The 123986-nt window shown below is 45.2% G+C and overlaps 6 protein-coding genes and 3 pseudogenes across 7 annotated transcripts; 5 read left to right on the top strand and 4 right to left on the bottom strand.

Annotated features, from left to right (window-relative positions):
* Nucleotides 1–2410: 2410 nt before the first annotated feature.
* Nucleotides 2411–22144, bottom strand: LOC115332506. 2 transcript variants are annotated; one of them, XM_040503162.2, is made up of 3 exons: nucleotides 21806–21932; nucleotides 13644–13961; nucleotides 2411–4100 (listed from the first exon to the last, which is right to left on the bottom strand). In XM_040503162.2, exons 2-3 carry the CDS (start codon nucleotides 13953–13955, stop codon nucleotides 3147–3149), a joined length of 1266 nt encoding a protein of 421 aa, XP_040359096.1. In that variant the 5' UTR covers nucleotides 13956–13961; nucleotides 21806–21932; the 3' UTR covers nucleotides 2411–3146. The 2 variants fall into 2 exon arrangements, with proteins under 2 accessions (XP_040359096.1, XP_040072391.1); XM_040216457.3 differs by having other exon boundaries at nucleotides 2412–4100; nucleotides 21802–22144.
* Nucleotides 22145–27048: 4904 nt separating this feature from the next.
* LOC115332505 lies at nucleotides 27049–29364 on the bottom strand (annotated as a pseudogene).
* A 6116-nt stretch (nucleotides 29365–35480) lies between these two features.
* On the top strand, nucleotides 35481–38096 carry LOC115332504 (annotated as a pseudogene).
* A 1453-nt stretch (nucleotides 38097–39549) lies between these two features.
* On the top strand, nucleotides 39550–41711 carry LOC115332519 (annotated as a pseudogene).
* A 3719-nt stretch (nucleotides 41712–45430) lies between these two features.
* LOC8029095 (geranylgeranyl transferase type-1 subunit beta) lies at nucleotides 45431–60460 on the bottom strand. The gene is made up of 9 exons (XM_029994902.3): nucleotides 60251–60460; nucleotides 59611–59732; nucleotides 58069–58139; nucleotides 55933–56081; nucleotides 53293–53425; nucleotides 50481–50526; nucleotides 49310–49494; nucleotides 49112–49220; nucleotides 45431–48523 (listed from the first exon to the last, which is right to left on the bottom strand). The coding sequence occupies exons 1-9, from the start codon at nucleotides 60337–60339 to the stop codon at nucleotides 48285–48287; spliced, it is 1143 nt and encodes a 380-aa protein (XP_029850762.2). The 5' UTR covers nucleotides 60340–60460; the 3' UTR covers nucleotides 45431–48284.
* Nucleotides 60461–60541: 81 nt separating this feature from the next.
* On the top strand, nucleotides 60542–78193 carry LOC8029096 (katanin p60 ATPase-containing subunit A-like 2). The gene is made up of 16 exons (XM_040503160.2): nucleotides 60542–60639; nucleotides 61099–61156; nucleotides 61430–61500; nucleotides 61606–61766; nucleotides 62658–62706; nucleotides 65662–65797; nucleotides 66907–66969; nucleotides 68460–68555; nucleotides 70178–70276; nucleotides 70382–70445; nucleotides 71036–71154; nucleotides 71939–72033; nucleotides 72756–72863; nucleotides 74316–74490; nucleotides 75512–75614; nucleotides 75749–78193. Exons 2-16 carry the CDS (start codon nucleotides 61103–61105, stop codon nucleotides 75892–75894), a joined length of 1539 nt encoding a protein of 512 aa, XP_040359094.1. The 5' UTR covers nucleotides 60542–60639; nucleotides 61099–61102; the 3' UTR covers nucleotides 75895–78193.
* Nucleotides 78194–81077: 2884 nt separating this feature from the next.
* On the bottom strand, nucleotides 81078–85354 carry LOC8029097 (probable 39S ribosomal protein L24, mitochondrial). Its single transcript, XM_029994914.3, has 5 exons — nucleotides 84955–85354; nucleotides 84149–84244; nucleotides 82595–82695; nucleotides 81953–82089; nucleotides 81078–81279 (listed from the first exon to the last, which is right to left on the bottom strand). The coding sequence occupies exons 1-5, from the start codon at nucleotides 85225–85227 to the stop codon at nucleotides 81143–81145; spliced, it is 744 nt and encodes a 247-aa protein (XP_029850774.2). The 5' UTR covers nucleotides 85228–85354; the 3' UTR covers nucleotides 81078–81142.
* An 11-nt stretch (nucleotides 85355–85365) lies between these two features.
* LOC8029098 (probable isocitrate dehydrogenase [NAD] subunit alpha, mitochondrial) lies at nucleotides 85366–96692 on the top strand. The gene is made up of 10 exons (XM_029994899.4): nucleotides 85366–85668; nucleotides 87086–87226; nucleotides 87977–88149; nucleotides 88913–89042; nucleotides 89757–89890; nucleotides 91246–91348; nucleotides 92075–92139; nucleotides 93032–93113; nucleotides 94923–95075; nucleotides 95947–96692. The coding sequence occupies exons 1-10, from the start codon at nucleotides 85642–85644 to the stop codon at nucleotides 96034–96036; spliced, it is 1098 nt and encodes a 365-aa protein (XP_029850759.1). The 5' UTR covers nucleotides 85366–85641; the 3' UTR covers nucleotides 96037–96692.
* A 2066-nt stretch (nucleotides 96693–98758) lies between these two features.
* Nucleotides 98759–117267, top strand: LOC8029100 (Krueppel-like factor 13). The gene is made up of 2 exons (XM_002403227.5): nucleotides 98759–99387; nucleotides 114230–117267. Exons 1-2 carry the CDS (start codon nucleotides 98934–98936, stop codon nucleotides 114499–114501), a joined length of 726 nt encoding a protein of 241 aa, XP_002403271.2. The 5' UTR covers nucleotides 98759–98933; the 3' UTR covers nucleotides 114502–117267.
* The last annotated feature ends 6719 nt before the right edge of the window (nucleotides 117268–123986 follow it).

Consider the following 123986-nt stretch of genomic DNA (forward strand, 5'->3'; position numbering starts at 1 on the left):
GCATCAGTAAAAGCTCGTCCAAAAAGGCTTAGTGAGGAGTAGAGGACACTTGTTAGGGCCCCTATCGTAGCTAGCCGATCTCAGCGTTTGCGAAAACTTAATCTTCTATCAGCATAAAATTTGAGTGGGAGATATATGATGACACGAGGAAGACATCATGGTAACTTTTGTGCAGTAGTGAGGTCAAATTTATTAAGTTTCCTTAAAAGTTTGTGCATCAAAGCTGGACTCAACTTCGATACTCCTGTGAGGATGCGGCTTGCTTTTTGCCCCATTAAGTAACAAGAAGCGGACGTTTAGCAAACAAAATACGTGTAAGGCTCAAGGTGACCGAATTTCAGTTGTAGTTCACTAATACTAGACGGGATTATTGAAACTGAGCTCAAAGAAGCACTCAAGGGGAGAGGTGACTAAGCCACGTCTTACTACGTTGGCATACGCTCGCACAATATCCGGTGTTTCGGGAACCAAAGAAAGTGCCCCGGTCTTCGTTTTGTATTGCTCGAGAATGAGTGTATTATATTGTACATTCGTGAAAAGTCAGATAATCAAAGCAAGGAGCGCGTTCGGTCGCGGCGTGAAAGCATGAGATGGAAGCTGCTCAATCGGCTCAATCGCAACCAAAACTGAGGGGCCAACTAGTTCCCCGAGTGCACTGCGTGGTATTTCGCCGCGATGGGGCGCCTCGGTTTCGGAAGAATTCTATTGGTTACAAAATAAACCCCTGAAACAAAACAACTCTCAAAGCTATCACTGTCACTTTTGAACAGCACATGCATCGTATACTGCACATCAGTGGACACTTAAAAACCTGTGAATTTCAGGACTCATCAACAGGGTTGCCAGGTAGGTTCTACCTCAAACCGCCAAATGCCAGACGGGGTAGCCCAAATGTAGCCAAATGGAAGAAATTTATATAGCCCGAAAATAGCCATAATTAACACATCTGCAGAATCCAAAATATTGTGGGCGAAAATGTACGAGCTCAAGGCGAAGGCACTGCGTCTGCGTATCTAGGGTTTAGGAGCAGCTTGCAAGATTTACGACATCTTGAAGTGTATTCAAAACACTTTATTTCCAACGCAAAAAAAAAAAATGTTTTACGTGCGCTTTTACGGTTACATAGTTATGAAGCCCTTGCCCGTGCTCGGCTGACTCGCCTCACGTGATTTCCGTGTTAAAACAGGTAAAAAATTCATCAGTGGGGTTGATGTCCTTACAGCACTCGTTCCCCCCAAGGAAAGGAAACTGTACATAGATGATGTTTCGAAGAGTTGGATGGGACATCTGACTTTGTAAGGAACATGTGGCTGAACACTCTCTCCACAGCGGCATTTGACATGCAGCGTCAAGAGTGCGATGGCAAGCTCGGATAGCAACGGAAACATGGCTCTTGCGCTTCAAACTTGGCCTTGTTCATATTATTCATTGCTGTAAATCTGTTGTCCAATGTTATCGCTCATTGTTCTTTAAGAAACTTTCATGTTTCGCGGAAAAGCCTCCTTCGTTATATACAATACAGCACGAGTTATCGGACGACACCAAATTCTGCTAGATGTTTTGAGTTGCTTTAATGTCATTTTTCCTCGGAAAATGTGCCTCCTGAGGAGGATGGTGGGAAGCTCGAAGAAATAAAAGACGCCAGTAGGAAGGAGAAAGGATTTGGGAGCATAGGCCACAATGAATACAAAAATGACATTCAGAGCTGAATCTAGGTCACTCTAGCTCGCTGGAGCTAATAGGAGCTTGCGTCACGACCACGCATCTTCACAAAAAAAGTTCCTGAGAGCGGGAATCCAGAAAAAGTGGACTGCGCTTTGTGTCCATGCTGAAGTGTATTTTGCAAATCTACTCTAAACCAAGCAAAAAAAGAAACAAAAAAGAGAATTGCCGTTTTAGAATTTTAAATATAGTCGGTTACAAGTCAAGAAGGTAGGAGAAGCTCCTCCCACAAGCGTGATGCGCCCGTTTCAAATTTCTCCGCAGTCGAAAGAAGAGTTCGCTGGAAACGCTCCTTGTTCCGCTTCAATGGATTCCCACTTGTCTCCGATCCCACTTTTTTAAGAAAGCGACCTTTGTATTCATCGGAGAGGGAACCGAGCCCCTGAAAGCAGCCTTTGTATCCATCGGGGGGAAGCTAATCCCCGAAAGTCGTATTTGTTTCCGTCGGTGGGGGAAAACTCTAATCTCCCTCTCGTGGCTTCCACAATGCTAAGTCGAAGTCGAAAGATAAAGCAAATATGTACAGAAAGGCAAGACCCTCCTCGCGCGTTGGCCGCGACGTCACGGAAACGGTGGGACGCTATTGGATGCGGAGGTGGCGGAGGGATATGGCATTCCCTTTGAGGGGCATTTGCCGCTACCTTCTTAACCTGTAACCGACTATAGCACAAAAATAGTCACATAGCCAACCGCCAAATTTCGACGCCAAATGAAGTACCAAGTAGCTCAATTTGACTATTAATAACCCAACCTGGCAACCCTGTTCATCAATTGGCTTGCAATAAGCGGTGCAAGTTTTGTTCCTTTTGGCATTTTTTTAATAATTCAAACATGTCAAGTTGTCATTTTTCAGAAAATGAGGTAGTGTCATGGACGACAGAAAAAGGTGTACAGAGTAGTAATGATACTCTGACAGAGGAAAAGTAACCCTTATAGCTACAAACAGCACAATTTTATGATCATGCATCTGAAACAGCATACAACACAAAGCTGAATAACTAAACAATTTCTCGACAAGACACAATCAGTGTAAAAGCTAAATAAAACAAAAAAAAAAGATGAAGCATAACTAAGCAAAGCTTTATAACTAAGACGTCGCTCTTGACTGCTTACATTCTTAATTAGGTCTGAACTGCAAAACCAAATTACTGTGCAATCCAAATTAAAACTGAAAAAAAGATGGGTTCAAGCTTTCTTAGCTAGCTAAAAAAAAAAAAAAAACAGATTAGAGTACTTTTCACCAACAGAAGGGAAACAATTTCACCAAATTCACCAACAGAGGGCAAACAATTATTCCAACATCGCATCCAAGGAAAAAATATAGCAATCAGGATCCTTTTTCTGTATAAAGCTGTCGAAAAAGATACAAAGCACTTTCTGCAAAGCTATACAAACCAGTACTTGCTTCATCCTAATTAGACAAATTACGGCTGCACCTCCAAAAACAAGTGGAGTGTATCGCTTTCAATAAACCCGCCTGTTTCAAGCTTTTCTGCTGTTGTCAGGATTGTTGCTCCATATGGATGATTTCCCTTTCCTTTGGGCCTCAGAAAGCAACATTCGCGTTCTTCATCAGTAGAGTCACCAGGATTTAACGTTTCTGAAATCATGTTTGATTGGTCTTTGGGGTGAATGACACCAACCGTGTAAACCTTGCGAAAGGGCCACTCCAGCTGCAGGTCTTGTTTCCCGGGGTATATCTTTATGTAGCACCCAATGGGGCCCTTACCCTTCTTTAGGTCTAGTTCAAAAACTTGGGAGACACTATAACCATAAATAACCCTTGGGGGACTCTCCGTCAACTGCAACCCTGCCTCAAGTGCTTTCTTCTTCATGTCTGCCCACCCCTCAACGTACCAGTGGACCCTCACAGGCTTACAACAGCCTAGCAAACGGAGCTCCTTGCTCACATGGTCTTTGTAGTCCGCCATCGCTGCCTGAAGAACTCGCCGTTTTTCGGCGAAACCAGTGGTGCAGACCGTGTTAAGGTTGTTGAGCTGTTCAGCAAGCTTGGAAGCCTCAGCCTCCAATTGGCCCTTGCACCTTGCACCCTCTGCCCTGACGTCTTCGCTGCACCGGTTCAGGCTGGTCTGCAGTGACATGAGGTCCTCGGAGATCTTTCCCGTGGCTCTCTTTATCTCGAGACAAGCACTGTCGACGTCCTTGAGGTGTTCTGTTGCAAGGTTGTCGGTAGGTGCAAACTTTGCTTCGTGAATGCGGCAGTCAGTGTTGAAGTGCTCCAAAATGTTCCACTGCAACACTGAAGAGTGGCACAGGCAACAAGGCACGACGCTGAAGCCACACTCCTTGTAGTGGTCCAAGAGGCTGGCTGCGGTGCCAATGAAGCTGCAGCCTTTAGGTGCATTCCAGCAGGCAACCTGGGAAGGATGAAAAAATACATGAAATATGCGTAAAAATGTGTGTCATCACACAATGTAGATGCCAGGAATGTATGAGCATGGTTCAGTTTCTACATTATAGATTAACAGTATTAACGCTGTGCAGATGCTGTTGACATCAGACGTGTTCGTAACAACCAGGCCTACTTCAAGTGTCGTCACTGTCGTTGTGTACTGTTCCTCTCTCTCCCCTCACTAAGTTGTTAACTCAAGCGGTGGGCACAACCTGTCACATAAGGACAGTGATGGAAGCCGCATTTGACCTTCCATAGAAGGTTTCGTAGCAGACAAAATATTGGCTTGGAACAGCCAGTGACGCTTTTGGAGCAGATGCTTGGTGCCAACATCTGTTTGCACATTGTGGAAAAGACGTCCGAGCTCCACAGTTTTATGGCTTGAACTGTTTGTTTTTATTTCTTGCGCATCAGGAAGCTCGCGCAGCGAGGTTAGAAAAAAAAATAAAAAATCTTTCATCTCTCAAAGCTGGATCCCTGGCAGCATGGATCACGGAAATATAAATAAAATTGTAGTTGATCCATTGGTGGCAATAGAAGGAGGAAAGGGTGTGGGGAGTTATGGTGGCCCATGAAACACTTCTTGGTTTCTTGGTTTTCTGGATTGTTGAAAGTTGCTCAGAGTATGAAGGATGAGAATTTGAGTCCTGAAATGCGGGTTTGATTCGGTCCATAGCAACGATTTCTTGGTGTCTGTTAATGTCAAGAGTCATGGTCTTCTTGGTGCGCTCGAGTATCTTAACCCCTTGACTACTCATTTTTTTTTTCTTTAAAGATCGTACAGAAAGCTTTATTTAAATCAAGCAATTTGCATCAAAATAAAGAAAAACGTTTCCTTGGCTTTCAGGCGTAGTCTCGTGCTCTATACCAGGACTTCTGGTCGTCTCCTCTTCTTCAGTAGTTCTTCACAGTATGATAGAAATCGAGAGATTAGCAGAAACCTCACATAGGACATCATTTTGCCGAAAATTGGGGTCTCCCCTATGGACCTCTTGGACCAGTTCATTTTTTCACTTGCGTCATAATGATGCACAAGGCAAAGTATGCCTTTATCTCATCCGGAGTGGTGTCAAACCATTGCTCCTCATAGCATTTCTTGGGACGATCCTCATCGCCCATCTCTTGTTCGGCGTAGCGATTTGTCTCAGCAGAGACAGACGCCCAAAAATCATGACTTGCAAACACGGAAAAGGTCGACAAGGCGCTTGTCTTCTCACCAAGACTGCGTTGAACCCTTGCTGACACACCTGGGGTTTCTACAAAGGTGAACTGAGCAGGCTGGTTGTCCCTCTTCTCCCAGTTCCACTGACGTGCAGACGCCGAAGTCGATGAAATGCTTTCAGGATTCGCATCGTTTTCAACACTTTTCTCACAGTCCGTTGAACTCTCATCGGATTCCGAGTAATCGGAAAGGCAGCAGGATTCGTCGTCAGAAATACTGGCGCATTCATCACTTTCAAAAAGAAGTCTTTGTATATCTTCGTCCGCCAAAGCAGACCTCCGCGCCGAAGACATATTTTTGGCGCGCTTGCTTACAATAGTGCGCTTATTTTTTGTCAATGGAGCGCCCTCTCTCTGTCAAAAGGCAAAGCAAACAAGAAAAGAACCCAAGGTAAACAGGAGCAACAGGGGTAGTGCTGCCATCTGCCGCAGAGCTCACAAAACAAGCTCTGAAACTGAAACACGAGTCACACTCGTGGTCGGGTTTCATGGTCCGTGAATGGCGGCACGAGTGACAATCGTTATTAGTAGGCAAGGGGTTAAAAGGTCCATCATATGGTGGCGTGAGACTTTTCTTTTTAACTTCTTTCCGGACGAATGCGTGCTGGAAGTTTTCAGATCTTGACTTACGAAGACCTTCTGAGAATGGGGCATTTGAGGTTGTGTGGGCTGCAGTTCTTGAATGAAATGCCTCAAGTTGTCTAACTATGCATGTTGTGGAACTGGTGGAGTGCTCTTGTAATGTCAAAAAATTCTCCAGGGAGCTTTAGTGGCGATCCATAGACCAGTTCAGCCGAGGTGCATTCCAGGTCTCGTCTGAAGACGGAATGAAGGCTGAGAATGACGAATGGGAGATGGTTGACCCTGCCAAGTCGTTCATCTCGTGCAGTGATTGCTGCCTTGAGCTGTCGGTGTAACCTTTCCACCATGCTGTTGGCTGACGGGTCGTATGAGGTAGCACGCACGTGGTGCATGTCGAGGATCTGGGCTAAGGCAACAAACAACGAGCATTCAAATTGTCATCCCCGGTCCGTAGTGACGGTGGATGGACATCCGAAGCGGGATATCCAAACCTCGATAAAGGTCTTGGCGATTGTCTCGGCGGTGATGTCAGCCAGGGGAGTAGTTTCAGACCACCTCGTGTAGCAGTCGACGCAAGTCAGGATGTACGTGAAGCCTTGGCATGATAGCAGGGGGCCCACGAGATCGAGGTGAGCATGGTCGAACCGTGCTGAGGGCGCACGAAATGGTCTCAAGGGTGTGACGGTGTGTCGGCTCACCTTAGAGCGCTGACATTGAAGGCAGCTCGTGGCCCAACCTCGTACATCCACGTTCATTGTAGGTCACACATAGCGAGCTGTCACCAGTCGCTGCGTGGCTCGGATACCCGAGTGGCTGATGTTGTGGAGGTGGTCGAAGACCTGCCAACGAAGTGCCAATGGGACGAAAGGTCGAGGATTTCCCATGGTCATGTCGCTGAGGGTGGTACCAATGCAAGTAGGGAGAGGAATCCGCTTCAACACGAAAGACCTCAGCGTCTCAGGGTGGTTATTCAGCTCAGGGTCGTCTCGTTGCACGGTAGCGATGTGCTCGAAGTCCACTCCTCCAGGTAGCACCAAAAGGGATTCGACGCGAGAAAGAGCGTCCGCTTCTGAGTTGTCTTGTCCTTTGATTTGACGGAGATCTACCGTGAACTCTGAGACGCAGGGGAGTTGTCGAATTTTCCGGGAGCAGGATGCTGTGTGATTTCCATGAAACACTTAGGTCACGCAAGGGCTTGTGGTCTGTTAGGACATGGAACTCGTGGCCTTCCAGGATGTACCTAAAGTGCCTTAGGGCAAGGCAGATGGCAAGGAGTTCACGTCTGAACGTACTATATCGCGCTTCCGCAGGTTTCGGTTTCTGAGAGAAGAAACCTCGTGTCCTCCACTTGCCGTCGAGAAGCTGCTGTAGTGCAGCACCTGCAGCTGTACTAGACGCGTCGGTCATGAGACGGGTAGCAGCCTCAGTTCGTGGATGGACAAGCAGGGTTGCGCTGACCAAGGCTTCCTTCACGGCGAAAAAAGCTGATGCAACTTCATTGGTCCATTTAAGTGATGATGATGGCGCTTTCTTGGTCTTCAGCAAGTCCGTCATAGGCTGTAGAATTTCGGCACAGTCAGGAATAAATTTACAGTGGACTTTTACTAGTCCGAGAAACTCGTGAAGCTAGGTAGGTTGAGAGAACTCACGGATTGCCCGGACTTTTTCTTTGAGTGGTAGGATGCCCGACCATGTTATGCTTTGGCCTAGAAAGTCCAGCACGTCGACATTGAAAACGCACTTCTTCGTGTTGAAGACGAGCCCGTACTCCTGCAGCCGGTCGAACAAAAGTTGCAGATGTCGCTCGTGTTCTTCCGGAGAGGAACTGGCCACGAGAATATCATCAACAAAAGCAAAGATGAAGTGAAGGCCTCTGGTGACTTCGTTTATAAGGCGTTGGTAAGCCTATGTGGAGTTTCGGAGGCCGAAGGACATCCGAACATGCTCAAAGAGTCTGAACAGAGTTGTGATGGCGGTTTTGGGCACATCCGCTGGCTCGACTGGGATCAGGTGGTAGGCCTTAATAAGGTCTACCTTGCTGTAGATGCTGGTATCGGCGAGGCCAGCGGAGGAATCGTGAATGCAGGGGTGTGACATTGGCACCAATTGCGCCATTTTGATACAAACCTAATTTTCTGCGCCTAGTTACGCCAAAAACGCAAAACCGGTCGAAATTGCGCCACATTGCTCCGAAACAACTAAAAAAAAAAAAGTTTGCAGCCACGCTAGACTTTGCGGGAAACAAGAGCTTGGTTGGCAACATTCAATCTCCTCGTAGTAAAGTACACGACACCGGTACAGGGTGGCGCAAGGAACCGCCGGATTCGAAGGTTTCAGCTTCTATACCTATAATACGTGGTCTTTTCCCGATTTTCCTACTACTTTCCACTGTCATTTGCTGCATGCTAATGGTGCGCTGTCACGCGGTCTTGCTGTCTGGCTGAGGGAGGTAGGATGCACAGGCTATTAAGATGAGCAAACCTAAGTATCTCTCGTTGTGAGAGTAAACCTTTTCTTAAAAGTGCTAATGAGCGCCTCCATTGTGCAATTGTTCATTCGTGTCTGTAATCTCGTCGAAATGGACGTCGCCGTCGCCGTGAGTACTTTCGGTTATCACGCACGTGCTTCCAGTGCGTGAGCATTCGAATGAATCGGTCACACACCCATATTTAGCGTCCATGTGGTGCTCATAGTTTTTCTACCAATTTACTATTTACCTTGTGACTCACTTTTGTGGGGAGTGTTCTTCTATCTGCACTGCTTTCTACGAGCGTCCGATCGCTGTCTGGTTGTAGTAAACTGTGCTTCCCTGCTTATGCTCTGGAATCACCGCTTTAAAAAGTTTTGCACTACAATTGCACTTTGGCACCAGTTCGTATAAGCTTGAGGTACCTGGTGCCCACCTAACTTTGCGGCAAGCCTGTGTTTCCTGTCCTCATCTATGCGCATAAAACTCGGTGTTTGGCTTTTCTGTTTTTCTTTCTTTTATATTTTATCTCAGTGCGTATCGGCGCGGATGACTTATTGGAACCAGGGTAAACAAAAATACCAATTAAAAAAGAAAAATTTTATTTATGTGATTTATATCTTTCTACGCTTCTACGATTTATGCAAGATGTTTTATGATTTAAGTTGCTGATAAGCTGCTCTAACATTTTCTGCTCCTAATCTGCTCCAAACTGTAGACTTTTGTGCTTCTAAGTTGCTCCAAAATGCATAAACTGCTGATCGAAAACAAGAATTTTGTGCTCCTGAGCTGCTCCAAACTCCAGATTTTTCTGCTCCAAATATTGCTCTAAAACCTCTTTCATCTATCTCACCCCTGTGAATGTGGCAAGGGGTACCGGTCGGGTACCATGCACGCATTCAAGGCTCGATAATTTCCGCATGGCCTCCGGTCATTTGGATCTTTCTTAGGGACCACGTGAAGGCGCCACACTCTTTTGCTGGAAGAGGGGCGGATGATGCCAAGCTCCAGCATAAGTTTGTATTCTCTTTGCGCGATGTTAAGTCGCTCGACGAGGAGTCGAAGAGGTCTCTCAGACTGGAGGGCTGTTGATAATGACGTGATGTGTCATGGCGTGCTTGGCTGGTATCTCTGTGTTGCACGGTCGGGTTATGGCAGGCTATTCTGCAAAGATGGCTTCATATCTTGAAGATGCCGCCAAAAGGCGCATCGGAGAAGCTTCAAATGGTGACAATACCCTGAATGGTGAACAATGTCGTAGCATGCATGAGGCTTCTGCCACGCATGTTAACGGCCAGGCCAAAGTTCGCCAAGTAGTCCGCTCCCAGTATGGCCTCGCAAAGAACTGCAACAATGAAGACCCAGTGGAATAGTCGCCGCAGTCCAAAGTTGATGGTGAGGGATCTCTGGCCATAGGTGGCGATGCCAGAGCTGTTGACTGCTCGTAGGAGCCTGGTGTGCTGTGCCTGCTGACAGGACGCTAACCTCGGCCCCTATGTCCACCGAAAAACGTTGGCAAGAGATCTTATATATGACATAAAACAAGCGGCTCGGGTGTTGGCCATAGTCACTTGTCGCCATTAGTGACGAGCCGTGAGGTTTCCCGACCAGGAACATGGTTGTTGGCAGCGCGTGGCACGTTCTGCATACCACCTGTGGTACCAGCACAGCGATCTCTCGGCTGACCGTGAGGTGCGTCCCGAGGATGAACTGGTTTAAGAGATATCTCGCCTCGTTCGTTGGGAAGGTGCCTCCTGCGACGGCCTCACAACGGCAAGAGCGCAGGACAGCTGTTCCATGCGCGCCTCGAGTGTTGTAAGGGCAGCTTTCTAGGCAGGTGGCGTGATTGTCGCGATGAACGGTGAAGCGTACCCAGCGGTGCGGTCCGCAAGCATCACCAGACCGTCAAGTGGCATGTCGTCCGCAGTTGCCAGAACCATGCCTATTCCTTGTGGGAGTTTCTGGAGAAATAGCTCTCGCAGCGTAGGGTACTAGGAGCCGGAGACTTGGGGACCGAGCAATTACCACATCTGGTCAAGAAGTTGAGATGGGCGGCAGTCTCTAAGCCCCTGGGCTGGGAGCAGCTGCTGGATCCTCATGCGCTCCAAAGCTGTCGTCCGCTCGAGGAGGAATCCCTTCAGGTGGTCATAGGCGTCGTCAGGGGGAGGCCGGGACAGAATGTCGTCTGGGCCCTTGGCGACTGGCGGAGGGAGGGAGGCGATGACATAGTAGAACCGAGACAGCTGGGATGTTATACGGTGGAGGTGAAACTGAGCCTCGACTTGCATTATCCAGATTTCGGCCAAAAGGGCAGAAGCCGGAGCTGGATGGCCGTGTGGGGAACGAAAAGGCACGCCGTCGTTGGTAGTAGCACCATACCCGCCAACCTGTGGACTTTCAAATTCGTAAAACTCCCGTGACCGCAACCGCACGCATGCACAGGGGCGGGGGGTGTTTACGCGAAGCAATGTGCAGCTTAATCAGCCTCAACATCGTGCGAAACGCTTACATCACACGTGCACGTGCTAAAGAATCCAAACTTCTCTCCCTTTTTGGACGGCACGAAGCACGGGAATTCCGACGTGTAGGACTTTAGGAACACCTGAAAGCACCTCTCTTGAGGTTTGGAGTTCGCCATTGCGCCGCGAAGCCACCGCGACCAGGGCAATGCTACGATTACACGTGCAACAGACACACAGACGCCGCATTGCTCGCCTCGAAACTGGCCCAAACAGAGGCCCAAACACGTCTGGACGTGCCGAACCATTGTGCGCCGCCGAACACACGAACAAAGGCTTTGGGCTTTGGTTTGGGTTTGGATCCGTGGCCACCAAATAGACGGATAGTAAAAACCACGGCGCTGCCGTGGACGGTACCTATCGCCCTCTTGTGGCTGTGTAAGACACTGCCAGCAACGGTTTTACAAAAAAAAAAAAAAATTTATATTTTTTTTTGTAAAATTTGAAGCAAGATTCGTAAAATCAAAAAATTAGTCCCAATTCGTACATTTTATGAAAAATTCGGAAGAGTTGGCAGGTATGTAGCACTGTCTTGTGCCAGGCTCTGCATGCCGGTCGTGGTCATGGCACGAGGCAGCAGGGGGCCTCCGGATTCCGGGTTACCAGTTTGTGGAAAAGGCGCCCAAGCTCCATGGTGTTCTGGCCCAAACTGTCCGTTTTTATTTCTCGCGCATCAAGAAGCTCGCACAGCAAGCTTAAAAAAACAAGAAAAAATTCTTCACTTCTCGGAGCTAAATTCTGTACACATCGCTTGAAAAAAAAAAAGTTACGGCATCACTGTACAAGTTTATCCTTGATAATGATTGAGGATTCCTCTTTTATACTGGAGCATATTACTTATCACCTTTTGTAATAAGAATATATAGAGCACAAAGGGAACACAGAGCCTGCTTTTTTACGAATCAGCCTCTGGTCAGGGCAGGTTCCATATACAATAGGTATTAAATAAAACGGTTGAAAATTAATTAAACTGCAACACTTCAGTTGAGATAAAGTCGCCCCCCCCTCCCTCTTTTGCATTTAATAATTTATTTAGCCCGTAAATGGATTTTTTGTAATGCCTGCAAAAACTGGCTAATTCGTTAAGATGTCTAAAAAGAAATATGTCTCTCTAACATCATGAACTGCAGAAACAATGACTCACCAATACCATGGGAACCTACACTCGCTTCCTATAAGTGACACTGCTAGTTTTCGACGTTGGAACCGAAGTGCAGTCAAGTTTGCTGCTCTTTGGATAGAATGGTGGACGGGAACTAGCTAGACTACCTTTTTTATTCAAACAAGACCGCCATGTTTGTTTCTCTTCCTCGGAAGAGCATTTTAAAATTAGAGGTTAACCTAGAATCGAGACCGAAAGAATTTGAGTAGTAGAGAGAACAATTTCCGAGCTGAACGCGCGAAACCAGGTGCTCCACTGTGTCAGCCACTTCACTGCCTCTCACAACCGTGCGCTGGAAAGAGGCAGTGGAGGCTTTCGCGAGGTGGCGCAAGCCGCTGCCCGATTAAAAGGGTTTAACCGAATCCATCCATCCATTCATCCGAAGATTGGCACGGGCAGCTCAACTGCCACGGTGCACTGTAGCCATAGAATGGAGATATGTGGTTGACACGATAATCAAGTGATACCACCGAGGTAAAAAATCCTTCTTCTGCCTTATCACAGTACCCATTGTCCCACTATTTTATTAATTTTTCTTGCGGCTTTTAGCTCCTAATACTGCCGACATCATCTGAAAATTCAGACGATGATGAGGCCAGCAATGAGCAACGTATGCTCCCTTTCACTTTAAGTCAAAGCGCAGCCGACACAACAAGCCAATGGGAGGGGCCAATCAAACAGCATTAAAAGCACGCCATCATGCCATTCAATATTCCTCTGCAATTCAAAAAGCCGCAAGAAAAAAAAAGGGGGGGTTACTCTTTTCAACATAAGACAAGTGCAATTGTCAACTACAAAAAATAACACGCAGCCGAAGGTTTCTTCAACCGCTAAGCAAAAATGAATGCACGGTTCTCTCGCCAGCCACTGCCCCTAACACCCGTCATGCATAAATGGTTCAAAATTCTGTCTAGAACAATAAACAAAACAGGGTCACTAAGCACATCTATGTGTCAAAGGCAGTCCAGCTGTACGTACGTAATGTAGTACAAGGCTGTTAAGACTCTGAGCTTTTTTTTCAACTTTTAGAACTCTTTTCGTCTTGGGGACACAGGAGGGGAAAGGGGACATGCTCACCAGGGAGCCATGGGCTGTACATTGACCCGCGAAAAGCCGCATGCAATTCGCGAGCCGCAGTTAATTTGACCACCCTTGGGCTCGACCAATCAAGCGCAGCGACTTCCCTATAACTTGAACTTTTTAGTATGTGTGTTTGTGGATGTATGTGTCTGAGCCTTCGACTGTGCTCTGACCTAAGATAAAATGAATCTATATGGTGAGTAGATACTAGAGAGTGCCGAATAATACCAATTTCCTTTCCTTTTACATTTCTAAAAATTAAAACCAACCAATAATAAAGCTTTTATATTTTGCTTTGCTTAAGGCTATCATTGCAGGTGTGGCACAATTTTCAGCTTTTTTGGTGCAAGATGCAACACACTTTTGTTTGTGGCACTTCCATCACTGCAGAGTGATTCCGGTTGTATTGAGATCAGGCAAATGAAAATGAGGAGACCTTTCAATTACGACAACCGCAGAGACATTATATCTACTTACCGTACGGTTCAAGATGTACTTGAGAGAGACGTCCAGCTGTTCAACGTCATCTTCGCAGAACGGCTTCTGGTCGACGGGACAAGAGCTTCCTGTGTTGACGCACCGAGCGTGGCACTTTGTGCACAGTGTGTGTACGCAGGGAAGCCTGACTGCTTTCTTGTACACGACGCCGCACAGGGCACAGGCTCTCTGCGCAATGATGGGCTCTTGGAACAGTGTGGGCCTCCAATCAAGGGCGTCAGAGAACTCAGCAACCCTGAAGTATGTCATTTCCAGTTTCAAACCGTAGCACACTCCGTTGTCGGCAGACATCGAATGCTGCAAAATGAATAACACCTCATTGGAAGATTGTACATCATTGTTCAATACATTTTGGTGAGCACATCGCAACCTGATGTTCTTGGTGATACCCACTCTGCTTGTTTACGAAACCAATAATAAATTTCTTTGCTTTACTGATTTCTTTAATATCAAATTGTTTCTTTTGAAATCTCTTATAGCTTCACTTTTCCCCAGGGGCATTTTTAAGGAAGGTGGGGCGAGAGGTTGAAAGGGAAACTAATAAAGTAGGTTCTAAAATAAAGTAGGACTCGAGAAGATTAATAGAATCGCAATCAGTAAATGATAGATACATTAAAAAGATCAAATAAATCAAAATATTCTTTTATATTTTATGATTTTGCATTTGTACCTTTTTTATAAAAACGTACAAAGGGTTCAACAAGGGTATTCGGCAAGCTAGGCAACCATCGCTGAGCCAGAAACCGAGGCAATGTGCACAGAAAGGCGTTCGACGAAACGTCACAAAGTGTGTTGATGAAAGGAACTGTCCATGAAAGGTTGCAGTGTTGACGAAACAGTCTATAGATGAAAGGTCGCAGTGTTGATGAAACGGTCTGTAGATGAAATGTCAGTGGACGAACGTAGTGCAAACGCCGGTGCGTGTCAGAATCAAAAGAGGCAGGAATCGAACCCCTGATCTCTTTGTTCTGTAGCGCAATCAGACCTTGGTGCGTAACTGGAACAATCCAAACTGGCTGTTAACACAAGATTGTAAACAGAATACAAATATGGCCAGTCAAAGTGCACCCGTGAATAACAATCTTTTGAAGCCACAGTACCAACTCTTAACTACGGGCGGCAACGCTTTCAACTGAACGTTTCAAGGAGAAGTCAGGCTCTTTAAATCAACCGCAAAATTCTGTTTCTTAACCTATCGCGCTACAACATTGTACAGTGTTGCCCACAGATGGTGCTTTATTTTTTTTGTAAAATTTTCAAAGAGTGAATTTATTTGAGGAAAAGGTAAAGAAAGAAAAAGGCTTAGCTCCTATGGAAATGCAGCGAAGCCACCGGTCTTCTAACAATACGGCGCCGTTTCGCACGGGAGACCTGAGATGGCACAAGCGGTCGCGACGCCAACTGCCGTCAACGAACGCACATACAGCGCCGAGAGCCGGCGTCTTTAACAGACAATCTTTTCGACTCAAAGCGGAGTGCGTCCCTCAGCGGCGATAGGCGCAGAAGAAAAAACAGGCGCGGTAATAACAAAGAACTGCAAAGCAGACGACATCAGCGGCGGCGTAGACTTTCCATTTTCCCGAGGGGGACAGGCTGAGAAGTTCTCCAGGGGGGGGAAGGGGTCCAGCTGCGCTTTACCTTCTCGCCAGAACTGGAGATTGAAGCTAACGAAAGCACGCTGGGATTCCATTTCCCATGTATTTTGTCAATAAAGGCAATGTGGGCGTTATTTTGTTTACATGCCACTACCATACTCTGTTTCACACTTGGCATATAACGCTTTCAAAGCTACTGGTGCGAGCATGAGGCCCGATCTCGTTGATCATTTGCATACGTGCTCGAGCAAACAAAACCATAGACAAAGCCACGTGCTCGCGCCAGTAGCTTTGGCAGCGTTGCATATACTAAGTATGAAACGAAGTATAGAAGCTCGTTACATGGCGCGTAAACAGCGTCTCGGTAAGGATCATGGCCTGGGCCCGGGGGGGGGCACGAGCCTTGATGGCCTCCCGTAGTCTACGTCTATGGACACCAGTACCCCGAAAAAAACAGTTAGATATCCCGACAAACCATTATTTTAATTGATTATGTGTCCATTCAATATGTTTTATTAGTAAGGATGATAAAATAATGCATTGGCAATTAATATCAGAAAAGCTCACGCCGCTTTTGACTCGAAAAGATAGTCTGCTAAAGACGTCGGCTCTCGGCGCTGTATGCTCGTTCGTTGGCGCCAGTTGGCGTCACGACCGCTTGTGCTATCTTGCCTCCCATGCGAAAACTTCCTCGAGACGTCGAGCAGTGGGGATGCGTCTCCCTTGCGCTCCTGGATTTTCGGCGTTTCGCCGCGGAACCTGGCCCCTTGGGAACGAGTCTTAACTCTTTTCTATCAGTGGACGACATAGCGAAGCCACGAAATCGTCGTTTTACACAAAAATTCCGCAAGAAAAGCCTATTTCGGACGGAATTTCAAGTCGGGCGGCTAGGCCTAACGCTTTGTCCCTCACGAGGCGCCATGGCGGTCGCAACGAGGGAGTAGCGGAACTTAGCCACACTCATGAACTACATCAAGCGCGATGAAGAAAAGGAGAAGCAAGCCAGCTCCCCAGAAACAGATGCAGCGAAAGAGAAGTCGCAATGGAAGACTGTGGGTGGAAAGAAGATTTGAGTCAAATTATCGAGGAAGTTCCAGACCACCATAAAGGACGAGGACAGAGCCATACGGAGTCATTATTCGTACGAAAGGACTGGACCTGAAGACTATCGTCGTCGGTGAAATCACAGCTGCGATGCCACCGCGACCGGAGTATCACCTCGAGACATGATCGGTACGGACCTCGTGATGAAGAACACCATGAACACGATCACCATCAGGACAAACGACAAGCAAAGGGCGCAGAAGTACCTGGGTATCACCACACTCAAGTACCAGGGAGCTGAAGTCGAAACCCAAGCGTACACGGCCAACCAAAAGGAGTCCGTAAAGATAGTGGTCTTCAAATGCCTCCCAATTTCTATCCCATTCACGGACCAGGAGATCTACAAGCAAACTCAAAACCCCAAGATACCTATATCCGACGCGAAGAGGATGGGCCGGACCACTTCGATTCTCGTCACCTTCGACACCACAGAACTTCCTGGATTTATAGTATTCTACTGCTGTGCCAATAGGTACCACCCATACCAAGAAAAAAAAGCAAGCGTGCACAACGCGCCGGGAAATGGGACACCAAGCAGACTCCTGCCCGTACGAACTCAGACAAATTTGTCCCAACTGCGGCGAGGAGCACGAATTCCCCAGGAAAATTCCAGGCATGCGCACGGAGTTACGTGCACACCCAGATGCGTCATCTGCGGCGGCAGCCACTTCACCGGAGGAAAGGAATGTAAGGACAGATACAAGCCTTTGCCCGAGCCGAGGTCTCCGAAGAAGAGCACTCCAGAACAAGATCTGGAGACGGCGAAAATAGACATGGGAAAGAAGAATTTTCCAGAACTGAGTAACGTCACTATTGCGGGAGAAAACTCGGAAGAGGAGCTGAGCTACGCTCAAACCCTCCGCAAGAGGAAAGGCGCAAGCAAGAAGCAAGACTCCAATCCTAGAATTAAGGAGCTCGAAAAGAAATAAGACCTCAAACGCAAGCACGAGGAGAGTCTGCGAAAACGGGAAGAGCTCAGAAGACTCAACCAGCAACTCTTACGGGAGCTACGGAAGGAGAGGCACGGCCCAAACCTACTGGTTATGGAACCGCCTAATGAACAGACGACAGTCCAAGAAGTGGAAATGGCACCGCCTCCATCTCCGCCCAGTGTACGTCCGCGCAAGTGCACAGACTCGGAGGGCACCGTCAATTCTGTACAGACAGGCGACGAAACCAAGACCAGCAGGCCTGGGAAGGTTAGAAGAAAAGAGCAGCCTAATCAGAACGCCATCCTGGCGGGTCTAGCTAGGCTTGAGACTATGCTCAACAAAATGAAACAGAGAATGGATAACCACGACAAGGCATTCCAGAACGTATTCAAACGGCTCGAACAGCGTGCCAATGGACAACAGTAATAACATTGTCGTGTGGCAGTGGAAAACCGGAGGACTTTGCGCCCGGATTAACTCGCTCAAGATGTTGATCATAGACACGGAAACTCCTTCGGACATTATAGCGGTACAAGAATCTGGAGACAAATGTAACCTGCCAGGGTACGCAGGATTCGATGCAGAAGTTCAGCCAATCGGAAAAACGATTCATACTTTCGTCAGACGACATCTCTCAGTCAAGCAACACGAAGTAGACCTGAATGAATCGGTGAAAGCAATAGTCGCAGAAATTATACCGAAGAAAAAGAAGCACAGAAGCTTATTCATCTGCAACGTTTACTCGAACCTCAAAGACACCATAAGCGCAAGCGCCAAGGTTTTTGCGGAGACGAGCCGCGTAGCGGGTGATTCCGACACTGGTGCTGGGCGATTTCAATGCGCACAACACCATATCGGGCTACGACAGAGACACACCCAACGGGGAGGGAAATCGCCAACCAAGCCGAGTTGCACGAAGATTTTCTCCTAAACGAAGTTACAGACTATACCAGGATCGGAAACAGTGCTCAGAAAGACACAAACCCGGACCTCACGTTTGGTATCAACATCGATGACTACACGTGGCTGAACATGCGTGAAAATCTCGGCAGCGATCACTACGTCATCGAGACGAGGGTCCCCCTGGCCGGATACAAGAGCGCAAAATTCCCAACGCAGAAATGCATGGACTGGGACAAGTTCAGGCAGAAGCAGAAAGACAGGCCGTTGCACACGATCGAAGAATGGTGCGCACAGCTAGTCGAAGATCACGAGTCTGTTACGACCGAAGTAGAAAATCCCACCCAAGCCCGGACTATGGACAGTAGACTCCAGCATATGCTAGATGCTTATCGCTCCATATACAGACGACAGAGGAACACCGGAAAGCGGTACCGTAAATTGAAACAATATGCTGCGCTCAGAAATTAAATCAACAACAGTGGCAGCGAATGTGTAACGAACTGCAGGGAAGGCTTCACACCAACAGTTCATGGACCCTATTCAGGCACATGTTGGCGCCGGAAGATACCAAACTTGAGAAGCGCAAACTCCTAGCGAAACTCGTCAGAGACCTCAAGGATGAAGAAATCTACAACAAACTCAGGACGCAATACTTAGAATCTCTGCCATCTACTACTGAGATTCCAGCGGAATACGAAGGGGCCATAAACGACAAGTTGGAGCGCCCATCACCGAAAACGGAGTCAGAAAGGCCATGGCTGGAGTCAAAACGACTTCCGCACCAGGCCAAGACAAGATTACGAACCGCATGCTACGAAACCTCGACGACAATTCCATGGAGCGAATCACGGAATACTTTAACAAGCTATGGACGAGTGGAAACCTTTAAAGCCCTTTCCGACACGCCACAGTCTGCTTTATACCAAAACAGGGCAAGCCACTCATTTTGGAGAACTTGCGCCCGATTTCCCTCACATCTTGCGTGGGCAAGCTGCTGGAACACATTGTTCAAGTATGTGCTCAAGAGTACATGCAGGAGAACAACCTGTTTACGCACCAAATATTCAGGTTTCGGAGACACCTGTCGACACAAGACGTGTTTATACAGCTCAGAGAGGAAGAAGACAATAGGGAATGGACCGCTCTAGCAGCACTCGATCTGAAGAAAGCCTTTGATCGCATATCACACGCGGCTATACTCAGGCAAATCTCGGAGCTGGGACTAGGGAAGCAAACGTATAACTATGTTCGCTCGTTCCTATCAGGTAGGATGGCAAACATTCAGCTAGGAGGAGACACGTCCAAAACCTTCCCAGTAAATGTTGGCAGCGGAACTCTTCAAGGAGCAGTAGTATCTCTCTTCAACATCGCCATGCTGCCAATGTCGTGGAAACTTGACCAAGTCGCGGGGCTGCAGCATGCAATCTACGCTGACGACATCACGATTTGGACAGTGCATCACTCACCATACATGGTGAAAGTGATGGAAACCGGCGTAGAAATTGTCAAGGAAGAAGCTGCAAAGATGGGTGTGGAGCTTGCAACTGAAACATCGGCGCTTCTAGTCAGACCACCGTCGCAGAGAGCTCTAAGAGAAGAAATGGAATTCTACCTCAACCTGCAAAAAATTGACTTACTGAGAGCCAAAAAAGGTTGAATTCTCAGCATAACGGTAACCATCAAGAGGGAGCAGAGCAGTCTCATCGCGGACATCAAGAGAAACGCCGACAACGTAGCGACACTCGTGAGAAGAGCATCACGAAAGAGCTACGGATTGAAAGAGAATGGAACATGCCGACTGGTCCAAGCCTCCGTCCTCGGCAGGATAATGTACGCGGCGCCGTACATGGACCTGACCGAGGCTGCAAACAAGTAACTCAACGGAATTGTGAGAAAAGCTTTCAAGATAGCACTGGGCATACCAGTATCCACGTCTACAGAAGCGATGGAACAACTAGAAATATACAACAGCTTAGAGGAAATAAGATCTGCACAGAAGCAATCGCAAGTCCTACGGCTCTCTAGAACAGAAACGGGACGCAGGACTCTCCAGAGAATCAAGGAATGTGAACAAGTCTTCACAACCAGAAATGCAATATCCCAAGAATGGAAAGATTCGGTACAAGTCCCGCCCCTACCGAAAAACAAGGACAGGAGAGAGGCCAGAGCAAAAGCGCTGGACAAGCTCCACGGCAACCGGGAACATGTTTACCATGCGGACGCAGGCCCGTGCCCAGGAACATGGAACAAGTATGTGATGGCAGTCTGCAGCACCAACGACAAGACTACAGCCTCCGTCTCTGCGGAGAATATTGACGAGGCAGAAGAAGTAGCCGTCACCTTGGCCTTAACCATAGCGGCATCCAGAACCCAAGTCACAGTCACCTCAGACTCGAGAACGGCCATCTCGAACTTTGGTGATGGAAAGGTTGGCAAGGCAGCCCGCAAGATCCTTCAGAAGAAGACATCGCAGACAGGATCCAGATTCTCGTTAACCTGGGCGCCCGGACACTCTGGACACTCGGGGAACAAAGAGGCCCACGCACTCGTAACCCGTGCCCAACAAATCCGGGCGACGAGCTGCCAAGCCACAATGGACGGAGACCACTGCTACGGGGCCTTGCCATACGACAGAGGCCCTCGAGCGTACGATATTCTAAGAAGTACCCGAATGCAGCACAAGTTCATGGGTGCCCCTCATAAGCAGCTCTCGCGAACCCAAGAATCGACATAAAGAAGATTTCAGCTGCATAACACCCTAACTCCCCGCATGCTGAGCAGAATATGGCCGGATCTCTTCAGCGACGAGTGCAAGGAATGTGGTAGTGTCGAAGGTGGCTGGGCGCACACGTATTGGATGTGCCCGAGCAACCCGATACCAGCCACGCTCCAAAGGAGACTGGACGATCAAGACGAAGATCTCCCCTGGTGTGTGCTCCTGGCCGCAGAGGACTACGAAACATGGTTGGCAGTGATTCTAAGGACACTAGGAATAGAGCATCCGTTAAAGACCCAATTGTCGGAAAAGAGATCCCCCCCCCCCTTATTCCCCTCCCTAAGGAACTCTCGTTTTGGGTATAAGCCCATTTAATAAGGTTCAATAAAGTTGCTGACTGACTGACTACTCTCCCGTGCGAAACGGCGCCGTATTGTTTGAAGACCGGTGGCTTCGCTGCGTTTCCATAGGAGCTAAGCCTTTTTTTTTTTCTTTATTTTTTCGGGTCCATATCACATGAGCGAATGATGTTTTAGCGAACGGCGACATTTGAGCGAATCTACGTTTTAGAGAATAACGGGGGCGCGCGTTAAGCCATCCGCCGCGCTGCGCTTTGCGCCGCTTCGCGGCGACAGTCTGCGGCGGCTCATTACAAAAATGTGAACCCATTCGGCCCACCCGAAAACGCCGCTTCGCGGCGTCCTACTATTCGCTAAAGTGTCATTCGGTGAAACGTGGGCGTTCGCTAAAACGTCATTCGATCAAGTGAGTGCCTCCCTGTTTTGTATTGTCCGTTACAAACATTCCTCATGGTGCAGATGGTGTCAATCGAATGCTGAAAGTTCCAACCGCTTCGTGAACGAGTGGGAGGAAGGAAATCGGCTTACCAACCTACAAAGCTCGCTTTCTGTGAAGTGAACAGTCTTATACCAGCATTACCGACGTCAAACTTGTGCGAACGATGCAACCAACAACCGTCCACTTAACTCAAAAATGCTGCAAAACGCGCTTCGGCCTACGGATAGGCTTGGAAGAAGCCATATCAGCTGACACAATCCAAGCCAATCCAAGCTCAGGAAAAAAAATGGCGCGGGTTTTGTGACGCTGCAGTTGCTGCAGTACTCATCTTCTCACGAGCTTCGCAAGAACATCGTTGCTGGTACTTATTCTAAAGTCAGAGGAGCCATGTCCGCCATGTCCTGCTGCAACATTAACGCGGACAGCGCGGGCGCACTGACCCATCGGCCGCTGCACCACAAGAAGTAGGTACCAGGGGGGCCTATGCTCGGACAAATGTTTCATTTCTCCAAAAAAGAAACGGGAGTGACGATATCGCGTCTGATTTGTTAGAGGCTCAAATGACAAAAGTTGCCTCTTTCGTCATTTGAGTTTCTAGCTAATCAGACGCGATATCCTCACTTCTGTCACTTCTGTTTCTTTTTTAGGAGAAACGAAACATTGGTCGAACATAGCCCCCCAGTTGTAGCCAGCGGCCCCGGAATAGGGGGGAGGGGGGGGGGGGGGGAGGAGGAGGAGGAGCAATGGGGGCTTCAGCACCTGCTGACAGTTTTCAGGGGTGTGCTGGGCAATATGCTGAGCCCCCGTGCATTTGGCTCAAGGCCTCCCTCTCCCCCAGGGCCAAGGTACGGGCTAAGGGGGCTGCAGCCCATGGCCCCAGGGGGCCCCGTTCTAATCCCCAGAAATATGCAGAAAAAAATAAAAGAAAATGTTAGTTGGTTTTAGTTCAGAACAGCTCAGACCTGAAGGAGGAACAAAACTCAGAGGAGCCTCTGGGGCCTGACTTCCTGACGTTGTGCCACTTTTTTTTTTTTTTTTTCTTCAACGGGGAAACAGGGGTGGCACAAAGTTACCTTATCTAGACGAGCTGGTGTTTCTGGGCCCGTTGTAAAACTGTGCTAGAGCAACGAAATGTAACTGTTGCCTCCCACGCTCCTTGACAGAGGGAGCAAAGCTGTTGACGCTGGCAGTCCCTTTGAGGTCTCTTCTAATTGAAATCAGACTGAAGGAAGGCCACGGAGTTCTCTGTTGTACTGGGGCCCCCTCGACGCGTTTGACGGACAACAGTGTGTTGGAAAGCAAGTGTTGCCGAAGGCTACACGAACAACATGCTACACATCATTTTTTGTATATTTTTGCTCTTTTAACGTAGTTCCATATGGAAAGTTTCCTCCAAAACGATAAGTTTAAAACAAGCAAAAATAAATATTGCTGAACCTTCCAAAGCATTCCTTTTTAACCACTAACAGGCGTTTCAAAGAGCCAACTCTTGAGATGTCCCCCAAAAGTTTTCGAGAGTGACTGCAAACAACTGCTCTGGAGCCCGTGTCTGATCTGCTAGTGCGAGACACCTTTTCTGCCATCGAGCGACATGATCGCTGCAATTTTTTTACGAGCCTCTGAGGTATGACCTTTCATTCTTAGCTTAGAGCAGGGGTGGCCAAGCTGCAGCTCTTTGTGTGTTAAAGTGCGGGCCTTGGCTCCCTAGTATACCTAACCCCCCCTCCTCCTTTCCCACCTCCCTCGCAGTCAAATGATCACTTCCCCAAGAAAAGGAATGAGCTTTAAATTGAGAGAGGTTTCAGTTTGGTCCTGTGCTACCACTACCATAAGTATGTACAGTTGGACTGCTTTTGACTCAGATAGATCTAAAGTAGTTCAAATTTCATTTATTGGTTTACAAAAATGTTTTACCCCTTTTTTTTTTTGTACCTTTTCTTTTTCAGGCAGTCCTTGGAAGTTTAGTGGTTTTGTTTGCGGCTCTTAGGCCAGGTCAGCCTGGCCACCCCTAGCTTAGAGTAATATGTCTGAACGGCTGCGAAGTTCTGTTACTGAACTTAGAAGAAACAAGACCATTTCCAAAACTAATTGAAACATTTTACTTTGAAAACAGACAGCATGTAGGAGAAAAGTATGAAAATACCTCCTTTTGATCTTCATAAGGTACCCGTGAATGTGCCCAAAAGGTTTTCCAGAGTCGCAATCTTCAGTGTCAGGACTCTGATTTCGGTACAACTGTTTTACTTAGCATTAATGTGACAGCAGTAAATACCTGGGTGGTGTCTCCATAACTTAATACATAGAACACTTTCAGTAAAAACAATATTGTTTGCTTCAGTGATAAGAGGCCTCCTAAGGAGGGCACTCGCCTTGCGTTAGCACGTCGGTAAAATCTGTACAGCCAACCACTTTGAGATGCTTGCTCCCAGACTCCTGAGAGTGGCGGGAGGAAGAAGCCTTGAAGCTTTTCTGACATTTCAAAAATAGTTAAACTTGTCCAGATGGCAGCTCAATAAATTTCTTCAACACACAAATTAGGTTAGGTTGCTTATTTCGGAATACAAACCTTGTGCGATAAGGAAAGGTATGTCACGAGACGGAACGCTAAAAACCTTTGAAACCCTGACACTCCCCAAAATTTTTGTTTTATTTTGTGCCAGGCAATTTATTATGGTGTCAAAAGAATACCCAATCAATATTTTGCTACAGCGTCACATATATTTTTAACAAAGTCAAAAAACGCAACTGCTCGAAATCGAAACTGGACTGGAAACTGGAAGAAAAAATAGAGAGGAGAGAGTTGGAGGAAGTCACGTGGCTGTGCAACATTTTGTTTCTTCAATCAACATATTTGCGGCATTTTAGAAGACACGAAAAATGGGTATCATATTTCTTTTCTATTTTTAATATTGAGTGTGTGCCTTTGATGACCCACGACTTCGATTATATTTGGTGGTCGTGTCTAAAGCATGGAAAACGGCACGTGAGCATAGAGAAGAGAGTGAGCGCTACTCGAACCGGCCATTTCTCAAACGGCAATTTTGAAGCAGAAAGAAAACAAATTTCAAGGCGCAAATTGTGTTCTGGGTAGTTGGACTCTCATATGTCATGTACAAATAAAAACCTTGGCGAGCATAAATACCCTGTCGGTGTCCCTTTAAGAAATAGGCCCCTAAAATCTCTAAGTTATCACTGTCAATTTCTTTTGAGCAGCACATCCACTGCATGTTAGAGAACCTACCTACTTTTTGAGACCCAGCCTGGCCCGAGCCCGCTAACTCTTAGTTTTGCCCGATCTGGACCCGGCCCGAAGGGAGCCTACCTGATCAGGCCTGGCCCGGTGAGAGGCTACTGCGTGCCTGAACTCTTAAGTTCAAAGCTGCCCTGGGAAGGTGTTGGTGCATTTGATTCATTTGCTAATTTGCACGAAAGACGCCGTCATATTGCAGTTACGTGGTGAACATACGAAGGCTTACACAGATATAGAAAACATAGCTTATCTTCAGTAGCCAGAGGCATTCTTTTTTTTATTCGGGAGTTCGAAAGGGAAAGGGAAAGACAATCGCACTGTCCTGTGACCTGCCGGCAGCTGTCCCACTATGCTGATGGAATACCCAGAATTCTCTGTATCTTGTGAGTATTCTTAGACCAAGATAGCTTTCTTTATTTCTAATATATATATATATATATATATATATATATATATATATATATATATATATATATATATATATATATATATCAGGGTGTCGAACCGGAACCGAACCGAACCGAAAACCGGAACTGAACCCGAACCGTTATATTGCTATCGCGATGAACCCGAACCGGAACTGAACCGGAAAAAAAATAACGGTTACCGGCTCATGTCAAAACGGTTCGGCCACGCGCTGTTGACAATGAATGTGCTATCAATGCCATTTGTTTTTTAAGTGCCGTCAACTGACACACACCTCGCTTACATATTTTTCTTCTCCACTCAGTCTTAGGAATATAAACGCTGCATCCATGAATCTTGACAAACGCTGCATCCATGAATCTTGACACAGGAACCAGTATTGCACTGGTGACGGCTTACACGGAAGAAAGAGAATTGGAAGGCTGTGCAAAAAAAAAAATCTCGTTACGGGATTTCATTTTCCTACAATCTCGTAAATCCTAAATGCTGTTGTGTGCTCATTTCATAACACGTTTCTAGAACGCGCGAGTTCTTGAAGCTTGCTTCCATCGGAATGAGAAAAGAAAAGGCTGTGGAGTTTGATAATAATGCATCCGGTTTTGTATAGGCACTTAGAAGCTAACATATTTGTGAGACAGCGAACTCTTCTATTTTAATATTTATCCTATTACGTCCTTCTGGCGTTGTGTTCGGTGAAGGATTTTTCATATTCCGTATCTTGTTTAATGAAAACTTCTTTAAGGGTCTAATTTGAGTTACTGAAGGCTAGTTCAAATAAAGAAAACTGTATTTTCTCCCCACTGTTCCTTCAATTGCTTACACGCCGAGGTGGCGGGATAGTTAGCGAGTTCTACTTGTAAGTGGGTTTGTAAGGAGGTCGCGGATTTTACAGCAACTGCGTCGGACCCAATTAGATGAAGTCCGAATGCGTAAACGTCGGCGAGGTAACCTTTGAGTGCACATAAAGAAACCATTCCTGGTAGAAATCCCTGAGCCTTACTTACATTACGATGTATCCCGTTTCGTATGTGCTGATTTCAGATGTTTTATTTGTAATTTATTTTGATGTTGCAATTTGTCATTTATAATTTCCGAACCGGTTCGCGGATCGAATTAATCGAACCGGAACTGAACCGGAACAAAATTAATTTACCTGAACCTGAACCGTAACCGAACCCTATTTTTTTCGGTTCGACACACTGATATATATATATATATATATATATATATATATTGTAAAGTAGTAGCAAGTTTGCACTTTGGCTTTTTCGTTTTTCTTTTTTTTTTATATCTTAACGATCAATGCGTTAGCATTTTCTTCTCAATGCTTTAGAAAGTGTGCTACACCGTTGCCCGGACCCGGCCAAGACCCGAAAATCAGCCCTGGCCCGAATCGTGGGCTGGGTCGGGCTCGGGTTTTCGAGTAGGCCCGGCCCCGTGCAGAGCTCTACTGCACATCCCTAGGGCACTCTTAGAAAACAATGAATTTCAGTATTTATCAATTGGTCTCGATAAACAGGTGTCAGTTTTGCTCCTATTCATTGCTCTTTTTTTTAATAATTTCAAATGGGGTAAATACATTGAGAGTTGCTATATTTCAGAAAGTGAGATAGTGCAATGGAAGATAGAAAAAGATGTATTGAGTAGTAATGCCTCAAAATATGAAAGGATGACTTTTATTCTGTTATACACAGTGCACGATTTTCTAAACATCTGTCTGAACTAACCCTTAATCGAAACACCATACAGCACTATGAAGTTGAACAACTAAAAAACTCATCTGGATACAGTCAAAGCGAAAGCTGAATTTATAAAAAAATGAAGTTCCCATCAAAAGAAACTACATTTATACAAGCATAACTAAAATATTGCTCCTGACTGTTTGCATTCTAAATTAGCTGTGACGTCCAAAAGCTGATTAGTTTGCAATCCAAACTAAAACGAAAATAAAAGTAATACAAAAATGCAAACAGATTTAAGCAGGCCTAAGGGCTGTTCACTAGCCACAATCCAATTTTGATAGTGAATGAAACAATAAAAGTACTGACACAGAAGTATTTCTTGCAGGCTCTCGACCAGCTGAAAAAGAATAATTGGAGATCTCACAAAAGTGACATGGTTAATCCAAGTTACAACACCAACTCACAAAGCAACATTTCTTTAAACAATACACTGTAATGTTACATGCAAGGAAAGTATAACAGTCACATTGCTTTTCCAATATCAGGCTCTCAGAAAAGTTAAAAGCTCTTGTTGCAAAGCTAAACAAACCAGTACTTGCTTAATCCTCATTAGGGTATGGCAAATATGAAGAGAAATTACGGCTCTATCTCTAAGAACATGTGGAGTGTGTTGCTTTGTATAAACCCACCTGTTTCAAGCTTCTTGGCTGTTGTCAGGTTCTGTGTTCCACATGTAACATTTGGTATTTCTATGGGCCCCAGGAAGCAATGCTGGTGTTCATCTTTACAGTCATCAGTATTTACCATGTCCGAAATCACATTTGATTGGTCTTGGGGGTGAATGACACCAACCCTGTAAACCTTGCGAAAGGGCCATTCCAGCTGCAGGTCCTGTTTCCCGGGGTGTATCCGCATGAAGCACCCAATACGGCCGTTACCTTCCTTTAGATAAAGTTTAAAAACTTGGGAGACACTATAACCGTACATGGCCCTTGTGGGACTATCCAATGACCGCAGCCCTCCCTGAAGTGCCTTCCTCTTCAGGTCTGCCCACCCCTCAATGTACCAGTGGGCCCTCCTAGGCTTAGAAGAGCCTAGCAAACGAAGCTCCTTGCTCACATGGTCTTTGTAGTCGGTCATTGCTGCCTGGAGAACTCGCAGTTCTTTTGCAAAACCGGTGGTGTAGACTGTGTTAAGGCTGTTGAGCTGTTCAGCAAGCTTGGAAGCCCCAGCCGCTCCGATTGGCCTTCGCATCTTGCATCCTCCGCCCTGACGTCTTCGCTGCACCGGTTCAGGCTGGTCTGCAGCGACATGAGGTTTTCAGAGATCTTTCCCGTGGCTCTCTTCATCTCGAGACAAGCACTGCCAACGTCCTTGAGGTCTTCTGTGGCAAGGTTGTCGGGAGGCGCACACTTTGCTTTGCGAATGCTGCATCCACTCTTGAAGTGCTCCAAAATGTCGCACTGCAACACTAAGGAGCGGCACAGGCAGCAAGGCACGACGCTGAAGCCGCACTCCTTGTAGTGGTCCAAGAGGCTGGCTGCAGTGCCGATGAAGCTGCAGCCTTTAGGTGCATTCCAGCAGGCGACCTGGGAAGGACGGAAGCATATACAGACTATGTTGAAAAAGTATATGCCATGATTCGATCACACTATGTATATGCCAAAAATGTAGTTTCTTTCGGTCTCAAAATTGAACACGAAAAACAGTAGAATGTTGTGCAAACGCTGTTGACGTCAGATGTGTAGGCGACAAACAGGCCTACTTCTGATGTTGCCATTGTTGTTGTGTACTGTTGCTGTCCACTCACTTAAGAAGCGGGCACAGTTTGTTACGTGGAGTAGGTAGTTCCGGTCATATCGAGACCCGGGAGGTTACGGCAACTCACCGTACGGTTCAGGAAATACTGGAGAGAGACGTCCAGCTGTTCAACATCATCTTCGCAGAATGGTTTCTGGTCGACAGGACAAGCGCTTCCTCGTTCGACGCACTGGGCATGGCACTTTGTGCACAGTGTGTGTACGCAGGGAAGCCTGACTGCTGTTTTGTACGCGACGCCGCACAAGACACAGGCTCTCTGTGCAATGATGGGTTCTTGGAACAGCATGGGCCTCCAGTTGAGGACTTCGGAGAACTCGGCAACCCTGAAGGATGCCATTTCCAGTTGGGCGCTGTCGCCCATTCCGTCGATGGCAGCCATAGAATGCTGTGAAATTAAAAACATCAGATCGGATGACCATAGAATATTGTTAAATAAATTTAGCTGAGTGCATTGCAAAATTAAGTTCTAGATGATATCCATTGTGCAATCCTATGTAAAATTCTTTTGTTTCCCTAATTTCTTTTGTCATTCTTTATAAAATTCTTTATGGCTTAATTTTTTTTAGGCATTTTCGATAAGCAAGGAACCTAAAAACTGATATCACTCGTTTTTGTACAAATGCTACTTTGTTTGAGGCATCTTTCGTTTGATTCTTGATATGTGTAGCACCTTTTTGCCTAAGAACTTGTGGGGACAACTGAAATTAGAATGTTCTTAAATTCTTGCCAAGATTTTTCGTTGTTCATGACATATGAGGGCCCAACTACCCAGAACTAACAACTTGCGGCTCGAAATTCATTTTCTTTCTGCCCGAAAACCACCGATCGAAAACTGGCCGGTTTGAGTTGCGCTCACTCTTCTCCGTGGTCACGTGCCATTCTCTATGATTTAGACATGACCACCAAATATAATAAAAGTCGTGAGTCATTGCAGAAACACACTCAATATTAAAAATAGAAAAAAATATACCCATTTTTCGTGGCTTTTAAAACGCTGCAACTACGTTGATAGAAAAAAAAAAAAGTTGCACAGCCACGCGATTTTTGGCCAACTCTCTCCTCCCCAGTCCAGTTTCGGTTTCGAGTGGTTGCATTTCTTTACCTTATTAAAAATAGTTACATGTGACGCTGTAGCAAAATATTGATTGGCTAGTCTCCTGACTCCATAACAAATTGCCTGGTAAAAAAAGTAAAAAAAAAAAAAGACATTTTGGGAGGTGTCAGTGTCCCTTTAACAAAAAGTAGCATGGTTTTAAGTAATGATGACTTTCTACGCTCTGCAATAGAGCAGCACCGTTGTACAGACTTTGTCAGTTCTAAAGAATATCTCTTTGGAGCCAACGTCGTGAGGCAAAGCCCCTATAACGAAAACAAGCTAGCTCAATTTGAGTGAAGGTTTGTTGTCGCTTTTCTCAATTGGAGGTCATATGCGACTCAATATTTTGCCATAACAAGTTAGTTAAGTCACTGCAAAGAGTCAAGGAGAGTTTAAAAGAAATAAGAGATAGAGATTTTTTTAAATATTGACATGCACAAATTTTGTTACTTTTAGAGAAATGACTTAAGTTTCTGAAATCCTAACCAAACTACAATAACGGCTAAGCAAATATTTTTTTTATATATTTGTAAGTGTCATTTTAAGATGTAACTTTCAATATATTGTGTGACGTTTTGCATTAAGTTGTTTGTTAGTAAATAATTTGGGAAAGTGTCTCTAAAACGTGTATCTTTTTACGTTTTGTAAAAATTTCTTCATGGAAATATATAATTGTAAGTTTTATTATTTAGTGTTCATGTTGTAAATTGTCTACAAAATAAATGAATTATTTTTTTTAACTACGTGCCTGCATTGGTACGACACTGGCGGCTGTGCGAATTACCATAGTGAAATCTCGGCAATGTTCACGCCTCGAACGTCTCAATTTTATATCCCTGGGAAAAATTTAGCTACACCGTTCACATAGAGCTGAATGTTCCTTCCAAGAGCCTGGCTTTTCCATATATTTATTACAGAAATATAAAAAATATGACACGGACGGTCATTGTATGATCCGACGTGGAAACACCCTACTATATTCAATGACAGGTTAAGAGTAAAGTGGAAGCTCCTCCCACCTCTTTCTCCTTTAGTAGAGAAAACGCTGGAGATGAGGTCACCTCCTCTCCAGCGTTCGCTCTGCTAAAGCGGCTATACTCATCCGACCATACTAAAGCGACTAGATTCATCTGAGCATAGAAACGCATATAGTTCCGGAGTTGGACAAGTGCCTTTCGTCACTGGCTAATTTTTTGCCGAACTAACATGTCAAATTCAGTAGTACTACAAAAGAGAAGTCTAGCAGATTTATGTGCAGATGTAACAAGGGAAAGAGCTGAGAATTGTGCTGTATAGGCAACATTTTCATAGTATGTTCAGTTTTGTAAAATAATGTCTCGTAGGAATAGACATTTTTTCGGTCTGCTTCCTTTCGCTTAGTACCGATTTCTCAACTGCACGTTCCCGCAAAAACAGGACACGAGGCTTTTTCGAGGCAAAATGATGGGACGATGTCGATGAGCCTCTAAAACGGGGCTGTCCCGCCCAAAACGGGATGCCTGGTCGCCCTACCTAATCTTAAATTAGGAAACAGTCGGCCCTCGTGCGAGCACACCTCGCTCCGCTTAGGGAAACTTTAATGTGATCCAAGGCCCGAGCTTGCACCAGGCCTCATCGGGATGGATGAATAGATGCTAACAGCTGCACCCATCATAACGGGCAGTAGCTTGCGCCACTCAGACTAGAAATTAGATACCAAAAGTATGATTATCTTTCTTTGCCGATTTGCTTCCCCTCTGCAATTTCGTATCTATCACCAGGATGACCTTCGGGGGATCAAGCTAAAAGACTAAACCCCCCCCCCCCCCCCCCTCTTCCCCCGGCGGGAGAGTCGCCAATTTTCCTCTGGTCAAACCTAGTCAGTGTTACCCCCGCACCAGGCCCACTGGGACTTAGGGTCGGAGCCACGTGGGAGGGAGTCCCAATTTTCCTTTGCTCTGCCTGTCACCAGCTATGTCAGATGTATGTCATTCAATTCTCCCTACATAATTTCGGGTTTGGCAAACTAGGCAGTGTTGCCAGATTGGGCTATTTACATCCAAATTGAAGTACTTTTTGCTGAATTTGACACCAAAATTTGGAGGTTGGCTATGTGGCTCTTCTTGGGCTATCTCTAACCCTTGCTTGGCTGTGGCAGGAAAAATACCCTCAATTTCAATTCATAAAATTAATTCACAAAAATTCCAGAAAACTACCATTTTAAAGCAATGTATGCACAACAGTTTGCATGTCAAATATAACCTATGGAGAAATGGTCAATGCTATATGGATTTTCATCCGTACAGCCACAACAAGAAATCCTGTCTTGTGTTGCACACATATTTTTTGTGTGTTTTAAAAGTTTCAGGCAGGACAACAGAGGCAAAGAGTTCAGTCTGGGGAAGTTCGGTCTTCGTTTCAGTAGAGTGCCATTCTTATCGTTGGGGTTGTACTGTTCGAGAACCGAAGTTCCCAGTTTGGAAGTGGGTTCCAGGATAGCGGTAAAGCGGCCGCTGAAACGTTCTGGCGAAATGTCGGGTCAATGTACAGAATGGACCCAATGTCGACATTTCTGGAGGACCACACGGGACAAGTGGTACACGACTTGGCAGAGCACCTGTCGGAGCACCTGGCAATACTATTTGGGTCACAAGGTCCCCCCAGGCCAATGGTGCCTCAGGCACCAGAACACCAGACGAATTGACAGAACCAGACCGTCCACAAACACATGGACAGCCAGGAGACCTCACGTTGGAGGTAACGAAAATTTCCCTCGACAGAGCGATCGCTCACGTTCAGAAGCAAGCAGCACAAGGCAAAGATGACATAAATGCAGCACTAGTCAAGTGCATGGGCGAAGACATGAGGACGCAGCTGGAAGGCATTGTCACCGAAATTGTTTCGGAAATTTCCGTTCAAGACGATTGGATGGAGGGTAAGGAAGCACTTTTGCCAAAACGAGGAGGCAAGAAGAAGTGAGTTCAAGTCTACCGACCTCTCACTGTGACAAGCGTCATTTACAAGGTGTTCACAAATGTGATAAAAAAATGGATGAGTGCATGGGCAGAGGGAAACGAAAAACTAACAGAGCTCCAAAACGGCTCTCAAAAGGATTGGCGACTGGAGGATACCCTGTTTGTAATAAACACAGCTGACAGAGACAGCCAGGAGGGAAGACAAGGATGTTATATGTTGCTTCTTGGACGTAGTCAAGGTCTATGACAGCGTGCCTCACCGGTCCTTACTACAATGCCTCAGGAGACTCGACATGCACGAAGAATGGACAGACTGGCTTCAGAGACTCTACGACGGGGGCGTAGTTACAGCCGAGTTCGGAGGCGTGGTGTCCACAAGCGTCAATGTGAAGATGGGCCTGAAACAAGGCTGCCCACTCTCACCACTTCCGTATATGTTGCACACAGCAGAATTGAAGAGGCAACTACAGACGTCTGTACTTGGTTTCACACTTCGACGGATTAAAAACGGATGTGTGACACACTGGGCTATACTGGGTCTTGTGTACGCAGATGATATTGTCCTCATGGTAGGTGATACGAACACGTTGCAGACGCTAGCAAACATTTGCGTGCAACAACTCCCAATGCTTCAACTGAATTTTAATGTCCAGAAGTCAGCAGTGCTGCGATTCTCTGGGCACTGCGCTGACAGTAAAGCACTGAAACTGCACACAGAAGACGTCATGATGATAAAAAGGTATAGGTACCTGGGAGTTACAGTGACCAATGCACCAGACTACTCTGACGACCATTAAACGCAACTTTGACAGGCGGCAAAAAGAGGGTAGGACACCTTACGTTGGCGCATTCAATGGAGCTGCAACAAGTACATGATGATTAGGGAGCTATGGGAAGCCGTGCAAGTGCCTGGCCTCACATTTGCAAGCGCAATCGTCTGCATCTCGACCGACACGCATACTTGGTTAGGACGAAGAAAAAGAGATGTCAGTTGCCAGGTGCCGTGCTGCCGTGGCCATCCAAGGAGACATCGGGTGTTCGACATTTGAGGCACAGGAGGCCTCTAGCAAGCTCAGCTACCGTAATTGGCTTCCCCACATGCATAAACGCCAATGGGCCCGGCGAGTGTTTAATTACATCAGTTTTAACTGCATCCAGACAGGCTGGGTGAAGCTTGTCTACCATCTTCGCAAAAAGTATGGTTTTTTCTCCGACCCTGTCCATGAGATATCTGCGACAAAGTGGGCCAGTGAGGCGAGACTTCAATTCTACATCGCCCATAAACCCCGTAGAGAATCGGAGAGTTTCTATGACAACAGCTTGGGCATCCGTCCACGTCATATCAACAGCGGTTTGACCACTCGATCGCGACAATCGACCACTTGGTCCTGCATTGTCTAGGCTTGATGCCAACAAGGGATGATGAGGTGCACACAGCAATCAAGGGTCTATCAACCACAACGGAGGGCAGAGCATGCCGCCGACTCTCGTGCAGGCACTTATTATGCTACAGCAGACCGGCAGGCGCTGGGCTTCCACCCACCCACAAGTCAATGCAACAACAGCACAGAGAGGTGAATAGTCGACACTACAAAGCGACGACTGCAAGATTGGTGGAGAAAAAAAGACTAATCTGGACACTAGCGAAGAGGAAGGCCACGTGTATCATCATCACCACCATATAAAAAATACAGGAGTACGCGTCCATCCATCCATCCATCCACCGGACGCCGGCGACCATGTGCGCGGAAAACCGCTTTCGACGAAACATCGCAGTGTGTCGATAAAACGAACTATCGATGAACAGGCACAATGTCTGTAGACGGTCTGTAGATGAAATGACGTTTGACGAACTGAGTGCCAACGCCGGTGCGTGTCGAAATCGGAAGAGGCGGGGATCGAACCCTTGATCTCTTTGTCCCGTGGCGCCATCAGAACGTGACGTGAAATGAGCCAATGCCGCCTGTATACAGGCGGCGCTGAATGAGCGCAACCCAAACTCGCTGTTCACACACGATAGTAATCAGAATACAACTATGGCCAGTCACCCGAGAATAATGATCTGCCTATTGACAGAACTGATTGTTAACCCCTTGTACGTTAGCATCGTCTCGCTAGTAGAAAGAGAAACCTACAAGAATTCCTCGCGGTGAAGATGGTGTAGAATAAAATGCTGAAAGTTCCGACGAACGAGTGGGAGAAAGTTGGTGGACTTACCAATCTACGATTCTCACTTTTTGTGCAGTGAACGGCCTTACACAAACATCAATTTTCACCGCGTGTGCACAACGTAACTAACGACAACGACGAGAGCTGTCGACTCCACTGTGGTCGACTCCACGTCGACTCTTTCAAAAACGTAAAACGCGCTTCCGCGCTTCGATTTACGGATTGGCTAGAAAGAAGCCAGATGGCCAGATCTCAACTAAATATTTTTGCATATCTATTAGCGAAGAAAATATATTAGGGTTGTACTGGTGATGATACAAAACAAGTGCTTTGTGTGTTTTTTACGTCTATTTCTCCGATAATTGTATACTTTGTGCAAGATGCAAAGATTTTTCTTGCTCAACATCAGCTTGGTTTCAGAGTGTAATCCAATCCAACCGGAGCGGGACGCATTTTTACGCGGGCTGGCGGGCTTTGTGAAGCACTTTTGCTCGGAGTACCTTTCCAATAAGACAGGCTTCGCCATAACAACGTCGCTGGTTTGTATACAATCTTAGCATACCTTGCCGCAAGCTCAACGCGGATGTGCAAGCAAACTCGGCGTGCGTGTATGCACACGCACGCGCGCACACACATTTTGAATCCGCCACCGCACGCAGCACAATTCTTGGGAATCTAAAGCTTGAAAAGCCATTGATGTGGATGGGAAAGTGTAAAAGGGGCTTTCAGTCGTTCACAGTAGCAGTCTGCCATCGAAAAAATATTCAGAAACCACAGGAAATGCGTAACTGTAACAAGCTGTAACGCAAACGCTGGCCGCATTACTCCAACCACCACATTGCAAGCGCTCATGTAAACACCGCTTAGAAGTGAGGCTGTGATTTCAGGCAGGAAGAAGACTTTCTGATGCACTAGACACCCACACCCACAGTATTTTGGAGAGCGCCTGCTTTCTGGCATTGGCAGTACAGAGCATTTCGAGCAGCCATCGTTTTCCTATGAACGCTAATATAACTTCATGTGCAAAAGCTACTGGGAGGCTGGTCTTCTGGTGAGCGTCAAAGTAACTGCTTAATCTGTTTTAGTTATCTGTTATTGGCTTATGAGTTTGTCATTGTTTTGTTGTTTTGACATCTTGCTTACATGATTTCAAATGTCCTCCACAGGTCTTCTGAAGAAGAAACCTGCTTGATTTACAAATTTCTTTGCATACCACGGAGGAATGGCAGGCGGCGACCTTGCTCCTGTGAAGATGGTGTCCTTCAGAGTAGCTGGGTTCTCCGACGCCCTAGACTGGAGGCCCACGCTGTTCCAAGAGCCCATCATCGCGCAGAAAACGTGTGCCCTCTGCGGGGTTTTATACAGGAAAGCGGTCAGGCTGCCCTGCATCCACACACTTTGCACGAAGTGCCATGACCAGTGTGTCGACGAAGGGAGTGCGTGTCCCGTCGACCAGAAACCCTTCTGCGAAGATGATGTTGAGCAGCTGGAGGTCCCTCTCAAGTACATCCTGAACCGTACTGTGAGTACCTAACCTCTTCCTCGCGGTTACTAGCTGTACACTATCCTTTTCTGCCGCACTGCATGTATGAGACTGTACCTGATGAATTACTTGGTGGGCCATGCTTCAAGAACAGAAAAAAACTCTGAACTAGTGACACAAGAAATAGAGCACGACGGGATTTCTTACGTACGAGTGCACTAATGATATTTGCACCGTTTTTGACTGTCATTAACAACCTTTCCTAAGTTCCTGTGTTATTAGCATAAACATTCTTTAACCAAAAGACAGTTCATCCAATTTCAGTACCTTTTTCATGGTCCCAGGTTGCCTGCTGGAACGCACCTAAAGGCTGCTGCTTCATTGGTCCTGTAGCACGCCTCCTGGACCACTACAAAAAATGTGACTTCAATGTCGTGCCTTGCTGCCTGTGCCACTCAACGGTGCTGCAGAGTGACATTTTGAAGCATTTCAAGAATGGTTGCAGCGATCCCCAAGCCACAAGTTTGCCTACCGACAACCCTGCCGCCCAAGACCTTGGGAATGTCAGCAAAGTTTGTCTCGAGATGAACAGAGCCATAGGGAAGATCTCCGAGGACATCATGTCACTGCAGTCAAGCCTGAACCGGTGCAGTGAAGATGCCAGAGCTGAGGGCACAAGATGCAAGGGCCAAGAAGAGGCTGAAACTTCTTGGCTCACTGAGCAGCTAAATGGCCTTAGCACAGTCTGTGCCTCTGAATTCACGGAAGGATTGCAGGTTCTTCGGGAAGCAATGGCCGACTACAAAAATCATGCGAGTGAGGAGCTCTGTGTGCAAAGGGACAAGCTGACTGACATCTTGGATGTGGTGCGGAAAAGTTTGCCAAGTCCTTCTAAGCATGAGAGAATCCATTGGTACATTGAACAATGGACAGACCTGAAAAATGAAGCACTTAGAAGTGGCTCGAAGAGCTTGTATAGCCCCAAGAGGACCATGTATGGTTACAATGTATCCCAATCTGTCCAGCTGACATGTATGGGCAGGGAGGTTGGCCTCGGGTGTTTCATGCATTTACTCCCCGGGGAACATGACTTGCACCTGGAGTGGCCCTTCAGCAAGGTGTTCACGGTCGGTGTCATTCACCCAAAGGGCCAGTCAAATGTGATTTCCTACAAAGTAAATTCTGGTTGGCATAAATATCGGAGAAACTTATTCCTGAGGCCAAAGGGAAAAAGGAGGGGAGGCTTTGGAGCAGTATGCCTTTCCACTGTGGAAGAGCTAGAATTTGATGGGTTTATCGAGAACGACACGCTCCATGTGTTCTTGGAAATTGAACCGTAGGCTTCGTAATCAACCTCGGCAGTCCGAAGCTTGATACTGTTCAACTTTTCTGTTGTAACCTTGCCGAGAAATGCAGAAAAGCGAGTGGGAAAGCTTTACTTCCCTTGCGTGTAATGCTATCTTATGTTGTTGTCAATAAACTACCACATTCTTATTTTAGTAATTGAGTTCGTTCTTCTGAGCATCAGAATATTTTATTCCTAGTTGCACGACTTCATCCTGCTCCGTGCTCTTTGTGCGGTGGGCAGTGGTCTAGCGTATTGCTCTCCGACTATCCAGTAGTATGAGGAAGTTGTGAATCTTTTCATTGAATTATGTCCTAAATTCGACGGATTGTACTAAACACCACAAACAAACGAAGGCAAGCATGAAATAAACATTGTACAAGCTTGTTGATGCTGATAAAGACTGGTAAGCACAGAATGTTCGATGAGAAGGATGTCTGAATGGCACCGCCTACCGAAGGTTCGTTTTCATTTCTGACAAACGCTGCAAGATGGCATTGCACGACAGGAAGGAAAGGTAGCGAAGCGCGCAACTACGCCTTCACGCGCCGTGCGGATGAGCTCGCTTTTGTGTGGTCCATACCACCAACCCTGCATAGCCTCAGTCGGCAAAGCACTTGGCTCAAGGTGGTGAGTTCAAATTCTGCCGGGGGACTAAAGTTTTTTTATGCGTGCCGCCAAACGTCCCAGAACTCCATGAAAATCGGCTGATAAAACGCTTGTTAAAATAGATTGCTCGGGACTTCTGTCTAATTAATTTATGGCGATGTCGGATCAAGCAGATATATGCACACCCTTTTTCGTTTAACAAAGGACAAATATAAAATTCACCCTAAAACTTTGCGAGAAAGGTCTATTTCTCGAGACTGACCGGTGGACAAGGATGATGAGAAAAGAAAAATTGTTGCGATCTTAAACTAGCACGGTTCTTGACGGCATGACATGAGCATGCAAAACGTCACAAGCAGTGTCGAATCACATGCTTCACATGGAGCTGAAACGTTTTTCCAATAATATCACTCTCTGTACCTTTGTCTTGTAGATTGCAGTAATCTGTCTTCTGACGGTCTCGCACAGCGTCTCCGTATGGTATGGGTACACGGTCAAAAGTCCGGGTTTGTTATAGATAAGATACAACCTGAAAGGTTTCAGTTTGTCTTGAGCATTATCCACAACTTCCTCCCTCGGCACAGAAGCTACTGGTTGTTCAGGTAGGTGCGCATTTTCTGTCGGACAGAAATGTTCGAGTCGAATTACTTTTAGTCATACTTGGGTAGATTGCCTGTGCCACTCAATAGTGCCGCAGAGTGACATATTGGAGCACTTCAAGAATGGTTGCAGCATTCCCCAAGCCACACGTCGGCCTACCAAAAACCCCTTTCAAGCACTCGTGCTTGGGCGTACCAGCTGGGGGCGGCGGTGCTTGCCCCCCCCCCTCATTTCTCATAGTGGGGGGCAAGGCATGTTTTCCCCCCCTGAAACAGCCGCCACTGGGTAAGGCAAACACTGGCTGGCGACGCCCTAGGGATACCAAGGGCACCGCCCCCCAGCTCTGGGTGACGACGCCCAAGGGATACCGAGGGTACCGCCCCCCAGCCCTGGAGGGGGGGGGGGGGGGGGGGAGATCTGGTTTGCCCCCCAACTCAAAAACAGGTTGGTACGCCACTGCACTTTTTAAACACTGCGTTAGAAGTGAGGCTCTGATTTCCGTCGGGAAGAACATTTGTTGCATTGAACACCCGCAGTGTTTTTGAAGGGTGCCTGCTTTCTGGCATTGGCATTACGGTGCAATTGGAGCAGCCGCTGTTTTCTTGTCAACGCCGAATTTGTGTGCAAAACCTACTGGGAGGCTGGTCTTCCGGTGAGAGTCAAGCAACTGTTTGATCTGCTTTAGCTATCTGTTATTGGTTTATGAGTTTGTGCCATGGCTTTGTTGTTTTGACATCTTGCTCACATGATTTGAAATGTCCTCCACAGGTCTTCTGAAAAAGAAATCTGCACAATTTACATACTTCTTTACATACCACGGAGGAATGGCAGGCAGCAACTTTGCCCCTGTGGAAATGGTGTCCTTCAGAATAGCCGGGTTCTCCGACACCCTCGACTGGAGGCCCACGCTGTTCCAAGAGCCTATCATTGCGCAGAAAACGTGCGTCCTCTGCGGGGTTTTATACAGGAAAGCGGTCAGGCTGCCCTGCAACCACACGCTGTGCACAAAGTGCCATGTCCAGTGTGTCGCCGAAGGGAGTGCGTGTCCCGTCGATCAGAAACCCTTCTGCGAAGATGATGCTGAACAGCTGGAGGTCCCTCTCAAGTACATCCTCAACTGTACTGTGAGTACATAACCTCCCCCCTCGCAGTTACTAGTTAAGCTCTCCACTCTTCTTTTCTGCCCATGTGCACTGGGCACAGAAACGTTGCATGTATGGGTCTGTACCCAATTAATTACTTTGTGGGTCATACTTCGAGAGTGGAAAGCAGCAGTGAACTAGTGATACAAGAAGTAAAGCACAATGGGGTTTCTTACTAACGGTATTTGCACCATTTTTCTGCTTCTTTGACTGTCATTAACAACCTTTCCTAAGTTCCTATATTATTAGCATAAACATTCTTTTACCAAAAGACAGTTCACCCAATTTCAACACCTTTCCTTTGGTCCCAGGTTGCTTGCTGGAATGCACCTAAAGGGTGCAGCTTCATTGGTCCCGTAGCATGCCTCCTGGACCACTACAAGGAATGTGACTTCAACATTGTGCCTTGCTGCCTGTGTCACTCAACAGTGCTGCAGAGTGACATTTTGGAGCACTTCAAGAATGGTTGCAGCATTCCCCAAGCCACACGTCTGCCTACCGACAGCCCTGCCACCAAAGACCTTAGGAATGTCAGCAAAGCTTATCTCGAGATGAACAGAGCCATAGGGAAGATCTCCAAGGACATCATCTCGCTGCAGTCAAGTCTGAAACGGTGCAGTGAAGATGTGAGAGCTGAGGGTTCAAGATGCAAGGGCCGATTAGAGGCTGAAGCTTCTAGGCTCACTAAGCAGCTAAATGACCTTAGCACAGTCTGTGCCACTGAATTCACCGAGGGACTGCAGGTTCTTCGGGGAGCAATGGCCGATGACAAAAAGCTTGTGAGGGAGGAGCTCCACTTGCAAAGGGACGAGCTGACTGAAGCCTTGGATGTGGTGCGCAGAAATTTGACAAGTCCTTCTAAGCAAGGGCCCTTATGCTCAATGTACCAATGTACCATTGGTACATTGCACAGTGGGCAGGCTTTGTGAGCTTGGAGAGCACCATATATGATTACAATGTATTCCAAGTTGTCCAACTTATCGTTTGGGCACAGAGGTGGGCTTTGGGTGTTTCATGAGTTTAGAACTTGGGGAACATGACTCACAGCTGGAGTAGCCCTTCAGAAAAATGTACACGGTTGGTGTCTCACTCGAAGGACCAGTCAAATGTGATTTCCTACAAGATAAATGCTGGCTGGCTTTCAGAGGAAGAAGAAATTAAGTGATGCATGCTTTGGAGGATCATGCCTCGCCACAGGAAATCTGCTAGAAGAGGACGGGTTTGTCAAGAATGACGCGCTCCATCTGTTCTTGGAAATCAAACCTTAAATTTCGTCTTCAACCTCGCCAATGCAAAGCGTGATAACAATTAAATATATTGTTGTAACTTGGCTGAGAGATGCAGGAAAGTGATCAAGAAGGGAATACTTGCCTTGCCTGTAATGTTATCTTATGGTTGTCAATAAAATTGGTTACTTTATAAGGCACACTCTTTCACATTAGAATAATTGGAATCGAGTGATCTATTGCAGTTGCTGGTATCAAGCTCCTTTTTTATATTTCAGCTTGAAAATGGACTGCAGCTCTTTCGAAGATATTTTTCGTGACTTCTTTGCTTGCATGGTGGGCTTCATCTGGGATATGCAGAGTGCAAGTTTGTCTGCTTCTTGCACACGGGTTATGATGATGTCAGAATGCCAAGTTCTTATTGGCTGGTTAAACAAAATAGTGGGTAGACCTCTAGGCATCATAGCATTGAGGTCTACCCACTATCCTCCCAATCAAAGCCAATCGGAAATCTGCGTCGTTCTGCGTCACCACAACCCCTGCACAAGAAGCAGACGACTTGCTCTCTGCGTTGTTCGGTTCAGCTACACCTTAAATTCGACGAGTACTGGACACAGCAGATAAGGTGGACGAACGGAGAGGCGCATACATAAATGGACTGGTGGTAGTGGCACTAATTTTCATGGTTGAGGTGGCTCTTTTGGCCAAGGATTGGATAAACCTTTACAGTCTTGACATTGCAGACAGCGAGGCACCAGGGAAATGGTATAAGTGAAGCGTATCGCTCGAGCTCTTTTTCTCCGACATGGTTACTCGTCGGCTTCCACCATGTCTTGCCTGCCACAATTCCCTCCCTCCTAGTGATGTATACTGCGGAGAGGTGTAGCCGCATGACGTAAAGGAAAATAAGGATCATCGTCAGTGCCGGATTAAGGCATTTGGGGGCCCTAGGCTGAGGCTGTTATGAGGCCTCTACCTATGATAATGGTGGTGGTGGAGGTAACGATGACGACGGGAATATGTATATTTTTGAACTTGTTAAATCCAGATATGTTTCATCGTATGATTATTGTCGAGCCTTGTTTAGATCCGTAGATTCAATGGAATTCAAATTTTCCTTGCTGGCATTGAGGCGGATGCAATAGTTTAGAAGCTACTTCGCAAATAATCAACCGCTCTAGCAATTTACAATATTGTAATTTTGAGGTACAAAAATGAAATCAAATAAACATTGCGGAAAATATTAGGATTTGTCATTCACATCCAGCAACTTAACCACAAAAAAAAAACAAAAAAAAAAAACTAGTTTTTGTTTAAAATGTTGACTCCGTTCATGAATTTGGTTGACTAGAATTACAGCTAGATTCATAGGGTACATGCCTGGGCCAGTTCATACAAATTGGTCACAATGTTGACTTGTAGCACAGGTGACCCTGTTTTTAACGTGTTGAGTGACATCATTAATCACACATGAATTGAGTTATGCAGCAATCGAAAAGGTACCTGCAAAATTCCCATTCTAATTTTGCTTCCCCTAAATGGCATGCCTCGCAAATCGACAACTGCCACGAAAATCTAGAGCCCTTATTCTTGTAATTGTTCCAAACTATTGGAAGTGTTTTAACTTCTAACTAGCCCTCTGTTAATTAATTACTGGTGTGAACAGTGAAGGAAGTGACATAGGCAAGAAAGAAATTTCGTTGGTTGAAGCAGTCTTTATCGGGATCAAACTACTTTGTAAATGCTTTTCTAATAACTGAACCCTTGTTTTGCAAACAAACACAGACTTCCACATTTAAAGCATGGGAGAAACTGTGTGCGATTCTAAGACATTGACCGCTGTCGTTCGGGCACATTTGCATTTAAAGAATTTATCATGAGAATCGAGAAGATGTTTTCTTTTTGTATCTACACGCTGTCTTGTTGAATGGTAAAAATGTTTCAAATCAGATTTAGTACTAATCTTGTTCTTTTTAAATGCAGTAATTTAGACCTCGGCGGCCATTTTGTTCTGTGACTCAACGTTAAAAATTAAGAGGTTGTACCTCAGAGGTTGGTGAAACCATTGCAGTATTCATATCAGTCGCTGGAAGGAAGAGTGTTCAGTTGCACTGGCAGACCAGATATCGACTTTAGAGCACTTCCTTGCAGTCAGTACCCATCGAAAACTGTTGAGGGGCGTCTTAAGAGCCGGCTCCTTGAAACGCCTCTTTGTTGGTGGCTATAGAGACGGCGTCCGGAAGATTTACGGGCACCTTTTCGCTTGTTCCAAACTTATCGTTCTGGAATGAACTCCATATAGAGTTTTGCGAAAAGGTTTAAAACAACATGTGTGAACCATCTGCGTTGCCTGCGCTTGCTTAACTTCCTGCCCAAAATTGTCCGTAAAACACGCTAAAGGGGCCCCGAGTACAAAAAAAAAAAGCTCCATAACCGTCCTTTAATCAAACTCCAATTTAAAAAAAAAAAAAAAAAATTCTAACAAGGGGCATTGGAGGCCGTGTTAAATTTTGTTGTTCTGGCACGCTCTTGCACAACGAGCTCACAAACGCCAGCTGATCTAGAGACGGGAACTTTATGGCATCCTTGTTTCCTTGTTGAGGAAAAGAGAACGAGAAGGTCATTGTTGCAGAGGCCCTTCATGAGTGTTCCTTCTGCTTTCTGCCTAAACTTTCTTAAATAAAAAAAAAAAAAAAAGAAGTCTAACATTTTTAAATTTTCAGGGGCCAGCATGGGGCCCCCCGACAGCCTGGGGCCCAGGGCTGCAACCCCCTTAGCCCGTACCTTAATCTGGCCCTGATCATTGTCTTATCATCTGCGTTTTTGCACCACCAACCTTTCGCCTGTTGCAGAAGTGCTAACTTGAGCGCACCCCGGTCTAAGATTTTCTAATTTAGTGGCTTTCGCTGACACTCAGCCAGTTTATAATTGGAACCACTTGTCCATTTTCACTTATTAAAAAGCTAGTCATCAAATTATATAGCGAATTATTCGACTGATCATGATGATTAGCCTTTACACTATTTTCCCTGGCCATATAACTTGCCTGCACAGACCGCATTGTGTAGCTTTCACAACTATTTTAAAACAAATCTGTAAAGCTTAAAAAAAAAAAAAAAAAATCTGTATATAGTTACAGAAGCAACTAAAAAACATTTTTTACATTCATATTGCTGCATTTTCACATCTGTACGGGTCCATATCGTTTCATTGAACACAATTCAACCTTTCGTGGACACTCGTTTCATGGACACAGTTTGTCGACGCTGTACGTCTTGTAAACACCTGCCCCGCAACGTTTTGTTGGCAACATATATATATTTTTTTCACTAAGCTGCTGAAAGTTAGCACACAAAGCTAGCGCATGAAAAAAACCTTCCTTGCAATAACAAAACATTTTCTTCTAGTAATGAATTCCGGATATTGCGAACATATCTGTAATCCCAATCAAGTTTCTGAAAACCGGGTTCGATTTACACTCATTGTCTCGCTAAAATAAAAACTAGGTATGCTGCGCAAGGTGTTCTTGCAACATTTGGTTGTCAAAAGGGAAAATATCATTTTACTTTTAGATTGAAATGCATTTGAATAAAATATAAGGAATAACCAATCTGGAATACATGGAACAGAACAATCGAGATTTCTGTGCAATAAATGCCACAAAATGATGATTGTTTTTTTTTTTTTTTTTTTTGTGCTATCTGCATGATCTGAAACAATGCACAAAATGTTTAGATAAACATTGGCAGTTTCGTTTTTATAACAAACTTCCGCTCCCTCGAAGCAGTGGCGTGGCCCGCCGCTGCCCGTTACCTGTCATCTGAACTTAGGAGCCATATTTTTCCTTTTTTGCACTTGGGACCATTTTTCCGGGGTCATTTGTTTAGTTTCCCGGATATAGTGTGAACATTTCGATCCAAGCAACACAAGAGCCTTTATTATAGCTTTTTATACATATCAAAATTTGCTTTTCATGGATGCTTAAGTTATTATAAAAACTTTCCACTAGAATACTCTGGAAAGTTGGGCAAGCTAGTGGCACATGTTAACGGTCGGAAAAACGGCGCCAAAAAGCGAAGGGCGAGAAGATGAAGTACACACACTAAGCTGAAAGCACCCTTCTGTGTGTGTACTTCATCTCGTCCTTTGCAATTTGGTGCCTGTTTTTTACCGTTAACATCTTCCACTACACCTTGATATAATGCTATACCTCCCTTTCCACATACGTGTGCTCAATTGTAAAAAGTCATTTTGAAATGGATCAGTGACTACATCATTCATTTTCCTAGCCTTCATCATTTGCAAAGCAGGCTTTTTCATTTGCATTTGTTTTCCTGTCGCAAGCGACTTCACAAACATGTAGCAACATATACCCGCTTGAGGTTTGTCGGAACCACACCGAAGACTCGGTAATGATATTCGACCACAGACAGTCACAAAAATCTACAAAGCCATCATCCGGTTGGAAAACCATGACATCTTCATGACAACATTTTCAATTAGTGCACAAAATATGTCCTCGCTAAAAAAATATATGTGCATTCATGTAGGATGCCAACTGAGCTGTTGCATACTACAGGGAAAATACCAAAGGAGATGGGACAACATGCAACAACTCCCAAACTCCGCAAGTTTGCCAGAAATTGCGATTGAGTGGGGCGGGGGGGGGGGGGGGGGGCGCATTTATCAATTATTAGATAAAATCTGTCCAGCATTTTTATATATTTAACTTCAAAAACACAGGACAGACAATGGGCTAACCGCGCAAAAAACCTGCAAACATGTTTTAGCCAAAGAATTTTCAAGTATGACGACGACATTGCAACAAATTCCCACGTTAGTCAAAAATGTGTTGCTTCGTGGCTTCCAGCCTTAAAGTCTGCAAACCCACCTTTAAAACAACCGTATAAACATACTGTTTGCATAAAATTCAACAATCTTTGTCAACAACGCTGTCAGTTGGTCTGCTCCAGGCTCGTAACCGCCGCATAATACTGGATGTTGCCCAAGCCTTACATAAACCCACGACAAAAATGACCATACGCAACACGAGAAATGTACGGAAAAACAAAGTAGCACCAGCAAACTCCTCTGTTGCCAAGAATGTGTCCGTAATACAAATACTACCCTATTACAAATAAACAGGCATCGGATATGGTGGGCCTTGTAAGAGAAGCTTGCTAGTTTTCTCATAGATGTGTGTCTAAGTAGTAACTTCTTTTGAGTGGACTGCATAGTACTTTGAAGTCATTCTATTACCCTATTCCAAAATAGGACGCCTTAATGTTGTTCTGGTCGGGCGCCTCTAGTTGTAGTGCCCAACGCTGAGAGGATGGAACCCCAGGAAAATTTCAAAGTAATGTGATGCCGAATAGCTGGTCAAAGCTGAGAGCTTGAGCTGGAAGACGCTCTTTAGCATGCTCTAGGGCAGTGGTTCTCAAATTGGGGTCCGCGAGCCCTTAAGGGTCCCTGAAGGCCTTCTCGGGGTCCCCCAAGCTTTCAACTGTTAGGCAAGTCGAGCAATAAAACATATTTGTTTTATTGATGTTGGCTGTTCCACAAAGCTAAATAGACCAAGCCATGCGTGCCAAGTTAGCAGGGTCGACTATTCTCTGTTTTAGATTTTCAAAGTTGGTTTGCACACATTTAGTTTTCTTCACCCTTTGGAATTGCAATCGTCCAATATTCCCCCTCCCAGCTGGCGGATGAAGTCCTCCATCCCTTCCGCCGATCCGGAAAGAGTGAGAGAAGAACGAGTGGCTGAGGGTTGCCACTCTAGGGCCAAGAAGCGAGAGAAACATTCTGTTACAAAACTGTCCAATATCGCCACCCTAAGATACACCAGGACCCGCGGGGCTGACCAGGGTCGCAAACAGACGTTTACCAAGAACAGTTTCCCAGGGCTGGTGTTATAACTGGCGCAGAATCTGGCACCCGCCACTAGCGCGCTCGCTCCCTGTTTCACATGTTCGCACCAGTTACCAGTAGCAGTCCGCATCCGCTGCACAAACTGGGTCGACACAATACGCAATGCGACGTGAGGCGCACGAAACTGTCAGTGCCACCATCCAAATGCTCCGTGAAACACGAAGCAGGTTGCAGACGAGACACACATTTGCTGTAATGCCCCTAGCATCCGTGTCGTGTACAGCAAACGCCGGCCATTACACTCACTTTTCCGCTAACAAGCAAAACAGTGGCAGAAAGCGGCACTACGAGCGTGCATCTTACCCTCAGAGAACATCATATTTCACGGAGCTTTTGGCACATGGCACATGGCATGCATCGTCACATTGTTCCTCATGTCGGCGAGGATATTACAAACTATACAACGTCAGCCAAGAAAAGCCAACTGCATTTTTTTATACCACAAAGCTGTCGCCAAACACTCGAACTCCCCCCCTGCCCCCCTTCAAAACGTGGCATCAGCAGTATGGGTAAGAGGCCCAAGTGTCGGAACCCAATGTCACCTAACTAAAAAGGTAAAATAAATTCTCTGAAATGTTCTAAATGCAAAAAACGACAACCACTTGAGCTCGAGTATACGCAAAGACGAATAGCGTCCGCCGCCGGAAAACGAACGGCACTTCCTCGCCAAAAGTTTCCGAAAACCTCTCCCAGCCCCCGAATCGGACAAGTTCAACCCCAGTTCGAGCTTTCGTGATTGCAATGTTCACTTGTGCCACGCAATAGACGCGCTTCTCTCTAACTGCGGCCGACGCCCGGTACATGAGCAGGACTTTCGCGGTTTCCGAGAAAGTCGTCGACGTTAGCTGTAGGCACAGTGCGACGTTAATTTGCTACGGCGATCGACGTCGTTCTCCTGGTGTAGTGTCCGCTCCTCGCCTTCGTTCCCCGTCGCGGCCGCGTGTGAATCCCACGCTTTGTGAAGTTGCTGCAGGTGCCCATGTGCTCTTTGGCTCAGGTTGAGGGCGGGGTGAAGTGGCAGCAAGTCCTCGACGCCCATCAGCGACATGCCGGCTATCCCCATGTAGGTGTGCATCGGATCTGTCAATGAAGAAAATCGGCAGTGACCTTTATCTCCCAAGTCCTAAAACGCATTAACTGCAACATTAACTGCAACTCAGTCACGCTGGCCGTGTGAGTTGCATTAACCCAGCGTGACATTAATTTCCCCGCCAAATTTAGAGGGGAAATCGAATTGGCGTTTAGGTCACGCGACGTCAACTTTCCCCACCAAATTTAGCAGGAAATGCATGGACGGACGCTTCCAACTTGCTTTGCTCTACTCACACCTTTGCTATTCAGAGGTTAACTTTCAAAAGTATGAAGAAACGAAACTGCTCTCCCGGTTTTTCTGTGTTTTGTTACAAAAATGAAAATGTGGGTGTGGCCTAACGTCCATGACAGAAACAAAGCACGCATAATTGCACCACTGTTTCTCTAGCGTAATGGCAAATGCACAGAAAAGCTGCCTGCTGTTTAAATGCTACATTCAGCAAAAATACTTGCCCAACATTCCTGAAAAAGAAGAAGACAGAACCAAACTTTCTGAGCATTCTAACAGAAAAAAACAATGAGACATTTTGAAGGACGGTAAATAATTTAAGACTAAAAGAGGCGCGCAACACTTACCGGGATCGCTGTCTGGCCACTTGCTGAAGCCCCCGACGAATTGGTCCTGTGTCGAGTCCAGAAACTCGAGGTTCCGCCCGCTCTCCACAAACTTGAAGGCTCCCAGCAGCTGCAATGGGGAATGGACGAACGCATGATGGTGGCTGCACTTTGTGATGGGTGGCAGCTTGCGCCACCTGAGGCCCGGTGTTGCCGTACCTCGAGGGCTGCTCCCACCCAGAAGGAGTAACAGGTGTCGATGGGCTTGTTGGGTCTGCCCTGGAACCCCGACTGCTGTCGGAAGAGGCACCAGCGGCTCAGCCGGTTCAGCTGGCGCTCCGACAGCGTCGACTCGAGCTTTCCCATCAGCGACAGCGACGCCACCGCGCAGAATGTGGAGCCTCCTGCGGAAGGAGGCAAGGACAACGTCCCTTTCGACGGTGCTCGCTTTCAAAGGACGTTGAACGACACTTGTAAGTTTGATTGGCATAGTTCTTTTGTGAGGAAGAATAGAATGTGATGATATGTGAAGGAAACCTGAAAAAAATTTATTATCATTACTATTTTTATTATTATTAACTCGAGACATGTTGCACAAATATTGTGGACACTACCAACCATGCTCTGGTCCATAAAAAAAACTTTTAATGCTGCAAACTAATTCTTGCTATCGCTGCGTGTGATGACGGCAGAAAAGACGACACACTCTCACAGGCATTAAAGGCCACAGTGACATTACATTTTCTCTTTCATTCACAGCGTAGAAGCTTCACTTCAGTTTTTTGTGCTTGCTGTATTCTATCGAAAAATGCTCCTCTGAAATTCTAAAAAAAGAAAATACATAGAAGCGTCGCAGCGCACTTCACAAAATACAAAAAAAACTGCATTTAAAAGAAAAATGCAAATGTTTTTAGTGTGCCCATAACACATTCATAGAATGAAAAACCCTCGAGAGAGAAGTTATTTTGCAACTTCAGACAAGGTGGTAAAATCTCTAGCATGTTTCAAAGTAAGCATAACTTCACTAAAGTAGGTTCTGATTATGCAAACTGAGCCTGGGAGAAGTTAAATCATTTATGCATTGGCGAAAATGCTTTAATTCACCTCAGCTTAGTGCCATGCAGGGCGAAAGCTTGCACTGTGGACTCTTAGATCACAAGTTTAATCTCGTAGATCACAAGTTTAATCTCCAGTCGTGACAGTGTCCATTCAAACAGGAACTGTATTAGCAATATAATCACCAATGCAGTATGCACGTTCAAGACCACGGGTAAGTAATTGCACTGCATTGGCCAAAGTGCTCTTCCACAGAGAAAACACTGGTCACATTCCGTAGCAGACTACTGTACTGCTGTCCAAATGTGCGTACACCAGAACTAAACTGACTTACCGTGGGATTCAAGGCCGGGGTACGGAGCTATCCCACCGTCATAGCACTGGGAAAAAGTGGAAAACGATGCCTGCTCAAAAAATTACCGCACCACAAAAAAAAAAAGACATGGATGAAGAAAGAATAAAACAATTAAAACAGGGACAACACAACACATCTTTCAACTAGCAACAGACGAGTAAACTTTCAACAGCGAGCAGCCGACTATACCCAGTAGGAGTAGGGGAGAGAACTTGTTAGTTGAAAGATGTGGTTGTGTTGTCCCTGTTTTAATTGTTTTATTCTTTCTTCATCCATGACTTAAACCAACACGCTGTTCACCCAAGCAAAAAAAAAGACTTGAAGGAATTATGAAACAATTCAGAAAACTGTCATAAAATACCGAGCATGCACCCGTGCCACAGCAAGCGCCTGCCCACTACTTTTGAAACGTCTAAAACCCAAGCAAAGGATGTACCAAGCACACACCCCAGACTTCTGGGCCTACTTAGCTAACCGAGCAGCTCTCCCTAGTCCAGCCACTTCTCCAGACACTCCAGTGCTGTACGGTGAAGCCCACCCTACCATGTGCCCCTTCTGCATTCTTGCTCCTGAGCCTAACATGCGCCCGTTCCCCACTTTTTCCAGTTCCAAATTTTTGGATGGGCAGTTGCTCCGTATTTTACAGTAGCACTCAGAATGAGCCTGTTGCATTCATGAGGGACGAAATAAGTACAAGCTCTCAATTACTCGTGCCAGTTTCTGACAAAAAAAAAAATAAATACTAAAAATAAGTATGGATGAGGTTTAGATTTCTCTTCCCTTCTGGTCCATTCTTTCATGGAGGAGTTCAGTGAGATCAAGAATGAAAAAATAAAGATAAGACCTGCATCAAACATGAAGTCGCTTGTTGCACCAAGTATATCTCACCGGAAAGTTACACTGAGAAAATATGATGAGGGAGAGGAAAATCATCCAAGTTCCCTGCTGCTAGTGATAGTCAAAATATATTACTCCGGTAGATCTTCTTTGAATAGCTCAAATATTAAGCTAATCGGTCTTCCTAGATGGGTCCCAAATAAAATCTGCACATTGTTAAAGTCAGTGAACAAAGTGAGGAAATTCTAGCAGAATACAGGAGAAGGAAAGACGCTGAACTCAGAAGTGAATATTTCATGCACAAGAGAAGAAGAAAGAAAAAGACATATAACCAACCGGCACGTGCTCATGGCACGAGAAGTCTACGGTGCGGGGCAATGGTTTTGGCACATCAAAGCGTTTAAAAACAAAACTTCCTTTTCAGATAAAATAACAGAAGGATGGCTCACGCAGTGCTCCCCCAGACCTTGTATGATATACGCCTCGTAAATTTCTCTGGATAGTTTTTCCTTATATCGACCTATGATAGCAATGCTGGCCAGATTAGGAGAACAGGTACAGGATTAACTGTGCAGAGGCAAGTGTCCCCCCACCGTCGACCTCATAGACAGGTTATGTTAACGTAGCCTTTCATTTATACCTCTTCCTGTCTGTCCCATGTACGTTCTACCGCATGTTAAGGGAATGCTGTATACAACACACAAGGTACGGGGCACAAACTGCATAGTGTGTTTCTTTTAACATTTCATTGCAGACACTTTTTCCAAAATTTAAGTGCACCTTGGAACAAATCTGGGCAATTTTTCGAAGGGCTGAGAGAACAACTGGAACTTGATATTTTTGGGCGACCTGTTTTTAAGTTGTGCGATACCTTGTGCAGGTATGGGACAACTACCACCCATTTTTCTCAACACTGCACTTACAGTCGACTCTCGTTAATTGAAAATCTCTTAATTCAAACTTTCGGATAATTCAAACTAACGTGCAGGTCCCATCCTATGCGTCTCTATGGGAAGAAACTCCTGATAATTCAAACTTTGCTTTATTCAAACAAATTTTCGGCCCCCCTCGAGTTTGAATTAATGAGAGTCGACTGTACTACCTTCTTCCCCTTTTTGCTTTTTTAACCAAGGATCGCACAACCTGATTTAACACCTGCCATGAGAACCCGGATGACCGGAGTCTCCCCATCTGAACCTTAAAGCTGTCATTAATGTTATGTGAACATGACTCCTGTACCTGCTCTCCTAATCTGGCCAGCACCGCTATCATAGGTCGATATAAGGAAAAACTATCCAGAGAAATTTACGAGGCGTATATCATACAAGGTCTGGGGGAGCACTGCAAGAGCCATCCTTCCGTTACTTTATCTGAAAAGGAAGTTTTGTTTTTAAACACTTTGATGCGCCAAAACCATTGCCCCGCGCCCTAGAGTTCTCGTGCCATCAGCACGTGCCTGTTGGTCATATGTCATCTTCTTTCTTCTTCTCTTCTGGATGAAATATTGAGTTGTGAGTTCAGCGTCCTTCCTGTCTCCTGTATTCTTCTACAGTTTCCTCACTTTGTTCGTTGACATTAACCATGTATAATGCTTACCAACTAGTTCAACTCACCATCCTTCTAAAAATCTGCATACTCTAATACTGTACCTGTTGAACACACTAAAAGACATCTGTCAATGGAAAAAGAAAAACTGTATTAGAACAAGGACCACCATCTTGGGACTCCCAGCAATATCTTGTCTTGGGTTCCTCCTAACTGCTTTCGAGAACTTTACATCTGCTCGTGCACTCTGGTTGTAAGTTATGCGACAGATTACATAAAACTAAACGGACCAATTTCCCGAATCTGATATTTCAGTTTGAACGATTACAAACACACATTTATAAGGTAGCACACGATTCTGTCTAAGCTTCTCTCCCCCAAAGAGAGAAGTGCCGTCCCATCAACTCACATAGCAGTTGCGGATGAATCGCAGGGTGTCGTCTGCATCCATCCCCGACCAATCGTGAAGCATGTAGCAGATGGCAGATGCACAGTACACAAATCGCATGTCATCCTCGCTTCCGTTTACCGAGGCCGAGAAGCTGCAACAAAGGGCGGCACCCAAGTCGACTTTGAATTCAACCAGACGAAGACAGTGCAAGTTAGATGAAGACCGATCTGTATTAATTTATTTATTGTTGTATTTAGTGAAACAACTTGCACATTGCTTATATAAACAAAGTTCACTTGTCTATGCACAGCTTCGACTACGCACAGTCAATCACAGCTGTGATTGGCTGCGCACGGTAACAGTGATGAAAGCGCCATTTGACCTCTTGTAGCAGGTTCTGTAGCAGACAAAACATTGGTTTGGAGCGGTCACTGATCCTTTTGGAGCCGATGCCAACATCTGTTAGCACATCACTTGAAAATGAAAAAGTGATTGCATCGCTAAATGAGTTAATCTTTAATAATGACTGAGGGCTCCTCTTTGATCCTGAAGCATAATACTTATTACCTTTTGTAATAAGAATAGATAGGGCACTAAAGGAACACGGAGCATTGTTTTTAGAAATAAGGCTCTTGTCAGAGAAAGTTCCATCTACAATGGGTACTAAAAAATTTATGAAAAATGAGTCGTAGCGCAGCACTTCAGTTCGGATAAACATTCTCTTCCCTCGCAGTTTTACAGCCCATAGTTTTATTTGGCCTGTATATACAAGTTCAGTATAATGCTTGCTAAAACCAGCTCGTCTGTCAACAAAAATGTGTCCCTCAAGTTTTATGAACTTACCAAACTCAACACCTTATTATTTGAACTGCTAAAACAACTACCCGCAAATGGTATGAAAACCTACACTCGTGTAAGTGACACTGCTCCCTAGCAGCGTTAGAACCAGAGTGAAGCAAAGTTTGCCATTCTTTCGATCGACAGCTGCGCAGGAACAATGCATGCACATTTTCTTTTTGTCTCGGAGCAGATTTTTAAAATTTGAAATTAACGTACCACTAAGGCAAAAAGAAAAGTAAACCTGGAATATTCCTCAGCATAATTACTCAGCCTATCGTTCTAACCCAGGTACTCACCCCTGTCAACAGCTGCACCTAGCACTCCGGTGCAAAGCGGTAAAGCTCGACAAGCGTGCGCCGGTGAGAGGCGGCATGGAGGCATGTGGGAGACACGATAATTAAGTGATCTCTTTGAGAGTACAAGACCCTGCTTCTGTCTCATCACAGTAGCCACCATTCCACAATTTGGCAATGCTTTCTCGCAGCTCTTAGCTCCTCACATAGTCGACATTGTAAGGAAACTTAAACGATGTGTGCAATCAATCCGCCAGTGCATCAACCGACCGGCGCGGTTAACAAGCAATTTCAATACTTTGTTTCACCTTAATTCAAAGTGCAGCCGCTGCTAGGAGCCAATGGGACTAACCAGCGTCAAAGTGCGACATCATGGCATTCGTCCATCTTTTTTGTGTGTGGTTCTTCGTCGACTAAACGAATCAAGTGCAGCGAATGTCCTGCGACCTGTGCTTTTAGTATGCGTTTGTGGTTGTATGCGTTCGAGCCTTTGACTGTATGTACCCTGACGTAAGATAAAACGAAATACACGGTGAGTAAAGACGCTCTGAAATACATATTTGTACCATTTTCCTTTCCTTCCACTTCTCCACCTATTAGGGTCAGCCAATAATAATTTAAATTTTTGCCTATTTTGGTGCAGGTGTGGCACAATTCTTAACAAAAATGGCACTTTGGCACAAGATGTAGCAGACGTTTCTTCACGACGCAATTTGGCGCAAATGGCGCAGCACTTCCGTCATTGGTGCTATTACCATGTCTGGTCTCTGCAGAAAAGCAGATCCACTAGCCTTGTTCATCACAGTGCACAAATTATTTGGACAATTATGCCAAGAGTAGACACCTATTCATCCAATTCAGCTAAAGTGCCTTTGTAGTGAGTTAAATGAAGGGATTGTGTAAAAGTGAATCAATACAGTAAAACCTCGTTATAACAAAATGGGATATAACAAACTAATGGATATAACAAAGCAATCATAATTCCCCTTGCTTGCTAATAGGGAAGAAATGGACATTGGCTATAACAAACTAATGGTTATAACGAAATAATTACGATCGCTCCTTCAACTTTGTTATAACGAGGTTTTACTGTATATGCACAAAAGTACATTAGCTCATGAGAGATCAACGGATCTCATGAGCAAACTAATGTCTTAGACTTCATATTATAGTATGATTCCGCGATTCGCTGGCAATTTTCAGTTTCGACATAACTTGTGCGTAAAAATGCCGTGGATGGCAGCCAAAGTGTGTGCTGCATTTGCAGATTTTCTTGCCGCACAAGCAAAGTAAAACAACCTTTACTTTCCGTTTGTGCCTATGAAATAATAAGACAAGGAACAGTAATGCATGGTGGTAGCTCCACAAACACAACCACACATTAACCTTATCTCTATGGGTAACACACTTTTTACCTTCAATAGTTAACACACTTAGTGATAATCCAAAGTTTAGGGACGTTTTTACGCATGGTGGCACGTCGCTGCTGAACCTTTGCAGTGCGCCGCAGCGATGGCCGACAAACCTGCCAGTCTTTTTCTGAAGGGCCTTGAGAGCCCGCAGGAGTGCGACCTTGTTCACCCTACTCAGGTCATCTCCGAGAATCACGAGGGTCAGCAGGGCAGTGTAGGTCATGGCAATGTGGCCGCTATCAAACTCGTGGGATGTGCCAGCCTGCAACACAATAGGAGAGACGTCAGTCGGTTGCTCAGTGCTTAAAGACCGGCAACCAGTTCGTGCTTTCCCCTTTTCCCTCTCTTCCTCCTCTCCCCCTTCTACCCCCTACACCCTTGCCTATTTCCTCCTCCCCCATGGTAAGGAGGATCTTCTGCCTTGCAGAATCTCGAATCTGGTCGTTGGCCTTTAAGAGAAAGCAAATTTTGACAAACAATGTTCAACTGTGTTTCTTCACTCAACTAAGCTTTTCCTCATGTCAAGGTTTTAGATGGTTTCAAGAGGTTCTGTCAAGAATGCGAACGACAGCACCGCAGATCTGACACAAATAAGCTCGCAACTTCCCCAAAGGTGTGAACAAAGTGTATTTCATCATTGACTGATTAAGTGGACACACCAGTCCACACACTGCATGAGAAACTTTGAAGTTGCATAACTCCCAAAGAAACTGTGCTATTTATTTAAAATGTCTGCCATCAAAAAAAAAAGAAAAAGATCTATTTTTTTTACAGTGAAAACAGTTACTAGACTGTGTAGGACTTCACTTCTTTTCTGCAAAAGTCAAAAACTTGTGGAAAAATAAGGATTTATGTTCTTCTCCCAAAGCAAAACTAGCTTTTCTTGTTCTCGTCCAAATAAAATAGAATTGAAGAAAATTAACTGGCTCAAACAAGAACAATGTGAACCGAAATTTTGATGTGAAACAGTTTGATACACACCTTTAAAGAATCCATGAAACATCTTTTTCTTATTTTTTAGATACACTGTTTTACATTAATTCTTTATGTTTCAATCAATCAATCAATCTTTATTTGCTTCTTAAAATACAGTTCAAATGTAAATCTCACATAGGCAAGCCAATACTGGTTTGTGTGTGGGACGCGACAGGTGCCTCTGCATTTTTATTAGAGAATTATGAAACTTGCACCAGAGCGTGCCATTGCAAAATAAATGGAGTTTCTATCTACAGAAAAGTATACCCAGTCTACTCCACTATTTCATTAAACAGCGGTAATGTATTATGTTGGCATTACTTAAGTCATGTCGTTATAACTACAATTCAACTTACTGAAGCGAACCAATTCTCTAGGGCTGTTTTTTACTCTGTTCAAGTCTCCATGTTTTCGACAGCTTTCTTACTTTGGGGATTATATCTTGGGTAGCTCTTCAGGTAATTCATTAAAAATCTTGGGCACAGAATAATTTCTTGTGGCCTCTCTTCTCTATATTTGGTATAAATAAATGGTTTAATAATTTTCTATTTGGTCTTAACCTTCTTTCTTTTGCATTTGCCACTTTGTTTGTTGTTGAAAAAAATGCTTTACAAAGCAATATCATGCTTCATCCGGTCTCTAAAATGCAACATTCCTAGGTCTTCATGCATGTAATTTTGCAGATTTGTTTCTTCACTTAGGTAACCCATATTTTTGGCTATCCGTTTTAGGACCGATTCTATTTTTAGTTGTGCATATTTGGCAGTGTCCAGAAGCTGTCATTCTATATTGAAGTGTGGACTTGCCCAGTGAATTGTATATCATTCTTAGTATGGATTAAAGGACCAGACCTTGTATGTGATACATCCACGCCATTAAATCCGCAATGTTTTTTTACAAATTAGCTCAACATGAATATCTCATTTAATGTCTGTTTATATGCATCCCCAAGTATTTGACGTTATCGGCATATTTCAGCGGAGTGCATGAGCAATTATCGCAATTCTGCTCGTTTCGTAAGGTGGTCAGTTGGGCGAGTTGGTATTGAATAAACATGGTTAATGTTGCGCACAAAAAGACAGGGACAGAGGAGAGAAACACGCAGACGACAGCCTGCCCCCTGTCCCTGAGAATTTAAAATAAATCTCGCACCGTCATTACTGCTCTAAATTCTTTTTTCTTTTTTGTGGAAAGTTTATTTTTTTTACGCGTGTCCCCAAGCAGACTCTTTAGAAATAACATTTTTTTTTTCTTGGGAGGAACTGGCAGCTTACAGAATCACCGTCTCCACTGCAACAGCCGTTTGCTTGCGATCCCCGGAAGCCACATCTGTAAACGTTGGTACCTGGAACGAATATGTTCACGGGCTCACTTCGACACCCCCAAAGACACTCCAATCACTACAATACACCAACTCATGTTTACAAACAAACCGGAGCGCCCTTAGCGAACGCCACCAGCGCCGCGCATGCGCGATGGGGGTGTGGGCAAGAAGTTCGCCGTCGCCCATAAACAAACCATTGAAATGCAATGTTGTCGGCGTCGGTGTGAGTCCCCGCACTCTTTTTAGCATTGGAATTGTTGATTCTACGTCCTCCTAACAATGTCTGACTACTTGAGCGGCGTCAGCAAAATTAACGAGGCTCGTTACTCCGCAAAACTTTGCGTGAATAATCTGACATGCAGCGATTCATTCCGCGTGGACGCTGCAGAATGTACGCTAAAGCCTGATTCACATGATGAGATTTCGCTCGCAATTTTCAGTAGCGACGTCGCTTGGACTGCAAGAGCATGAACCGTAGCTGAGATGGTCGACTTCGATACTGAAAATCGCAAGCAGAATCTAACCAAGTGAATCAGGCATAACAAGTCGGTGATGGCCACTGATAAGAATGATCAACATCTCCTTGTATCTACTGTTTACGTCGAGCCTGCTTACCAACCTTCAAATTTAAGTCTTTTGAGGCCTGCACTTACTTCGTATTGCAAGTACCGGGCCCACGTTTGGTCTACGGGCCGGTGTCCTCTAAAAGAGCAGACAACAAGCAGAAACGTTTAAAAGAGCAGACGACAGTTCGAACGATAAGGTGACCGTTTGAACTTGAAGACGCACTGAACGTAGTCCGCAGGTGGTCCGTACAATTTGACGGTTTTCCGGCGTTCATTTTGGAACAACACAAATAAATTTGATGGTCAGAAGTATCTGTGAATTTAACCCAAAATGCATCCCGCCCAAGCAATCGTGGTCCGACGGCGTCTGGTTTTTCCTTTTTAGGGCACATATCCACGTTCTCGGACGAACCGAGCACGTGAAAACTGACCTTCAAACCTTTCTCGACTCTTTTGGTACAGCCCCAGTCGCAGTATTTCGACAAGGGAAGGTTTTGTCTGGTTCCTTTCAAAACAACGCAGGAATACACGTCTCACATGGGCACTTCCGCCCACAGCCCCGGACCGAAAGTGCGTCCGACGCGCCACCACCGTGCCGTGACGTAACAGAGATGAGTTTGTGTATAATGGACAAGGATAAAGTTAGACCTAGATCCCCATTTCGACATCACTTGTCCAAGTTTGTGCGTTACTTGCCACTGTAGTCACTGACAAAAGGAGAACGGCCCACTGTCTCTTTTGAACGCTCAACCTCCCGCATGCACATGCTTGCTGCCTTTCACCATACTAGCCCGGTGCTTCAACAATGCTTCTGCCAAAGCATTGTCGAAGGTAGGAAGTTCACGCTGGATGGGGACGACTGAAACTCCTCCCGGCCATTCCCATTTTGTCGGCGACCATTGAAATTTCCTTAAGCGACGGCCTACCTTTGCTGTCTGGCAGCACTTGGAGTGAGTAAATCCATTCAATGATGCTGTTGGGATCTTCGATTTCATCGAATGCGTTGAGTAGATCGAGCCCAGAGACTGCGAAGTAGGCTATCGTCATTCTGAAAATCGAGAATGTGCCGAATGTAACGAGAATGTAACGAACGAAGATTTCGGGGTTTGAAATCAGTGCATCACTATGGTTGGCTAGTGATGCACTGATTTCAAGCTCCGCACATCTCGACCTCCACAGATATACCCGCAGTGGTACCTATCTCAGTAATTCATTTCTGACTCAATGACAGCCTTTTTCTTTGATTTTTTGTTTTGAGCTTGCCGGGGACGTTGGGGTGATGGGGGATACATTGTCTCCAGACATTTAAATTATCGAAAGGGTTGGCCACACAGCACAGATACCTGCGGATCAGTTGGTCAAGTTGATATCCCCGGCCTCCATCACTGCGCTCATTGAGTCGGCAGCGTTTGTTGTCGGACATATATATATATAAACGAACCTGTCAGCTGCAAATACAATACAAATTCACCCCCCCCCCCCCCCCCCCAAATCCCCCGCAAAAAATAAAAATGACGAAAACGAATCGTGCCGCGAAAGTTGATAGGTGTGGTTTGCAAAACTCGCCTGACATCGTCCAAAGTTGCGAAGGCACAGGGGAGTACTTTAAGGCAGCGCTGAAAATACCGTACGTGATGGGACCTTAAGAACACCATCTTCAACGGTGCCGGCAAAACTAACTCACTTAATAGCTAAGAAAAACGGCAGATTTGATTCTTTCACCTCGAATGGTCGCTAGTTCGGCTACCGCCGCCGCCATAACGTCAAGCAGATGGTGATGATGATAATGTCCACCTTCTTGCGGAGGTGGCGCCCTCACGAGCTACGCAGGTGCAATGTCGCTCAGCTGATGGAACCTGACAGCCGACGGCACGATGCAGTTCCGAAGTTCAAAGATGCGTTTATCGTCTTTTAACTGAATTACCACTCGCTTCGGTACCACCTTTACGGCGAAGGTAAACCCGATGGGCTCGTTTCGTCACTTTGAGCTGCCTGCGACGGACGGAAAGGCGAAACGGACCCGTTGTCGTGATAGATTTCGCGTGATGTTGGGACGAGCTCCACTCGCGATCAATGGCCTATTTATAATGACGCAGGCGCCCAGCGATTTGTTCGACGGTCCTTACACCGTCTTAATAGTCCCTTTGGGACCGCTCTTCGCGACATAAAATACATATATACAGAAAAACGACGGACGGAAACGAGACATCATCAATTTTCCACGCGCTGTACGGAATTCGGGCGCTCGCCCGAACGCAGTGCGTGAAAATGTCGTTTTATACCCTGTCTGTGCCAGGAACGAGGCGTTATTCGTATTCTACGAGGTTTGTCGAGCTCGCTGTCAAAGTGCAATGACGCACAGACTGTGCCGGAGCGTAACGAGTTCGATGTGTCCCGTTTCATTCATTTTTCAGAAAGATGGCCGAATCGAAAACCACAAGATCGTTTATTGCTGGTCATCTTACCGACACTGTGAGTTCTTATCAAATCAATTCGTTAAGGTTACGCGCCGTCTTGTCGCTACATGGCCGCTGAAGCGGTTGGTTTCAACCTTTTTTTGAACGCATGTTGAAGATATCGTACAGCTGCAATAATATATGTTGGCAGGCACGGATTGAGATTATACCTGCGTATACCTTCTCTTACTATGTGTCCTGATTATTTTCCCTTTGTTTTATTATATTTAATTTGTTTGACTCTTTATACGTGATATATATACTAATATGTGGTATATCTTTGTAACAGGAGGAGCAAAAATCAACGGTCAGAAAGCGGAACCTTCTTGTGCTAATTCTTCACTATCTCAAGCACCATGGGTGAGCATAGGCAGCAAATACCGTAACGTCGCTTATTCTCCAACTTTTGGCATGTGGGACTTCTTTCCGAAACTGTGTTTCATCCAAAAAACAACAAAACAACAGACTCTTGGAGACGGTGGAGGCCCTCAAGACGGAGTCAAACATGAAGTTGGACCAGTATGTGCTCTGCGACAACATTGACTTGGAGCTGATACTCCAAGAGTATGAGACATTCCAGTTTGTCAAGTTCAGAAAGCAGCCGAACATTATCCGGAGACCCGACGGTATGCCATATCCCACAGTTGGGGAAGTACATTGTACTTAAAGTATACTATACTATACTAAAGTATACTACACATAGTACATTCTCTAAGTATATGTACTTGTACTACACTTAAAGTATTATTTCCTGGTACTTTCTGGGAAAAGTACAATTCCCGTTTTCAAAGTACATTCCCCAAATTTGATCTTGTTAACTTTGTATCATGAAATGATGATTTGTCAACAAATAAGTGCCTTAAAGTTAATTGTGCAAAATATAGTTTGCCAGCGAGAGTAAAACAACTACTCTGTGTACACTTGACTTTATTGAATATTCTCCGCCATTTCCAGAAATAACTGACCCCCCCCCCCCCCCCCCCCTCCCGATTACCCCTAAAGCAGTGCGTACCAATTTAAATAATAAGCTGTATAGGGCATCATAAAAAAATTGTTAAAAAGTACTTGTTCTTCACTTAAAAAGTATATTGTATTAATGTACTTTGCTTTAAGTACATTGCACCCAGTGTACTTACTACTTTACTTGAAGTACAAAACCTCATTTACTTTGTAGTTTACTTCAAGTGCTTTTTAAATGTACTTTTTTACCCAACACTGGTACTCCATTTTAAAATATAGCTCCTCTTAGATTTAGCCAGACAAACAAACTACCAAAATAGTGTAGTTTATCATCACATCAATTAAACTACATAGACAAAACTAAAGCCACTGTAAATAACACATGCAATGGCTCTTAAAAACAAAAAAAAACTAATATTGTTTTAATTTGAAGGGACTTGCCAACCGATGAGTGCTATTTCGACGACACTTTGTTCCGAGCAGGTTATTATTTGTAAATTCGTTTTTAACGTAATTTTAACTTTATGATATCTCTGACTTTCCAAATTTTTTAACAGGAGATGGTCTGGATACGATGGTAAACCACACAAAGACAACCAAAGCAAGGTAAGTTTTGTGTCTTGTTCAGTGCTTCTTCTCGCAGTGTGTAACAACTCATTGTTCCATATATGAAGCAACTGTTTCAAAGCATATTTTGATGACACGAAGCAAATGTTTGCTATTGCAAGAGTTGCTGAGATTTACCTTTCCAAGTCGTGCTAACTCAGTTGGTCGTCAAAATTATTAGTGTGGTGGAAAGTTCCAATTTAGGGCGCCAACTTGAGCATCAACATTTGATGAGTGGTTAAATGTGATGCTTGTTAATGTCATGTCTAAGCAAAATATGGAAAAGGCTCTGATTTCATGATTGTGCACACTGTATTGTGCAGTGTACATTACTGCAGCAGCTGAGTGATTTTTAAATATTTAGCATGCAGCTTAGGCTCTTCATATCGGCTTGAAGCGAGTACTGTGAAACATACATGATGTGGAAAAGCTTCGTTCTATGTTTTACTTGCATGTAAGTTCTGCCACATAGCACACTTGCAATGTGGGAAAGTGGATTTGAGGAACAAGGTTTGGCTCCTCAAATTTGGCTTTCTTTGGTGAGGATGTGAACTCCAGAAAGTACTGCCACCATGTGTGTGAAGGGAGGTGTAGGACACATATAGCAGCAAAAATAAGCATGCTCAGAAAAGATACAAAGAAGCAATGCTTCTTGAGGATGCCCTTCGTCATGCTATGTGTGGTTTCCATGTGTACCCTGAAGCTTCTTAATCTGTAGCATTGCTTCTGCTCTTTTTTTACTTGTGCATAAACTCTAAGTAGTGTTCATTTCATTATGTTTTGTTTTGCCAGCAGAGGTTTGTTTTCGTTTGATTAGCTTAGCTGATAAATGGAAAAGTTTGATATGTCATAGCTTTCCAAGACAGTTGCTGTCGTTTTATTTTACATATAAGAATTGAGCTACACAATGTTGTGAACATTACCATTTATTTTAAGATATTTAAAAAAGAATGCATATGTATTAAAGGGACACTGACAGGGTATTTATGCTCGCCGAGGTTTTTAGTTTTACGTGACATATGAGAGCTTAACTACCCAGAACAGAATTTGGGGTTCGAAATTTGGTTTCTTTCCGCCCGAAAACCGCCGATCAAGAACTGGCCGGTTCGAGTCTCGCTCACTCTCTTTTCCGCGGTCACGGGCCGTTTTCTAAGGTATCGATGCGACCACCAAATTTAATCAAAGTCGTGGGTCACTGAAGGCACACACTCAATATTAAAAATAGAAAAAAATATGAAACCCATTTTTTGTGGCTTCTAAAAAGCTGCAAATACGTTGATTGAAAAAAAAGTTCCACAGACAACCGGAAGTATTCTGTGCGTGCGTCGTTTCGCGTATCGTGGGACTCGCAGGGACGGCGATGGCAGCGGACGACGGGCGCGGGACTGACCTCTATTCCAGAACTGTCGTTCGCGGTACCGGCGAATTTTGTCTGCCTTTAAAAGAGAAATTTGGGACTGGTCAAAAGAATTGGTATTCATTCCGCACGACACGCCCGACCACCAAGCCGATTCGCACGAAGACGTCGCCGAGCCGTCGCTCCTTCTCGTCGCTGAAGACATCGCTCGCGCAAACGTCAAGCACGACGTGTCTACTTCGAGTTGAATATGCACGCGTACGATTTCTTTACTATGTGAGAATGTCGCCAATGCTTGGTGCATCCCGACTTCGACCCGGGAGTGCTTTTGCTAGAGGAAAATCGGCAGCAAACTTTCCAACTTATAGTTTATCGGCTGAATTATTACTGAGGAAAAAGATCCCAGTTTCGATATGTCCCAGTAGCTCAGTGGGAAAGATGTCCGCTTAACACGCGGTAGGACCGGGTTCGATCCCCCGTGAAACTTTTTTTTTATTTTTTGTCTTCAAATATTTTCCGATCTCTACATTTCTTTTTTTTTCTTTACAATTATTACTGAAGAAAAAAAAAAAGAAACAAATGATGTGGACGACACGTCGCTGAATTAAATGGTATGGGATTTCCTTTTTGACACCTGCGAACTCAATGTAATCACTTTCCACAAAATGCAAGGAGCACATAAATCAGGTAGCGTCCGCTTTCTGAGGTGCCCGTAAATGGTCTACAGGAATTGCAGCCAGCCATTGGTCCCGATCCCGTTGATCTTTCGGAAACTCTGTCGCACAATGCCACTTCTGTTTCGGACGCAGGACATGTGAGCCAGCTCTTCACGCAACATCTTGGGTGTATTCTTTTCGGAGCCGATCAAAATTCACCACGGGCACTCACTACTCATCTTCAACTCCTCAATGTACAAAACAACTCATCTTGGAGTTCAGAACAACGAGCGGAACATACATAACTGCAAAAGAATCCCACGGCGAACAGTTCCCGTACGCCGCATGTCGTCTGCTACGGGAAGGAGAAAAAAAAAAAAAAACACACGGTCGGGTGTAGCCACGTGACTTCCGCCACTCACTCTCTTCTTTCCACTTCTCCGACCTCCGTCGGGTTTCGGTTTCGGTTTCGAGCAGTTGCGTATTTTGGCTTTATTAAAAAAATACGCTACTCTGTTGCAAAATATTAATTGGGTAGTCCTCTGACACCATAACGAAGCGCCTGGCAAAAAATAAAAAAAAAAATTTGGGGGGTGTCAGTGTCCCTTTAAGACAACAATTTACATTGTTCTGACGGTCCACTGATTCCTCATCTTAAACTTCTCTACAGCAGACATTTTTAAATAATGTAACGAGTGCTATAGATATTTAAAATCAATGCCTTACTCAGTTTCTAATATATATATATTTTTTATGTGTAATTAAATGAAAGGCAACCTAATTTTCAAGATGACAGTTGTTTGGATGGATGGGTACATATGACTGAATCCTTTTAATTTTGTGGTGCCTTGCACTATCTAGCCAGTGTTGATGGCACCTCACAGGTGCCGTGTTTGGGTCTTGGCTGTAACCCACAAGTGCAAATGTGCTGTGCCCACTCAGGATTGCGCAAGCCCACTCGACTCAGACGGCGAGCAATGGTGGGGGCTCGTTTGTCAGCGCATTTCGGATACGCTCGCTGCACCGGAACACCGACGAAGACAAATCCAAAGCCGAATCTGCTCCTACAAAACTCAAGGTGGGTCGATTGTCTTGCCTCATCTGTTCGGAACACTTGAACCTTTGAAAGCTTGTAAAGGTGTTGTTTTTTTTCCCCAATAGCAATCATCTTTGTAACCCAGTTCTTTTGGTTGCCAGCATTCTATTTGGAAAGTTCTGTTTTTAGGTTAGGACAGAATTGCCAATCAACAAACAAGCTATGAGAAAGGGGTGTTATTGGACCTTTTTTCATAGTTACTGTTTTCGGGAATATTTGTCTTCATCTTGCTGTCATTGAGGGCTCCAGTAAACTCCTAATCGCTTGCTTATGCAAGTTCATGTGACTGCATGATTCAAATACACATTGTTTGCAGAAATTGTCATCAGTGGCATTCGGGATGCTCATTGTAAACAAGCCTTGAACGTTGATATGAAAAGATTTTAAACCGTCTAAATTAATATTTTTTATGCAGAAAAATTTTTTAAATTGCTTCATGCCTATTTACACCTACGTAACTTTCAGGAAATATATATGAACTAAACTAAAATTGCAAAGAATTAATCTGAAAAACTTGACTAAGCTAAAGAATTCTTGTCCTCAAAAAAAAAAAAAAAAGTACCCCCTGTAATCTTTTAGCACAGTGGTGTGAGGACCCCTTCCGGATCAACAGAAGTGATGGGGGACCCCATTAACCGGGAGGGGGGAGAGGGTAATGGGCGATTACAGTAACAAAAGTGTAAATGAAGAAAACTAAATTACCTAATGCTAACCAGCAAACCAACTTTGAGGCTCGAAAACTGAGAATAATCAACCCTTCTCACTTAGTGCACGTGGTTGGGTCTATTTAACTTTGTAAATCAGCCAGCATTAAAAAAACAAGTTTTATTGTTCGGCTTGGTTAACGGTCTAAGGCTTTGGGGATCCAAAGAAGGCCTTCAAAGACCCCAAAGGGTCTGCGGACCCTTATTTGAGAACCACTGCCTTAGCACTTCAGCACTTGCCAAATTTGCAAGGAAATCTAGACTGCATGTTTATTTGTGACCTGAACAGACTATTATTCCTGTGCCAGCATAGACGGCCGAGCGTGCTTTCTAGAGCTTTCTTTCGCAAAGGTTTACATTTGCTGTGATCTTTGTTTTATGCCGCAGCACTCAACGGAGAGCTCATTTCACCCAGAGCACATCACTATTGACCGACGCCTTGGCATTCAGGTTGGCATCGGTTTCTGTTTTCTTTACTATTATTTTATTATACAAAAATATTTCTTTGTGAGAATACAAATGTAGTGACACTTGGAGGTATGTAATATTATATGCTGAAGAGTAACGTCACTGCGGTCATATTTCTGCGTAGTATCAGAGTTGCCAGCTTTTGTAGACAAACCCTGTAGAAAGTTACAGTTGGCACCACCCTCCAAATAGCTTGAGCAGTGGGTGACAAAGCAAATTATTATCACTGTGGGCTCCTAATGTTCAGGGCCCAAAACGTAAAACGTTGCATCTCGGAACTTTCTGTGGCCACCAGTGGCTGGGGATGGTGGCACCTTGTCATATGATAAAACAGGGGTACCCAAAGGTCTATGGAGACTGATGTCACGTGACGCAGACAGATCAATAACTAGTGTGGTCACATTGTAAAATAAAGAAAAAGGGTGTCAGTAGCCTGAGCATAGCTCTAGGGTGACTCTGGTTACACTCTTTGTACCTTTACAAAAGCCAAGAGCGTTCAACACTGTGTTTTTGTTTGAGGACGTGTCTACTATTTATAGTCTCTTTTTAGAGTGGCACCATTCCAATGTCCTTCTTTTCCAACACTTCACTAAGATATTTATATTTTTGAATATTTAAATCAATATTTATATGTGAATATAAATGAGAGATATTTATATTTGAGGACTATTTGCCATCTATGAGCGTGTTGGCCCTGAAACATAGAGCAAATTTGCCTTCATTAGACATCAGACGTAAGGTTTTCCATCTTGCAATTCGCGACATTTATTATTTTAATGTTCCCGTAAAAGAGCGGTTATTACTTACCCCTGATCACATTTTTTTCTGGACCCGATTGTCTTCATAAAATTTCCTTACAGAAATGCCGTACGAACCAATTTCTCAACTCCCCGTTGCAGCTTACTATTTGCGAGTGGAACTCTCTGCCCCAAAAGATTGTGGAAATTTCAGATAGGGTAAAATTCAAACATGTGAATTGTTACTTTGCAGAACTCATGAATGATGCATGTCTGTGTGTGGATTTCTTTGTATTATATTTATCAACATTGCTATTGTTTTTTTTTTTAATTCTAGATTGATTTTTCTGTGAGTAATAATTGTGTCATTGCATGTTGTATTTTGTGTTCCCCCTAACATAATGCCCTAACCAAATAACTTGAGGTATGCTTAATACTATAAGAATAAAAAGGTAGGTCTACATAAAGAAAGTTATTGTATATTATGTGAAGAGACTTTTTCACTGGAAGCTGCAACCTTTGCATTTTGTTTTTATAAATATAATGCACTTCTTCCAGGGTAGCTACACCAATGTATGTAATGTTTGCATATCTTAACTTACATGATTTGTGCCACGAAACAGCGGGTTGCTGACACTGCTGGCATTTCACGTCTTTTTATTGTCTCTTTGTCAGTAGTGAAAGCATTGTTGGTTAATTGAGAGGTTGAAGATGTGTGACCTGTCATTTGGACAGATCTGCACACCAGGAATGCCCCAGCTAAAGTTTCCACCAGCTGCTGGAACTAGCTTGGGGGCTGACTGGGGAAACCTTGTTGACATTATTTCCAAGGTAAGCATACACGCTTGATGCTTTGTCCCAGTGTTATGGACCGCTAGTAGCATCATAAAAATCTTTTCTTTTTAATTTTTTAATGCTTGTTTTTATGGATTGCAGTTCATAGGTCCAATAAAGAGTGAGGCAACTGGATTTGTAATGTTAGACTGCAGGAAAGCATGCCAAAAGAACTGTGCAAAATTATGCAGCTTGATTTCGCCTTGGCAGCTCAACAAGAACCCCCTACAGAATAAATTGCGGATGTCTATTTTGAAGCTAGCAGTGGCATTCCTCATCCGAAAATTGGGTTTATACAATGAAGCAATGTTGTTAAAGCAGCAAATGAAAACAGTTTTGTTTAATATAGAAAATAATTGGCTTCTCCAGACAATGATTGACTGTAAACAGCTTATACCACTTTGCAGTGGCTTATGGTAATTTATACAGGTTTTGGAACTAAAAACTTGAAAGCATGTGATCCCACAAATAAATCAACGATGCATGGAATCCATGAATGAAATTTTCACCTGATTGCAAAACAAAATCTTGTTCTCACAAAATATTTTTTTAAAGAATGTGACACTTTTGACAAGTTTATGAGATATTAGCTCTTTTCTGACCACGGGAGAAGTAGCAATTTTCAAAGGATCCGTGCAAATGCTTTTATTTTCTTAACTTGCATATGGAGAAATATGGCGCATCAAAATGTGGCCAATTAGCTGTTCTTTCAAAAGAAACAAATTAATATAATGTGGAAAAAAGATTTTTAATTTTTATTTCTTGAAAATACAATGTACATGCAGAAGACATATAAACGACTAAACTTCTACAGCTATGTCAAATTAAACAACAAATAAGAAAAATTAAGAATATAGAAAAAATGTCCCACACCCATGGCTATTACTTCTGAAAGTTAGTGTACACTAACTGCCGTCTATTTTTGGTCCATCGGCGAGTTGGCGTTCGTAACACGTGTGCTTTTCAATGAAGGAATGCTTTTAATGATGAAACGCAGATAATACTCTTCATATCCCCTACAGAATGCTTTTCTTATGTTCTACGTACCTTGGTTTTGTCATAGCCTTGATTGCAGTTCGCTCATATTTAGAATTTTTGTGCACCTTGTAGGGAACATAAAATGTGCACGCCTGCTCAGGACAGCCTTGGAAATTATAGTGACACTTACCGACAACCATCTGTTAAGTGTCCCCATAATATAATTTAAAACGTCCCCAGAGCTCTTGAGGTCTAAAAAGTATACCACAACACAGTTGAATTATGCAACTAATGCCATCCTTGTTACAGAGACTGATGCAAGCAGTTAGCCATGTTAGACAAGTGCAACCACCATTCCCGCGACTATTTTTGACAGCCAAACAGCTTGTGATAAAGCTTAAACCTATGTTGAAACCAAAACTAGAATTCTTCGGCTATCCACAACATTGTGAAACATAATTCTCTGCATTAAAATTAATTCCTTGACAACACTTGAATGCCATCGATCACCGGTGATCGACAGCCTATGGGCACAACCAGGAAAGAGATAAAGCTGACAATATGCCACCAATTACAGTCTGATATTTTTTCGTAATTACTTCTACTCGTGGCTGCTTTTTGATACGCTTCTCCCATGACAGGATGTGTATGTGGACAGCCCCAATGTTCACTGGAGTGACATTGTGGGTCTTGATTCGGCCAAGCGGCTTATCAAGGAGGCCCTTATTTATCCCATGAAGGTACGTTGTAGAACTCAGTGGCGTAATTGTGGTCTAATAAGAGATGGACGCTACCGCTTCACTGGATATGAATGGGGATCCGCTCTGTCGTTGCACGCTGCTCAGTATCCTGACATCTTTTCTGGAATCATGGGCCCCTGGAAGGGGCTTCTGCTCTTCGGACCACCAGGTGGTATTTTTTGGTCTTTCGCAACCTTCGGATTTGACCAATGGCAGCTTTTTTTTATATTATTATTACTCTAACATTTTTATATGTAACTTTGGTTGTATCACGCCTCACATTTCCTTGAATCAACACATTTTTGGTGTTTAGGTGGTCACAGAATTCATTCTTTTATTTCTTATCCTAATATATTTTTGAACGAAGATGCACATAGGTGGTTTATTATATTCTCCAATATTCTTCGAGTTTTGTCATCAAACAGGTGACTAGAGAAAAGAGGGGTGGAAGCCCTGAGTGGTTTCTGCGGTAAAACGTTGGATCTCGAGTCCCAATTATTTTTTTTTTAATCTTTACACAGTAGCGTGTCGTGTTTTCATAAAATTTGTGGCACACACAAATCTCTTTTTGGGGCTTAAAAGACCTCAAGTCAACATTTGCACTTTGCCATCTAAATCTGCAGTCGTCTGGTCAGACATTTAAATGTATTTAGCTAGCCCGCCAGATGATCTTAATGTATTTAGACACCCTCACCTGTTCATCCGGCACTTGAAGCAACCATAGTCCGGGTGCTAATCCTAACGTTTTGTCTGATGAAGGAACGGGAAAAACGATGCTGGCCAAGGCAGTTGCCACCGAATGCAAGACGACCTTCTTCAACATCACTGCGTCCACGCTGGTCAGCAAATGGAGGGGGGAGTCGGAGAAGCTAGTTCGGGTGAGGCTAGCAACCTACTATGCCATCCTTTTTCTTCAGGACGAAATATTTTGTGGCATTGCTGATTTGTTGGATAGCATAAATTGCATCACTGAATGTACTGTATAATTTTTGTGGAGGCTTAAAAAAATGCATTGGACATGTTTGCACTTACCGTAGAATACCGTGCATCCGCCCATTCCACATTAAGCGCCCATTCCCAAATCTGTAAGATCTGTGAAAATATGCGCAGTACATTTATATGTAAAATTGATGACCGGAAAAGCGCCCATCCCCCATTTTTTTGAGATTATCTCCAAAGTTTGAGTGGGCGCTTGCTCGGTATTTTACGGTAGTTCCATAAAAACAATTCAATAAATGGAATGTTTTAAAATATATCTTTTTTCTTTGGACGGCAATATGTAATATGTGTCAAATTATGTAAAAGATGCTGCCGAATGCTTCTGTGGCATGTTTTGACAAAGCGATGCGGGGCGGCTGTTGAGACAAGAGCAAATCGACGTTCGCACCGTATTGTCGTTCCATTCAAATAAACAGCTCAGTATCCAAGAGTACAGTTTTCTAGTCTCTCGAAAAATAGGCATAGAAGAACACCCTTGGCCACTTGGTAATTATTAATAATTTTTTTCAAATTAAGTGGACTGCACATACAGAGACTGAAAATATATCCTACTTGCCCAAGTCTTCACCCTACTGTAATTTATATGCCTTGAATCAGTCTGTGGTATGCTCACACGTGGATCATACTTAATAACCGACTTGCATCTTTCTTCCACGACCACAGGTTCTCTTCGAAATGGCCCGCCACAACTCACCATCAACCATTTTTCTGGACGAGCTCGATGCACTCGTTGGCGCCAGGGGAACATTAGTGAGCAGGTGAAATTTTTTTTTTTAAGAGTCTTATGCAGAGTTGATATGAACAATTGCAGGTAACTCATGTGACCAGGTTAACTATTTTAAAGTTGATTTTTATTGATACAGCCGTTGTAACTGTTTGTAGTTTCATTTGAATCTGGTGCAAAATTTTAGGTGCATGTTTTTTGTGGTAATAGTATGTCATGTGCACATTGATGTCTCTGAAATTTATGGCTTATAATATGTACAGTAAAATCGTTTAATGCAAAGCTCAGAAAAGTGGAAAATTCTAGATAGGTGACACCGTGCCAGATGTTTGCTAGATTCCTTACATCTTCATTATACTACTTAGTCTTCTTGTCTTGTGATAAGCAAAACTTCTGCCGAAAAAAAACAAAACATTTTTCTTGGTCTTTGGCTAGATGGTGTCAGTCAAGAACTTGACTGGCACCATTTCTAATGGAAGTTCTAAACTTTGTGAATTATTTGCCCTTCAGTATTACTACTTTCTCAGTGAAACCTTCTAGGAGTACAGTTTTTAAAAACTCAAATCTTTTTCTGTAAAGCTCTCACTAATTTAATTTGACACCTAGACTGTCTCACTTACGGTGTTGTCCAAGCTATAGAGGCATTCAACTTGGGGGGTACACTGTATTCATGGTTTCTGGAAAGGAATCAGTGGGCTGTTCTAAGAGCCTGCTGCACACACATTCTGGGCTTCACCGTCGTCCGTGTGGTTGCAGCGAAAATGAGGCAAGTCGGCGCATGAAGAGCGAGCTCCTCATCCAGATGGATGGACTGATCAACTCCAAGGACCACGTGTTCGTGCTCGCCACTTCCAACTCTCCGTGGTGAGTCTCTCTCGAGAGCATGCCACGACGAAGGTTGCTGGCAGGGAACTGAACATACTGTATTTACTCAAGGACGGGTTGAACCTTATGTTGCTTTGCAAAGTAATGAGAGGGCAGCTCTTCTGATAAGACAGAGCCAGACCCCTACTCCCAATAAAATCACGTGATTATGATATCAGTCACGTTTGCCTCCATGCCGCAACGTTTGTACTGTGCTGCCCTCGTCGAGCATCACTGCTTTGCACCCATGTGCCACGGTGGAGCATTTCGGTTGGTTCGAGGGGCACGTCGAGCTTCAGTGCCTTGCACCACTGCACCGCGGCAGAGCCTCTCGGTCGGCTGAAGGGGCACATTAAGCTTTACTGCTATGCACCAGTGCACCGCGGTGGAGCATCTCGGTTGGTTCGAGGGGCTCTTCAAGTTTCACCAGTTTGCAGCAGTGCACCGCGGCAGAGCCTCTCGGTCGGCTGGTGGGGCACATCAAGCTCAGAGCCATATATACACCTTTTTTGTTTACCCTTGCGCCCAGCCATGCTTTCCCCGTATCCGGTATGCGTTCCGAAGAAAAAACAAGCGATAACAACCAGGAACAAGTAATGAAATATAGAAGTGGCATAACAAGAACGACTGACGGTTCCAATTAAAATGTTAACACGTTCTACTGGCGAGGCGAGAAGAAATCAATATTTTTACGCATACCGGAAGTTCCAGAATTTAAGATGGCGGCACCCACGTAAAAAAAAGTGTATAGAGAGAGTTTGGTCAATTTGAGGAGCGGGATACAGATAGAAGGTTTGACATGCTCTCTTGGCCAACAAGAAGCTGAAAATAATCCTCTAGCAATGGTAGTGAGAAGCACTTTTAATAAGTGTGTAAGAGTTAAATGAAGTAACTCTTCATGGTTGAAAATATAGTGCACGTGATGTTTCGATTACAAAAAGATTGTAAGGATCGAATGTGCCACTCAAACTCTGCTTTGCTTGGTCGGATTCTGTCCACTTAGACGGCATCTTCCCGGCCCTCGGTGTCTGGCGTACGGATTACGTTGATCGTTCTCCTAAATTTTGATTTTGCATGACCATGACCGAAAAATCACACGCAGCATATTTTCAGTCACCGAGAATTACTCCTACACACTTGTTCATTTTGTTTCTCGTGACCACTGCCAGGGTACTATTCACAGCTTTTGACTGTCCACATTCGAATCTGTGAAGGTGCCCTGGAACATGCCCAGCCCGCTCTCGGCCAATGGCGCCTTCTCATTTGCCTTCTATACTTCCCAGTAAATGGCCAAACTCTCTCTCTATATGGCTGTGATTAAGCTTCACTGCTTTGCACCATAAGGTCAACCCATATTCGAGTCAATACGGTACTACTTGGATTGCTGCACCGAGTGCACCAATGTGTCATTGAAGGCTAATGTCCAAAATGGAGTCATGTGACCCTTTGAAGGGACCTCGACCATGCCGTGCTGCGGAGGTTGGAGAAGCGGATTCTGGTGCCGCTGCCCGGCAAGGACGCCCGGGCGTTCCTTTTTCATAAGTTCCTCGCTGGACAGGGTGGAAAAGATGGCCGCCGGGGCAGTTCCCTCGTGGCACCGGATGTGGACTACGGCCTTGTTAGCGAGGTATGGTGGAACCAGCTTTGGCTTCCCTGTTGTGCACTATGTGCATGCTGCAGCATTAACTCCTTGTTGGTGGGACCCTGCAGAGCCATTGAAAAGATGTTGAAGATATCCTAATTTTCGTTGCTCATTGTTAACTGCCAGTCAGCAGATGCGGAGTGTGTGGCCAATGACCAGCCAGGTAGCCATCTGACAGTTGGTCGGACGCGTGACCAGCGTGCTCCATTACAAGGTGTTTGTGACATCCAAGGAAAGAGATGAGGGTCAGGGCTGTAGTCTCAGGTCCTGCATGCCGTGTGAGCAACTGTTGTGCAATCTTGATACCTCGGTGTAATGCCCAACTATCAGAGAGAAAGCAGGAACAATGCTAAAGAAAGAAAGCAACATATAGTATATTAGTACTAAGGGAGACAATAGCTACAGAAGTTTTGCCTTCCTCGCAATGGTAGTCATCTAAACACGTCTCATGTTCAAAGATGTAACTGTAATGGAGAGGGACTGTAGTCACAGCTGGTGAGAGAGACTTGAAAAGGAACCAGATGGAAGTCTCAAAGTGGCAGCCGGCATTTCGCTAACAGACTGGCACCTATGTTGTACAATATCCTATGACCCTTATAAAGATTTCATTTCTTTCTTTATTTGTTTTCCTTCGGGCAGAGCCCGAAAGAAGGGCCAGTGCAAAAGGCTAAAAAAGCCTAATGTGGCACCGGTCCTTTACAGTCCACACATAAAAAATAACATAGAAATGCATTCCATTTAACAAAATAATACAACATGATAAAATCTTTTACAGAACTGAGACACACAAACATAACACAAATAAGATAAGGTCCTCGAGCTAAAGGTGCCTTTAGGTTCAGTGCATGACACAAGCGTTAGCTTTTTCAGGGTCCACTATAAAGCTTCCAGGAAGCTGCATTTTAAGATGTAATCATCTGTGATGCTCAATAAGAGCGAGGGTCTAACCAAGTCTAGCCAAGACTCATTACCCATCACTTTCTTATTCTGCCTTCTTTTTTTTAAGGCTTCCGAAGGCTACTCGGGATCAGACATTAAGGTTGCTTGCAAGGAAGCAGTGATGCGTTCGCTGCGCCAGGCACTAGAGGCCGCCGAAACCTGCAGTGCCGGTAAGCACCGTCTGATCCCTGCTCTCAACTCTTGGCAACAAGTGTCACTTTGCATGCACCACCTGATGTTGTCCTTCTGGTTCCTTGTCTGTGTTGCTGCCTCATCATGCTATGTCTCGTCGGGCGATCATAAGAGGAGGACCTGAGCGACCACATCGCGCCAGAACCTGTGTCGACACGCGACATCTTGGATGCTGTTGCACAGACCAAGCCGACGGGGAAGTTGCTTGCCAGTCGCTACGAGACTTGGCACCAGGAGTTTGGGTCGTCCCTCTCCTAATGCTACACTCCACCCCTGCACAGAAACCTGATGACAGGTGCCGCAGGGAAGAAAAGAATGTGATAAGTCTGAGGACAAGATGAGGTATTGGCAAAACTTTTTCCAGCACCTTTGGCTGCAAGATGTTGCCAAAGTTTTGGTAAAACTTTTGGCAACAAGATGTTTGCTAATGGTATTTTATATTATTAAAAGAAAGCTCTCGCATAGATGTTTGAAAGGCAAAGGCTATACTGATAGATCAAGACACTTTTCTGATGTAACAGACGTTTTTGACAAGATGTTGGAAGGTGTTATTGAAAGTTTTGGCGACGAGGTGTTTGCCAAAAGTGTACTGTTACATCAATAAGGCCTTCACCTAGCTGTTTGAAATCTGCTTTATTGACATAACAGACTCTTTGGCAGTGGGAGGCTGCCAAAGTGTTGGTAAAAGTTTTGGAAGTGAGATGCTACTCAAAGTGTCTGTTGTATCAGTAAAGTGTAGCATTCCCGACAGCTAGATAAGGGCGAAGCAAGTTCTAGAGTTAACCTGTTGAGCGGTCGTTGGTCAATCTCGGCCGTCAACGCTCGCAGCTGCGAGTTATCGTCGAAAGTACAAGTACAAGCTCATAGCCTCCTATATTGCCATTATGTTATCCTCTTCGTGGAGGCTTCTTCAAAGGCCAATAACTTCTGTGTATAGTCTTTATTTCTGATTGCATTGTGAAGAAACGAGGAACGGCAGCCGCATTTATTGTGACCGGGAATTTCCTTCATGGTTAAAGGCGCGAGAAAAACAAGGTCACTGGACCATCATCCACGCATCTCTTGCCATCAGTCTCCTAACATTTTTCAATAATATCTGCAAGTTGCTAACAGTTTTGATCCACCTAGTTACATCATGATGATTGCGAGATCTGTCAAGTCGCAATAGGGTCAGAGCCGAACCGCATTAACCACAATCCGACCCATGTCGGCCGTCGGCTGGCTTCAGTTGGAACGATTTTCCGGACCGTTGGACAGTCTCTGCATCCCCGAATTGCTGTTGAGGACGATTTACATCACTAGCACCGAACTGCGGCTATCTAGGGGCTGAATTCGTTCTACAGTCAGTTGCAGGTTAAGGAAAGGAGAAGCCCCCCCCCCCCCCCAAAGCTCTCCGTTTGCCACGATTGGTTGTTTCCTCCTCTCCACTCTCCTCATCTCTAGCATTCGCTTTGCTAAAGTGGAAAGGGTGCGAGGCTTTATGGGAGGAGCCTGTTTTCCTTCTCTTGACCTGCAACAGGCTATAGGACTGCTAACCCGCATCTTGCATTGCAACAACCACCATCTTGCTTGCAATGCCGTCACGTTGTGGGAAAAATTGCTTGGTCCCAATAGGGCCATCGGGAGTGAATAAGAGAACTTCGGGACTCCAGTCTCCCTCTTTTTTTTTCCCTGAGATTTCTGACCACCCTACCTACCTACCGCCCATGAAGCCCACAGTCCGACCCAAGCTGGTCATGCCCAACTTTGTGTAGAAAAAAAGATACTAACCACAATAATTTTCATATTGATTTTAGAACTGCCCAAATATATATGTAAGTCTCCTAAACCCGTAGCAAATAATTGTGATTATGCCATGCAACTCGGATTAAAGTACTGTCACCCTTTTATTCTTTTTTTTTCCCTACATGGTTGATTAAAAGAAGTCGAGGAAGCTTTTAGGCTTTCTTGAGGCTGACTCGTTCTAGCCAAGTAGAGCCTAGAGGCCTCATATCAATAGACTGCTATACTTGAGGGCCTTACTTTGAGTCTTTTGTGGCATTGTTTCAACTTGTATATATTCTTTTAGGATTACTACTAAAAGCGGTGTTCGTTTTGTGCAGAAATCTATTTGTAACTCACAGATGCCAACTCCTTACATGAAAAGGAGACTCCCGTCAGCATTTTGCTTAAGCCACTGATGTTTGCAGAACAAAGATTAGTAGTTCACTCCTCTCAATGCTTGGGTATTGGTCGAGGTTCCAAAAACCCCGGCGCTATAAGCGATCTTGGCCCAAAGCGTTGCTCATTTCGAAGGCAGCTTTTTAAGTAGTAGATAAACTTGATAAAAACCTCTAGCTACGGCTCTCCTTGTGCCAAAGTATCTTGTGCCAAGCTGTCTTTCACAGCATGAAAGCACTCTGTACTTTGACCTCCAACTCCATGACCTAAGCACAAACGATTTCATATACCCTTAAGTAAACAGTTACGCAGAATTGTGAGCATCGCGAAATGCCACGGAAATAGTGTACTCAACAACAATAACCAAATCGCAATAAAAATGATTGTTTACCCACCAGCGAAGTTGAAACTGGCTTACGCTTGGCTGGTCAGAGTCGAGTCTGTCTTCTTTTTTCACAGGATCGGCGGATATAAGCTGGTTATTCCTTTACGTCTTGCAAGTTCAAAGGTCAGTGGCAGTTTGCTGCTGCAATGTGGTACCCGAACCCCACTGCGACTAACATGTACTTCTTCCGTAACTTGGGAACTGGTGGTGTTACATTGCTCTGTGCGTTGGTGCTTTCCACTGTTTTTATGTGCTCACAGTGTTTGGACTTCAGAACAACCCTCTCGAACTGTTGCAAAAGCCAAAGTACAACTTCACGCACCTATAATAATGGCGTGACCTTCGTCGTCCCAGCACGTGCCAGCTCAAAAATGCAATAGCTAACTCGTACCTTTTGTGCACACCAACCTGTCTATTTGCAGTGTTTTACTGAAGTGAATTTGTTTCAGAGTGAAATCGCTTTAAAAACAACCAATGTCAACCAACTTCACACTCCTACCAAGCACAAGATGCAAACCTCGCACCACGCCAATTCATCTATGTTGACCACATAGAGTGAAGCAGATGTTGGTTACTTATAGCTAAGGCCATAGACTTTCCGGTTTTAACCATAAAACACCAATAAACATTTGTCGGTGTCAAAAATACAAAATCGGTTAAAACTGTGGAACACCTTCTGGAAATTTCTGCTCCAGCTAGGACTATTTTTTTTTTATTGAAACCCTCCTTTTTTAAACTTGAACTCTTAGTTTTCCACGAGATTTTGTTCACCAATAACCACCGTTTCTAGCGTCCATCTGAAATCACAGAAATATGCCGTTAAAAAAATTAATAGACAGAAAAACATGCGTCAATTTCCCTTATAAATGAACTCTGGAAAATCTATGGCCTACTTACGACTTTTTACGAAAATTATGAAAATGTTTTTTAATGTGCTGCTCCGTGCTTGCTCTTGCCTACTGTTCTGGAAGTGGCAAACAGTGACGCAGTTTTTGCTTCACTACCCAGAAAAAAAGTTGTCCCCGGGTATAGAACCACACTAGCTAAGACGGCCACATTGTCGGTGCCACTTCAGCGTGACAGGAGCCCCAAAAGGTCCGTGTCCCGTTCGTTGACAGGTTCGGCCGATCATTGTTGGTCGAGATTGCAAGCGCAGCCGATCATGTGGTACTTTCTGCCGTGCCCTCCAAAATGTGAGAACAACATGCCCAAAACCACGTAGCGATGCGCCACTTGATCCATATCAACCAGATACGAGTCGCTGTAGACAAGTTGCGCAACACTTTAAGCTACTGCTTGTGGTTTCTTGACCGAGCTTTTCTCTGGAGCCAACAGAGGACATTTCTTGCATTTCCGACGCCAGTGTTGTGTGGAAATTGTTCCCCCAGAGCCGATCCTTTGGTATTAGTCAATTGCACTTGCATGCACGGTCCCAGCGAGTAAAAAGTTGTTAATGCCCAGGTGTTGTGTACAAACCTTCCCTTATAATGTAATAAAAAAACATTACTTCCTTTTTTTGCACTAATCTTTGATGTCGTGTCAACTCTTTTGTGCATTTCGAAGGATACCAAAGTGCATTTCAAGTTTGCAGTTGATGGTCAATGTTTGTTGCTAGTATTTAAATTCTGCTGGATATGGTACGTCAGAAGCCCATTTTCGCTTGGACTCCTTTGTTGCTGGCAAATTTTCTACAACAATCACTCAATGAGTGGGTAGTGAAGCAAGTGATGCAAACACTGTTTTTCTTCTAAAAAAAAACAAAACATGCACCTATATAGTTGTGAAAAAGAAAATCCCAGCCTTCCAATCTTACTTGCAATCGTAAAACTCGTAAGTTACAAAAAATATTAAAACTGTCTTTGGCATTCTTTTCAAGTACTAGAATGAAGTGTCGCCAAGCACTATGGTACACATGTGCCGGCATAGCCTTGGTTCAACATTGCCACAACTAATCCAGCGTTTGGCCATGCTTATAGCTGTTTGCATAAATTTTGTGCAGTGTATAATTTTCAGTCAAACATTAGTGTGTCACATCTTCCTATGCCCTAACCCAGGGGTGGCCAAGCTGCGGCTCTTCGCGTGTTAAAGTGCGGCTCGCGGCTCCCTCCCCCCTTCCCCACCATCCTCCCGGTCACACGAGAACTTTCTCAAAAAGAGAAATGGAACGCGTTTTAAATCGAAAGGCAGGTTGCGGTTTGGTAGTCTTGTGCTACCTTACGTACAAATGGACTGCTTTTGACTCGGATAGATTGAAAGCAGTTCGAGTTTCGTTTATTTTTCTGGACAAAAGTTTGCCCCCTCCCCTGCGGCTCTTGGAAGTTTTGTGGTTTTGTTTGCGGCTCTTAGGCAGGGTCAGCTTGGCCGCCCCTGCCCTAATCGGTGGTTTACCGAATGTCTCAAAGTTGGCCCAGCCTTGGGCCTTGCAATTCCAGGACTGGGATGACGTTACGCCAGGAATCCTGTGCTGCCCATGCAAAAAAGTACTGCCAATTTAACCATTCAAGGTTGGCAGCATTTAGTATCTCACTTCTACAAGCCTCCAACATCTAAAAATTTTTTTAGAAAGTCACTGCAAATGTATCATTTATAGAGCTTATAAGGGTAAGCCAGTGGCTCACTTTACTGCTACATGGATGTAGTAAAGTAGCTCCATGAGGTGCTTACTCTAGCACATGAAGCATTAGCTTGCACTACAGAACTCCACATGTTCTATTTACTGTCCTGCCAATGCTCTAAACATTGGACATTGTAATGGCATGCATTCATATTATTACTGCTGAGTGATGCACATTAAAAGCTAGGTCATCGGCCGTTCTGCATCAGCCAAGTTGCTCTTCAGCAGTCGAGAGAAAAAGACTGCACTTTTTTTAGGAACAGGTGACATTTCACAATGAAGGAAAACTACAGTCATTTACTTTATTAACAAACAAACGGCCCAGCTCCCTGCTCACAGGAGCTAACCTAGTACCAGTACGTCTTTGCAGGGATTCGATCCTCCTTAATTCCCATTTCTTCCATGATATCTTGTGCAAAGGTCATCAACTTTGGAACGTAGGTGATCTTCTCCAAGTCCTTGGCCTTTGTATCCTTTGGTTGCTCTGCAAACGATTGATTGCAACAAGACGCCGCTGTTCAATCTAGGCCAACAGCATGCTCGTAGCAAACTGTAAACGCGACCGATCAAACGTCTCTAATGCCATAGACAAACAGAGCTGCAATGGCGGGAAGATGATATGGCATACAATAGGAAACAACTCCCATGAAACATTTTATACTTCAATGTGACTGCTTCCACTTAAAAGGGCATGTCAGCTAAGCTTTAGTAAAAAAAATTTTTTAGGAAACATCCAGTGGATGATGTGACATATAATGTTACAGTTTTGGAGACTTTTCGAAGTTTGGACAAGTTGAGGATGCATAATGCATCAGTCCAAATATACTATTCCAGAGAGGAGGAGGGAGGGAGGGAAGATTGTCTATTTATAAACACGAAGAGGCCACTCGACATTTAGAGCTAATTTGCTACTTTGCAAAACTATTCCAGGCCCCACAGTTGTACTACCATGTACTCCCATTTTTTTTCTCGTTAACTCGTGTGTCTCCTCTTCGCCGGCCTCCTCAAGCATACCTTTTTTAACGTCGTGCATTTTTCCCCTCATTAGCAGTTTAGCATCTGTTCCGTGTTTATGCGCTGGCAGGTGATTGGAGTCCTTGATTCAACACGGAGGGTGGATTTTGACAAACTGAGCTTGCCACATCAAACGAACTCACCGAAGTAGGTCTGCTTGGACTTGTAGTCCATGGTCTCCTCGGCCATGAGTGGGATGGGCAGGATGCGGCCGGTGCGCACGGAAACCCTGACTTTCTTGCCTTCCTCCGTGTAGCGCCACTCAACTTTAGTTGGCTTGCTGCAGACGCGAAAAAACGACATAAGATGCAATGCTTTCAATTACGAGACACAAACAAAACACAACTCGACTGAAGTATCATGCGATATTTTTCTGTAATATTTTTGTTTATTTTTACTGAAAGTTTTTTTGGATACTTCGGTATTCAACAAAAACGAGCAGGTACTGCACCAAGCTCCCCATGAAAGAAAGGTGTCACAATATCTGATGATTGCTGCAAAGGATAATAGGGCCCAGAGACAACAGACAAGTGGAAGAAACAAACACCCAACGCTTCGCCTGTTCATTTCTTTCACTTGTCCGTCACCTCTTAGCACTCATCCTTTCCAGTTATGACATACCTATTAACCCAAACGTACACTCTACCACGTCTGATGATACTCTGAGATACCATGAAACAACATGCGCAGCACCTGCGCAGTACTGAGCTAACGTGGAGATGAGGGGATCTAAAATGCAACACCCTCTCTGTAGCGCAGAGGGCTTTACAAAAAAGGGGGCATACTTGTCAGTGGGGTCCAGAAGGGCAACCTGGGTTGTGACCAGGAGAGGAGCCTCAACTTTCGCGACCTGGACCTGACCAGCGGATCTTGTGTGCTTGTAGTACTGCGGAAAGGAAAAAAATGACGCATAATTCCCGGTGTGTCCCCCCAAGAAAAACATTTACAAGATATTTTTTTTTTACCGCAAAAATAAACTATACATTGCCAGACGCCCATTTTCCACCCAAACGTAGCACACCCGCCGGTAAATGTTTTGTTAATTTATATTTATATGAGAAACTCGAAACAATAATGTACCTGTTTGGGGGGGGGGGGGGCGGCAAAAAAAGAAAGAAAAGACGGCATTATACAATTAAGTTTGGTCAGCGCACAGTGATAATGAACCTGAGGAAATGCCACAACAGTTGTCCTTCAAATCTTGGGCCACTGACAAAACTGATCTTGCCACTTATCTCATCAAGGTTCATTCAGGAAAATGGGCCATTGTACTTCTGAGTAAGGGCAGGTACCACTGTCTTGGTATCCAGTTTGGGTCATACTACTTGTGCTTCTCAGACGAAGGAGAGGTTGTGTTTTTGTAACGGTGAACACTATGAACCATGAAGATTGCATAAAATGAGGAAGAGGAAGGGCGCTTGAAGCTTTTTTATTACATCCTTAATCACACCACCTCGTGTGGCCACTGGGTAGGTTGATGGATTAGGATGGGATGAATACGAGCTTCCCAGCGACTATCTCTGGGAGTTTATGGATTTTAAGGTATCAATGTTTATCGAAGCAACAGTTGTGTGCAACTTTTGTCGTGGGACAAATTAGTATTGTCACTGGCAATGGTACCAACGCCAAATCCAGGCAAAAAACAATTATTTGGCACAAGCACCTTTATATATATATATATATATATATATATATATATATATATATATATATATATATATATATATATATATATATATATTGCTTCTGTCTACACTTTGATTTTTTTTTTTTTTTTTAATTTACGAAGCGTCAAGAGTAAACTTTGAATTTTTGAGAATTGGGGATCAAACAAAAATAAAGTCTGATAAACTCAGAATTTTTGGCAAAAAATAAACTACGATAAACACCCTCCGAACTCGACGAAAAATGAACTCTGAAAACACGAAATCCTAGTTGCAAGCGATCTTCTAAAAATACCAATGGGAAAAGGAGGCCGGTTTCTGCTAACTGGCACCATTCAGCTCCCTGCATTCAAGAGCTATGTTACCCTTCACTAACCTCAGAAAAAAAAAATATTGTTGTGATTTGTAGTTGTAGTAGTTCAGATATGTCTATTAATTAATGTGTTATACCAAGTTTGAGGCAAATCTGCGATCATCGTAATTTCGTCTGCGACGATCGTAATTTTGTCGGAGGGGATGAATTGGGTACGTAGATGCATTTCCGTCTTAATATTATGGACGATTTTCAAGGGAGGGGGGGGGGGGGGGGGGTGTTAACATTACATGACTCTAGTAGTTATACAGTAAAACCTTTCCAGGTGAACTATAAGTATCTCTCTAACAAGGTCCTCTTACGCAGTTCAGACCCTCGACGACGACCCAATTGCGTTCCTTGACGATGTAGTTGACGATGCCCTGCTTCCCCTTGTCCCTGCCAACGAGGACCTCCACCTGAAAGAGGAAACATTCATGTTGTCAAATTTTTTTTTTTTTCATCCCAACGCAAAAAGCACAGGGCAGCACACAAGACCATACCTATAAGGTAGGGTTGTTTGGTGCTCTACAAGTGTACCTCGTTTCTGGTTCTGTATTTCTTTAGTGCTGTTTTCACCCGAATCTTGCTCCAACTAAACCAACTTTACGCCATGTTGTAGGCTGTCCTCAAAGAATTACCTAATGAGAAAATGTCCCTACGGCCGACTCGGCTTACATTCGCGTTTTGCGCACTTGCGGTTGAATTATGCCCTTCGCTGGGCTTGAGAGGACCTTCGTGAATTTTTTTTCATTAAAATTACGGTCCCTATTTTTTTTTATTTTTTTTTTTTTAATGCGTTCAGCAAAATTTAGGCTGCATGGTAGCTGCGCTTGGGAGTGTCCTATTGTTTCATAACTGCAACGAAGCCCCTCGTGCTCATTATGTGAAACTTAATCAAACACTACAGGGGAGAGGAGGAAGATTCATATTACATGATCGCCGTTTTGACAGGAAAGGGAAGGTGACAGGTTTCACTGTGGTCAGGAGGTGCATAATAACAGTACATGTGTTTATGAAAGTGGCCATCATAGACTTTTCCGATTGGCTTGCGACCGGTAATATACTCCACTAGTTGCAAGGTCGGTTTTTGACCTCGGATGGGACGGAAAATTCGCGTTTCACCCACCCGATCTCCCCTGAAGACGGTCCAATCGATGGGTTCGACGTAAATTCGGCGACGCCTAATTCCCGGCATGTTCACCGACTTGAACCCGTCCGTCCAAGGCCTCGACATGTTGTAGTGGAACCGGGTGCGCTGTATCACCTTTCGCTGGTACTGGGGCGCGTTGGGAGTGCGCCATTCCACCATGGCCATCGAACGCTTTACATACGACTCCGGCAGGTTGGCGTAGTCCTTGGGAAGCCGCGAAGCGCAACGCAGGACGTTCGTGAGCCGCATCTTAGAACTTTGCCAGCACCTCTTCTGAATTATCGGAAAATCGGTCCTCGCCACTCGGCACCCGACGCACGTTTACCCGTTTAGATGGGTGCCGCCATTTTGTTTTTGGTTAAGGTGCCGGTTGCCATTTCACAGCTCAAACCTGGCCAAGCTCGTTTTGAGGGACAATATATTAACGTTTATATCATATACAAATATTAATTTCAAAGTAGCTGTCACTAGGTATTTATGCGTTATTGAGCTTACAAATTTGATAAAACGTAAAGGAAAAAAATGTTTCTATTCTTATTAACTGCAAGATAGTGCGTGGTGCGTGCGTTCGTCGATAGGGTGCTTACCTGCGGGCCTGCGGTTTCTCTTTTGACTCGTGTGGAGATCTCTCATTGAATTCGGGTGAATCGCACACGAAGAAAGATGCCCGCTGGACTCAGAAATATCTGCGTAAGTACACCGTTGAAGATTTCAAACGTGTCATATCTTTTCGACAACGTCGCCGCCTTCCCCGGGAGTCGCGCAGTCTGATCGGGAGTGTGGCCAGTCACGCCTTGGCGTTGACTCTGAACATCGACTCGGCTGACCTTATGGTGACTTTGTGACTTATAATGACTTTCCAGCTTTCCCAGACGCTTATTTTCGGGCCTAATTCGAAGGAAGTGATGCGGTGACCCTGCGAGGTTCGATTTGATGCTTACTAGCCGTTTTATGAACGAACGAAATGAAAACAAAACGCCGGTCGCGCTCCAAAATCCGCGGAGTGGATCGGCGAGCTCCCAGCTCTAAGATCGATGGCGTAGAACTTAGTATATTGACTCTTCAACCTGATCATCTTGCCAATCAGAAACAAAGAACCCAAATTTGAATTTCATTTGCGTAAAGCCTTGCTCGCTAGCTCTTTTTTTTATGTTTCAGAAAGAATGTTAATGATGTGTGTAGTAGATGTCTCAAGTTTGCAGTATTGATTCTCGTTCTTAAGTTTCCCAAAACTGCATAAACAACACATGACTTCTAGTCTCCTTCTAGATCGGTAAAGGAAAATGTTACATGAATGAGATTGTGCACGTCAGTTAAATTATGGGGAGCTTGAACTGTGTGAGAGTTTGTTCTATGGCTCTACCGCATCTAGTCGGATGGATGGATGTTAATGGCTATACCCCTTGTAACGGGTGGCAGTTTGTGCCACCTAGCCTAGGTCTTTGAAGACAAACATGTAATTCCTCCCGCTCTTGTAAGACCAATTTTTTTCCCCTAGCTATCACCAGGCAGTGTGGAACATCACCAGGATGACCTTTGGGGGATCGGGCGAAAAAAAAAACAACTGAAAACGTCACCCCAGCCTCTTCCCTCCGGCGAGGGAGTTTTCAATTTTCCTCTGGTCAAACCTTGTCGGCGTTACTTTAGCACAGGATCCACAGGGGGACAGGGTTGACACTTTGGACCGGAGCCACGTGGGAGGGAGCCCCAATTTTCCTCCGTCCTGCCTGTCCCCAGCTTTGCTAGTTAGTTTTTCATCATTCGATTTCCCCTAGATAATTTCCACCAACCTTCTAATCGCCTCCTTGCAACTACAATACTTTTCTCTTTCGTCCTTCCATCGTCACCTGCAAAACCCAGGACATTGGTCAAATCCAATTACCTCTTCAGGGGGCAGGACGAAGCCCCGTGTGCTTCAAAGCCAAGTGCTCTACCGTCTCGCCCTCATTATCGCAGGCGGCAGATAAGGTCTCCTGAAATTTAGCCCTATACGTAATCGTCCTCAAGTTGAAAGGAACACCAATCCTTGGAGTATTTTAGCCACATTGGAAATTTCAAGTTGAATGATGCCATCACATTTGTAATCGATCCCTGATCCTGATTTCAGGCACCGTTCCTGAGGCGTACCCTTGGCCCCGCCTTAAAGAGGCACGCTTCCACCGATGTGCGGACGGTCACGCTCATTCCCGGAGACGGCATTGGGCCGGAGATCTCCGCCTCCGTCCAGGAGATCTTTAAAACAGCAGGGGTGAGTGAGACCAGAGCCAGTATGCACTGCTGAATGGGAGCAAACCAATCAGAACCTTTTGAGTTCAGTCTCTCTCTGACATTGTTTGTTTTCATCTCGAGAACCCCAGCAAAAAAGGTTTGGCTCCTCACAGAGCGGAGCATGACTAATGTCCGCATTCATGTGGTGAATTAAAAATGCTTAATGTACTGTCTTTTTATTGTATTAAAAATGTTAATGCTTCTGATACAAAAAGTATAGTTTTATTCCCTTGCAACCAAATCTTGTGAGAACTACTTGTGCAGCGTACGGACATGTGTCGTGCATTTTATTCTAAGTGAAATTGAGAATAGTGTAAAATGCTGCTTGTCTCAGGCTCAAATTTTGCTTATGAATGCGTAGAGAATGAAAGACACCCATATTTTACTTACTTCCACCATCATCTAGCACGCACTTTATAAAACACTTCTCTTCATTTTAAGCTTTGAACAGGCTCAGAAATCTCGTCTTGAAGCGAAAATGACCCGAGTAGTTACAACCTTACAGAAAATGTAACAAGCAGTGAACGCTGCTATGCCTTCGATGCGTTCAAGGTTGCTCAAAAAGCATGCGGAACCTTCTTCCGTGCGATGAGCGCCAATCACTGTAGCATGCTGATGCCTCACGACACTCACCGACTTTCCACAGCAGAACTCTAGCGAGATTCCATTGTATGTCGCAATAAAACCTCTGCCGTGGGTTTCATTTTCTCGATCTGGTGGCCCACTCCAGGTCCCGATCCAGTGGGAGGTCGTGGACGTCACTCCAGTCAAGGGTCCCGATGGCAAGTTCGGCATCCCGCAGAAGGCCATAGACTCGGTTAACAAGAACAAGATCGGCCTCAAGGGCCCCCTCATGACCCCCATCGGCAAGGGCCACCGATCCCTCAACCTTGCACTTAGGCAGTGAGTCTTCCCCCCTGCTTTGATAGATGGATGGTAGTTGCTATACCCTTCGAATCGGGCGGTAGCTTGCGCCACCTAGCTGACAACTTTTACACCAGAGCGGGCCATGGGGGGATTACTGAAAAAAAGTGGCTAGGTAGGCAATAACAAACAAAATTTTTTTTTTGCACATATACTTTTGGCTGAAGGGGGTTGTCTTAAAAGTGTATTTTTCCAGACAAGGTTATTGCGGGAAATGTACATTATATGAGGGCTGTTCACACTAAAATGCTGCAAGAGCTGATGAACAACAAACATTTAAAAACAAAATTTATGAATACTAATATTGTATGCAATACTCGAAAAACATGAGCACATTCTTCGCATGTTTTATGAAACGGTTAATTGTTTGCTTTTGGCAGTGGCTTATAAGTGTGAGCACAGAATCTAATGTGCCAGTCAAATTTGATTTCATGCACTACGGCTTTAGCTGGGGCGTCGGGCTCATTTAAGAAAAAAGGGACGGAATACCGCCTTGTTACGCTGGTTGAATGGTAGAACGAAAGCCCTCGAAATGAGGCCACTCCTTTTAAAATCAGGATACCTCTGTCCTGTCCTGTCTTCTTTTTCTTTCCTGTGTTTGTCCCCTGTTGCGCTAATTGTGTGCATCGGGATACCTCGTTGCTTTAAGCCCCGCAGAGAACTAAGAAAAAATAGAGTTGGAGGATTTCGAGAAACACTTGTCGCCAAGTCTGAACTGGGAACCTTCATTTCTTGACCGCAGGGCGTTCAATCTGTATGCCAATGTGCGGCCGTGCCGTTCCATCGAGGGCTACGAGACGCCGTACAAGGACGTGGATGTGGTCACGATCCGAGAGAACACGGAGGGAGAGTACAGCGGCATTGAACACGAGGCATGAACTCTCTTCTTTCTTTCTTTCTTTTTTTTTTTTTTATTAATTTCTCTTCCGCCTTTATTTTTTTCAATTCTCTTCCACACTGCCGAAATTTGGTGATTCGAAAGATTTAGTGACTGCAAATGCTTCTTTTGAAATATGTAAGGATTGAAGTAAATCGTTTCGGGTTTTTAAGACCTTTGTTTACTTGATTTCGGTTGCTACTGAACTGTAGATGTAAAATTAATTTTTATCCTGTATTAACTTCCTCCCTGTATTGACCCATTTGCTGACAGACTCCTAAAGTAAATAAATAGTGGGATAAACATTCCTAAGAGTGCTTTTTATAATCCTTTTATCTTTTAATGTTTCTGGAGTATGTATTTTGTTACCTTGCTCGTTTCTAATGCACTAATGGTAATGTTTTGAATCTCCTCTTTTTTTTTATAATGTCACTTTGCTGGTATTTTTCACTTGTTATTTTGTTTTTAAACGGCATCGTACACCCCAGCTGATTTGAAAGTTTTTTTTTTTCCTCTGTGCGAGCTTAGAATTTTACTGTGGACATTGTAATGGTAATATTTCATTATGTCTTATGAAATGCTTTTGCTTAAAGTGACAAACTTTCTTATATCGTATCGAGCTCAGTCTAATTCTAATTGCTGATTTCTACCATCCAATGATCACTCGCATTGGGCATTGTGGTGACTGATGAACACTTGCATGTTTCAGATTGTGACGGGAGTGGTTCAGAGCATCAAGCTGATCACAGAACCAGCGTCGAGGAACATTGCCAACTATGCGTTTGAGTATGCCAAGGCAAACAACCGTAACATGGTCACTGCTGTCCACAAGGCCAACATCATGTGCGTAACATTGATGCGTTTCCAGTCTGAACGCCTCAGGCTTACTCTTGTAAAGCTTCAATTAGAATGCTTAGTGTCGTGACGAAGGTGACACACGCCAGTCAGAGCGAAAGCACAGAGAAGTCCCAATGCAAACATTTTTCTTCAGGAGGACAGACATGTCTAAGGAGAAAAGTGGCACTACTTGAATACTAGTGACCTTGTTCTCGGTTTCAGTGGTGTTAACATACAGACCATGCCATAATTTATTTATTGTACATATCCTCAAGTGCCTAAGCATTGTCGAGGGGAGGGGCAGAGCAAACAAAAATAAAACAGAATGACAAAGCAAAAAACATGCGGCAAAAACTTTGGTCCATCGGTCCTCTGGTTGCTTTTGTTCAAGACTGAAATAAAACGATAGCTCCAAGAGACGTGCACAGCAAAGCACTGTTAGTGCGAACAAGCAATTGCCTGTCTTTTTTTTTTTTTTTTTTTTTTGTCTTAACATTAAACCACTGCTGTCAACATTACTAGTGTTGCAAAAAGTACTCATTCATGGCTGTAATCCAAGTGGTAATGTTTGGTGCCCGTTAATAAACTGTCCGAGCAAAATGCAAGAAATGTATGGCAAATCGCTAGGCAATTTTGTCGCATACGTGAAACATTCTAGCATGACAAACGTTTAGCGATACTCTGAGTTTTCAGACGCCTACGTTCACGGTGCTCTTTGTCAAATAGTTTAAAGCGTACCATGTGTAGACTTGATAGCTGTTCCTAGAATGAAGCGATACAACCGCTAATCGGGCTGGTAAACCTTTCGACCTTCCAGAGCCTTTCATAGTCTCAAGCCCCTCTCCCTCAGTGAGCAGAGGTGGTCGAGTTCCTCCTGGCCTACCCTCTGGCCACATGACCTCCCCGTTAACCATTCGGCATCTAGCACCTGACTCCCCCTCTCCCACCCGTCAACCAATCAGTGTCGAGCCTCGCGGCCACGCTTTTATCCGGGCTTCACTTGTCGGCTTCAAGAAATGCCAAACACCTAGCTAAGGAACGTTTCACGTTAAAAGCACCTTTTGTCGCGTTCGCAGTAAGAGTTGCACAGTTTATGTGGTACAAGAATCTTTTGCACTGAGCAGGGCCAATAAATCTTTCTAAATTTCATATGAATTTCCCTGTATAGCCAATAGCAGAAAAAAACAAAATTTTTTACCAAGCTTGATCGTTTATGTTGGTCAACTCTGACGTTCAGTGGGCTGAAGCTGACTCCCGGCATGTATTGCAGCCCGCTGAAGCTGAGCACAAGCACCTGAAGTTAGGAATGCATTATTTGGGAGAGTGCTGATTTTTTTTTACTTTGCTCTCAATGCATGCAGGCGGATGTCGGATGGCCTGTTTCTTCGCTGTTGCCGGGATGCTGCAGAAAGGAATCCTACCGTAAAGTACAACGAGATGTACCTGGATACGCTCTGCCTTAATGTGAGTACTATTGTCATTATCCTGTTCTTACAATATGCTATAATGGTGTGCTTTTTATTTATTTATTTTTTTAGGAAAGCACTTGCAATTTTTGTTTAAAAAATGAAGATCTTACATGAGTGCACTTGGGAACTTCGAGGTGCTAGCTTCTATTGTTTGGCGAGGAATCTTTAGTATGTAGTGCTGCACGAGATAAAGAGGTTCAGCTGTTTCGGGGTATAATGCATTAAGTTCTGTCCTGGTGCATCTTTTGTTTTTCTTTCCAAAGTTTACTGGAAGGGGTACATTATTTTATCTTTGTTTTTTTCAAGTGTGCTTCTTGAGGCCTTTATGCAGGGGGGTAGTCGAGACTTGCTTTAAATACATACTCTATCAAGCTTATCAAAGCAGAAAGAAAATAAAAAGTTAACTTTTGTTGGAAAGTGCTAGTTTATCGAAAAGTAAAATTATGGGTTTCTTAACCACAGGCTCTTGCATTAGTTAAAAAGAAGTCAATATTCTTTTTTTTTTTTAGCGATAACTAAGATGTGTATTTGTGTCTTAAAATCTAATTTGAAAAATGACTTATTCAACTACTAATAAAAAGGAAATTCGATGAAAAACAAATTTTCAACCAAGCTGCAGATTGAGTCTACGAAACGAAAAGTAAATTTATTTTGATGGCAGTTTAAAGTTTACGGTGCCTTAGATGCGTACCTTATTTCTTTCATTTTTTTCTCCTCAAAGATGGTTCAAGACCCGTCTAAATTCGACGTACTGGTCATGCCTAACCTCTACGGCGATATTCTCAGGTGGGTACAGCAGCACTGGTGCTGAGCTGTGATATTACGTAAAACGTGATTTTCGGGGGCAGCCGACAGTTCCCAATACGCGGAAACAAGGTTTTCACATTGTGAGCAATGTGGGCACTTGCTATAACAGTAGTTTGTGGTTTGTTACGAATGGTGTTTATAGTTCAGTCATTTTTATTTCCATCTTTCATTGATCTTTCAATAAAACAATGTGCATTCATTCTTTGCATCCTGATTGGTGCTCCCCTGTCGGCATTTCTGGAGTGAAATAAGGCCTAGATGCGGCACCAAAATGTCCAGTACATTGTTTTGGCATTGATTGTTTTGTTAAAGATTGCTTGGCTTTGGCACCAAGTTCTTGTTTGAGTTATAAATAATGACATATTGTGAGCACAAGTTGGCCACTATGAACAAACGGCTTCATATGATCTTTCTAATGAGAGAAAATCAGCATTTATTGGTGCCTATTTGCGTGGGCACTCATCAAGTGCAGGCATGTGTGAAGAACAATGTCTATTAACAGAGCAAGCGTGGATGCTTACTTTGCTAGTGAAAATGCAGCATTATGCTACATAAAAAAATGTGCCCGTCTTCGTTTGGTTTAACTAACTTCTTTAAAGACTTACTGGACTTGCCATTTTTGCTGCCGAGAGACGAGTGTCTTCGGCAATATTAACTCTGTGGGACTTACGGTATCACGAGACAAAAATAATCGCCAAAAAAACGTTGATTGGACTTCCAGTGTTTCCCATCACTTCCAGTATTTGGGTAAAATTATATATAAGTACATTTACAGGAAACTCTGCTTCTGAGTGACCCATGCTAATGAATCGGCTAGGAATCAACAAACTTCTCAATGGAATAACTTGAGAAACTCTTGGCTTTGTCGTAGCGACCTGTGCGCCGGCCTTGTCGGCGGATTGGGAGTCACGCCGAGCGGCAACATTGGTTCCGACGGGGCCATCTTTGAGTCGGTGAGTTGGAGGCGGCAATTCCCGAGTCGGCCATTTTCTTGCATTTGTGCAGGCTGCTTTTTGTTTATCCTCAACTCAAGCTCTTAAAGGTCCTTTGATTAGAGGTGTACGCACATTGTTTTTACCCCTTCAAATGTTTTCTCTGTAAGAGGCCGGTGAATAGGTAGCTCTTTTTCAGCTCATGGCTTCGGAGTGCATAAGTTTTTGAGACTGCTATGGGGGAGGGGGGGGGGGGTAATTGTGCACAATATTATTGACGATATTATGCATCGATTTGCCAGAATGCTGCCTTTTTGCACTTAGGGTTAAGCTTGCTTGTGCATTCCATGGAGCTATTAGAGTGGACAATTTATAGACATCATCAATTTTTTCGCTACAATATTTAATATATTAAATTCACTTAGAATCTTTGATATTGAGCCAGAAAGCTAGCTTTTCCTCGCTAATTGACTTCAATTGTAATCATTATATTAAAAAAAAAACTTTTTTTTTCTACCTAAGAGGACAGCCATACCTCAAAATAAATGCTCATAAAAAAAAAAAAAAAAAAATTGGTCAATATTTGTTACAATACGGATTTTTTTTATTTGCGGGCAAAACCAAAATTGTATCTCTGTGGGATGGTGATGATAGCGTTTGGACCCAGCTAGTGGGCACTCTGAGGTCCAGCAAACTCGGGGCGCACGCTATACATCGTTCACCCTTAAGCTGAGACGAGAAGCTCCGCCTTGTGCGTGAGCTTTCTGCCCTTGCTAACACAAGTGTGAATGCGCAGGCACGCACAACCAAAGCACAGCGGAAGCCAGCGAGCTTGCGCTGAAGGCGGAGCTTCTAGTCTCGGCTTAAAGGACACATGCAAATGGAAAATACATTTTTTTTAAACAGCCTGGTTGGGAAAAGCAAATCACAAAACGAATTTACCACAAAAAATAAAAAAATTTAAAGCTATATTTACGGCGCTATATGAATTTGTAGTTGGCACCCGCGGGCGCCACGGAAAAGTGGCTGCTATTTGTCACGTGACTGGCCACTATTTGTCACGTGATACTTGCGCTCTTTCGGAAGCTTCCTATTGTCTCTAAAAGTTATTTGTTCATCTTTGTTTCAAGTGCAACAAGAAAAGAAAATTAATAAGTAACTTTTAGAGCCCAAAGGAAGCTCCTGAAAAAGCGCGAGCAGACGTGATAGACCTGTGCGTCGGTCAGATGGCGGCGGTGGCGCCCCGGAGCAGACGAACTTGTGCGGTAGCGGCAGCGGCGACGTGGAGAAACACGTTGAACAGTCTGTACACCACGCTCAAGCGTGCGGCGGCGGTGTGACATTGAGGCGGCAGCGGTGCCGCGCGACGGCGCAGAAGTGTACCATGTGACTCACAGCGGCTGCCGCGGGCGCCATCTACAAATTCGTTTTGCGCCGTACATATAGCGCTTAAACTTTTTTTTTTGTTCGTTGTAAATTCGTTTTATAAGATTCTTTTTTCATCTAGGCTGTTTAAAAAATATATATATTTTTTTCCTTTGCATATGTCCTTTAAGGATGGAACCGGAATATAGTTAGGTACAAATGGCTGTCGTCATCATCCCACAGGGATACAATTTAGGTTTTGCCCGCAAATCGAAAAATTTGTTTTGCAACAAAAATATTGAACAAAAAAGAAATGTTTTTTTCCTAGGTTTAGGGCTTTTTTAAGCCTCGGCAGTTGACAAAGAGTGAACGACGATATTAACATTGATATAGATAAAATTAAAAGCATTTTTTTAAGGGAATTCTTTCTGTCGCTCGATCATTGCTTCGTCGTCTGCTTGTCAGGTCCACGGTACAGCCCCGGACATTGCCGGCCAGAACAAAGCCAACCCAACGGCGCTGCTTCTGAGCGGCATTATGATGTTGCGCCACATGAAGCTCAGCAACTTTGCCGACGTCATTGAGGTCGCCTGCTTCGACACCCTGCGGGAAGGAAAGGTGCGAGAGGGTTGTGTTTCCTTGTCTTCATTTCGTTATGTGGTGCTACGGAGGCAATTAGATAACAAGACTGATCTGTTATCTACGGGGTGTTTTACGGAACGCCGGACAAATCGTTTCTTGCAATAACTATGCTCCCCGCAGAGACACTAGTTGTGCTGATTGCTGGTGATGTACGTAGCATTTTGGATATTTCGCTCCTTAATTAATTTTGCATGATTAACTTCTTGACTGGTAACATGCTACCATACATTGCCTGGCGCACTATAGACCCGATACTGCTGTGCCAAGAAAAACCCCAAACTAACTATTACCATATATTGCAAAACATCCCTTTTTCTGAGATAGATCTCCGAAAAAGGAGGGCATGTCGCAACGTTTGGTCGGATTGTTAGTACTAAAAGAGGCCACACACGATTGTTATTTCTAGTTTTTTCGGATGCTTTGGGCAAAAAGGCGAGTCGCAACGTTTAGTCGCGTTTCTAGCAGAGAAAAGGGACGCATGGGACTATAATATATGGTTTTGCGGGACCCTTAGGGTGTGTAGGTTGAGTTTACATTATAAGGACACAATCTCGAAATCCCCTTTAGTGCCATTTTAAAGCTCATCTTCAAACAAGCATGTTTGTTGGTCGTACAGAAACTCATGAAGCTAAGGCATTTTTCGTGAATTATTGTGTTTCTGTTTCGTATAACAATGCTATCGGAAAATCAGGTATGCCAAAGTAACGTAAAATCAGAAGTGTTTAAAATAAAAAATGCTAAGTGCATTGCTTCACAATTTTTTTTAAGCAATTAAGCATGAATTGAAGGTAGTGCATGTTTACTGTCACTTGCAATTTTAATGATTAATGACTGTTTTATCTTGCAGTACTTGACTGCCGATTTGGGCGGCAATGCCAGCTGTTCCGACTTCACGTCCGAAATCTGCTCCAAGGTGGTTGCTGCGCAGAATAAATGATTGATCTATTGATTTATTGAAGTGGCGAGAAACCTACCATCTGATTCTGCCTGTCATTGATGATGCTTGTTTAGTTTGGAAGACGTTGCAACAACCAGAAAGTCCCCCATTCTTTTCTTTCGTCATTCTTTGTTGGTTATTGCTGCTTTCTTCAAACACTTTCAACTATCTTTTTTTTTTTTTTTTGTGAACTTTGCTGCTGTTTATTGATGCTCATTGTGGTCATCGCTCAATTAGGTGGCCACTAAAAACAAAGTGAAGTGTTTTCTTGTCTTTCAAATAAATAAACGGAAAGGCCAAAACATGTCTAACTTCCAGCTTATCTAAATCTATGTAGCTGTTGCACGGCACTAGTCTTAGACGCCTAGATTTCAAGCCATTTAGTCGGAGAGGCAAAGTTCCTATACATGTTTTCACACCAATTACCGTAAAAGCATGTGTTTAAACATTGTTAATTTCTTTCTCGCTTGTTGTATTAAATTGTGAGCAGCACAATAAATGCACTGTTGCTAGTTATACAATTGTGTTACCCCGTAGAATTTGTCTGCTAAAATTACATGGCTTAAACATTAATCTTTTGGTGCTTGGTGCCTGTACTTGGAGATAACGTATTAGCAATTTCATGGACTCGTTTCTATTCTTTTTTTTTTTCACACTGTACTTTTATTTTGGAACCTTTGATTGAAAGATCTGTCTTTCATTTATCTCGTGTATTGATATGCTTATGTTTCTGCATTTTTAGTAGTGTTGTGGTGTACTGCCTTCTGATGCAACAATATAACGTACGGGACTTTTTTTTTAAGTTAGTGTTTTTCTTGCGCAGTCGAAGTTTAGACAAAAAACAAGTGCCGGCCGTTTGGGAGAATGTACCAATATACCTAGTCTTTCAAGCCTAATATATGCAGATAAAAAAATCGTAGTCTTTTTTTTTTTTTTTGACCATGTGACTGATGTGGATCACAACAGGTCAAGAAGGAAGTGGAAGCTCCTCCCACCTCTTTCCCTTTTAGCAGAGCGAACGCTGGAAAGGAGGTCGCTTCCTCTCCAGGGTTCAGTCTGCGATAGTGGAAAGAGGTGGAAGGACCTTCCACTTCCTTCTTGACCTGTCGCCGACCTTTAGGGTCCACAAAGTAAAACGATCCACAAAATGAACGACAACGCGGTTGTCCTGTTGGTACCAACCGGTGGTGATGCAGGGAACGCGTTTTCATTTATTTTGTCCATGGCCATGCTGTCCAAAAGGTCGTGATCCAGATTTTGCTGTCCATTTGAACTCCGGAATCGCGATAGTTGGAAGAAATGGAACTTGTGCGAAGTTCGCGGGTTTGCATTGACACGATCCCGCGTGAGCGTGGGAGATGTGAAAATGATGCCGACATTTTTGTCTTTCGGTCCAAAGTAGATGCAAAAATAAAGTAAAAGAAAAATAAAAGATGTGCAGACGGTACTTTTTTTTTTTTTTTTTGCTGTGTTGCGACTCCTTCCGTGTAGTGGTTTGTTTGCGCAGGGTCAGATAGCGGCGAACGATCCAGTGACAAGCCGTTGCCTTATCTATAGGGTTGTGAAGAGTTACACTTGGATAATCCTTGGACCGTCCCGGCCACCGTCCACTCTATCTGCTTGGATCCACTTTCTGCGTGCTATTACAGGAAACTAGTGTTACTGAAATGAGTGATAAGGCGCGGGCGAGCTGGTTTACGTTCATGATTTAAGACAACCCTGTCAACCCTGTCTCAGGGTTGTCTTAAATCAGAAACTAGTGTTGTTTCCCCTGTATTTGCTTCCCGGCGGCGAAGTGTCCGATCTGGGTGATGGTTCCTAGTTTCTTCCTCTAAATTTATTTTGAAGAAACGTTGAGGATAAAGTTGCCGTAAATCACACTAGCAAGTTAAAATAACGACAGATTGCTGGCATTGGTACGTGGTAGTACAAACCGGCTAGCGGAAAAGATTCCTAAGATAAGAAAAGAGAAAAAAAAAAAAAAAAGCGGGCCTTGGCAGGAAAGTGGTTCTTTGGCGAAGTGACCTTGTTTCGAAATCGTTTTCTTTGACCTCTTCGAAAAAACTTCATGGACAAGAGGGTTTTTTCTATTCTTTTTTTTTTTTTTTTTCAGAATTGGATGTTTTTGCTGTCAGCCTGCGGAATCGTTCTTCGGTTTTTCACAAGCCATAGCTCTTCGAATTTTTCTCCTTTTTTTTTTTTTTTTGAGATGAAGCAGTTTTGTGTGTGCATTAAACGCAGTACATGAGGTCAGCGTTTTTAAAACTAGTAGCTGGCATATCACCATATTATTATTGGTGCATTTTTTTGTTTTTCTCCTCAAGATATACGTTGTTCGAAGTGTCCATAGGATCCTGATGTCGGTTCCTGAGAGAATCGCGGAACGGTTTTTGGTTCGCAGGAACGCTCGTACGACGCGCTTACGCCCAGTGGTCCATTTTACTTTCGCTTTACCACTACTCCACCCCAAAAAACTCTCGCGCTGAGAGTTTTCCCCTCCATCTTTGTTTATATTCATTCGTTTTCCGCCTCGCCGCGAAGGAAAACACCAGCGGGCAGGTAACGGGTGGCAGTGGCTTTTCTGGGAGCAGTCGAAAATGAAACAAAAACCGAAACATTGACGAAAAGCGCGTAAAGCGGAAGTGACCGCACCAACCAGCGACCAATCGAACAACGCTGCTGCCTCAACGTCACATCCGGAGAGCGCGCGCAGACCACTCCCCCAAAAAACCACGAGGGAAACCGCGCAGCAGGCAGATGTGGGTTGGTGGTCGTGCGTGTACGCTGCATCTGAGCGGACTTCGCGACGTTCGTGGGACAACGTGCAGCGAGTGAAAGCGTGTCCGAACGTTTCGGCCGACTCCATAGCCGTCGTGCGGACCTTCCCGAACTCTGCGATGGCTCTCTGCCTGCGTGCGGACCACGACAGGGACGTCAGTCTCGCCGCCGAATGCCTCGTGGCTATGTCGAACGCCAGGCCGCGAGACCCGTACTCGGACTCCGATCGCCGTAGTCCGGTGTCTCTAAGCACGACCGACGGCAGCGACTTCGTCCGCGAAGAGCAGGCCGCGGACCTCCCGGACTCGTCGGTCTACATGATCGCTCGGATACTGGCCGACTTGACTCGAATCCCGCAGGAACCGGTGAGCTCGGACGCGCGGCCCGTGGTCGCGGCCGTTAGGCCTAAGGCGCGCGCCGCTTCGAACAAAGCGGCGCCGGCAACTCCCACAGCCACACCCGGCGTCCGCGCACCGTCCGTGCTCAAGAAAGTCCACACCTGCACCTTTGACGGATGCGACAAAGTCTACGGCAAGAGCTCACACCTCAAGGCACACCTCAGGACGCATACGGGTAAGCACGGCATCGTCTGCTAGCGGGAGGGTTAGCGCCTTTTTCTTTTCTTTTATTTTTTGTGCCGCTTTTTCGCGCTTTGTGTCCGCTCTTGGACGAGCGGGCCGCGATCAGCTGTGCGATCGCTTCGCCTCCTTTTTGTCTTTTTACCGTAACCTGTTTTCGCCTTGCGTCTTGGTTATTTCGGCGGTACTACGGGAACGATCAAATACGGTGCCCGGGGATCTTTTTTCTCGCTCGAGATCGGGGTGGAGTCGAAAGGGGCGTTTCTGCCCTTAGCAGACGAATCCGGCACAAAGCACCGAACGGAGCGGGTGGTGTCCCTACTGCGTATGTCTCTCCACTGTTTTTTTTCGGTTGTATTTTTCTCGAAAATCAAAAATACCCGCTGGTTTTCTCTTTGTACCCCGACCATGGGGGAGCCCTTCCGCAAACCACTTCATTTTATATCTTTATTGGATTTCGTTCGTCGGATGGGCCTTATCGCTGTCGGCGGCTCTCCCCACATCTCCCGGAAAAGCGAAGCAGACGTCGCGATAGTCAGCTTGCAGTATACAAGCTGTGATGGACTGATGAAACCAAGTGGCCCCCGATAATGACGACAGCTGCTACGGATAACGCCACCGAAAGACCGGGATACCGCTAGCCGAAGAGTTAACCCCCCCTTCATTTTCTCTCCGGAGAGGGACGACGAATCTCATTTGTGACGTGGTTAGCGTCGCCGTTCTGTCGTTTTTAAAGGGTTGTTTCCCTCGCTGGATGTTGTTGTCAACGGCCGGTTGGGTCTGATTCGAGGGCGTTGATACCGAAAGTGTAGGTGTGTGCGTGCCCGAACGTGTTGTGGCCTGTCCGCGCTTGTGGTGAGACGGGGGGGGCCCGGTGTCGTTACCTTGTTCACTCTCGCCGCCGTTTTCGCGCGCTTGTACGCGGAGAGGCGGGGTTGCCCCGTATCTTATACCCGTACCGTGTTTCGAACAAAGTAAAAAGACGGACGGAGGGTGGTTGCACGCGAGCAAGGCCGCGCGGGCTGGGCGCTGAATCTTGATCCCCACGCTGCCTCGTCCGGTGGCCTTCGGTGGGTTGGACGGGTTACCTGGGGGAGGGCAGGTTGCTGCCGCTGCGGAGTCTCGAGCGCTTATTATATCGGCCCTTTGTTACTCCCTCGGCGTAGGCTTCTCTTTTTGTTACGATCCCTTACTGGTAACCGGGTGTCACTCCTCAAACGTGACGTCAAAGCGGTCAGGCAGGGGCGTGACGACCTCAAGCGTGACGTCAAAGCGGTCAGGCGGGGGGGGGTACTGAAGTCACTTCGCGCTCAATTTGTGGTGCGAGTTGTGTTCGTTTTCGTAGTCGTCAACTGGCAAAGTGTGGTCACGTCTTCATTCATGTTTATAAAATATCAAAGAAATAACTGGCAGAGGGGCTAGGGTGTTTTGAGATCTGAGGCATGGGTGATTGCGTCGTGAAGGTCGGTTGGCCGTGCTGTTTTTGTGACAACTGTGACCATATGATCTGGGGATCCTGATTTTTGTCTATTTCACTGTCTCGTTTGGGGAGATGCTGCGTCACAAACGAGAACTTTACATCGAACGTCACAATTTCATCGCGGTTGCCGTTAGCTTTGTGTTATTGGTTGACGATACTTATTGTTCGCGTACAATTCTTTAAATATGAAGGGGGAAAAAAATGTGCACCATAGGGCAGCTTTTCGAGCCCACAGCTGTTTCTAGGGGACAACGTAACGTAAGCGGTGAGCGCAATATTGCGTGTTCCTCGAGGGACTGCGTAGGAACTGGCTGTCCGTTTTTGCGAAGCAAAAGAGAGAAAAAAAAAAAAAAAAGGCGAGCGGGTTGAAAGAAGAGCGAGCCCACGCCTCTCTTCCGCAAACGTTGGGTCGGTCGCACTGCGTGGTATCTGGGCGCCGACGTCACAAGGCTACGTCTGTTGGCGGGCGTGCGAGCCGTGTCGACGGAGTCGGGGGTTGCCCAATCCCGCCGGGCTCCAACGTGCCTTGACGTTCACGTGCGCGCGCGGGCGCCTTGGCCCCGAGATTGGGCGATCGCCCTCGGCTCCCCGAGAGAGCTTTCTCAAGAGGTGCACGTGTTGCGTTGACCTTGAGGCCGCGGAAGCGGTTTCTTTTTGCTAGCGGCGAGTCGGGCCTGTTGTATTGTGTTTCGTCCGGGGGGGCTTGGACTTTCTGATACTCTCGTTTCTCTTGGATTTGTCGGCGCAACGTGACACCCCCTCGTCTGATCGTAGTTGCGGCGGCGGCGCGTGGCGGCGAAGCCTAGCTCGTTAGGCTTAGCAAGCTGGCCACGTGATGGTTTAGCCTGGGTTAAAGCCCCAGCATCTCTGACCTTGTGTAAAAGGGTGTTGGGCAATCACCCAGTTCGATATGGTATCTGCGCGTACTGCACGAACTTGGAAAGAAGGCAAAATGTATCGGCAGGCGACTGGTGATGGCAAGGGTGGAGACGAGGTGGTTGCGGCTGCACACTGGGACAAAGCGCTGCTTAGCGTGTGTGTGTATGGGTACTAATTTTTCTTTCACTGGATCCCACAGATTGAAGGTGCTTCAATCTGTGGGATTTTCTCCTGAAATATGGTCTTGAGCTCATCTCGAAACCGCTTTGTGGCACATTGCTGGATTACCCCCCCCCCCCCCCCCTACTAGTCCCAAAACCAGTCCTAAGCCTAACTCGATGTCAACCCGTCTGACAGGTTATTTCCGTTTATTTGCTGTATGAACCCATTGCTGGCCGTCTCCCACGAGGTAGCTGATATCTGTGTACGCACCCCTTCGGTGAACGGCTGTACATGCGGAAGTGGCTGAATGTGGTTAGGCCTAACTTGTGCGGATTAGGCCTAGCGCTCCAGATGGATCACTGCCGAGTCAGGTGAGAGGAGGAAGGGGAGGGGCTGATTTCGACGTTATGACTTGACCCACTTGCTTCTGAGTTTCCATTGTTCTTAAAAGGTCCTTCCAGCTTCGCCTGTTTTTTTATTTATATATATATTTTTTTTAAATAATGCTTTTCCCGTCTGCACGTGAATGTTTTTCTTTAGGGGTTTTCGTTTCCTGTGCCCCCTTTGAAAGCAAGAGATATCCCGTGCGAGTTGCGCGTATATAGTTGCGTTCGCGTGTTCGTCGTTCGTGGTAGCGTAGCGCTGCCTGCTTGCCTCTCGTCCCCGAAGCTCTGCGCCGGTGGGCGGCGTTCCGTATCGTGGACTCCTTCGCTCTAGTTCCTTTTCTGCTGCCGGTTTGACTCCTGTTCTCGGCCGCCGGGGGCCGCCGCAATCGCTACCGCCATGTTTTTTTTTCTTTTCTTTTTTTTTTTCCCCGATGGTGTTGCTCTTTTGATAACACCTGCATGGGTTGGTTCGCTTCCTTCACTTCCTGGATCTCTCGGCAGTGGTCTTTGTTGCATCGTGCAATTCTTCGCGTTATTTTTTTCTTATTTTTTATTTCCATAAAATTGTTTACCGCCCTCGACCTTCTCATGTGTCCGGTTTCTGTTTTTCTCTACGTAAAGAAAGATGCATACTTCTCACTGTTGCTAATTGTAGAGAAGATACTGCTTCCGCGAAATAATAGAAAAGAGAAAAACAAGAACACTCGTGTTTCTAAGCAGTGGTTTGGTCCCCAAAAACTTCTACGATTCGTAAAAGGACACTAAATTTGATACTAATTTATAAGATCGTAATTTTATGGTACAGTGGCAATCCTTCGGCATTGTTATAGGGATGCAAAAAAAAATTGTTATGCGTGTCCTTTTTCTTTTAAAGATGTGGCCAAACATCTCGACACACCCATTTGCCCTAAGCATCTGTCAAAAAAAAAAAAAAAAAAGCAGAACAAATTACAATCGTTCGTGGCCTTTTTCTCCTCTTGAAAATGCGACGAACATAGCGACACGCCTCTCCTAAGGTCGTTGCCAGAAAAGAAAAAGGGGGGGGGGGGGGGGGGGGTGCTTGTCGCGTTTTTAACGAGGGAAGAAGTGCAGCATGATAGTCATTTCTGATTTATCTGTCGCATCAAAAGGCCCTCTCCCCAAAAATAAAAATCTTAACAATTCTTTGACGAAAGTCCATGTACTACGGTGTTAGAGGAGAATTATATAAATGACAAAGACAGGATGACACATTTCTCCATTTATGTTCGTCAGATTCACCTTAGCAGAACGCTCCATTCCCACGAGTCCGTTTGCAGTCGTCCGCTTTCGACGCGGTGCCTTAAAAGTGGGCGTGGCATTTCGGGCGGTATTGGGGGAGGTACGAGCTTGAAAAACGCTCAGAGTGTGCGGGCGACCGAGACGGATGCATCGTACAAAAAACAGTCTGCAGACGACGTTGTTTTGGGCGTATTGCTTTCTCGTATGGTACGGTCCTGTGTGCAACGAAACACCGCGTCTTTTGGATGTATCAGGCACGCCGGGAACACCGAAGAGCGCGAAAGGCGAACCAGTCGCGATTTATCCATCTTTGCTCTCTCTCTCTCTCTCCCGTCTCTTTCAAAACTGGTGCGTCGGGTTTTCCTTTTCTTACTGGGTGGAGGAAAGGAGTTGTGTTGCGCGGCCCCGTTAAGTTCGATTTGTTTATTTTTTTCGTTCTAATCTTTGATTTGACAGCGAAGGTTAGCAGCAGCAGATCTCTTCCTCCTCGTGTTCTCGTCGGTTCCTGTTTGTTTGTCGGTCTGACTGCTGTCTGTCGATTGTTGCTTCAGTCTTTGTGGGTGGGAGGCTGGTAAAATAAGGAGAGCGCTTCCTTCAGATCGACGTGCTCTGCCGGCTCTTTTTTTTATTTATTTGTTCTCTCTCTCTTATGTAGACGAGAGGGAGAGCAGCGATGGCCCGTAATCGCTTTCTCGCACATCTGGATGAGCTTTGGCTGTTCCGCGTCAGTGTGCCGTCCCCCGATTTTTCGGTTGGCCCTCGCGTTTGTTTGTTTGTTCGTTGTTTGTGAAGTGCCCAGCGCAGGCGCTCTCTTTTTGAAAACACGGCTGAAGGATTCGCGGTTTTTTTGTTTTTTTTTTTGAGGGGCGGGGTGGGGGCGGTGTCCTTCGGCCCTGTAACATTTTTTTCTGTCTTTTATTTATTAAGTTTTGCCCATTGTTGGTTGGTGTTGGCTTTCGTGCGCGAAGCCCCGACGCTCTCGGCCGGAACTGTTTTCCGCCGTAACGTTGTCGGTGGAAACGTGGTTTCTAGATCAGCGGCGCTACGGTGAGGAACAAAACCGGACACGCCCCTTCTCGGGTAGAGCAGTCTTGGGGACAGTTCAAGCGCGCGTCCCGAGATTTTCACCGCTTATCTGATCGCTACCGAATTTGATGCGCGTTTCAGTCTGCCCTGCGCTTGAATCGGGCACGTAGCCAGGATTTTAATTCAAACCCCCCCCCCCCCCCTCCCCTCCCCTCCCTGCCTGGCTTGAATTATATGGTAGTGGGGGTTTACACAATTCTCCTGACCTTCTGGAGCGTTGAGATTATCAGATTCACGAGGTAGATGAGATAACCTGTCGACTGTTGGACAGGGAGCAGTCATGGGTTGAAGATAATGGGTTCGAATGTTAACGATAATCGAAGTTTTGTGTGTGTGTTTTTTTTCTCCACAACTCTGCGACACACCCCGCCCTGGATGTTTCCGAGCGATTCGAGATCGTACTTCCGGCTTCGCCACTTCCGGGTGCTACTCTTTTCTTTATTTTATCGTTGCGTTCGTACCGATTTAGTTAAAATGAAAGAAGGGGAATTGGAGCGATTACACGTCGATTGTGCCTTCATTCCAACTGTTTCTTTTTTTATTACTATTTCCGCGCGGAAAGCGTGAATCGGGCAGGTGTGCGCCAATATGTGAAACTTTTCTGACCTATATTTCGTTGGAATATTAATTTGAAACTAATTTATTCTTTCCAACCAGTTTTAATACTGCAGTCGATTACAGCTCGAGAAGTGTGACGCGTCGTGTTCACGCTCCGCGATTGGTTCCTCAGATTCCCTGTCAGCTAATCCTGCAATCCCATTGGCTATGGAGCGTCGACGAGATGCTTCCGACTCGTTGGTAGGTCAATCACGGGCACTTTATTTCCCTCCTGGTTTTATTCGAACATTTTGTTGCCAGACCAAATGCTCACACCAGACACGAAAAGTTGGGTTATTTCGGTTTGTGCTACTGACGGCGAGCTTCCGCAGTTCTTTTTGCAACGTGCATTCCGCTCCATCAAGATCGCCGGTCTTAGCAGAATATTAATGTGAGTTCGTTGTGAGCGTGCGCTCTAAACAGCGCCCTCGAATGTGGCGCCCAGTGAATATTCCCATATGCACCTTTTCCACAAGGGCGCAGCCATCTTGAATGGCGTCACTTCTGGTATGCGGCAAAAACATCGTTTTGATCTCTCCACGCCGCTGGAGAGATCAAACCTATATTTTTTCGTCCCGCACACCAGATGTGGAGCCCACGTCACTGAGAACGACCGGAAACAGCATTGACGTCACACATGGAGGTGGGAAGAGGAGGAGTAGTCATGCCAGCCAAACTAGAAAACCTCGATGTTATCGGAGGTCCTCTCCTTCCAGTAGCAACTTTTGGTTTTGTTCGTTTTTGGTCATAGCATACGTGTCGCACCAGAACGAGTAGAAATGGCCACCGGCATCGTGGGATGAGGATGTCACGCGCGAACCGCGTACGTCTTCGACCGTTTCTTTTCTTTCTTTTTTTTTTTTTTTTTGAATTGCGCACGACGAGCTGTCACGTGACAAAATGGACCATTCGGTCACGCGACAAAGCCCGCAAAGGTCGCACTGAACGTTCCGCCTTCCTCAACTAGGTGGGCGAGGCGCGCGTCACGAAAGCCGTTCTGCGGGCGTGTACACCGTTTCCCGCGCTTTTGTTGGCGGGAAAAAAGAATGGAAGCTTGACGCGCGCGATTCGCAGTACAGCCTAGAGGTAGTCATGCTGCGGCGTTTATTCTTTTTTTATTTATATATTTGTATAGTGTGTAATGTATGTAGTTGAACTTTTACATGATGTAACGGGGTTACTTTATATTAAGAATCGACTAACAGAAAAGCATTTACGGAAATGCGATGTGAAAGATCATGGATGTATATCAGAAAATGTCGGGGTATTCTCGAAATGGGCGAAGCTTTTTCTGGTGCCGATCCCGCCATACATTTTAACGTTTCGTTCGTGTATAGCTACAGAATAGTTACTGCTTTTGGAGAATAACGTAGTACGTCGGTATATTTTTCATTCAGCTCAGTTCCCACACACGAATACTGCTTTCTATTGCTGTCTGCTTTACCTATCCATGTTTTTTTTTTTCTTGTCACTCATTCAACAGCACGTATTCTTATCAATGGGGCACCTTCTCTCGAAGATGGCGTAGAGGGGCTTGGCTGCCAGCTGTGAAAGAACTTTTTTGTGTGTGTGTTTGGGGGGGGGGGGGGGGGGGGGGGGTGCATGTTTGTGTTGCGTTTTTGGGGCGCGTGTGTTTGTGTGCGGTAAGCCTCCCCATTCTGGGGAAAGAAGTATTCCTTCGTTGTAGTCTGCCGCCGACCGGATGGTCTGCTTGCGGGCCGTGACCTCTGGGCGAAGGGCCGGCCTTTTAAACCGGAGAAAAACGTGTGGGGTGGTGGTTCTTTTTAGTTGGGGGGTGGTTCGGCGCCCCCCGAACGACACCTGGATTTGCAGCGCCTGTAAAAGGGGGGGGGGTGATGATGATGATGCTGCTGGCGGGATCCGTGTGCAGTGGCTGGGAAGTTCGTGCTTCTGGTGGCTGGTGGAGAGAGGGGAGAGGAAGTGGCGGTGCGGCGGCAGCTGCTGCGGAGGGGGGCGTGGCACGACGCGCTCTCTGGGCTCCCTGGATGAGATGTCGCCGTCGTTGGTTGTCGGGTTCGTGTGGGGTTGGTGCGGCGGGGGTCTCTTGGAAGTACGCCCCATCTGTCGCGCGCACCTTCTGTCTTTCTTTTCTCTCTCTTTGTGTCTCCGTTTGGTTTCGTGGGGGACGCCGTTCTGTTCCGCCACCTTGTGTTCCATGTCGGCAGGCGTTACCAGTGGTGGTGGTGGTGTTTCTGTTGCGTTTTTAATTGGGGCAATTGGGGGCTTTATTTGGTCCAATTATGAGGAGTATTAACGACGGGAAGGTCCGGGTGCAGAAGGTGCGTGTGTGAAGTTGGGGGGAAGGGGGTTTGGCAAGCGGAACAGTAATGAAAACGGAATTCCTCTTTATCTGACAGGTATTAATTACGGTTGAAACTAAAGGTTGTTTTAGACTTAGCAACTGGCTGTAAGTGTCGGTTGTCGTGCATGATAGCATCCCATTTTTATCTGCAATGATTTTATCTTATTTTTTATTGTAGATAAGTTGATGTTTAGAGTGCAGGCGAGCTGGAGTATACTGAACAAGTCTAAGGGAGAATCGAGTTCAAACTCCTTTCGAAGTCCCCTTTTGGTTGAATACTATATTGCGCTGCAACTCGGGAAGGTAGGACGAGGGAAAAAGAGGCCGGGGAGGAGGAAGCAGACAGAACGCTGGAGAGAGGGGGAGGTTCCCCGTGGCCAGCAACACTCGCGAGCGTGTCCAAAGCCTCGCGGAGAAGCACCCCTTACTCGTGGAAGGGGTTTGAGATTGTCGTGGAGTTGATTGTTGCGGGACTTGTCTCTCGGCTGCTCCGGGCGGGGAGGGCGACAGACTGTTGCTCCTCCCGACCTCGTCCGCTCCGGTCGCCGCTAACGCGGACTGCACCGCGTGCTGCTGCTGCTGCTGCGGCGGTGGGCGTTTCTTCTTCTCCCAAGGCAAACGGGTCGTCCGGCCGCTGCATCCTGCGAGGGGATAAAGTGCGGCGCCGTTCCGGTCAAGTCGACGACCTGGCTCGTACGAACCCCGCCCCCACGCCCTCTTTGGAACCTACGCGATTGGACTTTTCTGTTTTTCTTTATTTTAAGATGTAGTTTAATGACCTACAGTCCGACGGCGTTGGTGCCCGAGTTGCTTTCGTCATTGCAATAATGCTAAATCGCCTTTTTTTACAATGGAGGCGACGGGGTTGTTTGTTGTCGTGAGAACAACGTAAATTGGCCTTGTTATGTTTTGAGAAAGAAAATAACGAAACGTCTGGCTGCTTGCTTGTTTAAAACAGTGCTTCAAGTGATCTGTGGTGGAAGAAATTGGAGACTTTTTAGTAGAAGGAACAGGAACACAAGGTGATAGCGTGATTAGCTATCACCAGCTCCTCTGCACACTCACTGTCTTTTCAAATAATCGTTCGTTTTTTTGCTTAATGCTGCGCCAAGAGAAATGCGTTTCTCGGGAGGTTTTATTTTAATACCTTCACGGAGGGGGAGCATATTCTACGTTGATCTCACTGCGAAGATAACGTTCACTGTAATCGATTTCTTTACTTGGAGGTGGCTTTTTGTGGCCTTTAGGAAGTGAACCCCGCTCGGCACAGCTTTGATCGGCGCTCAAATTGCGCGAGCAACGTAGCTCTGACTTCATTGCTAGATAAAGTTTTTTTCCCAAGTATAGGCCTGCCCTTTTCTTTTTTTTTTAATAAATATTTTGTGCAGAATTGGGTTAGTTATTCCACCCACGGCTTGGGAAACCTGAAAAATGTTCGGGCTTATCAACAGTCGAACGTTACTTTAAGTAAGGTGAAACAATTAGAATTGCTTTTTTTTTTTTTTTTTTTTTTTTTTTTTTTTAGAGCAGCTTTAAACGTTGTTTTGAGCGGCTAGTCCGGCCCCGAACGAACGGGCGTTGGGTGGCGCCGCCTCGCGGCACGTGGTGGAAGCGCGCTTGAAAGCGCGGCAGCTGTCGCCGCCAGCTGCCTGATGTCGCACACCTGTCTTTCCTGGCTCTGCGATGCCGCCAGGTACTTCCCCTCCTCGCGTTTTCGAGGTCGATGGTCGGGTCGTCCGTCCGCAGCTGGTAGTACCACTGGTAGTTCCTCCGGCATCGTACATCCAGCAGAATGCAGACGTTAGGAGGCGCGGCTTTCGGGTGGTGCCGGAGGTTGCCCTGTATCTGGGCCCCGCGCCGCTTTGCCGAAGAAACTAGGTGACGTCTAGTGTTTTTTTCTTCAGAAATGGTGGACTCGAAGGTCTCCCTGCAGTAAGGCAGGCTAAAGAGTCTTGTTCCGTCTACTCTATTACCTCTGAATGAAATTGTTTAATCGACGTACTGCACTGATGAGGTGGTTTTCCCAGGCAGTGGATTGTAACTAGTGATGGGGCGACACGTTTTCCGAAACAGGTTTCGGATCCGAATCGGGGGTTTCGTAAAGTTTCGGAAGAACGGCCGAACCTCGGTGTGTTTCGGGTAGGTTCGGGACGTTTTCAGTCAGATCACATTATTGAGCGTTGCAACTTTTTTTTTTTAAACAAACCATTCTTCTAAATTACATGAAATGATTAAGAAATTAAATATAAATTCACCATATTATGAAGGAACCCTTCCAAGTGGTTGTCGGCGAGGCAGTTCGATTGGGTCTGTGTATAACGTTGACGGGAATTGTGTACCACGGACCCACTGTCTTGGAAGCAAGTATGTCTGAACACGGGAAAAGCGAGCGCGTCGCCGGCACATTCTCCATTCCACATGCGACATCACCGCTTTAGTGTGACGTCGAAAACCGTGCGTTGGTGTGCGCTGCGCGCGCCGGTAAGCGGTCGCAGCTTTATCGGTCGACGCTTAAACCCTTTGCAGCCACATTTCCCCCGTTGGGAATTTGGCGCGACAAAACTCCGTCCCACGACTATAGTGTATAGTGCAACGGCCGATAGAAAGTTGACGATTCGTTTGTGAGATATCGGGTGATATGAGCTGCGCTGTGTTTACAAACAATCGCATGATTCAGCGACGGAAGGCTCTGGCGCTCAACTCGATTGCGGACTTCGTTTTTGTTTGTTTATGCGTAGCAATTTTATCGATGGACTTCCACCTCTAGACCTACTCGCAGACATGGGGAAAGGCAAAAAGACAAATGATTAAAGTGTACGCAGTAATCCCCCAGCCGAGAACGAAAAAGAGAACAAATTAAAGATTAAAAAAAAAAGGGGGGGGGGGGGGGGGAGGACAGACGGCGCCTGAAACTCAACTACAAGGTCTTCAGTGCCACAGACGCAAACGTTTCTCCTTTACAACTCCATGAGAAGAACGAACTGTCTCGGGGATCGCCGTTTTGTTCAGTGGGAAAAGCGTTTCGTTTTCGATCTGGCCACGCCTACTACGATTGGGTAACTATTTGTTGGCTAGACTGGGCTGGGCATTCTCATCTACCTGTGACATTGACCCTGCTGTCATCTGGAGTTGAACGGACCACAAGGCATCTTCAGGCACTGCCCCTTAGTCTTGGAAGGGTTCTAACACCCCGTTTCTTTTCTTTTTTTTTTTTCTCTTCCGAGTCTGACCGGTGACACGGTGTCTGTGGGAACGTCTTTGGCATCCGCGGAGTTTGTTGGCACGTGGGTTAGCCTTTGGCTCACTGTCTCTGGAGTTGGCGCTTCCTCCTGGAGTTCTCCTGCCGTGGCTCCATCTGGTTTCCCGAAAGCGAGGGGGCGTCGCCGGGCAGAAAGAGGGTGGGTGGGGTTGTCTCGGCGGCATGTTGTAACCTGTTTGCGCGAGACTCGGGGAGAGGGATGGCTTCAAAAATAAACGTCAACCGCCGGTGCCCGTTTGTTTTAAAAGACCACTTGCGACACTGACCCGATTCTGTTGAGACTCCCGCCCACTCCCCCTCATCCTCGCGACGAGGGGTTGTGGCTCGTCCTAATCCCCCTAGGTGTTCTTTTGTTGATCTCGGCGTCCCGCGGACGGATTCCAGCTGGTGGAACCAGTGACTTTAGGTGGAACTGGCGTGGAGCGTCGACAAAGGGTGCGGGAGAAATAGGCGGCGTGCTGTTCGTGCTGCGGCACTTGACGATGGAAAGTGCTAGGTTAGGAGGGCAAGGTTTTGGTTGTGAAAGTCGGGAGGGATAATTTTGCAGTCGGAAAGAGGTCGCCCCTCGGGCTATGAATGACGTCGAAGTTTATGTGGATGGCAAATGCGCCCTTTCAAAACGCCGTCAAGCAACATTGGCGGTCGCCATTGCTTGGGCATCTTGCGTGTGATTGGATCCTGATGAGTAAAAAATTAGCCACTGAGTTTGTTGCCAACCAAATTGATACCAGTCCTAAATCTGCTGCTGTCTTTACTGAGTTGGGTGCGAGTGTCCTTCAGTACCAAAAACTCCAGGAGAGTCCTCCCGTTGTGCCACGGCTCTACCGAGGCAATAAAAATGATAATGATTGACTTTACGTTTCCTTCGCTTCACGTGCTGGCTGATTGCAGGGCGTGAAGGTACTCTGCCCATTTAGAGGGCGCGAATTAGCAGTGTGTTGTTGCGTCATTATTATCACCGTCGTCATTTTAATCACGTTGAAGACCCTTACAAGCATTCTTTCGCCCCCCCCCTTTCCTCTCCACTGTTTCGCCCTAAGGAATTTATTCGGCCTGGTGGACGGCAAGGAACCGGAAGTGGTTCCGAGGGGTTGCTCCGGATGTTGGTAGCAGACGACGACGGTCACCCCCCCCCCCCCCCCCCCCCTTACTTTTTTTTTTTTTTTCCCATGAGAGTCTTGCTTTATCTCACCCTCTTTCGCGATCACCTCCACCCCGGGTGTTTCCGGTTTTCGAGCGGACAATGTCGGGAAAAAAAAAAATGGTTTTCTTTTTTAGGGAGAGTGCTGTTATTTCTGTTTTATTATTTATTTTTGTCCCTATTTCCTCGGGTACATTTGCTTGTGCCACGCCACTCCTTGGAAGAAAGACCGTTTCATCAGGCAGTATTCTGATGGGCTGTCATTGTCCGTGAGACACTTTAGTATTTTTTTTTCTTCCTCCCTAACCATCTCGATTTTTTTTTTTTTTTTTTTAATTATTGTCGTTGTGTTTTGTGGGCTTTCCGGAAGTGCTGCTTCTGGGATACTTCGCGAGAACGAGATATTGGGATTAGGTGTATACGGTGTCGATGGATGGATGGATGTTAATGGCTATTCCCTTTGTAACGGGCGGTAGCTTGCGCCACCTTGCCTAAGTCTATGCAGCCAGTTTTGCCCGCAACGGCAGCCTGTTTTTTTTTTTTTTTTTTTTTTTTTTAATGTGCGAGCTGCAGTTCGGCAGCGGTAGCTTGCGCTATCTTTCGCGCCACACCAATCGCTTTTTTTTTTTCTTAGATTGCATGCGTGTGACAGTTGTGCGAAAACCCTAAAAGGACGTCGCCAAAAAAAAAAAAAAACGAAAACGGAGCGACTTTGTTTAGTCGCCAGTTCTTAGTTTCCGCAGCCTTTGTGAGCTACATATGCTGGGGGGTCTAACCTCCAACCAGCGTAGAAATAAACTTTTTTTCTTTTTTTATGCAGGAGGTTGTATTAATTTTATTACTGCTTAGGTAGCCACATACCTGTCCATAGTTTTATTAAACGCAGCTGCCTCATTTGTTCTCACTGTGGCGCAAGAATAAGGGGGCTCCTTTTTAATGAGATACTGAGGCAAAGTGCAACAGATAAAAATTGTTTTTTCTATTCAGTTGAGGGCCGTTATTTAATTGTTCACTCGTTTAATGTGGAGCTGTTTCTGCCTATGGCAGAACAATTTGAAGCTATACTTCAAATTACTTCAATTCATCTGAAAGCATTTGTTTTAAATTCTTGCTTTAGATTGCTCAATAATGTTAATTAAACATGAGTGTCCCTGCCTATCGAACTTTGCGTGACTTTGCTTAGGATGAGTTGGTGGTTTATTCTAAAACACAATTTCACTCCGAATGAATGAGAAATGTTAAATGTTTTTATTCTGATCCTTGCTTCAGAAAAGTTGCTATTGCAGGCAACAGCGCATTCAGACTGCGCTTGATGCGTGCTCCTCTGTCCTTGGGTATAACCTAGCTGAAGGTATAGTGTTGTAGCTAAGGAGGCTGGGTTAGTATAGTGAGCTGGGTCACTAGATAGCGACTTGTTTTCTTTTTTAATAGTATAATTATTGAGTTGTGAAGATTTATTTTGGGATAGACTGAAGCCTAGTGGAAAGCAGATACAATATACTTAAAGGCGAAGAAGACTCAAAATTTGTTTCTTGCTCTTTTCTTATATTCTCATGCCAGGTCATGACTTGACTCTCTTTTGTTTCTGTGTGTTGAAAAGACATTTTTTTCTCTATACCAGAGTACCTAGTAGGAAAGCAAAACGCTATTAACTTGGCAGACAAAGATGACTAAAATGTCCCCCTCGGTTCTCTCATTTCCAGGCCAACACACTTGGCAGTGACTCCTCTTTTCTGTTTGCCTGTGTTGGGAAGACATTTTTTCTGGATATAGACCTTTTTTGTTTCCTGTCGTTCTCAGTCATGTGGGTTCCGTATCTGGTATGCGGGATGAAAATGTAAAACATTTCAACCTTTAATATGCAAGAAAATATAGGTGAGGAAAATCAAGAATCTGTGACAATTGCACATTTGTCGTAGCCTTCCAGCGGCGTGGAGAGATCAAAAAATGTTTTACTGCATACCAAAAGTGACAACATTCAAGATTGCTGCACCCTTGTCGAAAAGGTGTATGCCAGAAAGCAAGAAAGTGAAACACTCTTGACTTAGCAGACAAAGACAACTGATGCGTCTTCCTTAGTTCCCTTATTTCCAGACCAAATCACCAAGTGGTTCCCCCCCCCCCCTCCCTTTTTTTGTATGTTGGTTGTGGTTGGGGAGATACTTTATCTGGATATATCAAGTAGTAGTGGTAAAGTGAAACAATCTTCGCTTAGTGGACGAAGAAAACTCAAATCATGTCTCCCTCCGTTCTCCTACTTGCAGGCGAGCGACCCTTCCCCTGCACCTGGGCGTTGTGCGGCAAGCGCTTTGCCCGCTCGGACGAACTGGCCCGCCACTACCGGACGCACACCGGCGAGAAGAAGTTCAGCTGTCCGCTCTGCACCAAGCGCTTCATGCGCTCGGACCACCTCACAAAGCACGCCAGGCGGCACCCGGACTTCAGGCCCACCATGCTCGGAGCGGGCCGCCGCTGCCACCGTGCGGCAGACTCTCTTGGAGACAGTTCAGACCACTCGTTGCCCTCCTCGCCCTAGAAGCGGTTCTCCACCCCCTTTTGCCTTCCACCGCCGGACGACCGGACTTCGACGTTGCGCTCGTTTCGGCGACGGGAGTTGGGTGTAAAGGAGCCGCTGTTCGCGGTCAGAACTCGCGGTGTCGTTGTGTGGAACACTCAGTGTCGAAGGTTTGCTGTGGGGCGCCTGTGATCTACCCAGAAGGATCCGCACACCTTGGGACTTGATTGAACGGTCTACAATGGATCACTTACCCAAGCACGCGTTTGATCCGTCGTCCATTGATCCGGCGACTGAGATGGGTGTCGCGCGTTCGGCGAGCCGAATTCGACGCGCGGAAGTCGGGCCTCGGAACACTGGCGCCTTCTGCTTCGGGGCCCAGGACACTCGCCGAAGACTTTCGTTTCGGCGTCGGACTCGTCGGCAAGGTGTCAACGTGCTGGTCACATCTCGGCATTGGAGGAACCTGCAAGACGTTGTTGGTCGGAGCGCACCAGCGGTCAGATGTGGCCGGAACGGATGGCACTTGTTTCAATGTGGGCATTGTCTGTGCTGTCCTGTGGTAACCGTAAACCTGTTCTTTTTTTGTTTGTGTGTGTGTGTGTTTGTTTTGCAAGGAAAACCTCGATGGAGGTTGACCTTTGTTTTTACGGCATAGTTTGTTATTTCTAGTTTTACCTGTAGAGTTCTGTTTGCTCACCATTGGTTCATATTTTCAAGACCGTTTAAGATTTTGTTTCTTTAATATATCTCACCTTTTCTTTTTTTTTCGTGTTACTTGCTGAAAAGTTAGGTTCTCCAACGATCTGCTTTGTACCAGGCGTTTTCACTCGTCTTATTATCCCCATCCTTTTTTATGTGCTTCAACTTTACCTTTTTCGAGTAAACACACATCTTTTACTTTTTTCTGTTTTAGACCTTACCATCTCTTTCTACGCACATTCTGACTGGGCAGTGGCGTAGTTTTGCTAGGGAGCTGAGGTGGCTGGGACGTCCATGAATTAGGGAGGGGAAAGAGGGGGTCAAAGTGCATGTGTATATATTATAGTGTACACTGGATTTCGGGGGAAGGGGGGGGGGGGGGGGTGCGGAAGCCCCGTAAGCCTCATAAGTCTACCCCCTGGATATGCCACTGTGACTGCGTAACAAGAGACGCTCCAGATGTATTGGTGGTTTGCTCATAATTTACTCCCTCTACTTCTTGTACTACCTGAACATCCCATTGCCTAAGTCCAATCAAACCAATCTACAAAAGAAAAAAAGGTAATGTTTGGCATTTGAATAACCACGATTCAATCAGATGTTTGCTCAAAACAACCGTTTCCATTCTTTTCACCAACGGTACGTCATCCCATTCTCAAGATCTCGCCAGAGGTGTGTTCGGACATCATTTGCTAAATGCAATCCAAAATCTGACATTTTCTCGGTAATTTCTCTTGTCCTTACAACATGAAATCCTCAAAACAAAATCAACCTTCTCTTTTTCTTGCACCGTGAGCTTCTTCACGGTTCATCTGATTGGCAAAAACTTGTCCCTTTGATCACATCTGTGTCCCCCTTCCTGTAAAGTGAATGTATCCGTCTAGTAGTGCCTTGTGGTGCCTTGAATGGGCTGAAGAGTGTGTTCAGGCTCAAGTACTGGGGAAGTCTTTGTTGTAGGTTTTTTTTTTCTTCTGGGGTTTGTTTTTGTGTTGACGTACCTTGTACCTGCAATCCTTTCTTACCTCATATCTCAACCAACCAAATCCACGGGGACCCCCAAATGTCTTCCGGCACCTCCCACGAGCGGACGTGGGCCAGTTCTAGTTGCGTTTTCCTCCCCCGTCATTTTGTGTTGATGAGAGCTTGTCGAAGGCATTTCCTGGCATGATTGAGCTGATCTTGCTTCTAGCTTTGTAGCATTCCTGATTGCCCGTTTAGCAGGAATGGAAGCGGTGTCTATGCTTTGTCTGCACACAGCTACGGCTGCGCTTATATTGAGGTTGCTTGCGTTAGCTAAAGTTAGCTTTGCGGGTAAGCTGAGAGTCAGTTTTGCGCTTAGCAGATTTCGTCTAGGGTTTTCTGCCAGAGCTTAGAAGCTGGATCGTGTATACTACATACCAGTGAGCTTCAGTGACTGGTGCATCGAGGGGCACCCCTGTATTTAACTTATTCAACTGTATTTAAAAGCACAATAGTTAGGTTTATTGCTGTTGCATTTTTGTCTTTGTTGACATATGCTATCTTCTGTGTGCATGTAAAGATTTTGTGGCTGACGAGTGCTAATAAAGCTAAAAGCTGACAAAATGGAAATACTCTGGGGTAATATTAGTCATAGCACTTAATTGAATGACTCAATTCGATAATTCTTCACTTTCAAATGTTTTTTTTAATCCTTTTTTACTTGCTGGAGTATGGCAAGGTTGTTTTGAATGATTGCATTGTTTATTGCTTTTAATGAGTTGAGGATGCTAGTTTTATCTCCATTGATTTGTTTTGTTCCTTGTATATAGTGTACAATATTAATTATACAAATGTGTTGCATGAAATGATTGTGTTTTGTTATATTTGTTCTGCTCCGACAAAAGGCTCTCGCATTGCTTTCGTTTTTGCACCAACGCGATAAAAAAGAGTATTGATGTAATGGCAAGCCTGTACTTACATACACCACTATATTTGTATATATCTATCATATGAACACACTAACTACTGATCCCATAGATTCCCTTCCTATAAGATGGTAATCCAGCGGTGTGTTCTGGAGGGCACCTAATTTATATGCCAAAAATAAAAAGTTGTTGGATGCAACTGTTTGTTCTGTTGTGTTGTCTCGGTACTGTGACGTTGAATTGCGAAAAAGCTTGATTGCCATCGGAGGCATTCTGTAAACTGTTTGGGTGACTGAACTAGAGGTATTTATAACTAAAAGTTAAAAACAATATGCCAGTAAAGTAAGCCGGCATTCAGTCGAGCAACGACTTACCAAAATAATACCGCAAGACTTTTTTTTTTTTTATTACAATATTTTGTTTTATCTTACGTCCGGACGCAGCGGACGGTACGAGCTACCCTAGCCAATCCCACTCTGGACGTAGCCCGTGACACGCTTTCCGCACGTCGCAGTGTCCACTCTTCAAGGTCATGTGACACTCACCTGGCCTTGTATTGGCTCCGATGGCTCGTACAATCCGCTGCGCTCGGACGTAAGGTGAAACGGAGTATAAGTTTTAGTAGATCGTTCCGATAGCCTGCTTTCGCGCATGCAATATCATCATCGAAGCGCACAACCAATCGACTGTGTGTGTCAAGGAGTGGCCAGGCTCTTTAAATCGACTGCAAAATTAGGTTTAGCCGAAAATGATGATCAAATACTGCATTGGCCACAGGCATCGGAAAAGCTCGCGCCGCTTTTGAGTCGAAAAGATCGTTTGCTAAGGACGCCGGCTCTCGGCGACGTATGCTCGTTCGGTGGCGCAGTTGGCATCGCGACCGCTTGCGCCATCTCTTGTCTCCCGTGCGAAACGGCGCCGTATTGTTTGAAGACCGGTGGCTTCGCTGCGTTTCCATAGGAGCTAAGCCTTTTTCTATCTTTACTTCTTCCTCAGGTAAGTTCGCTCTTTACAAATTTTGCAAAAAAAAAAAAAAAGAAATGCACCATAAGGCTCGTTCACACTCTTGCAACCGAGTACGACCGAGAGAGACCAGACTATACTCCGTTTCACCTTCCGTCCGAGCACAGCGGACGCTAGGAGCCATCCCAGCCAATGCGGCGTTGAGGGCGTGTCATGCGACCTTGAGCTCCCTGTGTCGCCCCGCCCCACCGGCAGGTCACGTGACTTTCTCCCGGCGCTGGATCGGCTGGGATGGCTCGTGGCGTCCACTGCGCTCGGACTGAAGGTGAAACGGAGTATAGAACCAGCCCCGTTTTTAAGCCTCTTTCAACGTCTTAGCACCATCCGGTTCTAAGACGTTGCAAGAGGCTTAAAAACTGGTCTGGTCTCTTTCGGTCGTACTCGGTTCCAAGAGTTTGAACGGACCTTCAGTGGGCAACGAAGAGCCTGGCCACTCCTTGATACACCCAGTATCTTTTGAAATTGCCAAACCAGCGCCGAGAGCAAGATGGTGGCGCCGTCCGGTGGCCACATGTGCAACTACATTGTCTTCGCGCGCTTCGGGATCTCGGAGGCGGCTTCCTCCGATTCGAGATCCCTTCGTGCCGTCCGTGCCGTCTTCGTGCGGAAATCGGTCGCTGCATCAGTGGTCGCCTCTTTCGGAGGCGCAGTGGGGGTCGGGACGACGGGTGTATCAACCCACCTGGCCCACCCGTACAAACCGCTTCGCGGCGCCCCGCCGTCCCCCGCTGCACCTGCGGAAAGGGATTGGGAGACCCGCGGATCTCTGAGGCCGTGTTTTCAGCTTACTGTTGTATTTAAAATTTTTCGCAAGTTCTATATATACTACCTAGATGGCGCCACTGTCCACCATTGAGCCCGTGCTGTCAGGGTCGCGTCCCCGTGGCGCGAGAATTACTACACATACTCTTGCGTAGCTTTGAATACGAACACTGAACATGTATTTGTGGAAACTCTTTGCATCATGTTTCGAGAATATGTTGTCTGAATACGAGAAACATTCGATTTCTTTCCAGCACTTGGAATAAAAGGTTTAACGATGATTAGTGAGACCCCCTGGACTAGAAAGTTGATTTCACGACAATAATAAATTACGCATCGCCGATCTGCTGACAGAATGAATCGTCCAAATACAGCGATAGCGGCCCGCACCAACGTGCATATAAATAAATAAAAATATAAAAAAATTACCTGCGAGAAAGAGTTTCGCGTTTTATTCTTTTTTTTTTTTTTTGTGATAGCAAATTATGGGGTTTTTTGGTTAAATTTTTGGTGTAGCGGTTCAAAAGGTTGGAAAGATTTCGAATTTTCTATATCGTAAAATTCGACAGAAATAGAATTTTCGGCCTTGTTAAACTAAGAAGTTCGACGCTTTTCGAACCGTCAAACTTATTACGCTAAAAAAAATCGATCCTTTTCGAACTTCCGAACTTATTACGCTGCAAAACTCGATACTTGTCGAACTTCCGAACTTGATAGACCAAACATTCAATGATTTTTTTAACTTTCATACTTCTTACACTAAAAAGGTCGAAGCTTTTCGAACTTTCGACCTTCCTACGCTCAGGAATACGATGATTTTTTAACTTTCTTACTTCTTACACTAAAAAGGTCGAAGCTTTTCGAACTTTTGACCTTCCTACGCTCAGGAATATGATAATTTTCGAACTTTCAACCTCATTTATCAAGAGAATTCGAAAAGTTTTGAACTTTCGAATCCTGCAAAGTCAAAAGTTCGACGAACTTCGACATTTTAGGGTAAAAGTTCGACGTTCGTCGAGCTTCGAAAGACCGGCGGACGGTTTCATTTAAATTTAAAATGTGAGGTACATTCGTAATTTTTTTCTTGAATTTTTACACGCGGTGCTGCGTTCCTTACAAAAGACAATGCCGTTTATTTCAATGTTCTGGCTTGCTTTGTTTTAAAGAAATAAATTCCCGAAGGGCCGAGGAAGGACGATGAGTTTTTGACGATTGTCGTTTGTGCCATTTATGGTAGAGACGTAGAGATGTTAAACTTTTTAAGAATGATCTATGTATAGCCTAGGTAAGTGTTGTCGTAAAATGTGATTATTGTTATTCAAAATGAGTTTCTAAGAAATGTCCAAACATGTAACTACAGGCAATTATGCGCTAAACTTTTTTTTGTCTAAGTTGTTTGGGGTATCGCATTTAAATTAACACCACAGACAGTACATATTATTGCCATTTGCAGAATACAAAATAATATATATATATATATATATATATATATATATATATATATATATATATATATATATATATATATATATATATTTTCACATTAAGGAATAAAATGACTCATGGGAGAATATTTCTAATATTGTTCAAATTCGGCACGTCATTAAAAAAATTTTTTTTTTCGCTTTACGTTTTTGGGACGTGTTTCTTATAGCCTGTACACATTTTGGTAGGAGAAACTTGTTTCGAAGTTTTTAGCCTCTGAATATGCAAGAATACAACACTTCCGGCCAATTCTTGATAGTTTTTTTTTCCTCCAGTTTTTTATCCCCGCATTCATTGTTATGTTTATTTGTTTATTTTTATTAATGGCACAGTTATTTATGTTGAAAAGACATGGCTTTGAACTTCCGAACCACTAAACATTTGACAAGCAGTGCCTTCTGACAACGAGTTTCCGACAATGACCATCTACGCGATCTTTTATGCAGTGAAGAGCGACATATGCACAAATAATTTCAGATTAAAATAAGCTCGACCCCGCCCTCTTTCCCCGTATTGTTTTCTTTAACAGTCCGAAATATCTAGAAGGAGGAAAGGGGGGCTGGAGGGGGGTTTCTCGGGGTCCATATCACAAGAGCGAATGACATTTTAGCGAACGGCGACATTTGAGCGAATGGTCGTTTTAGCGAATAACGGGGGCGCGCGTTAACCCATCCGTCGCGCTGCGCTTTACGCCGCTTCGCGGCGACAGTCTGCGGCAACTCATTACAGAAATATGAACTCACTTAGCCCACCCGAAAACGCCGCTTCGCGGCGTCCGACTATTCGCTAAAGTGTCGTTTGATGAAACGTGGGCGTTCGCTAAAACGTCATTCGATCAAGTGAGTGCCTCCCGGTTTCTCGTAGCCGGGTAACCAAAAAACTTCGATTCAAAGCTGCCACTGAATAACGATTTTTTTTTTTTTTTAATCTTGATTATTACCCGTACTGACCGGCATGACGTTAGCATTTGGGTCTCGGGAGTAAAGTTCAATGGACCTGAACCGGAAGAAAAGAGGGCACCGGGGGTGGGGGCTGCTGTCACAAATTTATAGATCTGAAGTTGTTTCATAACATTTGTCCCGGTTAACCTCGATTTCTTGCCTGGCACTGAAAATAAACACTAAAAAACACCAAATACAAAAAAAAAAAAAATCTTCGCAGACATGTAACGCAAGACGTGCGATGTTTTGTCAAGCGAAGAAGCATAGGCAGGTTAGCATTATAATTTCGGAGAACACGAAAGTTTTGGCATCGAGAAAACTTCAAAATTGAACTTTGACCAAAAACTATACCGAAAAGAAGGACATCCAGCAAAACTGTACAATCATAATTCATAACATAAAAGTTTGAACTGAAAACGAACGAACCGCAAACGCAAGCTTAAATTTGAATGCAGTTATGTATATCAAGACAATTTAGATGAGCTAACAACGGGGTAAAAGAAGCCGAAAGGAAGATGGCGGATGGTACACCAAGGGAAATCACCAGCACTCATCATGTACTGACAAAAACAGGAAAATAAAGGAAAAATAACTGCCCGGTGAGATAGCTCTTAGCTGTTTCTGTAGGCGAATCAACGTAAAAAGTTTACAGGGGCGCATAATACTACCTGAAAAAAAAAAGGTTAAAAACTATAAAAAAATAAAATAATTCTTATTTATATGATATAAATCAGATTACTTTGATTTAAATGCGAAATCATGAATGTCGTTCTTGCGCTTCCTTAGTTCGTCTGCGGTGTACTGGCGTGGGCGGCCACGTTTCGCTTCTGCCGAAGTTGCTTTGGGGCCGTGTTTGCACTGTAGTTTGTCCGCTGCTCCAGGTTTCAACTGGTCAGTTGCACCTAAATGAATTTTGCAGCCGTAAAAGTCGGCGACAAAACGGAGCTACGGCCAGCAGTATGCGGAGGGCAAGTTCGTCTGCTTCTTGCGCAGGGGGTAGCGGTGACGTCAGAACGCCGAGCCCTGACTGGCTGATCGCGACCCCCTATCTGAGCGTCGTTTGCTCCTTTGCAACGTCGTCTGCTCGCAACGCCGTCTGCGTATGTCTTACCTTTCCTGCGACTTTCGGAAGCGCAGAGGCCAAACAATCTTACGCCAAAAATGTGCGTAAGACAAAACGTAAGAACAAATTCGTATTCACGAAACGAAATTATCGTAAGTTTTGCGCAGGTTACGACGGAATCCTACGACAGCTCCGAAGCTGTCTTACGCACTTCTTACGATCAAATCAGCATGGCCGACAGCGTCGCGGTCGTGACGATCCACGGACGTTTATTTTTCTATGCGCGCTTCTCACGCGTCCCGACTTCAAGCAGCAAGAAAAAAGTAAAAAGTACTCGAAACAGACCACGACGAACAAGAACGCTGGATCCACAAACACCCGGGAAAGGCTCCAACGGCTACGATTCCACCGAACGCGACCAAGCGAGCGCGGCAGTTAGGCCTAGCAGGCACTCCGCGACTCGGCGACCGTCTGCCCACGACCGGCTGGTGTGCTGAATGGAATATGCCGCGCGACCCTTGTGAACCCTTCCCGTATTATACTTTAATCGCTGACCTTAGTTTTAGATTAAGAGGTCAATTTCTTCCTTTTGTTATCTCCTTGTTTTCCGAGGCAACGGTGACTCTCGCCGGTGAAAAAGCGGTGAATTTCCGACAGACGCAGGAAAGGTAAAGCAGCCATCGCTTTGACTAGCAGTCGTAAAACAGACGACGTTAACTGCGCCAACCCGCCGACGCCGTTAAGGAATGAGGGGTCTCACCGCACACGAAAGGACGGAAAAAGTATTTGGGAGGGTTCTTAGCAAACAAACCTCGGCGCCTCAGGACACCTCGCCAGCGAGTCCTCTGACTTCCCTCCTTAATGCGTGTCTACTAGTTGTTAGACATCAACAACGCACCGCTCGAGTTATTTCGTCTGACCTCTCTGAAAGGCGAAGTTGAACTCGCTCGTAAAGGCTTGCACTTCCGAAAGTCGCAGGAAAGGTAAGACAGACGCAGACGACGTTGCGAGCATACGACGTTGCAAAGGAGCAGACGACGCTCAGATAGGGGGTCGCGATCAGCCAATCAGGGCTCGGCGTTTTGACGTCACCTCTACTTCCTTTCTCATGCGCAGAAGACGAAAATGAGCCCACTTGCGAGGCGTATTGGTTCCTCTAGAATTCCGGCAATCATTGGGAACCGGGACTCGAGCAATCGGCTCGCCGGCGTCATGAAAGGTTCCGACGGATACGCCGGCACAATCTCGAACAGGAGAGTAAGGACGGGAGCAGAACGCGGCAAATTCTGGGAGCTAACATCTCCGGTCCTGAGAGAAACAACGAAAAAAAAAAGCGACAAAAGAGCAGAGAAAGAAAGCAGACGAAGGGTTAGGCTGCTGCGACATGTTGCTCGGTGGCTTGTCAACTTTATTTAATTCTGTCAATGCGCGATTTCGGTGTTTTTCTGCAAAGTAAGAGAAAACAACAAGGTTCATACCTTACAGTGATGTCTTGTCGCCGTGCGTAGAGTGACTAAGTGGTTCTCGATAGAAAAGCTTCGTACCCTAACTAAGGGTTTGTGGACAGCACTTCGTGTCAGGTGAGGTACCTTTTTGCTGTGCCTAGGACAAGAAAATATTCTGAAATGTGGTTATACAAAGGCG

This window comes from Ixodes scapularis, unplaced genomic scaffold (assembly GCF_016920785.2).
Source record: "Ixodes scapularis isolate PalLabHiFi unplaced genomic scaffold, ASM1692078v2 PGA_scaffold11__112_contigs__length_91849675, whole genome shotgun sequence".
Classification (NCBI taxonomy): Eukaryota; Metazoa; Arthropoda; class Arachnida; order Ixodida; family Ixodidae; genus Ixodes; species Ixodes scapularis.

What these genes read in the sequence shown, in the direction of transcription:
- LOC8029095 (XM_029994902.3), bottom strand. Translation starts at nt 60,339, where the DNA reads ATGGTGTTCTTAAGGTCCCATCACGTACGGTATTTTCAGCGCTGCCTT. An exon ending in GCAACTTTGGACGATGTCAG is followed by an intron (nt 59,733 to 60,250) that starts GCGAGTTTTGCA and finishes CTCGATTTTCAG; the next exon opens with AATGACGATAGCCTACTTCG. An exon ending in GGGTGGGAGCAGCCCTCGAG is followed by an intron (nt 49,221 to 49,309) that starts GTACGGCAACAC and finishes TCCCCATTGCAG; the next exon opens with CTGCTGGGAGCCTTCAAGTT.
- LOC8029098 (XM_029994899.4), top strand. Translation starts at nt 85,642, where the DNA reads ATGCCCGCTGGACTCAGAAATATCTGC. An exon ending in CTGGACTCAGAAATATCTGC is followed by an intron (nt 85,669 to 87,085) that starts GTAAGTACACCG and finishes TCCTGATTTCAG; the next exon opens with GCACCGTTCCTGAGGCGTAC. An exon ending in AGATCTTTAAAACAGCAGGG is followed by an intron (nt 87,227 to 87,976) that starts GTGAGTGAGACC and finishes GGCCCACTCCAG; the next exon opens with GTCCCGATCCAGTGGGAGGT.
- LOC8029100 (XM_002403227.5), top strand. Translation starts at nt 98,934, where the DNA reads ATGGCTCTCTGCCTGCGTGCGGACCACGACAGGGACGTCAGTCTCGCC. An exon ending in ACACCTCAGGACGCATACGG is followed by an intron (nt 99,388 to 114,229) that starts GTAAGCACGGCA and finishes TCCTACTTGCAG; the next exon opens with GCGAGCGACCCTTCCCCTGC.
- LOC115332506 (XM_040503162.2), bottom strand. Translation starts at nt 13,955, where the DNA reads ATGTCTGCCGACAACGGAGTGTGCTACGGTTTGAAACTGGAAATGACA. An exon ending in AGTACATCTTGAACCGTACG is followed by an intron (nt 4,101 to 13,643) that starts GTAAGTAGATAT and finishes CATCCTTCCCAG; the next exon opens with GTTGCCTGCTGGAATGCACC.
- LOC8029096 (XM_040503160.2), top strand. Translation starts at nt 61,103, where the DNA reads ATGGCCGAATCGAAAACCACAAGATCGTTTATTGCTGGTCATCTTACC. An exon ending in CTGGTCATCTTACCGACACT is followed by an intron (nt 61,157 to 61,429) that starts GTGAGTTCTTAT and finishes TCTTTGTAACAG; the next exon opens with GAGGAGCAAAAATCAACGGT. An exon ending in CACTATCTCAAGCACCATGG is followed by an intron (nt 61,501 to 61,605) that starts GTGAGCATAGGC and finishes ACAAAACAACAG; the next exon opens with ACTCTTGGAGACGGTGGAGG.
- LOC8029097 (XM_029994914.3), bottom strand. Translation starts at nt 85,227, where the DNA reads ATGCGGCTCACGAACGTCCTGCGTTGCGCTTCGCGGCTTCCCAAGGAC. An exon ending in CTTCTGGACCCCACTGACAA is followed by an intron (nt 82,090 to 82,594) that starts GTATGCCCCCTT and finishes TCGCGTCTGCAG; the next exon opens with CAAGCCAACTAAAGTTGAGT. An exon ending in GTCCAAGCAGACCTACTTCG is followed by an intron (nt 81,280 to 81,952) that starts GTGAGTTCGTTT and finishes AATCGTTTGCAG; the next exon opens with AGCAACCAAAGGATACAAAG.